The sequence below is a fragment of the Sphaerodactylus townsendi genome, linkage group LG16 (genome assembly GCF_021028975.2).
Source record: "Sphaerodactylus townsendi isolate TG3544 linkage group LG16, MPM_Stown_v2.3, whole genome shotgun sequence".
In the NCBI taxonomy this organism is placed as follows: Eukaryota; Metazoa; Chordata; class Lepidosauria; order Squamata; family Sphaerodactylidae; genus Sphaerodactylus; species Sphaerodactylus townsendi.
In genome coordinates, this window is record NC_059440.1 from 6,443,412 (window position 1) to 6,567,743 (window position 124,332).

Here is a 124,332-nt window from a genome sequence, read left to right on the forward strand (position 1 = left end):
CCAAGTATAACTTGAACTTTGAAGTGGCGATATGGACAATATCATATACACTTTTCTGACCACCATATATGAATCTGAACTTTGGAACGGTTTCATCCAGCCTGTCTACTTTCAAATATCACTCTCCCCCTTTTCTGCAGTCTGGGAATCTTGCCAAGAGCAAGGAGAAAACAGCTTTTCACTCCTTAATTGAAAAAAGGTAAAGTTCAGTTCCATCGGAACTCCAGAGTCCTGACACTTGACATGGACTTAATGTTGTTATCGGCCCTGTGCTAGCGCAGTCTGATCACAGTCAAGAAATGAGATGCTGAACTTAAGGAGGAAACAAAATGCTAAATAAATTCCTGGCTGCAATTTCTTTCTTTCTTTCTGATCAAAATTGGTTTCCTAGATAGCACAGTATTTTCTGTACACACCCACACACAAACACACCCACACAGAGTTTGTACCATCTCATCTTTTTTCCTTATGCAGTTGAAATAATTAAGGAAATTGCAGCTTGTTTTGTTTGTTTCCCCTCATAAATAGGTTTTCCCTCATAAATAGGCAAATCTCTGTTCCTAATTTTTATTTAATCACAACAATCACAACTGTGTCAGGCAATAACTGCTGTTTTAAATTGTATTATGATATTGGCACTGTGATGTTTTTATATATGCTGTTTTTATGCTGTACACCGCCCTGAGCCCTTCGGGGATAGGGCGGTATATTAAATCCAGTAAATAATAACAATAACAAACAATAACAAACAATCACAAACAATCACAATCACAATCACAATCACAATCACAATCACAATCACAATCACAAACACAATCAATCACCACCACCACCACCACCACCAACAACAACAACAGCAACAGCAACAGCAACAGCAACAGCAACAGCAACAACAACAGCAGTGGGACATCAGTTAACCCTGGTTAGTAATGCACAGAAGAATGGTAAACCTGATCATCCCATATCCGGAAAATCTTGTTAGGATTAATATGGAGAAACCAAATGGTTTTCAATGAGCAAGAGTGTCAGACAAAGGATGCATTTTCTCTCCCCAGCTCTTCAATCTATATGTAGAACGTATCAAAAAGAAAAGCTGGATTATATTTAGATAAAAATAGAGGAAAAATTGGGGGAACATTAATAATTTGAGATGTGATGATGATGATACCACATTACTGTTGGAAAATAGTGAAGTTACTACTGATGAAGGTAAAAGCAAAAAGCACCCAAGCACAAATGTAGATGAACATTAAGAAGACAAAAGTAACGACTACTGAAGAACTACACAGCTTTAAGACTGACGATAAAGAAATTGAAATTGTTCAAGATTTTCTATTCCTCAGTTGCATCATTAACCAAAAGGAAGAGTGTAACCAAGAAATCTGAAGGAGATTCGGACTGTGAAGGAAGGGCAGCCATGAAGAAGCTAGAAAAGATTCTTAAGTGTAAGGATTTGTCACTGGCAACCTGGATCAAGTTATTCCATACCAAAGTATTTCCCATTACAGTGTACAGGTGTGAGAATTGCACTATGAATAATAAATTGGGCTATAAACTGAACAATAAATAAATAAAGCTGGCTGGATGAAAGTTGATTCATTTGCAACGTGGGAGAGAGTTTTACAGATACCGTGGACTGCTCAAAAGACAACTCAGTGAGTTCTAGATCAAGGGTCTGCAACCTGCGACTCTCCAGATGTTCATGGACTACAAATCCCATCAGCCCATCAGGGGCTAGTGGGAACTACAGTCAGACATCTGGAAAAGTCACTGGAATTCTAGATCAAACAAACTGAACTCCCTAAAATAAAATAAATCAAACTGTGGCTATCGTACTTTGGTCACATTAGGAGATGACATAGAAAGAGCAATGTGTGGTCTCTACAGCACAAATAAGCTGTCCTGAGGATGCAAAAAAAAAGGCATCTTGGGGAGGAACTTCACACACCTTGTTCCCCAAGATGTCCTCAAAATGCCTTATTTCAGCTCAATGATGATAAGAGAATTTAGCTACCAGGCTGAAGACTAAAAAATCACAAGGAATTTTATAGCATCATAGCAGTGTTGAAAAATTATTTCAAAGCAATTTTGTACAATACATAGGAACACAGTAATTATTATTTTTTTAAAACAGAATAACAGCAACACCATTTTTTTCTCAATGCTCTAACATATAATCTACAGAGAATAAGACATTATTAACAATATGAACAGCGTTCAACCAGTGTTTTTGTTAACAAAAAAACAACCAACTATTGCACTTGGTTTCAAGGGTGAGGCGAGAGGCATAAGAAAAAACAATTTTACAGAGCGCGACCCTAACGTGGTAAATTTGGGTTCAATAGTTGGGTTTTTTTGTTAACAGAAACACTAGTTGAACGCTGTTCATATTGTTAATAATCTCTTATCATTCTCTGTAGATTATACGTTAGAGCATTGAGAAAAAATGCTGTTGCTGTTATTGTGTTAAAAAAGAAAAAATAATAATTACTGTGTTCCTATGTACCTGTATTGTACAACATTGCTTTGAAATTATTTCTCAACACTGCCATGATGCTATAAAATTCCTTGTGATTTTTTAGTCTTCCAACTAATTTAATACTATATATCATCATTAATAGTCCTATAATCTTTAGTATGGAATTATTTCAGATCAAGGCTTCTTTATTTTTTGAAGTTGCTAAACTGTGAACCTTTTTTTCCTGAAGTCATATGCTAGCTGTCTCCTGCTTGCTGTGCGGAGCTCAGGAGATGAGGAGACGTCTTATTTTTCCCCACCCGACCATTAAAGCTCTCTTAACAGTTTCCTCCACTGCTCATGTCTAACATTGTATGCTGCTGCAGTGATTCTCCATGCCTGCAGCTATTTCCTGAAAGTTTCCTCGAGACGTTTGCTCTGCAGGCTTTGCTGTTGGGTGCCTTTTCAGCCTGAAAAGTACATGGTTATACTCAGCTCATCCTGCCAATTCTGGCAGTATATAATTTTTCCTTTTATTATTTTTTGTTGCCATTAGGCACAATGTGGGAATACGAAAACGATTCAGAATCCACGCCCATTTTTTATATCATGTCTCTATGTGACCGAGACAGCTCGTCCAACAATTTCAAAAGAAACCTATATTGTAGAAGTGACCAGTCCTCCGTCCTTGTTGGAAGTGTGATGAAAGCATTCCTCCTGCACCCTCCTCTCCAGTCTCTCCACCCAGCAATGAAGGAATGTGCAGAGTGGGTTGAGGAGATGACAGCAGCTGTTACTCAGAGGAGGAGGCGGAAGAAGCAAAGCTGTTCAACCCAGAAGCATCACTCCACACTGGACTGGGCCAGAACCATCTGCTGGGCTTTCTGATGATCCAGGAAATTCTCAGAGTCCACCCCCAGTCCCCCAAGCAAGCAGTCCCCCCAGCTCACCTTCCCCTTTAGAACATTGTCACCAAGGAGTATGCCTGGATCGAGCTGAGTGCAGAAGATCAGCTAGATTGGTAATTTCTCCATCTATGAGTAATCCCGGCCAAAGCCAGCTTCAGAAACAAGATTGCTAGTGGTTCCTGCCCTGTCCCACACTGATAAAGAGTTCCACAGCTGTGAGCTCTCTGCAGAAACAATCACGTCTGTGATGGCTGCTCTGCTCAGACCTGTGGATTGCTTTGGAAAGCTTGCTTCTTTGGAATGACCCCTGGACTCTACCCTTGGACCTGCTCTCTGGGGTGTGTTTTGGACTTTGATGACCCTGGTTGACTGGTGAGCTCTTTGAACCTAACATTTCACCTGCATCTGCAGCTGACATCTTCAGAGGGTGTATCACAGCAAAGTCTGTTATATACTGTGTCTAGTGAGAAGGGAATGTTTAGTGGTGTATATATTGTCCATGTCCCAGGGTGGGGAACCAATCAGTAAGTGTTTGGGTGGAACTTGCTATGTAAAGTGTGGTTGAGTGCATTTTATTGTGGGTGGGGTTATCAGCCCATTTACATTTGAAGTCACATTTGCATTCCCTGCAGCAGCAGCAGTATTGGTGAATGCAAATCCTGTGTCTGGGTGGAGTCCATTGTCCATGAACTTAGCATGCCCTTGGCCTTTGATTCTGGTGTTTTAAAGTACTGGTAGCCAAGCTTTGTTAATTCTCAGAGTCTCTTCTTTCTTGTTGAAGTTGTATAGACAAGAAACGTGCTGATTTGGGGTTCTCTGTGACCTATTTATCGGAGCTGTGTTACACAAGGCCTGTGAAGTAGTAACAGAAAGGCTTGATGAGATGCTGGCAAATGCTCATAATTGATGTCCAGCAAGCTGGTTCACCTACTCATCTGGGTGTTGTGCCTTCAATTCGCTTTCCCTGCAACAGACTTTTTGACCTGTCTTATGTTTCCTGGTTATTATAGGTTGTTCTCCTTAACCCATTTTAACGCACTCCTTTTAGTAAAGCAGATTGGTTGATTTAGGGGAATACCACTTGAACAGAGGTTCTATCGCTGTGGAGCTCAGGTTACTGGTGTATTGTTTATGTGCAGCTGGCAGTTCTTAAGCTGGTTGTTGGCCTTTCATTACAATTCAAGCCCCACCCAGAAGACTAGGATGTTGTAATGTATCGGTGTGTTATTCGTGTGGATCCCAGCAAGACTCCCTTTTGACTCTGACAGATGTTGATCTTGTCAATTTGAAGGTGCTCAAGTGCAGATCTGGTGTTGTTGGAATGAAAGCCCTGGAGTGCGGATTACCACTGAAATGACCTCACTTTAGTTTATTGCCATAGTCCTTTGAATCTCGATCTTCAATACATAATATTGAGTGACCTTCTCATGTTCATTTTCATCGACCCTGTTGTCACCAGGTATTGCTATGTCGACGATGATCACTTTCTTACCCTCAATCCTGTGATGTCCAGTGTTGGGTGCCAACGCTGTCCATTTGAACTGGAAAGTCCCATAAGATCTTGGCCTTCTTGTTTTCCGAGACTTTCACTGGACCGTGTTTTTACTAATGTTGTAATTCTTGCATACATTTCAGTGGATCATCTTGGCCACTGAATTGTGCCTTTGTACTCAGTCTGGGTGATCTTTTTGCAGCAGCTGAGCACATGATCTACAGTTTTGTTGGCCTTTGTTGCATAATCTGCATCATCTGAGGATTTTTTTGATTCTGGCCTTGATCATATGTATCTTAATCGCCTGCTCTTGAGCAGCTTAAAATCAGTAATTCTTTCCTTTCCAGAGTTCGGATTTAATTTAGCCCACAGCCAGGTCTTTTCATTGTCCACCTTGTTCTTGATCTTCTCAGAAATTGGCCATGCAATATTTTGTTGTTGCAGTTTCAATTCTCATTTAATCACATTTTTCCTGTACTCTGTTTAATTCGCTGGGGTTTCAGTAAATTTCTGTTCTTCACTTCAATCAATACCTACTCTTTGTCAGGCTCGAACATGGGAAATAACAGGGCCATTAGAAGAGATCCTAAAGCAGTTTATTTCTACAATCGTGAAGTAACAAAGCTGAATCTAAACTCTCAGCTTAGATCAGGGGTATAATCAACCCACACCCACCCCATTTGACCCACACCAAATGTGCTTTGCAAATTCTGCAACATTTGCACTACAGGCTAAAGAACCTGGGAATTACGTTCACACCTTCTTGGGAGAGCTGGCATCAGGAATTGCCCAGGAAGGAGAGCAGGAAGCATCTACAGGAAAACATTTGCAATCCTTACACAGCAAGACATCTGGGCACTGACAGGCTTGGTCCTGACACTCTTGACTTTCATTCACTTAATCAGCCAGCACATGTTTCTTCTCCTCCCACCCAGTTTGGTTTCCTTACAGTAACCCTCTGCCACCAGATCCTCTGGTATCGGTATGTGGGTATAAAGGCATAGTGCATTGTGATTAAGCTTCTGGTTACTTTCATCAATGCATCAAATCAGACTGTGTCCAGTTTTCAATTCCGGCAGTGTACCTGTTGATGGGTATGGCCCAAGTGTTGATAGTCTTGATGGTTTTCCTGTCATTTAATTTGGATTTCAAAAATTTCCTGACCCTCTGGGTGTACTCTCTGCTGACCATAGTCTTCACTTCAGTGGTGGGATCCAAAAATTTTAGTAACAGGTTCCCACGGTGGTGGGATTCAAACTGTGGTAAGCCAATGGGGCTGGAAGCGAGGAGACTGACGGGGGGCATGGCCAGGCATTCGAGAGGTGGGGCATTCCTGGGCGGGGCTGTGGCAAGGACGCAGCCACTGTGCTGGTCCTTGGATGGGAAACAAATGCACACAGGCGCGGGCTCATCCATGCGCCCGGTGCCTCCTACTAGACTGCTTCAAAGTTCTGCCTTCTGCTGGGAGGGCGTAACTAAAGGCAAAAATCAGTGGCAAAATCACCAATTAGTAACCTCTGGGCACACACAAATAATTAGTAACCTACTCTCGGGGAACCTGCGAGGAACCTGCTGGATCCCACCTCTGCTTCACTTGTCAAATTGCTTGATGTTATCAGCTGGAAATGCTCAGGCATTGTTAGGGTTCTTTTTTGTTGCACTTGATGGGTTGGCCACCAGGCATTTCAATCCATCACTCTCGGTGATCTTGCCTCTCTTTATTGCCACGGTAAGTACTTTTCAGGCCAAACTCCATCACAATGTCTGTTCTGAATATTCGGTTTGTTCATGACTGGATTTCTCGTCTGATTTCCCATAGACCTTCAAATTATCAAATTAGAGAATTTTTTTTCTGAGTCTTTGGTTGTTTTGATATCCCAACATTATTTTCTTTAAAATCTCTGTTAGTGGCATCCTGGCAATGCTAAACAGTAAGGACAAAAGAGAAGAACCTTGAATAATTCCTCGATTGATGTTGACTGTTGCATAGTTTTCATTTCTGACTGTTGTTGTTGTTGTTGTTATTGCAAGATGCCTCCCAAGCAAAAAGCAATTATGGTAGCTCCATTCATAGCTACCTATCCAAGGCATTCTGTGGATTATCATCTATTAAATTTCTATCTGGGTCTGACAAGACTTGCTTCCACAGAAATGGGGGCAAAATTCATCTCGTGGGCACTAAAATATCGTGACGAAGTCTTTAGACTATCCCGAGTGGGTTTGCTGGACTGATCTAATTTTGATACTGGGCTTATGAATATTTTATTTAACGCTCAAAATGTATTAGTGCCATCCTTTTATGGTGAAATCTATTGCATTTGAAATGTATCCATCTATTTATTATATTCCACTGAATGTGGAATTAGGCCCAGCTTGAGTAAGTCCAACAAGCCATTTTGCCTTCTGGACTATTTTACTGAAAATAAACATAAAATAACCCCCTGAATTGCAATCCCTTTCCTTGAGGCCGGCCCACTTGGATGAATAGCCCCCTCTTGCAGCCTGATTTGTCTAGCATATTTCCTGGAATCACATGAATTGTGGGCTTCAAAAAAGTGGGTTGTTAATGGTACAATCCTAACCTTACAGCCAGAGGTGGGGATCCAGCAGGTTCTCACAGGTTCCCAAGAGTAGGTGACTAATTATTTGTGTGTGCCAAGAGGGGGTTACTAATGGGTGATTTTGCCACGTGATTTTTGCCTTAGTTACGCCCCTCCTCTCAGCAGTAGCGCGCAGAACTTGAAGCAGTCCTGCTTGGGGAGGTGCTCCGGTCGTGGCAGCCTAAGCCTGTGTGCGTGGTTCCCGCCCAAGGACCCGGCGTGGCGGCTGGAGTCCTTGCCACAACCCTTGGAATTCCCGCCCGGAATGCCGGCCACACCCCCCCCATGGGTACCGCCCAGCCCAGTGGCTCCACCACAGTTTGAATCCCACCACCGTGGGAACCTGTTACTAAAATTTTGGATCCCACCACCTTGCAGGCCCATGGGGCTGGGGGGTAGTTAGCAACCCAGTTGGAGGGAGTCGCCACCATGCAGCTGTGCTGCCCCTCAAAGGAGGTTTTGGATGTTGTGACAAGCAGAGAGAAAAAACGGAGTTGGAGCTACAGGAAAGGGGTGCACACTGCACCGGGAGCATGCCTGGGAGGGGCAGAAAATTGCCCCCACCCCTCCTCTTCCAGTCCTTCATCTGAGACTGGTGGGGGACTGAGACACCTGGCAGGGGTAAAAAAGAAGTAAAGTTTCCCTTCAGGTTAGTAATGGGACCCTGAGGTAACTCTGCGAGCAGTGATTTCGCAGGCAAGCCTCTTTTGTGGGGTAGTTTGCCATTTAGCACCTGGCTATTCTTTATCCCCTAGCTATGAGCTAGGTACTCATTTACTAGCGAAGGAAATGGATGGATGGCTGGGGTTGACCATGAGCCAACTGCCAGGATATCTGACCCACAGAGGGGCTCAAACTCCTGACCCGTGTGAGTGGCAGTGCAAGCACTTAACCATTACGCCACACGGCTCCTGGTAGGATAAGCTCCTTCAAGGCGAGTGCTTTGCCCTCCCCAAATCCCAAATCTGGTCACACATGCCAGGACCACATTTTTTTGCTACAAAGTAGTCTTTTGATCTTATTTATGGACCTGGCATTTCACAACACCAGTCTCAGAAGGATACAACTTCCTAGACCCACCACCCGTCATTACCTTGGGATGGGGCCGAGGTGGAAGGTCAAGCCACACAATATCTCAACCGTAACTGCTCATTCCAGCCTTCTCCCAAGGCTACACCCTCATCCATGGTGGCTGCAATAGTGGCCCTGCCATGTTCCAAATCAAACCCTAGTTACTGGGATCCCAAATGGTTGAACTGGAAAACTACACTTCCTAGGAGACGATGGTGGGTGGAGTGCTTAAGCTCCGGGCATATTGGCATTTGGTCAAAAGGCATGCCTAGAAATATGCTAATATATGCTAAACAATTGCATATTGTTCCTCAGGGGACCTTGCTCTCCCGCTTTTATTTATTATCTACATGCGACCCTCGCTCAGCTAGTCTGCGGAGTTTTGGGCTGGTCTGTCACCAATATCACCGGATGACACACCCAGCAGCTCGGTTCTGTTGATGGAGAGAGGCCTCTGCTTGCGGCTCTGTAGCATTGTTTGGAGTCAGTTGCTGGGTGCACCTGCGGCTCTCCAGATGTTCATGGACTACAAATCCCACCAGCCCTAGCTCAGACTAGCTCAGGGGTCTGCAACCTGCGGCTCTCCAGATGTTCACGGCCAATTGGCCGTGCTGGCAGGGGCTGATGGGAATTGTAGTACATGAACATCTAGAGAGCCGCAGGTTGCAGACCCCTGTCCTAGAGGCTGCCTATCCTAGTGGGCCCCCTGGTTCTGAGCCTGTGAAAATGTCCCTATATCAGCGCTGACACGTCTGTCTGTGAACTGAGAGAAGTCTGGCTCCGCTCCAGGCAATGACGGAGTTCAAATGAGAACCTGCAAATCCATCTCATCCCCAGCTTTGCACTCTATAAATCCAAGAATCTGCTCCCCGGGCTATAAGCATTTGCCTTTTTTTTTTGCTTCCAAAAGCTCTAATCAAAACAACACAATAAGAAAATCCCCCCCCCCCCCCGCCACCCCTCGCCCCAAATGGAAAAGAAAACATCAGCTTGGCTTTCACAGGGAAACACAGAATGCTATTTAAAATGTACAGAGGGTGTGTGTGAGAGAGAGAGACGTCCCCTCCGTCTACATTAGGCTGTTATTTTTGGAAAAAAAGGTTCCAGACTTCAGATGGAAAAACGCTTCGCAAAAGGGTAGCTGCACTTCCCAGTGGGGCTTGTAAAACCATTGAAACAGGATTCCTCGTGGAATTTGCCCCAGGTTTCCTTTCGACCAAAAAGCAAACTTTTCTTTTAAGGGGAGGGGACTAAAAGAAATAAAACCTCTCTGCATCTAGCTCCGTGGTGGCGAACCTTTGGCACTCCAGATGTTATGGACTACATTTCCCATCAGCCCCTGCCAGCATGGCCAATTGACCATGCTGGCACGGGCTGATGGGAATTGCAGTCCATGACATCTGGAGTGCCAAAGGTTCGCCACCACTGAAAACTTATTCAACGAGACAGCGCAAAGGATTCACAACACTTGATCCTGTCCCAACACAATAAAGCTGGACAATAGAAGGTAGCCATGATGGGAAGGTGCTCCTGAGAGCCACCACCGTGCCTTTTATTGGCTGCAAACAGCCAAGGATTCGACAGGAGCAAAGGAGAGGGCCGCATCATTCAAAGGTGCTCTCCCTCCCCCCCCCATCTCTGCCATGCAGCTGTTCAAAGGCATGTACATCCCACCCCACAGAAAATCAGGGAGATAAGAAGAGTCCTACTGGATCAGACTAGTCAAGCAGGGGTCTGCGACCTGCGGCTCTCCAGATGTTCATGAACTACAATTCCCATCAGCCTCTGCCAGCACGGCCAATTGGAGATCCACATTCAAATCCCTACTCTTGCTTAGTGACTTTGGGTCAGTAACAGACGCTGAGCCTAACCTACCTCATGCTGGCAGGGGCTGATGGGAATTGTAGTTCTAGAGATGAGTTGTAAATCTAGGAGATCTCCAGACCCCCTGGATCAGGGGGTCTGCAACCTGCGGCTCTCCAGATGTTCATGGACTACAAATCCCATCAGCCCCTGCCAGCATGGCCAACTGGAGATCCACGTTCAAATCCCTACTCTTGCTTAGTGGCTTTGGGTCAGTAACACACACTGAGCCTAACCTACCTCACAGGGTTGGTGTGAAGATAAAATGGAGGCGGGAAGAACAATGTAAACTGTTCAGGGTCTCTATTGGGAAATAAGGTGTGGTATGAATGAAATAAACAAACAAACAAATACATACATACATACATACATACATAAAAGGGCTGTGTAGGACAGATCTGTTCATCTGCCTCTGAAGGAGGAGGTTGCAGTCCACAAACAGTTACAGCAGAATTCTTTAAAATGTTGTTAACTAAGTGCTACCAGATCCCAGTTTGTACCTTGGTTTCGAAGCCTTGGCCGGTTTTCACCCTGTGGTTTCGGGATTGTATTGTTCTATTTTAGTGGTAAATTGCCTTGAGCAAGTCTCTGGAAAGGCAGCAAGTCAACTCTTTAAATAAATCAATACCGTATCCCCTTGGAATGAGTGCATGTCACCTTTTTGCACAGACTTAATGCTGCAGGCCCCAAAGGCCCTGGATGTGCTTGGGACATGTGGAGAGGCCAATTCTGGTTTCATTTGCTGTACATTCAGATGGGAACTTTCCTCCTGAGTTACTCTGTGCATCCATAACCTAGCGCAGTGATGGCGAACCTTTTCAAGACCGAGTGCCCAAATTGCAACCCAAAACCCACTTATTTATCACAAAGTACCAACACGGCAATTTAACCTGAATACTGAGGTTTTAGTTTAGAAAAAATGGTTGGCTCTGAGGCGTGCGTTACTCGGGAGTAAGCTTGGTGGTAGTCAGTGGCTTTGCTTTGAAGCAACCGTGTAACTCTTCCAACTGGTGAATCACGACCCTAGGAGGGTTTACTCAGAAGCAAGCCCCATTGCCAGCAACCGAGCTTACTCCCAGATTGCGCTTTAGTTCGTATGAAAATCAGTGGTGTTTAACAGCGCTTAATAGGGTTACTGTAACGTAAGGGGCTTATATATTCTTCTCGCTTCCACCAAAATAAATTTTCCTATATAGTCCACAAATCCTGACGTTGACAGACACCACCCTTTTTGTTTGGGGAACACAGACACAGACGAAACAAATAAAAACTGGAACGGTTTTTAAAGATGATCAAAACTTAAAACGTTTATTGCTGGCTTAACAGAGGCTTCTCAAGTAACTTTGAGAGGTTATTAGTGTGTTGGTTTCAGAGAAAGATTGTCTTAGCTTAACGGTTGCAGATATGTTACTGGCTTAACGGTTGCAGGCACTTCACTTAAGTTACAATAATGTATTTGTACACTCACAGGTGTCACTTTACTTATGGTTTCACTTCATAAAAGATGTTTCACAAAAGATGTTTCATTGGAGGTTTCACACTCCCTCTTAACAAAAGACTTCAGTCCACTGTACCTCACCACAAAAATAAAACACCCAATCTACGCCCTGTGGGATTCAGGCATAACAGCCTCCCTCTCCCACAATCCTAAAATTTGGCCTCTCTGCCTCAGGACTGGGCCTCCCAAGACTGGTGTTCACAGACTGTTAGACTTTTAAGAGGTTTCCCTCACAAACACCTGAGGGCGGTCTCTCTCCTCCAACTCAGGGTTTCAGATGTTTTAATAGCTTCCTCAGCTATTACTAAATAACAGCAGTGAGAGATCTGGGCGGATTCGCCTCACTCTGTTCACAAAAAGCACCCGAGGGCACACAAGCTCACACAGAGCCACAAAGTCAAAAAGACTCCCAGAAAGAACCCATGCAGCACTCCCGCTGACTGTATTTATACTACCTGCATATTTTCCTCTGGCCAATCAGGGCTGGCCAGGGCTTAACTCTTTCAGGGGCGGCTCCACCCTGTAACCTGAATGCAGTATAAATGCATTTGTCACAGTTACCTACACTGCTTCCCCAAAACTAGGGCTCATTCTGCACATGCAGAATAATGCACTTTCAAACTGCTTTCAATGCTCTTTGAAGCTGTGCGGAATGGCAAAATCCACTTGCAAACAGTTGTGAAAGTGGTTTGAAAACGCATTATTTTGCTTGTGCGGAAGGGGCCTAGGTCTTAAGTTTAATACTAATAATCGAGCCCAGTGGCTCAGGCCAGCCTAGATGGGGAGGGGGGCACGACTCTGTTTGCACGTGCTCACAGAGAGGGTTCTGAGTGCCACCTCTGGCACCCATGCCATAGGTTCGCCACCACTGACCTAGCGGAGACAAAAAAGCACCCATCTTAGCTCTACCCTGCTAGCCATTTCCTGGCTTCAGTAATGACATCTGATCCAAAAGCAGAGAATATTGCAAATGCCCCCGCATCTGTTCTCATTTCTGCAAGCTGCAGAGAGAACCTTCTTGACTTCCTTAGGGCCAGTGTATGATGCTGGCTCCTCCCCCGGGCCATCCCTGCAACTCCTTCGATAAATGGTGCCTTCAGTTCAAACCACTGTTTCTGTTTAAATTCCTGCCTTGACTTCCTGCCTGTTTCCAGCTCCTTCGCTTCAGATCTCTCCGTGCCTTTGCACTAGGATTCGCCATATTTACAAGGTAGGTGTCTGTAAGATACTGTAACAGAAACTACACCTTCGCGTACAAATGCTCAATCCATGAGTTATACGAGAGTAAATTTCGAATCATATTCAAACAACGTCTCAATTTTTGTAATCAGGGATTATTTCCATAAATTCAACAGGTGAAGCTAAATTAAGGTGACCAGATTGTCACCTTTGTAAACCATGCGCGCACGCAGCTGCAGGAGCGCACTGCCTTTTGGGGCGCTCCCCAGTTTCCCGCCCTGTCACAGGGGAGCGCCCCCGGAAGGCAGTGCGGCAGCCTTCCAAAAATCGGGACGGTTCAAAAAACCCACGGGCCGCGAGACAACTTGGTTTAAGTCGGGACTGTCCCGCCAAAAGCGGGACGTCTGGTCACCTTGAGCTAAATATGGAGGCAATAAAACCTTCGGATGTGGTTTTATTTTGTTATTCTTTTTCAAGCCAGTACAGGTTATGGTACAAAGTAATGTTTCACAGTGAAGAGTCTTCTTCATCTCAGACTTACTGCTGTTCTCTATGCCAGCAGGTTCCATTTAGAGAACCTATTGGTGGGAAACAGAGGGATAGGGTTGCAAAATTCAGAAAACCTCTGCACACTTGTGGATGGAATCTGGGAAGAACAGGAAGTTCACTGGGGCACAGACCCATAGAGTCCACCTCTCCAAAGCATCCATTTTCTACCTATCTGTTAAAATGCAGAAGTTCTGGTCCAACAAAATACATTGGCAACCCCAGATGAGGGCAGGGGGAGAGCAGGCCTAATTGGCCCCAGATCTAGGCAGGCAACTCTGACATTTAGCCCCTGCGACGGGCGAGTTTCCTGAGCGCCAAGACCTGTAACAAGATCACTGCTCTTGGAAATATGTACAACTCTCGGACAGGTTGACCTTGTGCCAAAGATCAGCGCAAAGCCTTTTGGGAAACGGGGCAGCCGAATGGGAAACGATCTCCCCGGATCCGAAATAGCGCCATGTGATCGGAACAGGTGCAGGAAGCTGACTGGGGGCTCTGAGGACGTGGGTGAGACTCAATTCTTTGAAGGAAGACAACTGCACTGCCGAGGTGCCTTCTTTCTCTCGGAGCACAAGAGCCATCCTGGATCAGACCCGCCAAGGACCATCAAGTCCAGCATCCTGTTCACACAGTGGCTGACCAGCTGCCTCCAGGAAGCACACAAGCAGAAAGACAGGTGATAGCACACTCATGTTCATGCTCCCCAGCAACGAGAGCTGCCAGACTCCTCGGCCATTGGAAATTTGGGGGTGGAGCCTAGAAGGATCGGGGCCTCAGCCCCACCTGGAGGCTGGCATCCCGACCAGCAACTGATATAAAGAGGTGCTGGGATTAGGCAAGTGCCAGTCACGCAATCCAGTAATGAAGGAGTTAATTGTCGCATGCTAATTAGTTAGTGAGGTCAGAAGTCCGTGACCAGGTAATTGATACCGATTGGTTGAGCAGGCCTGAGGTGGGCTACATGCAGTTCTGCAAGTAGTTTTTAGATATATGTCCTTTGTTGCACTCTGCACGCGTCCGGTCGCTAAGTCTTAGCCGTGTGATAGTCAGTAAGCTGGCTGTTGGAGCTAGCTAGTTAGAAAGATGTTTCTTGTTTTCTTCCAAGTTACCCTTTCCTGTTAGTAAGTAAACAAGGTAAGTTTCCTGTTAGTAAGTAAACAAGGTGACCTTGGGAGCTCACAAGTATATGGTAGATGATAGAGACTTTATGATAAGAACATTGAAACAAAAATGGGAGAAGGAAGGTTCTCTAGATACTGGGAAAACTGAAAATCTAATTGATAGTTGGAAAAATATAAAGATTGAGAAATATATGGAATTGGAAAGAAAAGTTATATTGAAGTGGTATAGAACACCAAAACAACTAGCATATATGATTAAAGGACTCAGCCCTAAATGCTGGCATTGTGGAGATCAGCAGGCATATTATAGCCATATGTGGATGGAATGTATAGAAGTGAAAAAATTTTGGACAACTGTAATATTATATATCGAGAAACTAGTGAAGATGAATATTGAGATAAACAATGACTTAATGTTCATGGGTGTAATGGAGGATGGGTAGATAAAAAATATAGCTATATGTACAAAATAATGATCAAAGCAGCGCATGCAACAATAGCTTTAGGCTGGAAAGAAAAGAAAAAATGGACAATCCAGAAATGGTTGGATTACATCTGGGAACAAGTGACACTGGACATTTTCTATATAATAACGAAGAATAAACTGTGGCAAGATAAACAGAGCGAAATCTTGAAGATATGGACCATATACGAGGACTGGATGAAAGAAGCTGGAGTCAATGAAGAGAAATGGGAGAAAAGAATACAAAGAATGAACTTACTGCTGTTTGTTTGACAAAAATATGATAAATATAGGGGGGAGGGGGAAAAGGGGAAAATGTATTGTTTGAAAACAAATGAAGAAAAGCATTAATATAAATGTAATATTCAAATGATACAATAAAAAATTAATAATAATAAAAAAAACCTTGGGAGCTCACATGCAGGATGTGAAAGCAATGACCTTCTGCAGCTGCTGCTCCCGAGCACCTGGTCTGCTAAGGCCTTTGCAATCTGAGATCAAGGAGGATCAAGATTGGTAGCCATAGATCAGGGGTCTGCAACCTGTGGCTCCGGAGCCACATGTGGCTCTTTCAGCCTTATACTGCGGCTCCGCGTGGCCTGGAAGTCGGAGGGTAGCATGGACATGTCCCTCCAGGAAAGGTGAGTGGAGGGGCCAGTAGATCTTTGGGGCTATGTAAAACGGGTCCAAATGGCTCTTTGGGTGGTAAAGGTTGCTGACCCCTGCCATAGATCGACTTCTCCTCCATAAATCTGTCCAAGCCCCTTTTAAAGCTATCCAGGTTAGTGGCCATCACCACCTCCTGTGGCAGCATATTCCAAACACCAATCACACGTTGCGTGAAGAAATGTTTCCTTTTATTAGTCCTAATTCTTCCCCCCAGCATTTTCAATGGATGCCCCCTGGTTCTAGCATAGTGAGAAACAGAGAAAAATTTATCTTTGTCAACATTTTCTACCCCATGCATAATTTTATAGACTTCAATCATATCCCCCCTCAGACGTCTCCCCTCCAAACTAAAGTAAATTTAAGTAAATTTAAGTAAAGCAACTGTCTCTCCAACTGTCTCTCCAAATTTAAGTAAAGCAACTGTCGCTGTCTCCTTATTGCATTAACTCTGCTTTGTAAGTATTATCCACACAACAAGGGGCATACCACCTCTGGTACTAGAAGAGTAGATATGCATCATGGCTAGAAGCCAGTCTGACTAATAGTCACTGATAGTCCCATCCTCCACAAATATGTCCATTCCCCTTTTAAAATCTTCCAAGTTAATGGCCATCAGCACACCTGGTGGCAGTGAGTTCCACAGTTCATCTGTGCACTGTGTGAAGAAATATTTCCTTTCAGTTGTGGGGGGTGTTTGTGTGTCTCATGCCAGACAGGTCCCTCTTTTCGATCAATTTAAATCATTTCATGCCAACTTTTCACGCAACTTAGGCTCCCCACAGTGGCAAACAAACAAACAAAATTAAAACAATTAAAACAACTTAGCCCCCCCCCATTACATCGGTGGATCCTGCCGTCCCCTCCCCCCCCTTTTTAGGGGATTTGATAGTAGGTTGCCATCTGTTGGGTTGGGTATTCGGATGCTGCATTTTAATGGGGTTTGGCTTTAAGGTGTATAGAGCCATATTTATTTATTTAATTAATTCTGGTATTTATTGATTTTATTTCGTGCTCTATTTGTATATTTTGTTTGTTCACCGCCCTGAGCCCTCCGGGGGAGGGTGGTATACAAGTATAATAAACAAACAAACAAACAAACAAATAAAACAGGTACATTTATATATTTTTGTTTTAAAAAATAATGAACTCCCCCTTTCTTTACATCTATCAAAGCACCATAATCCTCCCCTCCACTTTGGCTACATGCCTCCTTAAAAGAAACCGAGATGAATATCATGTAACAAATTGGTCTGTTGTCTAATTAAAGAAGTCAGCCGGCTGTTAATGAGATGAGGTTTAGTCAACTGATGATGCGATTAAATTGCTGAAGCTTGGGCCTTTTCCACACGAGTTGTTTACGACACATCCTTCCGCCAAATGCTACATTTTTTTCTTTGAATTTTGCATGGGTTTTTTTTCTCCCTTTGGTTCAGGAAATATTTTCCCTTCATTTTTCCTGTGCTTTTTTTCCCCCTGAGCACTTTTACTGCAATTTTAAAAAAACCAAGCCAGCTTCCCTTGAGCGTGCAACCATGTCGAAGCAGTCTTTACATCAAACCGCTGGCCTTTACCCGCGCCCAACCTCCTCTTCAACCATTTTTTCCTCCCCCTCCATTTTTGAAAGGACTAAAAAAGAGAGATAAGAAGCAGGAGAAATGAGATCCGTTCTATCAGTTTCACATAGTGCTTTGATTTAACCGTTTAGGTACAAATACAAAGATTGGATAAGCTTTGTCATGTAGGTTACGTTAAGAAGAAGAAGAGTTGGATTTATATCCCCCCTTTCTCTCCTGTAAGGAGACTCAAAGGGGCTGACAATCTCCTTTCTCTTCCCCCCTCACAACAAACACCCTGTGAGGTAGGTGGGGCTGAGAGAGCTCCGAAGAACTGTGACTAGCCCAAGGTCACCCAGCTGGCATGTGTTGGAGTGCACAGGCTAATCTGAATTCCCCAGAATAAACCTCTGAAGCTCAAGCAGCAGAGTGGGGAATCAAACCCGGTTCCTCCAGATTAGAGTACACCTGCTCTTAACCACTACGCCACTGCTGCTTAAGGGAAAGATGCACTCTGTTCCCAGTTAGGATTCAGTTAAATTGACAAGAAACTGTCGCAGTAAACTGTGCTTTGCTGCAGCTTTTATTTGGCCGAAAAAAATGTGGTTTGGGGGCGTACGTGTGTGGGCTGCATCTGCTCCAGTAGGTGTTTTTTTTGGCTTCCATTTTGTGTGGAGGCTGAGACATTTTTTGGACTTGCTGCTTCAACGTGACTACGCAGTAATGCTAGAGCGCCTGCACAGAAGAAAACAAGGGGAAGGGTTGTTCTTCCGCATCACGGACAGAGGTGGGATCCAGCAGGTTTTACAGGTTCCCAAGAGTAGGTTACTAATTATTTGTGTGTGCCGAGAGGGGGTTACGAATGGGTGATTTTGCCACGTGGTTTTGGCCTGAGTTATGCCCCTCCTCTCAGCAGTAGCGCGCAGAACTTGAAGCAGTCTAGCAGGAGGCGCACCGGCGTGCGTGGCAGCCTGCGCCTGCGTGCATTCGTTTCCCGCCCAAGAACCGGCGCAGCGGCTGCGTCCTTGCCACAGCCCCGCCCAGGAATGCCCCGCCCCCAGAATGCCGGCCCACGCCCCCGTCGTGCCCCGCCCAGCCCCATTGGCACTATGCCACAGTTTGAATCCCACCACCATGGGAACCTGTTACTAAAATTTTTGGATCCCACCACTGGTCATGGATGCCGTCCCACTGCCATTAGGAATAACGTTTTCAGCAGCAGCGTGTGGAATGAATGCAACTGAAGAGACAAGGGGGGAAACGAAAGGGGGAATAGAGGTGTGCGGAATGAACTCACGGGAAACATGTCCAAGACACAATGTTCAACCAGGGGGGAAATGTATAGTAAGCAGTGCATGCGGAAGAGGCCTCGCGTGAGGGGAAAAACAGTTCCAAAGCATGCTGCGCATCACCGAAATCCATTTTCACAATCCCCATCAAACAAAAACACGGCATGACTAATGCACGTACTGTTCTGGCTTACGCCAGATGGGCGTAAGCCAGAACAGCAAAAGCACCGCATTTCATAAACAGGCACTTTCACAGTTCCCTTCAAGCAAAAGAGCCACATTTACTTCCATCTCTGGGATGAGGCCGGTACCTCAAAGAGCTGCGCAACTTAAGAACATAAGAAACCTACCTGTTGTTCCAGTGTTGTCCCTGTGGCGTCTGTTTCAAAGTGGGAATCGCCTGCTTTTTTATTTGCGTGCAGCCTCCTCAGTCACGTCAAGAGGAGGATAGCATGGGTCACTCTATAATGTTTGTAGTGTGAATACTGAGAAATATTGACAAACGTCACCCTGATCAGTCTCCACCCCTACAATCTTCAGGTGTTTCCCAACCTGGATCTGGTAGCCCTATTCAAAGGCCAATTCAGAGGTGGGATCCAGCAGGTTCTCGCAGGTTCCCGAGAGTAGGTTACTCATTATTTGTGTGTGCCGAGAGGGGGTGACTAATGGGTGATTTTGCCACGTGATCTTTGCCTTAGTGACGCCCCTCCTCTCAGCAGTAGCGCGCAGAACTTGAAGCAGTCTAGCAGGAGGTGCGCCGGCGTGCGTGGCAGCCTGCACCTGCATGCATTCGTTTTTCGCCCAAGGACCGGCGCAGCGGCTGCCTCCTTGCCACAGCCCCACCCAGGAATGCCCCGCCCCTGGAATGCCCGACCACGCCCCCGTCGTGCCCCGCCCAGCCCCACTGACGCTACGCCACAGTTTGAATCCCACCACCATGGGAACCTGTTACTAAAATTTTTGGATCCCACCACTGGGCCAACTCTATGGTTTGCCATAGATTCCAGACATGTCCCTCCTCAAATCCCCCCCTCCACAGACGTCCCCCACATTTCCAGGGATTCCCAGAGGCCAGAGGGATCCCATTGGTGAGGGGTACAGTCTCTCAGACCTCCATCCCAACTGCGTGTGCAACCAAGGAGTTACCACAAAAGGGCTCAGTTTTGCAAAACAGTGGAAACGAACACAAACACGAATCACAGGTGCGTAATTCTCAACTCCTCCTCCCCTACCCCCAATCCATTAGCACACACGTAACAAGATAACTTTTAACAGAAATAGGGTGGGATTTTATTGCTTCAGCTTCCTGCCTGCGCCACAGAACTACAATACCCAGAAGCCCTCAGTACAGAGCCATGACAGTTAAACCAGTCTGAAAGACGGAATTAAAAAACATGCCATAGATTGACCTTGGTCTAGAAAGGAGGAAGACAACCTATTCCCTTCTATGACAACCTATTCCCTTCTATGACCCTATTTCATTGGCACCCCTTTGGCATCTCCCTTGCAGGGCAGGGTGCCCTTTGAGTGACCTCTCTCTTGCAGCTGTTTTCTGCAAGGCATTTAATCTAGCTCTGCCCATCAGCCTGGGGAAAGAATAGCCCAGTGTGCTATTTATACCTTGAAGCCTACATGGCAAACCGAAATAGCCCTGGGAACATTCACAGACACGATTAAAACGTTTGCTGCCATCCGAAGAGAAGTCGCACATTAAATTCCCCCAAACCCGTAAGATTCGCCCTCCCCCACAGACACACTCGATTAAACCTCTTCCTTCCTCGCCCCCTTTCCGATACCCGCAAGTGCTGATTAGCAGATTCGCCCGGGATGTAATGATATGTGACGCAGGAGACAGATGTCAAATCAATCCACGCAGAGATGACATTAAGGCTATTAAGCCTGGTTTGTGTTGCAAGATGTTCGGGTGAAAGACAGGGTTGGAATTTGATATGAACATCCTCTGCAAAATGTACTTTTACTGTGGGATCACCGTGGGCTCAAAGGACACACAGGGTAGCCTGACCAGCCTCAACTCTTAAGCAGAAATCCCAAAGAATTTTTTTAATTTAAAACCTGAGCACGCCTCTTCTTTTGGGATTAGGGTGGTGGAGTTGAACGACCTGGAAGAAGAGCAGATCCGAAACATTTTTACCCAAATAAAAGTGTGCAAAAACTGTGTTTTAATTTTCACGGTGAAGTTCTGAGCTCAGGCGTTCAGTAGGTCGTGATGGGGTTCTTCTTACAACAGCCACAATGGGAAGGAATAAAGGATCTCGAGCTAAATGTATTTGTGACAAGGTCACAGACTCCCAAAAAGATGATGATGAAGAAGAAGAAGAGGAGGAGGAGGAGGAGTTTGGATTTATATCCCCCCTTTCTCTCCTGTAAGAGACTCAAAGGGGCTTACAATCTCCTTGCCCTTCCCCCCTCACAACAAACACCCTGTCAGGTAGGTGGGGCTGAGAGAGCTCCGAGAAGCTGTGACTAGCCCAAGGTCACCCAGCTGGCATGTGTGGGAGTGTACAGGCTAATCTGAATTCCCCAGATAAGCCTCCACAGCTCAGGCGGCAGAGCTGGGAATCAAACCCGGTTCCTCCAGATTAGATACACGAGCTCTTAACCTCCTACGCCACTGTGTGTTATGACACTATGGCTTTGACATACATGCACCCCCTGCCAGAGGCATAATGTATGCCCATCCATATAAGACCTTCAGAGAAAACACACACAAATACCACCATGACATACAAGCTAAAGTGTCAAACTAGGATCTGGGAGATCTGTGTTAAAAATATGCTCTTTGGTACAAAATTCTCCGGATAATCTTGGGCCAACCAATCCCTCCACAGGGTTCTTGGAAGGATAAAACTGCCTCATTCAGCAGGGCTCTTCTTATATTCTTACTAGCAGGTCCGGCCACGCGTTGCTGTGGCAATTGTCCTCCTCATCACAGTCCGCAACCCACACAGATGTCCATGCAGGTCCAATGATCCCCAGCATAGCCTTTTGGGGTGGTCAAATCGAATCCCTTTTTCCCTTTCCAATGCACATCGTTATATGGTGCTGTCTTGTTTTTTTAGTATAACCCTTCCCATTTCACAACGGAACTGTCCAGAGTGTGAATCCCGATGTCCATGAGGTGTGTGAGGATGAGCTGGATGTGTAGGAGAGTATGTGTGTTGTGTGGTAGCAGTGGGTGAGGCACAGAGAGTGAAAGTTACCTGCATGTGTGTGTGGGGGGGGAACCCCACCTGACATCTCACATGGCAAAGTTTGTATGTGTTTCACTTCCACTCGTATTACCAAACAGTATTACCTATTTACTGTTTTCACTACTCATCTCTGCCCATCTGCATGAACATCCTAAGCCCTCAGGCCACAGACAGACAGGCTGCATGAACATTCTAAGGGTGACAGTTAAACAGAGGCAGCTTCATGGCCTGGTGCGCCAGGAAAAAGACGTTTTACCTGGCTCAGGTATGGACTTTCAGTGGTTTGAAGGTCCGATTACCGGCCCGCAACAGGGAGGGATGTCCTGAGAAAATTTGGGGGCGATCCGTCCAGCAGCTTCTGAGGGAGACCATCAGGGACAAACACACTGTTAGATGTTTATATATAGAGATGTTGGACACAGTTTGATAAACTTTATATAATGTATAAATATTAACGTAAAGGCCTTTAATCCTGAAAGGTTTTAATGTTTGGTTCTTGCCGCCTTAGTGACCCTATTTGGGAGGAAAGGTAACGTAGAAATGCTTTAAATAAATAAATAGTTGGCCAAAATGCAGCGGAAGCCATTTTAGTAATGTCAGGTTTGGGTCTAGTGGCCTGCAAATTTTGATTTTAAAAATGTTTTATCGCCTGGAAAAGACCCGTGGGGCCAGGAGTCAGAACTGGAGGGACGCAGCAGGTATAGGCAGGGACTTTCATGGAAGAAGGATGAATAAACATTGCTGGCCTTTAAAACCCTATTTCTCCATCTCCACCCCAGTTAGCAGCATTAAATCAAGCAGAGAGAGAAGGAGAAGTAGAAGAGGCTGCAGGGTGCAGTTTATTGTGGCTTGGAGGGATGACTCATTACAAGCTACAGACCCATAAAAGAAGCTCCGTCTGCTTCATGTCGGAGGAAATTGCTCTGTATGCTCAAAATCACTGGTGGTGAAAAAAGCACAAATCATAAACACAGCTGGCAGCTTTCTCCAGCTTTCTCCTGAAGAGAAGTAGACTCTAATCTGCCCATGCACTGTCCAAGGGCCAAAGAAGAAGAGTTTGGATTTACATCCCCCCTTTCTCTCCTGTAGGAGACTCAAAGGGGCTGACAATCTCCTTGCCCTTCCCCACCCCTCACAACAAACACCTTGTGAGGTAGGTGGGGCTGAGAGAGCTCAGAAGAACTGTGACTAGCCCAAGGTCACCCAGCTGGCGTGTGTGGGAGTGCGCAGGCTAATCTGAATTCCCCAGAATAAACCTCCACAGCTCAAGCAGCAGAGCGGGGAATCAAACCCAGTTCCTCCAGATTAGAGTGCACCTGCTCTTAACCACTATGCCACTGCTATGCGTCAGGACACAGGTGAGCAACCGGACTCTCCCTCACATGAACATTGGGAGACCTCACCTTTAAAAACCCTCACTCACTCAGCACTGCAAAGGGGGAAGAAGGAACTTCCTGTTTCCTTTCCACTCTACTTTTACCAGTGGAAAGGGCTGCAAGACACTACCCTTTCCACTGGTGAAAGTGGGGTGGGAGGGATACCAAACACCTTTTCCCACCTTGCAGTGTCCCCCTGTAGCAGCAAGTGAATAAGTGCTTTTTAAGGTGAGTTCCCTCAATGTAGGACTAACTGCCCGTCCAGACGCACCTGTCCACATAGAATACTATGTAGTTATGTTCTAAGATAGCCCCCTTCCTGCACCAAGAAGAGCTGGACTCGGACTGCATGTCCTAATTTCCATAGTTCTATCAGAAGAAATGGGGTGTGTGTTCAGGGCTGGCACCTGGTTGATTAAGGTACATTCCTAACCCCTGGTTAGGGCCAGAGGTGGGATCCAGCAGGTTCTCACAGGTTCCCGAGAGTAGGTGACTAATTATTCGTGCTGAGAGGGGGTTACTAATTGGTGATTCTGCCACATGATTTTTGCCTTAGTTATGCCCCTCCTCTCAGCAGTAGCGCGCAGAACTTGAAGCAGTCTAGCAGGAGGTGCACCGGCGTGCGTGGCAGCCTGCGCCTGCGTGCATTCGTTTCCCGCCAAGGCTGCGTCCTTGCCACAGCCCAGCCCAGGAATGCCTTGCCCCCAGAATTCCTGGCCACACCCTGCTGTGCCCCGCCCAGCCCCATTGGTGCTATGCCACAGTTTGAATCCCACCACCATGGGAACCTGTTACTAAATTTTTTGGATCCCATCACTGGTTAGGGCCATATAAATTGGAGACAATGATTGCATCTAGTTGATTGGAATGTATCCCTGTCACTGTCACTGCTTTTAGATGTATGTACTCTGCCTGCTAAATGTAACCACTGTGTTAATGGAACATTCTTTCTTTGATCTGTTTCACACACTTGGTAGATAATTAGTCTTGTCCTTGACACTCCTGTACTCCCACGGGAAGAGGGATATTTCCATTGCTCAGTGGGGACAGGAGGCCAGGTGGCTTTATCTGTTCCTGTCACTGACCTTGGGGCCCATTTAGGCTCCAATGTAACTCTTTCTCACATGCTTTGGGGAAATGGGAGAAGGGATTGGCTTAGGACAGGGGTAGGGAACCTGCGGCTCTCCAGATGTTCAGGAACTACAATTCCCATCAGCCCCTACCAGCATGGCCAATTGGCCATGCTGACAGAGGCTGATGGGAATTGTAGTTCCTGAACATCTGGAGAGCCGCAGGTGGGGTGGGGGGGGGGGGGGGTGGGGGGGGGGGGGGGTGGGGGGGGGGGGGGGTGGGGGGGGGGGGGGGTGGGGGGGGGGGGGGGTGGGGGGGGGGGGGGGTGGGGGGGGGGGGGGGTGGGGGGGGGGGGGGGTGGGGGGGGGGGGGGGTGGGGGGGGGGGGGGGTGGGGGGGGGGGGGGGTGGGGGGGGGGGGGGGTGGGGGGGGGGGGGGGTGGGGGGGGGGGGGGGTGGGGGGGGGGGGGGGTGGGGGGGGGGGGGGGTGGGGGGGGGGGGGGGTGGGGGGGGGGGGGGGTGGGGGGGGGGGGGGGTGGGGGGGGGGGGGGGTGGGGGGGGGGGGGGGTGGGGGGGGGGGGGGGTGGGGGGGGGGGGGGGTGGGGGGGGGGGGGGGTGGGGGGGGGGGGGGGTGGGGGGGGGGGGGGGTGGGGGGGGGGGGGGGTGGGGGGGGGGGGGGGTGGGGGGGGGGGGGGGTGGGGGGGGGGGGGGGTGGGGGGGGGGGGGGGTGGGGGGGGGGGGGGGTGGGGGGGGGGGGGGGTGGGGGGGGGGGGGGGTGGGGGGGGGGGGGGGTGGGGGGGGGGGGGGGTGGGGGGGGGGGGGGGTGGGGGGGGGGGGGGGTGGGGGGGGGGGGGGGTGGGGGGGGGGGGGGGTGGGGGGGGGGGGGGGTGGGGGGGGGGGGGGGTGGGGGGGGGGGGGGGTGGGGGGGGGGGGGGGTGGGGGGGGGGGGGGGTGGGGGGGGGGGGGGGTGGGGGGGGGGGGGGGTGGGGGGGGGGGGGGGTGGGGGGGGGGGGGGGTGGGGGGGGGGGGGGGTGGGGGGGGGGGGGGGTGGGGGGGGGGGGGGGTGGGGGGGGGGGGGGGTGGGGGGGGGGGGGGGTGGGGGGGGGGGGGGGTGGGGGGGGGGGGGGGTGGGGGGGGGGGGGGGTGGGGGGGGGGGGGGGTGGGGGGGGGGGGGGGTGGGGGGGGGGGGGGGTGGGGGGGGGGGGGGGTGGGGGGGGGGGGGGGTGGGGGGGGGGGGGGGTGGGGGGGGGGGGGGGTGGGGGGGGGGGGGGGTGGGGGGGGGGGGGGGTGGGGGGGGGGGGGGGTGGGGGGGGGGGGGGGTGGGGGGGGGGGGGGGTGGGGGGGGGGGGGGGTGGGGGGGGGGGGGGGTGGGGGGGGGGGGGGGTGGGGGGGGGGGGGGGTGGGGGGGGGGGGGGGTGGGGGGGGGGGGGGGTGGGGGGGGGGGGGGGTGGGGGGGGGGGGGGGTGGGGGGGGGGGGGGGTGGGGGGGGGGGGGGGTGGGGGGGGGGGGGGGTGGGGGGGGGGGGGGGTGGGGGGGGGGGGGGGTGGGGGGGGGGGGGGGTGGGGGGGGGGGGGGGTGGGGGGGGGGGGGGGTGGGGGGGGGGGGGGGTGGGGGGGGGGGGGGGTGGGGGGGGGGGGGGGTGGGGGGGGGGGGGGGTGGGGGGGGGGGGGGGTGGGGGGGGGGGGGGGTGGGGGGGGGGGGGGGTGGGGGGGGGGGGGGGTGGGGGGGGGGGGGGGTGGGGGGGGGGGGGGGTGGGGGGGGGGGGGGGTGGGGGGGGGGGGGGGTGGGGGGGGGGGGGGGTGGGGGGGGGGGGGGGTGGGGGGGGGGGGGGGTGGGGGGGGGGGGGGGTGGGGGGGGGGGGGGGTGGGGGGGGGGGGGGGTGGGGGGGGGGGGGGGTGGGGGGGGGGGGGGGTGGGGGGGGGGGGGGGTGGGGGGGGGGGGGGGTGGGGGGGGGGGGGGGTGGGGGGGGGGGGGGGTGGGGGGGGGGGGGGGTGGGGGGGGGGGGGGGTGGGGGGGGGGGGGGGTGGGGGGGGGGGGGGGTGGGGGGGGGGGGGGGTGGGGGGGGGGGGGGGTGGGGGGGGGGGGGGGTGGGGGGGGGGGGGGGTGGGGGGGGGGGGGGGTGGGGGGGGGGGGGGGTGGGGGGGGGGGGGGGTGGGGGGGGGGGGGGGTGGGGGGGGGGGGGGGTGGGGGGGGGGGGGGGTGGGGGGGGGGGGGGGTGGGGGGGGGGGGGGGTGGGGGGGGGGGGGGGTGGGGGGGGGGGGGGGTGGGGGGGGGGGGGGGTGGGGGGGGGGGGGGGTGGGGGGGGGGGGGGGTGGGGGGGGGGGGGGGTGGGGGGGGGGGGGGGTGGGGGGGGGGGGGGGTGGGGGGGGGGGGGGGTGGGGGGGGGGGGGGGTGGGGGGGGGGGGGGGTGGGGGGGGGGGGGGGTGGGGGGGGGGGGGGGTGGGGGGGGGGGGGGGTGGGGGGGGGGGGGGGTGGGGGGGGGGGGGGGTGGGGGGGGGGGGGGGTGGGGGGGGGGGGGGGTGGGGGGGGGGGGGGGTGGGGGGGGGGGGGGGTGGGGGGGGGGGGGGGTGGGGGGGGGGGGGGGTGGGGGGGGGGGGGGGTGGGGGGGGGGGGGGGTGGGGGGGGGGGGGGGTGGGGGGGGGGGGGGGTGGGGGGGGGGGGGGGTGGGGGGGGGGGGGGGTGGGGGGGGGGGGGGGTGGGGGGGGGGGGGGGTGGGGGGGGGGGGGGGTGGGGGGGGGGGGGGGTGGGGGGGGGGGGGGGTGGGGGGGGGGGGGGGTGGGGGGGGGGGGGGGTGGGGGGGGGGGGGGGTGGGGGGGGGGGGGGGTGGGGGGGGGGGGGGGTGGGGGGGGGGGGGGGTGGGGGGGGGGGGGGGTGGGGGGGGGGGGGGGTGGGGGGGGGGGGGGGTGGGGGGGGGGGGGGGTGGGGGGGGGGGGGGGTGGGGGGGGGGGGGGGTGGGGGGGGGGGGGGGTGGGGGGGGGGGGGGGTGGGGGGGGGGGGGGGTGGGGGGGGGGGGGGGTGGGGGGGGGGGGGGGTGGGGGGGGGGGGGGGTGGGGGGGGGGGGGGGTGGGGGGGGGGGGGGGTGGGGGGGGGGGGGGGTGGGGGGGGGGGGGGGTGGGGGGGGGGGGGGGTGGGGGGGGGGGGGGGTGGGGGGGGGGGGGGGTGGGGGGGGGGGGGGGTGGGGGGGGGGGGGGGTGGGGGGGGGGGGGGGTGGGGGGGGGGGGGGGTGGGGGGGGGGGGGGGTGGGGGGGGGGGGGGGTGGGGGGGGGGGGGGGTGGGGGGGGGGGGGGGTGGGGGGGGGGGGGGGTGGGGGGGGGGGGGGGTGGGGGGGGGGGGGGGTGGGGGGGGGGGGGGGTGGGGGGGGGGGGGGGTGGGGGGGGGGGGGGGTGGGGGGGGGGGGGGGTGGGGGGGGGGGGGGGTGGGGGGGGGGGGGGGTGGGGGGGGGGGGGGGTGGGGGGGGGGGGGGGTGGGGGGGGGGGGGGGTGGGGGGGGGGGGGGGTGGGGGGGGGGGGGGGTGGGGGGGGGGGGGGGTGGGGGGGGGGGGGGGTGGGGGGGGGGGGGGGTGGGGGGGGGGGGGGGTGGGGGGGGGGGGGGGTGGGGGGGGGGGGGGGTGGGGGGGGGGGGGGGTGGGGGGGGGGGGGGGTGGGGGGGGGGGGGGGTGGGGGGGGGGGGGGGTGGGGGGGGGGGGGGGTGGGGGGGGGGGGGGGTGGGGGGGGGGGGGGGTGGGGGGGGGGGGGGGTGGGGGGGGGGGGGGGTGGGGGGGGGGGGGGGTGGGGGGGGGGGGGGGTGGGGGGGGGGGGGGGTGGGGGGGGGGGGGGGTGGGGGGGGGGGGGGGTGGGGGGGGGGGGGGGTGGGGGGGGGGGGGGGTGGGGGGGGGGGGGGGTGGGGGGGGGGGGGGGTGGGGGGGGGGGGGGGTGGGGGGGGGGGGGGGTGGGGGGGGGGGGGGGTGGGGGGGGGGGGGGGTGGGGGGGGGGGGGGGTGGGGGGGGGGGGGGGTGGGGGGGGGGGGGGGTGGGGGGGGGGGGGGGTGGGGGGGGGGGGGGGTGGGGGGGGGGGGGGGTGGGGGGGGGGGGGGGTGGGGGGGGGGGGGGGTGGGGGGGGGGGGGGGTGGGGGGGGGGGGGGGTGGGGGGGGGGGGGGGTGGGGGGGGGGGGGGGTGGGGGGGGGGGGGGGTGGGGGGGGGGGGGGGTGGGGGGGGGGGGGGGTGGGGGGGGGGGGGGGTGGGGGGGGGGGGGGGTGGGGGGGGGGGGGGGTGGGGGGGGGGGGGGGTGGGGGGGGGGGGGGGTGGGGGGGGGGGGGGGTGGGGGGGGGGGGGGGTGGGGGGGGGGGGGGGTGGGGGGGGGGGGGGGTGGGGGGGGGGGGGGGTGGGGGGGGGGGGGGGTGGGGGGGGGGGGGGGTGGGGGGGGGGGGGGGTGGGGGGGGGGGGGGGTGGGGGGGGGGGGGGGTGGGGGGGGGGGGGGGTGGGGGGGGGGGGGGGTGGGGGGGGGGGGGGGTGGGGGGGGGGGGGGGTGGGGGGGGGGGGGGGTGGGGGGGGGGGGGGGTGGGGGGGGGGGGGGGTGGGGGGGGGGGGGGGTGGGGGGGGGGGGGGGTGGGGGGGGGGGGGGGTGGGGGGGGGGGGGGGTGGGGGGGGGGGGGGGTGGGGGGGGGGGGGGGTGGGGGGGGGGGGGGGTGGGGGGGGGGGGGGGTGGGGGGGGGGGGGGGTGGGGGGGGGGGGGGGTGGGGGGGGGGGGGGGTGGGGGGGGGGGGGGGTGGGGGGGGGGGGGGGTGGGGGGGGGGGGGGGTGGGGGGGGGGGGGGGTGGGGGGGGGGGGGGGTGGGGGGGGGGGGGGGTGGGGGGGGGGGGGGGTGGGGGGGGGGGGGGGTGGGGGGGGGGGGGGGTGGGGGGGGGGGGGGGTGGGGGGGGGGGGGGGTGGGGGGGGGGGGGGGTGGGGGGGGGGGGGGGTGGGGGGGGGGGGGGGTGGGGGGGGGGGGGGGTGGGGGGGGGGGGGGGTGGGGGGGGGGGGGGGTGGGGGGGGGGGGGGGTGGGGGGGGGGGGGGGTGGGGGGGGGGGGGGGTGGGGGGGGGGGGGGGTGGGGGGGGGGGGGGCCGGGGGGGGGGGGGGGGGGGGGGGGGGGGGGGGGGGGGGGGGGGGGGGGGGGGGGGGGGTGGGTGGGGGGGGGGGGGGAAGGGGGGGGGGGGGGGGGGGGGGGGGGGGGAAGGGGGTGGGGGGGGGGGGGGGGGGGGGGGGGGGGGGGTGGGGGGGGGGGGGGGGAGATCTGCTCAAGTATTCATGATTTTTTAATCACACCTCCCATAATACGATGGTTTTGCTTTTTTTTAAAAAAAAATTACAGAACAATCTTCTCCGGGTCTGAGTCATGATCCATTATGATTGTTACTACAGTTTTAAGATGTCCCTAGAGTAGAAAAAGAGGAAATCAGATCCGATAAGAGTGGCCGTCCAGGAGCTCCGTAGAACCCCAGAACAACACCCAACCCGCAGACCCTCTCATGATGCAAGTCAAACACTTGTCCTCCTGTGCAAAGAATCAAACCAAAGGGCTCTGGAGGGCCCTTCTGGTTTCGCGTAAACAGCGAAGAGGCCTTGGCAAAGATTTCTCCCTTGTACAGTCCACCAACCAAGTCCCTGGGACAGGCCAAACACACAGGATGTCAGAAGGACCAACTGGAGGTATTTCGAGGGAGATGCTCTGCCATTCATATCTGGGTGGGGGCGTTAAAAAGCCCTTTTCGTTTGCAAATCACTGAGCGGAGCTACCAAAGGCAAGGCCCCGAAGCCCTGTCTCAGTTCCTAATGTGGTCCCCCCCAACCCCCACCCCGCCTGCTACTAAAACTGAACTGCTGATCAGAGAGCTAACGCAACGAGGCCCTGAAATATATTTTTTCTCCCCACCACAAGGCACAATCCCCTGCTCCCCATTTGTATTTTAAATCTGCCGTCAGGATTGGAAAACCGGCACGAACGTGGCAAAAGCCGGCTCAATTGGCCACAGGGTGCTTCTCCGTGCGCAACGATCGCGGCAAAATGCTCCCAAAGCAAGGAGGAGGCTGCCTCGTTTCGTCTGCATCCCAAAAAGTATGTCCCCTCGACAGGACTGTGCATCTCCTTCGAATGTTTCAACACCAGCCTCTCCCGGTATGCAGAATGGGTCTGCATCTCCGGAAGAAACAACTAAGCGGGACTAGCAGTTTGGTTTTCCAAGACAAGCGCTCTCCAGGTCTCTCCGCTGGGAAATGAGGAGGAGGATACAAAAGAACAGAGCTGTGAGAGAACTTCAGAGGCCTCAAGTCTTCCCTCACAAGACAGTGAATACAAAGGGGGAAAAAACCCCAAACGAAATCAACAGGGCCGAGCCTAGCAGAGAGATCTGGGGCAACACTGAATTTTTGGAGCAGCCGTTTGGAGATGCAGAGAGAAAACAGCCATGAGGTATATTTTTGACAGTCTGTAAGTTTCAAGTCATGGTCAACCAAGGTTTAAGCTAAAAAACACAGAGGGCAATTGGGGGCCTGCCCACTCACCGTCAATCCGGTCTCATCTCCTACCTGCTATGGATGTGGGGACCCTTGGATGTAAATAATCCTCAGATAAAATACACCTCCTCCCAATTCCTACCTTTCAGCTTATGCTGAAGTCTCGGGCTGTGTTTGGTTATTTATGCTTGGGATAAGTTTTTAAAAAAGGAAAAACAAAAAGACACACCAATGCCGGAACGAGAAAAGAAAGAGAGAGGGCGAGAATCGGAAGTTCCACTCACAAAGAGGTACAAAGCAAAGAGACACAGAGGTTTTTCCTCGGAGGCTGGCAAGCACCGTATGTGGGATGGGAGGTGTGGGGTGCGCGGGTGTGTCTCGAGTAGCCAGCCTGGACTGGCCTCCAATGTATGGAGCTGCGTTTCTTTCACACGATCTCTCTTCTCAGCCTTGGAGATAAAATGTTCGGTTTGGATGTGGGTAATTGTCTCGAAGTTGTGTACAAGGCTCTTCTCAAGGTTCATTCCTAGCTGCTATCCTTGACTGGCATAGGAGTTTAATTCAATGATGTATTTGCCTTCTTTATACTTTTGACTGCTTTCGAATGCGTGCTCCTAAAAATGCACACATAAAAAAAAAAGATCAAGACGGCGGCATTGAGAAGGGGAGTACAGGCTGTGGAATTCATTGCTACACAGTCACTGGTTTAGGGGTCTTAACTGGGCCAATGCATGAAGGAAGGTCCATCAGTTCTTGATCTGAGACTGCAAATGCCCGAGCAGATCAGGTGCTTGGGAGCAGCAGCAGCAGCAGGCGGCCATTGCTTTCACATCCTGCCTGTGAGCTCCCAAAGGCACCTGGTGGGCCACTGCGAGTAGCAGAGTGCTGGACTAGATGGACTCTGGTCTGATCCAGCAGGCTAGTTCTTATGTCCTTAAAGTCATTGCTTTCACATCCTGCCTGTGAGCTCCCAAAGGCACCTGGTGGGCCACTGCGAGTAGCAGAGTGCTGGACTAGATGGACTCTGGTCTGATCCAGCAGGCTCTTTCTTATGTCCTAAGCTAAGTCATATTCTAAGATCCTACCTGTGAGTCTCTAAAGGTATTCAGGCTACCAAGTAGTAGCAGAGTGCTGGACTAGATGGACTCTGGTCTGATCTAGCAGGCTCTTTCTTATGTCCTTAAAGTCATTGCTTTCACATCCTGCCTGTGAGCTCCCAAAGGCACCTAGTGGGCCACTGCGAGTAGCAGAGTGCTGGACTAGATGGACTCTGGTCTGATCCAGCAGGCTCTTTCTTATGTTCTTAAGGCCATTGCTTTCACATCCTGCATGTGAGCTCTCAAAGGCACCTGGTGGGCCACTGCAAGTAGCAGAGTGCTGGACTAGATGGACTCTAGTCTGATCCAGCTGGCTTGTTCTTATGTTCTGTGGTTAAATGGAACCTCTTCTTCAGATGCAGTCTACCTCTGAATATCAGTCGCTCAGAGAAAACAAAGGGAGGTATCAGGCACAGCTGATGTCCTCATGGAAGTGTGGCCATCTTCCCTTGCCTCTAAATGGGTAGGGACAGGTGCCAGCTGCTCACTGGGGAAGGAAAAGGCACTCTGTGCATATCTTGAGTTATTTTTTATTATACAGAAGTTCAAATCTTTCTTTTAATTTTTTTTTTAATTACTGGGATTTGTGCAGAAATAAATCCACAATGCAAATACATCATATTTCCAGAAGCTAAATGGGGAGGATAGGACCTCCTGATCCCATCCCTCCCAAATAATCTAAAAAAAAAGAATTAGGGTCAACTATGGATGTGAGCCTCCTTTAATGTAAAAATCAAAACATACAATCTCCTGTGGGGACACATCTGAACTCTGTTTGCCTTTTTTTAGCTTCAGCAGCACCCGCTGTATTCCTCCAGTTCACCTCTGTGCATTATAATTGCTTTATGGTGTATTGCCTTCTTAACTTTCTAAAGCACTGTATCGCACTGTTGGTTCCCAGTCTGCATCCAGCTACTCTGAGTTCTCTGCAAGTTGTGTAAACTGTAAGACAAAATACAAAGCAAATGAATAATATCTATTTTATGGAAGAAGAGAGACAGCAGGAGGAAAATAAAAAAAGGAGATCTGAACTTAAGGTCAAGCAGAAAACAATGACTTGGATTAATATGATATTATTGTGCTTAAATGACTTATTGAATAATATGATTTGCTAGATAGTAAAGAAGTTTAATAATAGATAAGTAATTGATATATAAGATGAAAAGTCAGGGGAAAAAAAGAAGCTTTTTAGAAAATGTAATATAGAGACAAGTTCAGTATTTAAAGTATTGTTATTTTCCAGCAAAAATGTACATTGCAGAGTAACAAAAAAAAATGGAATAGACCTGGAACCGAAATATTACATACACGGAGCCAATTATTGTGGTAGAAGAGTCTACCATAGAAATAGACAGTTTTAAATAGATAAATCTTAAGGAGTCTCTTGGCTGGAAATAATGGAAGTGAAATATTACTGCTAGCTCTTATAAACTTGATCTAAGATTGATACATATACCAACAAAATGTATGTTATTGGACAGAAGATACTACAATGTTAGATATCCATGTTATGGTGTTAGTTCTGAGCATTTGAGCTATGGTTGTTATTGTCTCTTTTAACAAACCTTACAATAACTCCGCATTTCAGTAGCCTCTTTGGGAGACGAAGCAATTGAGGGGCCCTCCCTCCCTATAATATCAAATGGATCCTGCCGCCCCTTCCCTCTGGTTTTTAAAGGGAATTTGATAGTAGGCGCCATCTTTTATGTGGATTTTAATAATGCTGCATTAATGGGGTGGGTTTATTTTATTAGAGCCTATATTTTTGATACTGAACAGATTTTAAAGTTGACATATGTGCTCTATTTTATTGTTCATCACTCTGATTCTCTAATACGGGGGAGGGCGGTATATAAACCTAACCAATAAATAAATAAATAAATAAATAAATAAATAAATAAATAAATAAATAAATAAATAAATAAATAAATAAAATTTCTATTAAAAAAAAAGAGCAGATTTATTGACTGCAGTATTTGGCAATAAAGATCAGTCCACAGGGAAAACGTTAGCAATTCTGGGATGGAGTCCTGGGGCTGAAAGCAAGAGACCCCAAATCAAGTCCCCAATTGTCCAAGTTGCTATTTCTTAACAAGGAAAACAGAGATGTGAATAACAGAATGCGAACTGGACTGGTAACTGGACAGACAAGAACGCTGCAGAAATCAGTTCAGCGATGGCTCGTTTTCTCTTTTCGCAGAACTGAAGTATCGTCAACACTATAGCTGCGTTTTGAAAAAGCTGTGTGTGTTGCAACAGAAAAGAAACTCACAGAGACTCGCTTTTATTTTGAACTGATGGTATTTCAGAAACATAATCCTATTGTTTCAAGGACCGAAGTGTTCGTGCGCTGCTTGTGCGAACTCCCCAGTTCCCTTTTTTTTTGCAACAGGATCAAGTTCGTGGATCTAGTCCAAGAGCTCAACTGAGCTCTCAGTTACCACCTGCTTACCAGTCAGCTAACCCAGCATCCAGTTTTGCTGAAGCAAAGGGCAACTCTGGGCAAATCTATTCTCCTAAACCCAAAGATATTTCAGCACCCTGCCAGGATTTAGGTATTTAGATGGTTAAGAGATTAGCCAAGCAATCAGACGAGTTCATATTTTCACTTCGAATACCTTATCCGGGACACCTTTTTATAACTTTTTCAGGGTTGGACGTCACTGTTTGTCTCGTCAATCAGAAAGTGCAGAAAAGGTTACAAATATTTATTAAATGGGGTGCTGTGTGGTTTCCGGGCTGTATGGCCGTGTTCTAGCAGCATTCTCTCCTGACGTTTCGCCTGCATCTGTGGCTGGCATCTTCAGAGGATCCTCTGAAGAGTTTCCTCTGGAAAGAGTTTCCAGATGTTTCGCCTGCATCTGTGGCTGGCATCTTCAGAGGATCCTCTGAAGAGTTTCCTCTGGAAAGAGTTTCCAGACGTTTCGCCTGCATCCACTTGCTTTCCATTCCTACTATCAAATCCTCTGAAGATGCCAGCCACAGATGCAGGCGAAACGTCAGGAGAGAATGCTGCTAGAACACGGCCATACAGCCCGGAAAACACACAGCACCCCAGTGATTCCGGCCGTGAAAGCCTTCGACAATACATTTATTAAATGGACAGCCAGCCGTCTCTTGACCTGACCCTTGGAGATGCCTCTTTGTTTTATTCCATTAATTAGAAAGCAAAGATATAACTGCAAGTGGTAATTCGCTGCCAGGTTAATGGGAGGGGGAGGTCACCTTTTGAAATTGATCAGAAGGATTTAATTAATTAATCTAAACTGATCAACTAAAAGCTGCGGCCCTGAGCCTACGCTTCTCTGTCCGACAGGCGGGCACATTTAGGGACATAGCGTGGTCAGAATGCAAGCAAATCCCCATAGACGTCTTCCCAGGTTCCCTTTTAAGGCAGCGACTTCAATGTTGTGGATCCTGAAGGGTCTTAAGAAGCTGGAAAAAAACCCCTAGAGATTGCCCTGCAGACTTAGGAGCAAAGGCTCATTCCGCACATGCAGAATAATGCACTTTCAAACTGCTTTCAGTGCTCTTTGAAGCTGTGCGGAATGGCAAAATCCACTTGCAAACAGTTGTGAAAGTGGCTTGAAAATGCATTATTTTGCATGTGCGGAAGGGGCCAGAGAGATCTAAGTCAACAACTCATCTCACCACCTGGCATACATCAAAAGCCTCGGCAAGGCCTTGAATTCTGCCTGGAGGAAGGTACGCACAAATGACAAAGATGCTTTATCAACAGTTAAACTCTTGGTCCGTCCAAGTCATGACTGGCAGGGGCTTCTCCAGGGCCTCAAGTCAGGGAGCATTTTCCCCCCTGGAGACATCAGAGACTAAACCTTTGATGTTCAAAGCATCTACTCTGCCACTTAGCCATACTTTTCTCTTCCAAGATTGCTTCCCCTATCTTTCTCACAAACCACATTCACAAGGAGTCATGGGGGTATATAAAAGTATAGTTCCTGCATGTACAGGGTGGGTGGGTGGGGGGAGCCTGTTAGGCCAAGAGGCCTGGCTAGTGCCCCAGAATCCTCCGTACGGAACCACTATGCCCGTTGTAAAGGCTCAGGTGTACATCAGTGGACAAGTTGATATGGAAAGGGTTTCCTGAAAATAAAGGTTGAAAGCTATTACTCTGATTTGCAGGCACTTCATGGAGAGAACCGAGAAATATACTATAAGGCAGTGGTGGCGAACCTGTGGCACGGGTGCCAGAGGCGGCACTCAGAGCCCTCTCTGTGGGCACGCGCAAACAGAGTGCCCCCCCCCCCCCCCACACACATCTAGACTTGCCTGGAACCGCTGGGCTTGATTATTAGCATTAAACCTAAGACCTAGTTTTGGAGAAGCAGTGTAGGTAACCCTGTTAAACCCCACTGATTTTCATGCGAAGAACTAAAGCGCGATCATTTACCTGGGAGTAAGCTTGGTTGCTGGCAATGGGGCTTGCTTCTGAGTAAACCCGCCTAGCGTCGTGATTCACCCATTGGAAGAGTTGCATGGTTGTTTCAAAGCAAAGCCACCGATTAACACCAAGTTTACTCCCGAGTAATGCACGCTTCTGAGCCAGCCGTTTTTTCTAAACTAAAACATCAGTATTCAAGTTAAATTGCCGTGTTGGCACTTTGCGATAAATAAGTGGGTTCTGAGTTGAATTTGGGCACTTGGTCTCAAAAAGGTTCGCCATCACTGCTATAAGGGCAGGACTTTCTGATTAATTTATCTGACACTTTTATTCCTCCTTTCTCCAAAGTTTGCAGGGAGATGCAAACTTCGCCCATTTCATCATCACAACAACCCAGTGAGGTAGGCTATGCCAAGGGTCCTGCCCTAGCGGGGATTTGAATTCACATCTCTCTGGTCTTCACTTCTCTTTCAGGAGGCGTAGCAATTATTTCTTTTTAAAAAACACTGAAGACATTTACATTCCAGTCTAAGCGTACTGCCCTTTAGCTTGTTCAAGAACAGTTTTCCACCACGTGAATGAAGAGAGAAAATGAGATTTAGCTCCAGCCTTTTCCCAGCCACCCCCCCCCCCCCCGGGGGAAGGGGAGCAAAGCAAGAAAATGTGGATACTCACGTATTTCCAGCCCAGCGTGGTTTTGCAATTTTCACAGTAAATGTCGGCGACCGCATGTAGACCTGTTAGCAGAACCCGTTCCTCCGCAGGGCCACAACCAACATTAACTCTGCAAATCAGCAGGATTTGTGGGGGGGGGGGAGGGAGAAAAAAGAGAGGCAACTTAGTTCCACAGGGGTATTTGGAGGTCTGCGAAAAAGTACAGAGGAAAAATGGCTGACCACTTGCACTATTAGGACAGGCTGAAGCATTGGGGGGTTTTGGGATGGGGGAAAAAGGGCAACTGTGAGAGCTGGGAGAGAAACAAGAGAACTTTGTAAAATGATGCACGGAGTGATGAAACTGGAAATAATTTTTCTTCCTCTCTCATAATACTGGAACTTTGAAGGGGGGGGGGGCGTCTAACCAAGTAGATGGACAGGCTAAAGTAGGTTCAGGGCATGCTACATAGCCGTGGTGGTGAACCTTTGGCACTCCAGATGTTATGGACTACAATTCCCATTAGCCCCTGCCAGCATGGCCAATTGGCCATGCTGGTAGGGGCTGATGGGAATTGTAGTTCATAACATCTGGAGTGCCAAAGGTTCGCCACCACGGCTATATAATAAGTTCTTTACTGAGACACAAATTAGTGTTCAACTCTGGTGCCCCAGATGTTCATGGACTACAATTCCCATCCGTCCCTGCCAGCATGGCCAGAGTGCCAATGGGGCATGTGGCAGGGACGGATGGGAATCATAGTCCATGAAAATCTGGGGGCGCCAGAGTCGGACACCCCTGAATTAGCTAATAGAATTGACTGCCAAGAGATGGGATGATGGACTGCAACTTTAAAATCGGAATAGACTAATCCTTGGAAGGAAAATCTACTTATGAATGGCTATGAGGCATGATGGCTAAGTAGTACCTCCAGGCTTAGAGTACCTCTACATTCACGGGATTGCTTTTGGCTTCAACAGCCTACTTGCAAGATCTTCGAGGAGTAGCTACATAGCCACTATGAGGCTGAGAACTTTTTATCTTCTCCAGAGGGGAAGTCGAGCTTCCAGACCTCATTCCCATGGCAACCTCAACAGTGTCCTCGTCAGAAACTGTTCGTGAATTTTATCATACATTCCAAACTCCGTCCGATCAAATTTATCTGACAAGGCACTGATGGAAAAAATTGGCATGATGTGGTAGGTTGAACACTAAATTTGAAGCGCATCTTCACGTTGCAAACACTACATCATAGGTGTCAAACTCGCGGCCCTCCAGATGTTATGGACTACAGTTCCCATCATCCCCTGCCAGCATGATGCTGGCAGGGGGTGATGGGAACTGTAGTCCATAACATCTGGAGGGCCATGAGTTTGACACCTGTGCACTACATCAAACACTGTGTGTTTGTGGCAAGCATGTAACATGTGGATGTCACATAAGAACATAAGAACAAGCCCGCTGGACCAGACCAGAGTCCATCTAGCCCAGCTCTCTGCTACTCGCAGTGGCCCACCAGGTGCCTTTGGGAGCTCACAGGCAGGATGGGAAAGCAGTGGCCTTAAGAACAGAAGAAAGAGCCTGCTGGATCAGACCAGAGTCCATCTAGTCCAGCTCTCTGCTACTCACAGTGGCCCACCAGGTGCCATTGGGAGCTCACATGCAGGATGTGAGAGCAATGGCCTTCTGTGGCTAAGTGTACATGCATCTTTAAATACGAGCATGTCTTAGGAGCAGGATACTTTGGACTATACGGGCACCAAGATTTTGGCTTTCTAGCCTAATAATTTTGATTACTTGTGAGTACTGATGGCGAATCCCTAGCAATTTCGTCTTTGTGGTTGTATCAGATAGCCTGGCAGGCATGGTCCCGTATCAGGTACGGGCATAGATACAGTGCAGTGTTTAACGTACTCAGCTGCCCCGTTTCTCTCCATGCTATTCCCCGGACTTGCACATTAGGAAAAAGGACATCATGACAGAAGAATCTGAGCTTTTGTGTGTGTGTTTTTTTAAGTCAAGTTTCGAGTCCATAAGACTGCAAGTAAAAATAATATTACTGACAGATGAAAGCATATGGGCAGCAGCTGGTAAAGTCAGAAGACAAACTATATCAGATTTCCATTAAATTGAGCGGTGTGAGGGGGGTACGGTTCAGTATCCAGAATTGGCTACTTGCCCCCCTCCCCCGCAAGAAGAATTGACACAATTATTTTGCATAAAACGGGTAAAATGAATTTTACTTTGCAACACGCATCCAGGTTGCAGAACGCGGTATTTCACATCAAGTAACTTTAACTCAGAATTACATTGGTTTGGAAGGAAGGGGGGAAAGCAGGAAATACACAGCCCCGTATCCTTGGTAACGGAAAAACGACAGTGATGTTTTACCAAACCCCCCCCTCCAAAAAAAACACAAAAACACCACTCACACTGAATTGAAGAGGTACGCCCGCCCTTGGCTTCCTTGGAAAGACTGCAAGGCAAGCAAAAAATAAAAATAAAAAAAATCAATAAGGCTGGTACCGTACAAAACCACCTGGCGCAAAAAGATTTAAATATCATCCCTGGATAATGCTGGCCACAACTGTAGTGGTGCAGGCAGCAGGGAGGGGGGGCTTAGGAAGGCTCATGCACTGGACCAGGGGTCTGCAACCTGTGGCTCTCCAGATGTCCATGGACTACAATTCCCATCAGCCCCTGCCAGCATGGCCAATTGGGAATAGTAGTCCATGAACATCTGGAGAGCCACAGGTTGATTCTAGTCCAGGGGTCTGCAACCTGTGGCTCTCCAGATGTCCATGGACTACAATTCCCATCAGCCCCTGCCAGCATGGCCAATTGGGAATAGTAGTCCATGAACATCTGGAGAGCCACAGGTTGATTCTAGTCCAGGGGTCTGCAACCTGTGGCTCTCCAGATGTTCATGGACTACAATTCCCATCAGCCCCTCCCAGCATGGCCAACTGGGAATTGTAGACCATGAACATCTGGAGAGCCACAGGTTGATTCTAGTCCAGGGGTTTGCAACCTGTGGTTCTCCAGATGTTCATGGACTACAACACCCAATTGGCCATGCTGGCAGGGGCTGATGGGAATTGTAGTCCATGAACATCTGGAGAGCCACAGGTTGCAGACCCCTGCCTTGGACCCAGAAGTAGCATGCCAGGCCCCTACAAATCTGGTCCCGTTTTGACCTCCTTGCTTCATGCAAAGTGAAACTGATGCTACCAATGGGTGGGTGGTAAGTCCTTTGGCAGCCTGGGCGGGGGGGGGGGGCGGAAATGCCCCACCTTGCTCCCCTTTGGAAACAGCCCTGAAGGGAATAATTCTAGAAACCAATAAGAGCGTTGGAGGCCGGCAGTCGGAAGAACAGGGAATGCATCAAGGAGAACATCAGGAGAAGGTGGGAATGGAGGAAGCCAAGACCCGAGCAGGGTATAAGGAAGAAACCAAGGAAGAGGGGTTAAGCTTGGTCTGAAGGAAGAGATAGGCTCCTGAATCGCACCGGACAGTTGTGCAGGAAGAAAAACCGGGCACGGGCTTTTTCACAGTTCTCGGAACACTCCTTACCCACGAACACACAAATTCCAGACTTATTTTTGCATAGAACACGCCCAGAAAAGACACTCAGGATTCTCCCAAAAGGTTGGGGCCGCCACCTATTTCCTGCAGGTCCAGCTCACCTGCCCCGCCCACATCGCGGCTGCCAGGTACCTTTTGAGCTCTTGCCAGCCCTCCCTCGACAAAACCCCAGCTCCGTTTTAAGAGCCAACGTTGCAAATTTTGCCAAAAACACCCCTCTGCGACGCTCAGCGGCTGGAGCGAAGGAGGACACAGTTAGCCGCCTTCATTCCCCCACTCTGATGCTTCTCAAACAACATTTGGTTTGCATTAAGAGTTCTGGCTAGGAAAATTTCCATGTCACGCACAGGGCTCTCGAAAGGCCCACCCGTTCTTTGAGAAATACGTTAAAAGCAGGACAATCAGAAGATGGGAAACAGCAGCTCCTTAGCCTGGCAAACCCCCCCCCCCCCATCTCAAAGTAGCCCAAGCGAAGGAGGAAGAGTGGTTTTGAATATTCCCATCCAAAAGGCCAAGAATATTTCTCCGCCGCTAATGGGAAGGAATCCACCGCAGCACTTCCAAAAAATAACGGCTGCTTTGGCTTCTAGACTCAAACTAACCAACGATATAAATCCAGGTACGCAAAAAGTCCGCAGACTTCCTGGTGCGCAAGAAACAAAGTGTCCTTGGACCACGCCTGCCTCTATTCACCAACAGTGGCCTTCAGTCTCTCTTAGATACAGTGGAACCTCGGTTTTCGTTGGCAATCTGTCCGAAAAGAACTGATGAAAACCGAAACCGATGAAAACAGAGGCAAACTTCTCCATAGGAATCAATGTAAATCCAATTAATCCGTTCGAGGCACTCCAAAAAATATACCAAAAACACGTTTTTTTTTGGTGAATAAACGTAGTGTTTAATGCTGAAAATAGTAACAAGCAATAACACTAGGACCAGCTTCAGAGCCAGTGGACCAATGTCGCACCAGAAAGCTGTCCAAAGAGGTCTGTTTCTGACGCCTCTTTAAGATTTGTCTGAAATGGGGCAAGACGTTGTCATTAAACAAGTTGCAGACACGGCCTGCAACAGCTTTGTCCGGGTGATTTTTCTCCACAAACCCCTGCACCTTACTGCAAATCGATGAAAACTGAGGCAAATCGATGAAAACCGAGACAAATTTTTTCCTGGCCGTACCGTCCGATTAGTCTAGGGATGGCCAACCTATGATGCTCCAGATGTTCATGGACTACAATTCCCATCAGCCCCTGCCAGCATGCCCAATTGGCTGATGGCAATTGTAGTCCATGAACATCTGGAGCACCATAGGTTGGCCACTCCTGGATTACTCCCTGGCCAACTAACGCACCAGCCTCCCTCCCATCTTGCAGGTACCCGGAGCTGCACTCAGTTATCTTTAGAAAGCCCCACTCCACCCTGGTGATGATGCAAGGTGCTCTCAAGTTGAAGCTGACTTATAGTGACCCTTCAAGGGGTTTTCAAAGTCAGAGACAAACAAGGAATTTGCCATTGGCTGCCATGGCATACTGACCCTGGGCTCCCTCTGGACTCTCTTCTCCAAGTATTTATCAAGGTCAACCATCCCAGATCGGATTAAGCTGGGCTAACCTGGTCCCATCTTAACCCTACAGCCAACATTAAGGAGAGAGTGGAGCTTTCCCAAGACCAGGGGTCTGCAAGCTCTGGCTCTCCAGATCTTCATGGACTACAGTTCCCATCAGCCCCTGCCAGCGGGCTGATGGGAATTGTAGTCCATGAACATCTGGAGAGCCGCAGGTTGTAGACCCCTGCCCAAAACCATTCAAACCCCTTCTGATAATGTCCCAGACAAGAGGACTATAACAACCTACAGGGAATCACCTCTGTCCATGAAGAATTTGATAGCGGAGCCAGAAGTGATTTTATTCCACTTCTGGTCTTATTTTGAATAAAGATGGAACAATGCTTTATTTCTGTATAAGTTAGGTAGGAACAAACTGTATTAGATAGAAAGTAGGAATTATAGCTATCTTTTGTATTTGCGTCTGCATGGAACCTCCTTGGCTCCAAGGCAGGAATCCACCCCTTGCTCCACTCCTGGGCATGTCCCTTCTTCATTTGTAAAACCCTGAATGGACGCTTTTAACAAAAGGACCCCCCTCGAAGAAGCCGCCTCCATCTGCCTAATCCCACCAGCAGGCAGATAAGGGTGCCGTAGGGGTCGCTAAGTTTCGCTTCCCTGACCCTGGGCACTCCAAAGCGGACTCTTTTGCATTCTTTCTCCTCCGGCCAGTGCCTACGCTCATCGCCTCTCGCTCTGCCTTTTAGCCACGAAATGGGGAATCTAAGAAGGGACTACCCACTGGATTCTAATAGGTTGCTATGTACCTGTAGGATGTATGGGATTATTGTCAAGTGTAATTTTGTGAATGAAATGGGTTGTAGGTTGTCCTGTATTCCTCCCGGGACTACCGGGCGGAGAAAGTGTATTTCTAAGATGTTGCAAAAGCTTCGCTAGGCAGGGCACAGTTGCCATGAAGCGGAGGTGCTGGACAATGTGAAGCTCAGCATCCTGGCCAATAAAAAAATCTCTTGTATTATTTTAACTATACCTCCGCCTGTGTCGGGTCCCGTTTTTGTTCCCCTGCGCTGCCGAGAGCTGGTTGGTCTGGGAATATTAAAAGTTACCAGACAGAGCGGTAACAAATTCATCGACCAGCATCGTGTGTGTTAAATACCATCAAATCACTTGTGACTAATGGCACCTCTATGAACGAACGACCTACAAAATGTCCCACCGCTTCTCAGGCCTTGCAAATTGAGAGCCACGGCTTCCTCAGCCGAGTCAATCCACCTGCTTCCAATTCTTCCTAGCATCACCATCTCTACCAGCGACTCTTGAACAACTCATGATAGCCTTAGTTTAGTCATTTCAGTGTCGAAGAGAACGAAAGCTTGATTTGATCTCAAACCCGCTTATTTGCCTTTTTGGCGGTCTGTGGTATCTGTAAAATTCTCCTCTGTTGCCACATTTCAAATGATTCAACTCTCTTCCCGTCAGCTTTCTTGGCTGTCCACGTTTCACACCCACGCGTAGTACAGGAGAAATACTAGGGTATGAATTATCTCGACCCTGATCAGCAGTGATACATCCTCACACTTAAGGATCTTTTCTAGCTCCTTCGTGACCGACCTTGCCAATCTGCGGATTTCTTTCCATTTTTTTTGGTTGATGATTCAGCCACGGAATAGGAAAAGTTTCAGTTTCTTCATTGCGGACTTTAAAGTTGGGCAATTCCTCATTAGTCATTATTTTAGTCTTCTCGATGTTCAGCTGTTAACTCTGCTTTAGCACTTTCTGCTTCAACTTCTGTCAACAGTTTCAAGTTGTCACTGATTTCTGTGCTGTTCTTTGCAGATCTCAGATTGTTATAGTCCAGTGATGGCGAACCTTTTGGAGACCGAGTGCCCAAATTGCAACCCAAACCCCACTTATTTATCACAAAGTGCCAACTCGGCAATTTAACCTGAATGCTGAGGTTTTAGTTTAGAAAAAAACGGTTGGCTCCCTCTTCCTCCGTCCCACCCACTCGAGCAGGGACCAGCCTCTTCCTCCGTCCCACCCACTTGAGCAGAGGCCAGCCAGCTCTAGCCTCCAGCAAGTCCCACGCGCACCGCTCTGTGCCTCTCTAGCATCTCTGCCTCCTCTGCGTTCCCCGCCCCCTCGGGCAGCAGCCACCCAGAGCACAGGCACCAGGCCCGTCAGCCAAGTCCTCCCTGCTCACCGCGGTGCATGCACATCGTGCTCAGTGGCCCAGGCCAGCCTAGATATATGTGTGTGTGTGTGTGTGATTTTTCACCCCCACATGACAAACTCTGTGCGTACGTGCCCACAGAGAGGGCTCCGAGTGCCACCTCTGGCACCCTTGCCATAGGTTCGCCATCACTGTTATAGTCTGATTCCACTAATCTGTACTTGTCCCTGTCCCTGAAGAGGTCAAGCAGAGCCAGGGCCTTGTCAGCTCTGGCTGCAACCTGCTGAAATGCTCTGCCTTATGAGACCCGGGTACAGTTTTGCAGGGCCTGTAAGACAAGTTTGTTCTGCCAGGCATACGGTTGAGGCAGCTGCGGTTGCACATTCAGGACTCCCCCTCCCTTCCCCTCTTCCCTTTCCCCCTTTGTTTTATTTTCCTTCTCTTTTTCTCCCTCAGTTGGGGGTCTAAGGAGCTAAGTACCACCTTGGAATGAAATGGTTAAAGGAAGAAGAAGAAGAAGAAGAAGAAGAAGAAGAAGAAGAAGAAGAAGAAGAAGAAGAAGAAGAAGAAGAAGAAGAAGAAGAAGAAGAAGAAGAAGAAGAAGGAGGAGGAGGAGGAGGAGGAGGAGGAGGAGGAGGAGGAGGAGGAGGAGGAGGAGGAGGAGGTGGAGGAGGAGGAGAAGAAGAAGAAGGAGAAGAAGAAGAGGAGGAGGAGGAGGAGGAGAAGGAGGAGGAGTTTGGATTTATATCCCCCCTTTCTCTCCTGCAGGAGACTCAAAGGGGCTGACAATCTCCTTGCCCTTCCCCACCCCTCACAACAAACACCCTGTCAGGTAGGTGGGGCTGAGAGAGCTCCGAGAAGCTGTGACTAGCCCAAGGTCACCCAGCTGGCGTGTGTGGGAGTGCACAGGCTAATCTGAATTCCCCAGATAAGCCTCCACAGCTCAAGCGGCAGAGCGGGGAATCAAACCCGGTTCCTCCAGAGTAGATACACGAGCTCGTAACCTCCTACGCCACTGTGTTTAATTGTTGTGGGTTTTAATTGTTGAAGTTGAATTTATCGTCGCAACCGTACTTTAACTGCTACGTGGATTCGGTTGAAATGTTGAAAACCGCCCCACGCTCGTATAGGGAGGGGCTGTATATAAACTTAATAAATAGTAAACATAATTAATTAATACAGCGGAACCTCAGTTTTCGCTGCTAATCTGTCCGGTGACGGGTGGCGAAAACCGAAAATGACATACTCCGAGGTACGCAGTTTGCGCACATGCAGCGCCATTTGCGCATGCAGCCATTTGTGCAAACAGCGCACCGGAGATATTCAAAAATTGCCCCGGAAGCTGACAGAAGCCAAGGTGACTGCCGATCTCCGCGGCGTCCAAACGGCCGGGGGAGACCAGCGAAGACCGAAACCGTCGATCTCCGAGGGCAACGAAGACCGAGGTTTGACTGTACTGTTATATAAATACATTGACTATATATTGGCTGGAAAATACAGGGTTTTACTTTAAACCTGGAACAAACAAACAAATAAACTTCCCCAACTCCGTTAGAGAGTGTGGGTTGTGCCGTGCATAGAATTCATGTTTTAAGCCAGTGGTAGCGAACCTATGGCACGGGTGCCAGAGGTGGCACTCAGAGCCATTTCTGTGGGCACGCACAAACAGAGTTCATCATGTGGGGGGGGGGGAGAAAATCACACACCCCCACACACACCCCAAGGCTGGCCTGGGCATGATCCTTTACCTGGGAGTAAGCTCGGCTGCTGGCAATGGGGCTTGCTTCTGAGTAAACCCTCCTAGGGTCGTGATTCATCCATTCGAAACATTGCACGGTTGCTTCACCAAGCTAACTCACAAGTAACATGCGCCTCGGAGCCAACTGTTTTTTCTAAAACCTCAGTATTCAGGTTAAATTGCCGTGTTGGCACTTTGTGATAAATAAGTGGGTTTTGGGTTGCAATTTGGGCACTCGGTCTCAAAAAGGTTCGCTATCACTGTCTTAAGCGGATTACCAGTTTAGTGGTTAATTCAGTCAAAAACTCTAACCCTAATCCTAACCCTTAAACCCCAAACCTAACCCCAAACCTAAACCTAGACAATAAACACTAAACCCTAACCCACCCACCCGGCAGAAAAGGGAGGGAGGGGGAAGGGGGGAAGGGATGCGGCTTTAAGTAATTCTCCATGGTTCGGCTTTAAGTAATCTCATCCCTCACAGGTGGGTCCAAGTGACCACTGTAGTGGGAAAGGAAACAAAAGTTTTAAAGCATCAAATAAACTTGTTGGCCCCACTGTAAATAAAAATGGTTTGTCTGGTCACTTGGGAGAAGATTCTGACTCACAAGAGGTGTATTATACAGGCTGGTCTGAGACGGAGGGCATGTTCTTTGAGAGAGCGGTGGTTTTTAACTAGGGCAGCCATTCTCAACCAGGGTTCCGTGGTACCCTGGGGTGCCGTGAGCGTGTCCCAGGGGTGCTGCGGCAACACTACCGCCCCCCCCTCATTTTTGTGGTGTCTCCCACTGGCGCCAGCAAGGACATGGAGTTGGCGCATGGGGCAGGGCCTGCCACAAGGTCAGCAGCCAACCCCACCCCCAGTGCTACCCTTCACCCTGGGAGGGGAAGGTGGGGGGGTGTGGCAAGCAGGGGCAATGGGAGGGGAAGGTGGAGGGTGGCGGCAGGGGTACCATGAGATATGAAGAGTGAGGTCAAGGGTACCCTGACCTTGAAAAGGTTGAGAAACACTGAACTAAGGTCTTCCTAGCTCATTTTCTAAGTTCATTACACAGAAAAATTATGCCCACTAATGAAAGTAGAAACTGCTGCCCATCCATACACAGGATCCAGGTTGTGGATAAATCACCCACCGATTGATCCCAGTCTTTTGAGCAATCCCATCCTGATTTCATGCACACTCAGATCTCTTTGCCAATTGGCCATGCTGGCAGGGACTGATGGGAATTGTAGTCCAGAGTTGGACATCCCTGGGCTAGAAGCACAAACAGGAGATGGATTTGTGTAAGGGGCAAGAAGATCATCCAGCAATCCTCTCTCTTAACCCGGCGGGATTTTTAGCCAGCTTTCAAAAATAAAACAAGATCTCCAGTTAGCCCCAGAGAGGGACACGATGACCTGAGCAGATTTCAGATCTGAAAGGTCAGAGCTTGAGCGCTCCGTATCCCCCCCACATCAGATGGAATGATTCGCATCTATTTTTAATCAGCGTTCACAGTCCCGACTATCTCCGGCCCACTGCTGTTTGATCTCAATCAAATGCTTGAAATTCCACCCCCACCCCCACCCCAAAAAACCCCCACCCTTGGCATAAAATATTCTGGAATTTGCAGACTTTCAGAGAAAGGGAGGTGGAAGAAAGGTTTGGTTATTTGAAATTTGGTTAAAGTAAAAAGGAGAGAGAAGCAGAAACTCTAGGGGGGGGGGGGGGTGGAAACCCAGATCCTCAAAGCGATCCCTGAAACACAACTTGTAAAGTTAAAAATACATGATCTCCCCTTGGAGAAAGAAGCGTTGGCAAGTTGCTCTGCTCAACCCAAAGGCAAGGAAAACAAAGGAGCCAACCACCACGCACACACACACACATGATCACAAGGGCAGCAGCAAACAGCACAAAACAGTTTTATAATCAAAATGCACTGGGCAAGACACGGACATAAAACATATCCTCGTTTGGGGATCCCAGTTCGTTGCTTTGCCTCAGGACGGCTCTAACCATCTACCTGACTCCTCAAGCTCTGAAGACGTATGTCTTCTTGACTTGGTTCAGCTGCCCAGTTTTACTGAGAAGAAAGGGAGGCGGGGGGGGGGGGGGGGGCCCAACCTTTTTTAGCCCATGGGCACGTCTGGAGTTCAGACTCAATGTGGGGTACACACAGAGGTGGGATCCAGCAGGTTCTCACAGGTTCCCGAGAGTAGGTCTCTAATTATTTGTGTGTGCCGAGAGGGGGTGACTAATTGGTGATTTGGCCACGTGATTTTGGCCTTAGTTACGCCCCTCCTCTCAGCAGTAGCGCGCAGAACTTGAAGCAGTCTAGCAGGAGGTGCACCGGGCGCATGGCAGCCTGGGCGCCCGCAAGCAAGGTATCTTCGCTTCCTCGCCTAAGGACTAGAATACGCGAGAAGCGGCTGGCGTCCCTTGCCAAGCCAGCCCCACTCACCCAGGAATGCCCTCGCCTCGAATGCCCTCGGGCCGCCTTCTGTCGTGCCCTCTGCCTAGCGCCCCATTGGCGCTACGCCACAGTTTGAATCCCACCACCATGGGAACCTGTTACTACAATTTTTGGATCCCACCACTGGGTACACAACTACAAAATGGCTGCCATGGGAGGTGCAGCCAAATACACCAAGGAAGCCCAAGTAGAGGGGAGAAGAGGGGTGATTTAAAAAACACGCCGGGAAAGAGGAGTGAGAGGATAAAACCAGCATTGTGGAGGCAGTGCAAACTGAACCAATGTTGTTATAAACTGAACAGCCAACCTGATCTCCATTGGCCAAGCAGAAGCCCTGCTTGGGAAGCGCCCCACATGTCCCACCCGCTTTCTAAAAAGACACGGTGAGGCCAGAAAAGGTATCGGTGGACACCACGACACCCACAGGACAACATGTTGGGGATCCCTGGGCCAAACATTTACTCCTCTCAACCTAGCTCAACAGCTACTGGAAATGAAGTACGAAGGAAAGGATAAAAAGGCCTGGTAACCTTGATCCCAGAAATTAGCACCTCTGGAAATGGTATTGATTAATACAGGGGTGGCCAACCTATGGCACCCCAGATGGTATTGATTACCTTAGAGAAATGAAGCCATTATCTTTGCTTAGTCCAGCCGTCTGCAACCTGTGGCTCTCTAGATGTTCATGGACTACAGTTCCCATCAGCCCCTGCCAGCATTGCAGGTTGCAGACCCCTGGCTTAGTCCCATCAGTGTCTCTTGTTGCTGGATGAGAGCCAAGATGGTGTAGTGCAGTGGTTCTCAACCTGTGGGTCACAACCCCTTTGGGGGTTGAATGACCCTTTCACAAGGATCGCCTAAGACTCTCTGCATCAGTGTTCTCCATCTGAAAAATGGATAAATGTTAGGGTTGGGGGTCACCACAACATGAGGAATTGTATTAAAGCAGGGGTGGCCAACCTATGGCACCCCAGATGTTCATGGACTACAATTCCCAATTGGCCATGCTGGCAGGGGCTGATGGGAATGGTAGTCCATGAACATCTGGGGTGCCATAGGTTGGCCACCCCTGTATTAAAGGGTTGCGGCATTAGGAAAGTCGAGAACCACTGGTGTAGTGGTTAAGAGCAGGTGGATTCTAATCTGGAGAACCAGGTTTGATTCCCCACTCCTCCACCTGAGTGGCAGAGGCCTACCTAGTGAACCAGATGTGTGTTCACACTCCTAAATTCCTGCTGCGTGATCTTGGGCTAGTCACAGTTCTTTGGAACTTTCTCAGCCCCACCTGCCTCACAAAGTGTCTGTTGTGGGGAGAGGAAGGGAAAGGAGGTTGTAAGCCACCTGGAGTCTCCTTACAGGAGAGAAATGTGGGATATAAATCCGAACTCTTCTTCTTGTTTAACATGATGACATCACTTCCTGCGCATGGCAAGCAGGCTCCCCCTCTGCTGGTAAGTCCCCTGGTCAGTCAGCTCATCGGGGGCACCTCCAGCAGAATTGCAACAACCTCCCAGTGGAACCATCAGACCCTGCCGGAATATTGGCGCCCAAAGCTATGTCAGGCTGAAAGGCGGCTGCAGCCTCCGCATCAGAAGTCAGACAAAGAGCAATTGATTTTGAAAAACCAGTCTGTGTCCAGAAACAATTTCTGTCATTATCTGACAAGTTCACATGTCAACCTGATTACTGGTTAACCACAGGTGGAAGGCACTGGCCCCTAAATCAGTGACGGTGAACCTATGGCACGGGTGCCAGAGGTGGCACTCAGAGCCCTCTCTGTGGGCACGCACAAACAGAGTTGTCCCCCCCCCCCCCCCCACGGCTGACCTGGGCTACTGGGCTTGACGATTAGCATTAAACCTAAGACCTAGTTTTGGGGAAGCAGTGTAGGTAACCCTATTAAGCGCTGTTAAACCCCACTGATTTTCATGCGAAGAACCTTTACCTGGGAGTAAGCTCGGTTGCTGGCAAAAGCCACCAACTACCACCAAGCTTACTCCCGAGTAACACATGCCTCAGAGCCAACCGTTTTTTCTAAACTAAAACTTCAGTATTCATGTTAAATTGCCGAGTTGGCACTTTGCGATAAATAAGTGGGTTTGGGGTGGCAATTTGGTCACTGGGTCTCGAAAAGGTTCACCACCACTGCCCTAAATTGATTATCATCATGGTAAAAATCCAATAACAGATGCCCTCTACAACAGTGGTTCTCAACCTTCCTAATGCCACGACCCTTTAATACAGCTCCTCATGTTGTGGTGACCCCCAACCCTAACATTTATCCATTTTACAGATGGAGAACACTGATGCAGAGAGTCTTAGGCGACCCCTGTGAAAGGGTCGTTCGACCCCCAAAGGGGTCCCGACCCCCAGGTTGAGAACCACTGCTCTACAAGAAGGACACTATTGTGGCTCCCAATAACTGGTATTCTACTGCTTCTGCACATGGAGGTTCCACTCAATCATCAAGGCTCTCCTGGACTGACAAGCAAAGTAATCACTATCGCTTTTTCAGCTCTAAGCAGTCTCAAGGCGGCTTACAAGCTCCTTCCCTTCCCCACCCCACAACAGGGGAAGATGGGACTGAGTGAGTATGGAGAGAACTGTGACTAACCCAACGTCACCCAGCAGGCTTCATGTGGAAGAGGAGGAGTTTGGATTTATACCCCGCTTTTCTCAACCGTTAAGAGTCTGTTTCATTTTAAATAGATGCATGAACCTAGAATGGATTAGAATTCAACAATGAGATAGTGGGTAGTCATTATATGGTTTTATGGTGTGCAGTTTATGGTGTGGTATCAATTTATTAGCCAGTTGCAGGGATATTCTTACACCTCAGATTTATGGACTACAATTCCAATCAGCCAATTGGCCATGCTGGCAGGGGCTGATTGGAATTGTAGTCCATAAATCTGAGGTGCCAAAGGTTCGCCACCACGGCAATAGGTTGTGTTTAAGACTATGCTTTCTTGCTGGACAACGACCGTAAATAAACTATGATGATGATGACTAGGCTTTTTTGTGTTCCATTTTGCATTTTCTGATTTTATTTTGTATTAATGTATAAATGGCAATTGTCAAAGTGTGCATTTTTTTTATGTTGAGAAAATTTTAAAAAATCTATTTTTAAAAAAGTCTATTGGCTAACCGTGATGAGCTGTACCTCATTCATTGAGACCTGCGGACAGATTAAACCCTAATGATCCAACCTGTCATTTCTAATAGTTCATTCAGGGGTCTGCAATCCTGAGGCTTTCTCTCAGATAAAATGGATCACAAATCCCATCAGCCATTGGCTATGCTGGCAGGAGCTGATGGGATTTGTAGTCCATGAACATCTGGAGAGCCGCAGGTTGCAGACCCCTGCTCCAGATGTCCATGGACTATGATGCCCATCTGCTGCCAAGCTAATTGGCTAAGTACATGTAATTGTAGTCCATAAACATTCTGATGGGCCATAGGTTGGAGACCCCCTGAACTAGCCTCCTCAATCCGGCCTATGTTTTTTTTATTCCCTCAAATCTGGGACACACCTACCCCTTTTGGTCCCCCTATTTACATCGGACAATAGCCAAGGCACCCATTACTGCTTGTAATTAAATGTTAATTACAGCTTTCACGCTTGAAATTATTTGTTTGGGAAGAACAATAGAATAAGAATTTCCTGCACTCTGCCTCCCTGTGTGAATCACTATGTAAATCCTTCAGCATTGGGTGCGACAGCAAGTTCCAATCATATCTAATGCCAAGGCAGAGCAGAGAGGCCGACCGAGCACCTGAAAAAGAGGCAGGATGAAAACACTGGCAGAAGCAATTCCAGACCAGTAAATCGTGGATGACTGCAGCAGGCAGCCTCCTTCGTGTAGAGCTGTAAACTCAGTGTAATGTTAAATCTCTCGTGGCACACAGTCTGGGATTTACTGCCCTAGTTAATTTTTTTTTCCAAACTGCAAGAGTTTTGCAGATACCGAAAAGAACTCTCTTTCTTGCAACGAAAGGGGGCAGCTGAAACTCCCACAAAATTGCCAAGCTAACATGAAAGAATTTTATTCTGTCTGGGTATTTGAGTGGGGATCACCAATTTTTTTTTTTAAAGGAGGAGAAATGTGGGAGGCCAGAAAACATTCTCTACATTTTTCCATAATCAAGTGCATCGCTGTTGGGAGTATTTCTCTTTCCTAAAAGAAGGGCCAAGAGGGGCATTCAAAACACAAATGCACTTTATCTCAAAGGTGATTATCTCTTCCCATATACATGCTAAAACATTCAATTGAAAGGTAAAACGTGCACAGATGAAGTCCTGGAAACTCCTTTCTTAATAATAGTGAAGCTGAAATCCTTGAAGAAGCTGCGTTATAGGTATTTGCCCATTCCTCAAAAGAGATAATAACCATGGGCCTTTTAACACATATTTATACTTTTAATGTTGTAAAGCTATGCTTTTTAATATATAATATATAATCTTTTGCTGTAGATCTAACTTTTATTATCCTTTGATCATTTGTTTTACTTTTGTCAAGTTGCTGCCACCTCTGATTAAACTAAAGGCTTCTAATTTGTTCATAAATAACGTTTAAATTTATGCTTAATTGAGGTTATTTGTATTGTATTGTCCTGGAAAACTGCTATATTTGCCCCCTGCAATGTAAATAAGCATTTAAAGGAACAATTCACTGCAAACTGTGTCCGCTCACAAACAGAATTACCCTTCTTTATCCACTGAGTCAGCAATGTCTGTGTAATGCAATGGTTCCAGCATTAGGACCAGAGAGATACTGGTTGCTCTTACCATACATCAGTGTTGGTGGCTTAACCTTTTGAGACGGGGAGTGCTCCAAAATTGCAAACTCCAACACCCACTTTATTTATCGCGAAGTGCCAAATTAACGCAATTTAACCTGGAATACTGAGGTTTTAGCTCTAGGAAAAAAAACGGCTATGGCTCCGGAAAGGGCAAGTGCTATACTCAGGAGTAAAGCTTTGGTGGTATTTGTGGCTTTGCTTTGAAGCAACCGTGCAACTCTTCCAACGGGTGAATCACGACCCTGGGAGGGTTTTACTCCAGAAGCAAGCCCCATTGCCAGCAACCGAGCTCACTCCCAGGTAAAGGATCGTGCTTTCGTTCTTTGCATGAAAAATCAGTGGGCTTCTAACAGCGCTTAACTGGGTTACCTACACTGCTTCCCCAAAACTTGGTCTTGGGTTTAATGCTAATAATCGAGCCCACCGGCCCAGGCCAGTCTAGATGTGTGTGTGGGGGGGGGGCACTCTGTTTGAGCATGCCCACAGAGAGGGCTCTGAGTGCCACCTCTGGCACCCGTGCCATAGGTTCGCCACCACTGGGAACCACTGACTGCATAGGAAAACTGATGAAGAAGCATAATCTACAATCTACAGACCCACTAAGAAAATTCAACAAATGCTACGTTCAGCAAAGGATAAGCGGGATCCTTTAACTACTGCAGGAGCTCACTACCGTGATACCATGTAAGCTGTGGACAAGTCTGGCTACATTAGGGACTCACCTTACGAAGCCAAATAGACACCTAATCAAAAGAACACGTAAAAAGGCACTGGCAGACTAATTCAGCCAGAAAAATCAGCAACAGCAGAACACATGATAAACCAACCTGGACACAGAATATTATTTGAAAACACAGAAATTCTGGACCACTCTTGACAACCACTCACGTTAGGACTACAGAGAGAAGCCATTGAAATCTACAAGCACATTGGACAATTTCTAACAGAAAGGAAAGAAACCATGAAAAAATGAACAAAACTTGGGTACCAGTAGTTGGAAAAATACTAGAGTCAAGACAGTGACTAATCAGTTCCACCCAAACACAGGATGACAATAGGCAGAAATACAATCAAAAGGGAACACAGGACAGGCTACTTCTATTCAGATGCCCTTACCTAGTGACCTTGCTATCTTCATTGTTCCTCACATGCTAATGGGTGGATCCCACTCAACACATGTAAATCTAGCTTGCCAATTGCACCCTTTACTTGTTCTTTCCCCCACCCTGGATACTCCCAACAGGTACATATACTCCACTTGCTTTCCTACTATTTTATCTGTTTGTTTGTTTGTATACTGCCCTCCCCCAAAGGGCTCAAACCCTAATTTTTTTAAAAAAAGAAAATGTTTGAAGAGAGGCCGCCTGTTTGACAGCCGTCACATGGCTCCACCACCTCATTTCAGCTGCCTGTACCGACAAGGCCTGAAGCCTGACCTCGAAGCACTTCTACAGCCTGGTCGAGAGGAAGTCACAACCTGTCCAGAGAGGCAATGGCTGCCACTCTTCCTCCAGTTTGCAGCCTCAGATACTGGCCAGAGGGGACAGCATCAACCCACAGGCCTAATTCAAGATCCAGTTGACCCTGACACCGCCACCTCAGTATTTACATCAACACAACGGCTGTTGTAACAGCCCTTATCACACCTATTGTATTGCAAGTTGTTGTAAAGTGATTCCACAAGATGCCGCAAAAGGAAAATTGGCAACTTGCTTCCCACCAGCCTGATTTGCGTTGGCTCCTGAGAACTTTCTTGGCCAGACAACAAAGGCCGCAACTGAGATCTCCTGACACACCAGACATAATGCAGTTAAACATTACAAAAAAGTTTCCTTCTCAAGACTCAAGTTGGCAGGGAGCACCTTATAATAATTAGATAGCCATAGGACCACAATTCCCATCAGCCCCCCGCCAGCATGGTCAATTGGCCATGCTGGCAGGGGCTGATGGGAATTGTAGTCTGTAACATCTGGAGTGCCAAAGGTTCGCCACCACTGTGCTAGAGGGAAACAACCCAATGAAAAAGCAAAACAATTCCTTATTGCCCAGAATGGATTTGGGAAGTCTGGCTAAAAGCATTGATTAATTCCCTTCCTTGAAATTGCTACTGCCGATTAAGGGTCCCGTTTGCCTTTGCAAAAAACAGTGTAACTACTTGTCCAAAGATTTTGCAGTATCAGGTCCGTTTGTTTTTTGAGGGGAGGAAAAACACCAGAAAAAGATGGCACGTGAGAGTAGGAATGTTCACACATGTACTTTTTCATTCATTTTCACTTACAGGCACAATCAAGACAACCATTTTGATCCCACTTAATTCTTTTGGCAATATTCTTTTTTAAAATTGTTTTTCATGCCGTTTTGCACAATCAGTGAAACAGCGACAGAGTTGTTTTTAGAATTTTGTTAACATGACCAGAAAAGGCCGAGACTAGATCAGTGAGCCTTCCATAGCCTGATGGACTACAAATCCCATCAGCCCCTGCCAGCATGGGATTTGTAGTCCATGAACATCTGGAGAGCCACAGGTTGCAGACCCCTCATTCCAAGTGTGAGGAGGCCGTAAAAGAAATCTGAACTTATGATTTGAACTAAAAGGGTCATAAAATCCCAGAATATCCCCACACCAGAGGGACAGAGACAGTGGGGATAAAATCAATCTCTCCCACAACTGGCAGAATTTGAGGTTCCTCAGAAAGACTTTTCTAAGAAAGGCTCCTGGTTTCCCCTTCCTTTCCTTAAATCTGTCAGGATGGTATGAAGGGGGACTTACACGAAGAGGTAGAAGCACACAGCTGGAGTTAAGACATCATCTAGGACAGCTTCCCTTTCACTTCCAGGTAATCCTGGAAGCTAAACAGCAGCTACCTAAGCAGCAATTCAGTATCCCCTCTCCCATTTTCCTGGAAGATACTTTGAGAGATTCTTTGTTTATGCTCTTCAACCATGTGGCACAGAGTTCCAAGGTACCTACTATTTTAAAATGTAGGTGGGGGCTGGATGATTGACGTTTTTCTCCAAGCATTCAAAACTTCCCTTTATAGGGTGGGAAAAACCCTAGCGGTTCAGGGAGAGGACTTGAGCGTCGCCTTCTTCCTGACACACTTGTTTTCTGCATGCAAGCAGTTTCCTCACTTTCCTCCCTTCTGTCCTGAGGATGGAGCATTTATTCGTGCAATACCCCTGGTTAGCAACGGTATAGCTGAAGGGTGCTGTACCACTATGGGGGTTGCTGGGCCACAAAAGAAGCCCCAGAGAGAAATTGGAGTGGATGGGGCCTGGCGCACTGGCAGACAAAGGAGTGGGATGCTAGGAGATCAATCGTAACCACCAGTGAATGTATGGATCAGCTATAGTATCTAGAACAGTGTTTCCCAACCTTTTCAACGTCGTGGTACCCTTGACCTCGCTCTTCATATCTCAGGGTAACCCTTTGAAATTGCTTTTGGATTTTTTTTTTTTTTACTTTGCATTTTTTTGGGGTTTTTCCTCCCTGCCTTTTGGCCTTGTAGGTGGTGGGGAGGGTGCTAGGGGAGGGAAGCCACGTTGACAGCCATGTTGTTTGTTTGCCTATATTCAGCATGGATTGGGGGGATTTAAAGGGAGAGCTCCCTTTAAATCTACCCCTCCATCCACGCCACGAATCTTAGGCAACAAAACAATGCTGTTTTTTTCAGCAAGTTGCTTAAAGGGAGTCCATTTGATTCTGGTGTATGTAGGGGGCAGGCGGTAGCATTGTCATGGTACCCCTGGGACGTGCTCATGGCACCCCAGGGTACCATGGAACCCTGGTTGGGAATCACTGCTCTATAACAGTGGTGGCAAACCTATGGCACGGGTGCCAGAGGTGGCACTCAGAGTCCTCTCTGTGGGCACGTGCAAACAGAGTCCCCCCCACATCTAGGCTGGCCTGGGCCGCTGGGCTCGATTTCATTAGCTGCTAAAACCTAAGACCTAGCTTCTTAGGGAAAGCAAGTGTAGGTAACCCCATGTTGCCGCTTCGTTAAACCCCCCCCCCCTGGATTTCTCATGCTTAAGAACTAAAGCATGATCCCTTTATCTGGGGAGTAAGCTTGTTGGCTGGCAATGGGTTTGCTTCTGAGTAAACCCTCCTAATGGGTCGTCGATTCAAATCGTTGGAAGAGTTGTGTGGCATGGTTGTTTCAAAGCAAGCAGCCACCGACTCACCACCAAGCTTACTCCTAAGTAACACACATGCCTTGGAGCCAACCGCTTTTTTTCTAAACTAAAACCTCTTCAGTATTCAGGTTAAACTGGGCAAGCGGTTGGCACTTTGGCGCATAAATAAGTGGGGTGTTGGGTTGCAATTTGGGCACTCTTGTCTCGAAAAGGTTCGCTATCACCGCTCTAGAAGGTTACGCTGCAGTCATTAGTCCACACAAGTATTGAATGCCTGCTCCAGGGAACCTGCAGCCTTCCAGAGAAACAGGGACCAAGCAATTCCCATCAGCTTCGCCAGCATGGCCACTTGGGCTTTCATGCTGGTAGGGGCTGATGGGAATTGTAGTTCCTGAACATCTGGAGAGCCGCAGGTTCCCTACCCCTGGTCTGCTCAGATTGGCATCAACTCTCCAGGGCCCGACATCACTTCCTGCCTGGTCCTTTTAGCCGGAGATGCCAGGTATTGAACTTGGGACGTTCTGCCTGCAAAGAAGAGTCATGGTCTGTCTTCATGCAGGTTTGTCTGCAGAGAGCGGAGGCAAGAATGAGAAGCCGCTCAGCAGGCAGCTCCCCCATTTTCACAGGGCAAGGCAGGCAGCAAAGCCCAACAGGTTTAGGGGGAGGTAGGCAACTGCTTGCATGCAGAGTAGGGAAGTATGAGAAAGCAAGCTCGGCTAGAAACTGTTCCCTGAAATGCCTTGTTTCTACTTGCAGTGCAATCAGGGGAACCCACAATAACACTCCCACCCCCCCAAGTAAGGATGGCTGTACAAAGCAGACACCTAAGCTGCGTGGAGTTTTTAGCCCCCAGCTCAGAGGTGGGATCAAGCAGGTTCTCACAAGTTCCTGAGAGTCGGTTACTAATTATTTGTGTGTGCCGAGAGCATTCTCCCTCCTTGCATGGATTTATCTGTAGGGTTTTTACCTTGATTGGCTTGGTTGAGACCAGAGGTGGGATCCAGCAGGTTCTCCCAGGTTCCCGAGAGTAGGTTACTAATTATTTGTGTGTGCCGAGAGGGGGGTTACTAATTGGGGATTTTGCCAATGCGATTTTTGCCCTTAGTGACTCTCCTCCTCAGCAGTAGCGACAGAACTCTGAAGCAGTCTAGCAGGAGGTGCACCGGGCTGCATCGGCAGCCTGTGCCTCAAGTGCAGGCATTCGCTTCCCGGCCAAGGTTGCAAGGTCCCCACAGCCCCAGCCTTGCAGAAATGCCCCACCCCAGAATGCCCGCCACACCCGCTGTTAGCCCCCCAGCCCCATTGGCGCCACGCCACAGTTTGAATCCCACCACCATGGGAACCTGTTACTAACATTTTTGGATCCCACTACTGCCCCAGCTGCACGAAAGGAAACCCCCCGCAGACCCCCTACCTTGGAAATGAGTTCATCGTGGTTCGCCAGGTGGGCTCTGCAGTGGATGCAGCTGTAAGTCCTGTGGCATGAAGGCAAGTATGCCTGGAACGTCTTGGACCGGGTCATCTTCACCATTGGAGCCACCGAATGCTGCGTGAACTCCGGGGTGGCCCACGAGGCGCTCCCGCAGGACGGGTCGCAAGGGAAACACTGGAAGACGCAGGTAAAGGCCGTGATTTGGCAGGGGGTGGGTGTGGGGCAGGCTCCACACACTGGCAATGACTTCAAGGTTGGAAAACTGGGCACAGGAGCTGACGGACCTGCACGGACCTGGGTGAACAAAACAGCAAAAACAAAAGGTTTCAGAGACCGCCCAACGTTGTTCGTGCTCCCGTTCCTCCTGAGAAGACTCGATATTTTTGCAAGATTTCCCTGTTGACTACTAGAAATGGTGTCTTGGGGTTTTGCGCACCCTGGTTACGTGTTGGGGGGTTTTCCGCGGTCATGAACGAAAGATATGATCTCAAGTAACAGCAGGGCTTTTCAGAAAATGCATACAGACCAGACTGCACAATTCGGACAACACAATTACTTAAAACAGGCTACCTCACTGCCTTTCGGACCACAATTTAAGGTTTGTGGCAGACCACAAATAATAGAAGAAGAAGAAGAAGAAGAAGAAGAAGAAGAAGAAGAAGAAGAAGAAGAAGAAGAAGAAGAAGAAGAAGCAAGAAGAAGAAGAAGAAGAAGAAGAAGAAAGAAGAAGAAGAAGAAGAAGAAGAAGAAGAAGAAGAAGAAGAAGAGGAGGAGGAGGTGAGGAGGAGGAGGAGGAGGAGTTTGGATTTATATCCCCCCCCTTTCTTCTCCCGCAGGAGACTCAAAGGCATTACAATCTCCTTTGCTCCCTTCACCCTCACAACAAACACTCCTGTGAGGTGTAGGGTGGGAGTGAGAGAGTCTCATGAAGCTGTGACTAGCCTCCGTGTCACCCAGCGCTGGATGTAGGTAGAGTGTGTACAGGCTAATCTTGAATTCCCCAGATAAGCCTCCACAGCTCAGGGCGGGTAGAGCTGGGGAATCAAAACCCGGGTTCCCTCCAGATTAGATACACGAAGCTCTTTAACCCTCCTACAATACCACTGCTGCTTCCTAGACACTGAAAGTAGGTAGAGGTAGCCTGTTTTACCTCACTTTTAAAACAGGCTTCCTCACTGCCTTTTGGACCACAATTCAAGGTTTTAGTCTTCTCCAACTTTATTGGCAGACCACAAATAGGTTGCAGGAGGGTCCCTGTAATGCAGTCGCAGCAAACGCAGCAATCCTCGGACACGCTCACAGGACAGCAGTCAAGTTTAATAAAGAGAGAAGCCTGGAGACACAAAGTCTCTGAACATAGACAGAACAAGAAGCACAAGAGAGCAGCAACCGGCTCATGATAAAACACCAGGCTTAATAAACATCAGGGGTGCTAGGGCAGGCATCTGCAACCTGCGGCTCTCCAGATGTTCATGGACTACAAATCCCATCAGCTCCTGCCAGCATGGCCAATTGGTTCTAGTTGCCTGCTGGCTGTTTGGTTGCCCCAGAGATCAGTTTCCCTGAAGGCAATGGTAGCTTCTGAGAGTGGCGTGTGTATTGCTTGCAGCTGAGCTCCCCTCCCTCCCTAGACATTCCCCGCAAATCTCTATTGGCCTTGCTGGCAGGGGCTGATGGGATTTGTAGTCCATGAACATCTGGAGAGCCGCAGGTTGCAGACCCCTGTGCTAGGGGAACAATCGTGCTTAAAGGAACATACAACCCCGTACAAGCAGACCTGCACAGTCTGTGTTTATCACGGCTAACAGGCAGCGGTGGGGAGTCATCTCAATCCGCACCTTTTAAAGGAGGGGCCGGGCGTCGGAAGCAGAACACATGCTTTGTACGCAGCAGGCTTGGACTTCAACTCTTGCCATTTTCTGTTAAAGAGATTTGGGAAGGTGGGGGGGGGGGGGGTTGCCAGTCAGCACAAAAGCGGGCAGGTAACTGAAAAGAACTCGGTCCCTCGTGTTTTCCTGAAGATGCATCCAAGTCCAATGTTATGACAAATTTTATAACCAGCTAACACTGGGGGGTGGGGGTGGGGAGGAACGACGGATGGACGGACTATCAACACTTGTCTGGCACAATGACTCCTTCCTAGTCACCTTGAGTAAACTGCATTTGTCACCAAAGACCAGACAACAACAAGAGTTGGATTTATATCCCCCCTTCCTCTCCTGTAAGGAGACTCAAAGGGGCTGACAAACTCCTTTCTCTTCCCCCCTCACAACAAACACTCTGTGAGGTAGGTGGGGCTGAGAGAGCTCAGAAGAACTGTGACTAGCCCAAGGTCACCCAGCTGGTGCGTGTTGGAGTGCACAGGCTAATCTGAATTCCCCAGATAAGCCTCCACAGTTTAAGAGGCAGAGCGGGGAATCAAACCCGGTTCCTCCAGATTAGAGCACACCTGCTCTTAACCACTACGCTACTGCTGCTTCCAATTTTAAGTCCAAAGTTGGGGTTCTAGGAAGGGTTGCCAAGTCCTGTTTGGGAAGCTCCTAGACCAGGGGTCTGCAACCTGCGGCTCTCCAGATGTTCATGGACTACAAATCCCATCAGCCCCTGCCAGCATGGCCAATAGAGATTTGCAGGGAATGTCTAGGGAGGGAGGGGAGCTCAGCTGCAAGCTATTTAATTCCATACACGCCACTCTCAGAAGCTACCATTGCCTTCAGGGAAACTGATCTCTGTGGCAACCAAACGGCCAGCGGGCAACGGCCGCAAAACCAGCAGGCCAAGGTCTTGTTGCCACAGCAACAGGGTTCTAGCCTCCGGAGGCCCGAGAGTTCAGAGGAAAGATAAGGGATCAAAATTTGTGCAGGGTTGGAGGAGGACTCCGAGGAACGCCATTGTGGTGTACTGTAGAGCAAGCTAAGACTTAGGGCAGTGGTGGTGAACCAATTGGCCATGCTGGCAGGGGCTGATGGGAATTGTAGTCCATAACATCTGGAGTGCCAAAGGTTCGCCACCACAGACTTAGGGACAGAGAAGCTGGACAGGAAGAAAGGCAAAAGAAGATACGTACATTCATGGCTACAAAGAGGCCCAGTACAATAAATGCCTCTGTCAATAAACCCATTAAGAAAAGAGTGTTTGAGAAGGCCATCTATTCTGGCCATAAACCACGACAACCCAAAAACATTTCAACCCAAACAGTACTTTGATTCTAGGATTGCAGGAGGACTTTATATCTCCAGATGGGATTGTTGTCAGCCCCTGCCAGCACGGTCAATTGGCCATGCTGGCAGGGGCTGATGGGAATTGTAGTCCATAACATCTGGAGTGCCAAAGGTTCGCCACCACTGTTCTAGGAGAAGAAGAGGTGGGATAGACTTCATCATTATGTTAGGCACTGAAGCAGAACTTAGACCTCTCTTCAAAAGGGCCCCCCAGCTTTTTGGAGCCTACAGGCACCTGTGGAATTGTGGCAGTGCAGTGGATACAGACACAAAATGGCTGTCTCCGGAGGCGGAGCCAGCCACAAAATGGCTGCCACATCTTACCTTCAGTCATACAGTGAAGACCCTTGTGCTGTGGGGGTACCTGCTGGCCAGCAATGCCTTGTCTGAAGGTTAACTACTTCATGAAGGCTTCGGGTATTCAAAACGAAGTCTGAAATCGTGGTTCTGGCTCTAAAGAAAGGTGTCGCCAGGTGCCACAGTGCCCAGGGACATATGCTGAGGAACCCTACTCTTCAGGGACGTTCTATTGCAGCGGTGGCAAACCTATGGCACGGGGTGCCAGAGGTGGCACTCAGAGCCCTTTCTGTGGGCACACGTGCACAGAGCTCATCATGTGTGAGGGGGTGGAAAATCACCCCCCCACACACACACACTCTCATCTAGGCTAGCCTGGGCACGATCCTTTACCTGGGAGTAAGCTCGGTTGCTGGCAATGGGGCTTGCTTCTGAGTAAACCCTCCTAGGGTTGTGATTCACCCATTCAAAGCGTTGCACGGTTGCTTCACCAAGCATACTCCCGAGTAACGTGCGCCTCGGAGCCAACCGTTTCTTCTAAACTAAAACCTCAGTATTCAGGTTAAATTGCCGTGTTGGCACTTCGCGATAAATAAGTGAGTTTTGGGTTGCAATTTGGGCCCTCGGTCTCGAAAAGGTTCGCCATCACTGTTCTATTGGCCATTCTTACCACTAGCATCCTGAAAGGCTGGCCAGATTTTCCCATACTGCAATAGAAAGATTCGGCCCACAGGAAGCTAACTCGTGCAACAGCACCTGGAGATTCAAAATGGGGATTGTTTGGTTTCAACTGGGGACACCATATCAACTGCCCAACCAAGAATGCCTCTGGGGGAGGGGGATTTAAACACTGGGGAAAAGGTGACCCTACCAATCCTTCCAGATGTTTTATAATGGTGCAGGCTACACATTTAAATAAAACACATAGCACAAGGCAGGGGGTGTCTCTGAATGTGTGTAGAGTGTGTTTCAATTTTAAGATAGTTTGAATTCTCCAGATGTTAGGAATCCATTCTATCAGTTTCCTACCAGCATGGCCAATTGGCCATGCTGACAGAGGCTGATGGGAATTGTAGTTCCTGAACATCTGGAGAGCCGCAGGTTCCCTACCCCTGGCATAGCCATTCCACATCCAGGACAGGGGAGAGACAGAAGAACTTCCTGTCAGATGAGATCGGGGGGGGGGGGACATCACCGGGGGCAACACCTGCTCTGGGCTCCCCCCTGCACTTACCTTGCCGACGGGAGCCTGCTGTGGGCCAAGGGGCTCCCAGCGGCGGCCCAGCCAGGAAGGAGCAGCCCACCTGGGCCACCGCTGGGCACCCCTCAACCCACGGCAGGCTCCCGTCGGCAAGGTAAGTGGGGTGGGGGGGCAGGGGCTCACAGGGGGGATTCTCCACCCCCCACGTGACCAGCTGACGTACGCCCGGGGACATGTGACTCTCAGGGACATGTGATCTCTGGATGAGTGTTTCAGAAATAGCCTTCGCACTGATTTATTATCTTAGGAATTAAACACTGTACGGTGCAGCCACCAAATGGTACGAAGAGGGGGCCAAACGCATCCTTTCCCGCTTGCAATGGTAAGCGAGCACCTTTTCACAACATGATGTATAAATGTCACCAGCTGATGCGGTGGTGGTGTTATAATGCTGCCAAGTTGCGGCTGACTTACGGTGACCCTTCAAGGGGTTTTCAACGGCAAGAGAGAAACGGAAGTGGTTTGCAGCAGCTATTTAATAAATTAGGAACCTTTAGCATATGGTGACCAAACGTCCCGCTTTTGGCGGGACAGTCCCACCTTAAAACAATTTGTCCCGTGTCCTGCGGGTTTTTTGAACCGTCCCGATTTTTGCACTGCCTTCTGGGGCGCTCCCCGGTTTCCCGCTCGAAACCGGGAGCGCCCCAGAAGGCAGTGTGGAAGCCTCCCCGCATCGCCGGGCCGCAGGGAGCCGCATTGCCTTCGCGGGCGCCTGCGGTGACAGGGCGGGAAACGGAGCTCTAGAAGGCAGTAAGGCCTCTGCGGCTGCGCACGCATGCACGCGCGGCCGGCCGGGTCCCGGTTTACAAAGATGACAATCTGATCACCTTACTTTAGCATCAAGCGCAAGAGCGCCTCTCCGGCGAATGGACGGGCAACAGACCCAGGATTTTTCTGATGGGAGCCTAAAAACAAACCAAAACCAACATCCCGGCCAACATGATTCTACAAATTCAACAGGCATCGGCTGGACATTGACGGACGATCCCTTAATTTCAGGGAAGCCACTATTTACAAGGAAAACAATCCGGCACCCACACACCCCCTGACCTCCCTCCCACGGGTGAATGGAAACTGTGTTGTTGCTTTAAATAGCTCACATGTTCTGAAGCTGCCAATCAAAGTAGTGAAGAGGCAGCCGTGTAAGGCTGTGCCAGCTGGCACTTTCGCTGACAATGGCTATTTCAACACAACCGGGCCGAATTCGCGCCTTACCCAGCGAAAAGAGCTCCCAGCCCTCTGCCAACTGTCAGTAAGAAACAGAGACCAGCCCTGCTCGTCAATCATAACTAAGTTCACTTCAACCTCTGCTTGGACATAACCGCAAAACCACAATTTATTTTCGCTATGGTCAGTTTGTGAAACCGGGATTCGGCTTGCAAAAGATCAGTGGAATCCTGGCTTGCCATAACCAGCGTTGGTTTCATCGACCTCACACATGCATTCCCACCGCCTGTGTCTCCCCCCTACCCCACCAAGAATTTGCCTCCTATCTTGACCTCCAACTATTGGATAGAGAGTTCTCTACCCTAATCACCGCAGCCAAGAAAACGTGCTCCCCCCTGTATTTTTCTCTCCCATTTGAACGAGGCCACTTCGCACACTACCTGTATTGCTTAATAAACCCTGTTCAAAGGAGAGCCATAATGCTCGCCAGGTTTAATGTTATGCCTTCTGCCTTGTTACATGGCAGATTTAATAAGCAAGAAAAGGCTAAAAGATTGTGCCCATGTAACGATGGCTCCGTTGAATCTCTGGCCCACCAATTACTACACTGTCTCAGATTCAAGGAAATCAGATCCAAGTATATGAATCTTACTCCTTTACATTTACCCCATCTCCCCGATTTAATTAGAATACACTACTTGTTGGATAACCCTGATCCTTCTCTCTGTACGATAGCGGCAGAATTTCTCCTGGAAATTACTAAACGCGAGATTTCCTTCGACCTAACATTTATGTCCTGTATTGTATATGTTTTTTAATCTGTTTTTTTTATTACTGTTGTACTGTTGTCTATGCCAATAAAGGCTTGCTTCTGCTTCTCTGCTATCTTGACCTCCAGTGTTGAGAACGTGGTAGGATGCATGTGTTAGTACATCATGCACCAACTGTGGTTTAATGTATTGTCGAAGGCTTTCACTGGTTTAATGTATTGTCGAAGGCTGGAATCACTAGGATGTTGTGGGTGAATCCTGTCAAGATGCCAGTCATAGATGCAGGCGAAACGACAGGAGAAAACACTACTGGAACATGGGCACACAATCCAAAAAACCCACAACATCCAACTGTGATTTAATAAACCTGACTACAATTAACTAGTTATATTAAACCGATTACAATTTTTTAAAAAATCGACTAAACAGGGACAACTCAATTCATGACACAACATGTTTATTTTTTGAAATATAAACTTTTAGACAACACAAAGGCGCAGCCTTAAGAAGTTATATTCGAACTTCACTCTCGCATAGGAGGGAATGGCTCCTTCAGTCTAAGGTGTTAGAAGGTTCCCAGAAGATAGGAAAATCAACGGGTTGCAATTAAATCCAAAGGGTTTTCGGCTAAACATAAGAACTTTCTGACAGAGTAGCAACTCAGTGGAACAGCCTTCCCCCAGTGGTGGTTGGCTCTCCTTCTTTGAGGTTTTTAAGCAGAGGCTACCAGGGGTCTGCAACCTGCGGCTCTCCAGATGTTCGTGGACTACAAATCCCATCAGCCCCTGCCAGCATGGCCAATTGGCCATACTGGCAGGAGCTGATGGGAATTGTTGTCCATGAACATCTGGAGAGCCGCAGGTTGCAGACTACTAGGCTAGACAGCCATCTGACAGCAGTGTTGATTCTGTGAACTTGGGCAGATCACGGGCGGTAGGGCAGGAATGAATGAGTCAGCGCCCAGCTCTTGCGGCCTTTTCTCACTTGCCCAAAGCGGTGTCAACCACCACTTTGGGGTCAGGAGGAATTTTCCTCCGTCAGATTGGCCAGGGACCCTGGAGATTTCGACCGCCCCCTGACCATACAGCAGGGGTCACTGAAGGAGTATGGGTGAGCTGTGAATTTTCTGAATTGATTAGACTGTTGGGCTGGATGACCTTTGAGGTCTCTTTCAACTCCATGTTTCTATGCTGCTCAGGGGCATACCACCTGGAGGACATAGGGAGTCAAATGGCTGCAGCCATTTAGTCACGTGGGGGAGGGAAATCGCCCCCACACCCCTCCTGTGATGGTGACTTTGAGATGACCTGGTGCAAAAAAAGTTGTTTGATTGTGGTGGGGGAGGGCAGGTGCCCATTGGAGAGGGGGACCAGAAAAAAGGTGTTAACCTTTAAGGTCTTACACAGTCTGGGACCCCTGCAGACTCAAGTGGCGGACCGCTCTGGCCCCATATACCTTGCATCTCGCTCTCTTCATGCGCTCGGCTAGAGGCCAACCTACTGGTAGTCCCTGGCCCCTCCATGATGCGGGGTTGGCTTCCGCCTCCTCGCCAGGACTCTTTACTGCTCCTGGCTCCCCTGCCTGGTGGAATGCCCTCCCACCAGCCGTCCAGGCCATGTAGGACCTTCCGCAGGGCCTGTAAGAAGAAGAAGAAGACAAGAGTTTGGATTTATATCCCCCCTTTCTCTCCTGAAGGAGACTCAAAGGGGCTGACAATCACCTTGACCTTCCCCCCCTCACAACAAACGCCTCTGGTGAGGTGGGGCAGGGCTGGCAGAGCTTCGTAGGTGCCGCTGTGACTAGGCCCAAGGTCACCCAGCTGGCGTGTGGGAGTGCACAGGCTAATCTTGAATTCCCCCCAGATAAGCCTCCCACAGCCTAGAAGGCAGAGCTGGGAATCAAACCCTGCCCTCCAGATTAGATACATGAGCTCTAACCCTCCTAAGTGCCACTCACATGCTCGAAGCTATTCCGCCTGGCTTTTGGGGAGGCCAGTCAGCTGATACCCTCCCTCTCCTTTGTTTCCTCTCTTTAACAGTTGGGACCTCTGCTGTCCCCCTCTTAGAGGAGTTTTAGCCATTACACGCCATCTGTTTGTTAATTCTGGAAGTTTTATATTATGATTTAAATATTATGTTTTAACTGCACTTCGGGTACTTTTTTTAGTGCCGCTGTATTACCTGTTTTTTGTTGTTGTGGTAAACCGCCCTGAGCCCTTCGAGGGAGGGCGGTCTATAAGTTTAAAAATAAATAAGTAAGTAAGTAAGTAAGTAAGTAAGTAAGTAAGTAAGTAAGTTGCACCGGGCTACACTTTCCCTAGATACGCCTCTGCTGCTGCTACCTGCATCCCCCCAAAGCTATTATTTTATTCCTACAGAGTAAATCTAGGACTTGCATAAAAGTCACACAAATGATTTGTTTAAATTGGACAGCAGCCGTGACAAGCATTTTTAGAACATGCCACCTGTTTCTTCAGCAATCAGAATTCCACAAATACAGATGTTGAACTGCAATTTGTCTGCCACTAGCAGGTAGTCCGACAACACGACACTCGCTTTCCACAGCCAATCAACATGATGGCAGAAGAAGACAACGGGGGTGGGGTAAGTGGGTGGTGGCCATGATATCATTTCCTGGGAAACCTGCAAACATCTCCCCACCACCTGCTACACGCATTCCAAATTCCACCAACCTTACAATTTCAAAAGCGTGACATCAGACTGGATTCTGACCTCGAAATTATGTCAGGCCTTTTTGCAGAGCTCTGTCCGCAGAAAACTCTCAGCGACTGCGAACAACACGTTGGCAACCCTATAAGCAGTGGTGGGATCCAAAAATTTTAGTAACAGGTTCCCACGGTGGTGGGATTCAAACAGTGGTGTAGCGCCAATGGGGCTGGGCGGGCACGAATGGGTGTGACTGGGCATTCCGGGCGGGCATTAATAATTTCTCTGTTACTGTAAAAAACTCTTACTGTAAAAAAAAAAAAAGTTCCTAATTTCCAGCTGGTATCTTTCTGTCCATAATTTAAACTCATTACAGCAAGTCCTATCGTCTACTGCCAACAGAAACAACTACTTCTCCTCTAATTGGCTGCCTGTCAAATACTTAATACTTTCAAATACTTAATTTTGTTTCTAGAAATCAAAAGGATACTTTCCTTAAACAAGGAACTTGACCATATTTCTAAAACCTGTTTTAAACAGCTCCAACAGGGAGAATTATCCCGCTTTTCTACCTTCGCCAACCAGTCACATAGGGAAACAACAGGGACTTTATGGATTTTGGGGCTTAATACGGGATTTCTAAAGAAAAAAGCAGACCCAATTAGTCACCCCCTCTCGGCACACACCAATAATTAGTAACCCACTCTCAGGAACTGGTGAGAACCGGCTGGATCCCACCTCTGCCTATAAGGGTGAAACACAGCATGTACAGCCTATTTTGAAGCAGTGGAATTAGCTCACTTCTCTAACACTATGGTGTCTGCCAGTCGTGGTCCACTAATGGGGACATGGGGTATCCCATGTCCCTGGGTGCGCATAAGGTTTTGTCATCAGGTGGTGGTGCGCACATTGATGAAATGGTGTGGCGCCCTCGAAGCTTCCCCCAGTCTCTTCTGCAGGCCAGTCTTCCTACCCTTCCCCAAGGCCCTGGGAGGCGCAGGAGCCGACCTGCAGGGAGGTGGCTTTGGGGCTTGGCGGTGGTGTGGCCCAGGTGGGGCGCAGAATGCCCACCAGGGAGCTTTCAGCCCACTGCCACGGCACTCCATCCGAAAGCTGCCCCCCCTCGGCCCCTGCCCCTCCGGCCTCCCCAAGGCTGGCCCCTGTGGGCATGGGGTGCGGGTCAGCGCCCCGGACACCATTTAGGCCTGGTATGCCACTGGTGTCTGCCCCAGTGCCTCCGGTCAGTTTTCCTGGATGTTTAGGCCGTTCCAATCCTAGACCTCTGCAAATTACATCCAGAAGCCAATATGGCTGTCTTTGTTGATTTCGTTCATAAACCAGGGAGTCGGTGGAACTCATGTTTCTCCAGATGTTCATGGGCTACAAATCCCATCAGCTGATGGGAATTGTAGTCCATGAACATCTGGAAAGCCGCAGGTTGCAGACCCCTGGGTTAAACCTATTGGGATGCAGTTTGGTCCCAGTTGTACGGATGGCTTTCAGTAAGAGAGGTCAGATGAAGGGCACAAGTTGCTTAAATGTGTGCAGCCTCCATAACTTGGCTCGACTCTTACCCTCCACGGCTGACAGCATCCAACCAGTCCTGCAGGTCATAAATACCTCTCAGAAGAAAGATACAGCTCTGACATCCTTGAAGGAGGAAAAAGATAAGACCTATTTTGAGGATAGGTCTTACATAACTATTTCCTGATGCTGGACATTCCTATCTTTGGTAACTGATACAAGATCTGTTAGTAGTTTCAAGAGGCTTAGCAGTTTGAAGCCTGACTAGATTGAAATGGACCTCTTCCCAGTGGACTGCCCTCAAGGTGTACATACAGCTCCCAAGAGATCCATTTCAATCTGGATTCAGGCCTTAGTTTGTGTGGAAACACCTTGGTTTTCCTGACTGATGATCAGTGCAGAAAGACTGGTGGGAAGATCATGTCTGTGTTCATTCTTCTGGACCTCTTAGTGGTTTTCCTTCCTGTGATTGACCAAGGGGTGTGGAGTAGGGTCTCGCAAACTCCAAGTGCTCTCCAGATGTTCATGGACTACAATTCCCATCACCCCCTGTCAGCATGGCCAATTGGCCTGGGAGAGAAATTCCTAATGCCCACATATCTCGGACAGTCGAGTATAATGTGAGCAAGAGTCTCCACTTGGTTTTTGGCAGTGTGGACAAACCCGATCCTGGAGAGCGATGGATAAGTAACGACCCTTTGTAATGGCCGATGGGGAGGTATTGGATCTGGCCCTTGTGATAATCCATCTCTGTTGGGGTTAGGGTCTTTCCTTGTGACCCTAATTGGAAGGATAAGAGCAGTGAATTGAAGCTCAGATTTAGACAGCACTAGGAGCTTCTAGTTAATGACAAACCTGCTTGAAGACTAAGCAGCCAAGCTTGTTCGGGAGGGGGCTTCACCCTCTCTGAAGGAACAAGTTTGTAGCTTGGGGGAACGCTACTGTAGTAGGAGTAAAATGTATTGCGTTTAGCCCAAAGTCATAACAACACAAAACAAAAACTACACATAAAAACACAATAGCAGCACAATCTATTACAAAGAAAGATTTGTTTCGCCACTAACAATTGAAGTTTTCCTCGCAAATTCTTTGGTTCTGATCTTTCTCGCCACCAGGGCAAAAAGAGCCACTCTGTACAAATCCTCAACATCAACATCCATTAATAAATAAATTAGTTTCTCAGAATCTGAAACACCGGGGGTCCTCGTGATAATTGTTTTAATAAATTTATTCCTGGGTTCTGCAAATAAGAGGCAAAGTTGAAACATAATGTAGACATACGCTCAAACTCGCGGCCCTCCAGATGTTATGGACTACAGTTCCCATCATCCCCTGCCAGCATCATGCTGGCAGGGGATGATGGGAACTGTAGTCCATAACATCTGGAGGGCCGCTAGGTTTGACACCTGGTGATGTAGGAGGATCCCTTCACAACCAAGTCCCCTACAAATACAGAGAGGTTGATTTTAGTTACAGTCTAGGGTTCCAGGGGAGTTCTTCCAGGATAGCCTGCATGGGCTACAATTCCCATTGGCCATGCTGGCAGGGGCTGATGGGAATTGTAGCCCGTGAACATCTGGAGAGCCACAGGTTGCAGACCCCTGATCTATTGGAACTGGATTATATCACCCTGTAAGAACGGAGAAGGCACTGTCTTGGACCTTAGGAAAGGTAAGTCGCCCCTAAGTGTATATACTGAAATATTTACCAGGTAGGATGCTCTTGCATGATTCCTTTTTATCCTTTTGTACCATGGTGCAATCTGCAATTCTGAGGTTGTCTATGCCAATAAAGGCTTGCTGCTGCAGATTCTGAGGTCGTCACGCAGTCAAACGTGGCATCCTTTTTGTAAATCCACTCCAAACATGTAATATTATTTCCCATATTATGGAGCAAGTCACCTGGTAAGGTGTAACACTCCAAAATTGATCCTAAATAATCTGAATAGATCTTGTCCATTTTCAAGATCTTTTATTTTCTTTTATGTACACTGAGAGCATATGCACCGGAGACAAATTCCTTGTGTGTCCAATCACACTTGGCCAATAAAGATTCTATTCTATTCTATTCTATTCTATTCTATTCAAAAGGAGTGTGAAACATTGGTGACAAAAGAGACAAAGGAGTCTATCTCAGATGCTGTATTTTTTTCACCCAGCATTTCACAATAGCTAAATGAACACAGGATTTGAGCGAACGCAACCCAACCTCTGTCACATTTGATATTGACAAGCTGGAATGGGTCCAGAGGAGGGCAACCGAAATGGTAAAAGGTCTGGAATCCATGCCCTATGACAGGGGTCTGCAACCTGCGGCTCTCCAGATGTTCATGGATTACAATTCCCATCAGCCCCTGTCAGCATGGCCAATTGGAGAGCCGCAGGTTGCAGACCCCTGCCCTATAAGGAGAGACTTAGGGAGCTGGGGATGTTTAGTTTGGTGAAGAGAAGGTTAAGAGGTGACGATAGCCATGTTTTGATATTTGGATGTCATGTTGGTGAGGGAGCAAGCTTGTTTTCTGCTACTCCAGAGACTAGGACCAGGAGTCATGGGTTCAAGGTGAAGGAAAAGAGATTCCACCTAAACATTACGAAGAACTTCCTGCCCATCAGGGCTGTTCGACTACCTCGGAGTGTGGTGGAATCTCCTTCTTTGGAGGTTTTAAAACAGAGGCCGGATGAACATATTTGGGAGTGCTTTGATTGTGTGTTCCTGCATTACAGGGGGTTGGACTTGATGGCCCTTGGGGTCTCTTCCAACTCTATGATTCTATAATTCCTCAACAAGGCCGCTGGTGAACCCTTTGGGAGTGCCAAGACTCTTCACACACACAAAAAAACGATTCTGAATTACTGCCAGACTACTAAGGACTTGCCCTTTCCAGCTCCATACCTCAAAGCCATATAGTCAGCAGCAGTGGTGTAGGAGGTTAAGAGCTCGTGTATCTAATCTGGAGGAACCGGGTTTGATTCCCAGCTCTGCCGCCTGAGCTGTGGAGGCTTATCTGGGGAATTCAGATTAGCCTGTGCACTCCCACACACGCCAGCTGGGTGACCTTGGGCTAGTCACAGCTTCTTGGAGCTCTCTCAGCCCCACCTACCTCACAGGGTGTTTGTTGTGAGGGGGGAAGGGCAAGGAGATTGTCAGCCCCTTTGAGTCTCCTGCAGGAGAGAAAGGGGGGATATAAATCCAAACTACTCCTCCTCCTCCTCCTCCTCTTCTTCTTCTTCTAAAAGAGGAATGATATTACTAGTGAAAAGTTTTACGACTGGATCTATCAGAAACCCTCTTCTGGTATAGCAGAAGCTCAAAATACTTCCAGGTGTCTTCAAAGCTGGGGCTCTTGTGACTCCCAGGTGAGCATTCCAGTTCAAAGTCTTGCTAAAGATAAGGGGGAGGCGGCAACTACTGAATTGTGGCCTACGGCATTTCTCCAGGGCAGGTAGCTCCAAAACTTCCACTGAAACGCCCCTAAGGTCCTGACTCAAAGAATGTTTATCTAATCAGCGATTTACGTTCTGACCACATCCAGGTTAGATTGCAGTAATGCATTCTGCACCGGCTGCCTTTGAAAGCTGTCTGGAAAGTTCAGCTGGTCCAAAATATGGCCAACAGGCTTCCCTTAAATATCATTTTCACCCCTGTGCCGAAATATTTGAACTGCTGAAATATTTGAACCACCAAACGCAGCGCTCAGACACAAATCAAAGAACACGAAAGGCACTGCAGACTATTTCAGCCAGAAAAATCAGCCATAGCAGAACACTTGATAAACCAACCGGGACACAGAATATTATTTGAAAACACAGAAATTCTGGACCACTCTGACAACCGCTACGTCAGACTACACAGAGAAGCCACTGAAATCCACAAGCACATGGACAATTTCAACAGGAAGGAAGAAACCATGAAAATGAACAGAATTTGGCTGCCAGTGTTGAAAAACTCTAGAATCAAGACAGTGACTGATCAGCTCCACACAAACACAGTGGACAACCATAGACTATAGCACCCAAAGAGAACAAAGACCAGGATACCCTCTATTCAGATCCATTCACCCATTGGACTCATATCTTCATTGCCACCCCCATGCTACAGGACTTATCTCAGACTCCACATGCCAGGCTACTCTATTCAGATGGCCTCACCTTTTCACCTCACAGTATATATACTCCACTTGCTTTCCATCCCTACCATCAGATCCTCTGAAGATGCCAGCCACAGATGCAGGCGAAACGTCGGGAGAGAATGCCGCTAGAACACGGCCATACAGCCCGGAAACCACACAGCACCCCAGTGATTCCGGCCGTGAAAGCCTTCGACAATACATTTGAACTGGCTGCCTGTCTGTTTCCAGGCAGCATTCAAAACGCTGGTTCCGTCCAAGACGAGCGCATAGTTTCATAGCTACATTAAAACATAAAATATGTAATTCCTCCACATTAAAACAGTCCCGTACAGTAGTTTTAAAATTTAATTACCACAATAAAATATTACTACTGGCTACCTATCCAAAACTAGCACATAAGAGCGTCCAATTACTCCTGACAGGAGTCCAGTTCATTTTGTGCGCAAAAGTGGACAAGGAAATCAATCATAACATGCAAGTTAACGCACGTCCTATGGCTGGCTAGCCAAGACCAGCACATTATTTCATAGCTACGTTATAAAATATATAATTCTCCCACAATAAAACAGTCCTATGCAGTAGTTCTAAAATGTAATGACAGCAATTAAATGTTACAACGAAAACATCCTAAGGCTGGCAATCCCACAATTTTCTCACCTTGGAGGCCAGCCAGTCCATATTTCACCACCTTAAAAGTTACCTCCCGATTCCTGTCTGATAACTTGAAAGAAAACCTTCCATTTCAATTTGGGATGCCTTCAATTAACGAGCAATCAAGACTAAATAGGTGTATACATATTTGTCAATCAAGACTAAATATGTGTATACATTCTCTAAATATGTGTATACATTCCACAGTCAAAAATAACACGTGGCAGGGGATTTAAAGGGAACTCTGCCTCCCATAATGTGGGCTGGGCAGTTATGTACTGGGAAGGGGGCTAGTGTAGGCTGACCAGACATCCCGCTTTTGGCGGGACAGTCCCGCCTTCAAACAATTTGTCCCGCGTCCAGTGGGTTATTTCAATTGTCCCGATTTTTGGAAGGCTGCCGCACTGCCTTCTGGGGCGCAACGCAGTGCGGCAGCCTCCCAAGCGCGCAGCCGCAGGAGCACGGCCTTCTGGGGCGCTGCCTGTGACAGGGCGGGAAACGGCAGCGCCCCAGAAGGCAGTGAGCTCCTGTGGCTGTGCGCGTGCGGCCGCCCGCCTACCCGCCCGTCCCAGTTCACAAAAGTGACCATCTGGTCACCTAAGGCTAGTGGAGGGCCAGGAACAGTTGATTAAGGAGTTTTTAAGACCCTTTTATACAATTACATTTTTATTGTGTTTTTATTATTCTAACCTGCCCAGGGACTCTGGTAAGTGGGCGGGAAATAAATCCACAGAAAAATAAATAAAATAAATTTAAAATGTCTAGCCCACCACTTAAGATCTTTTGTAAAAGCCTGAATCTCTAGTGCCTCTGCTTTTGGTGGGGGGAGGGTGGTAATGGCCAGACACGGGGCTCTTTTAGTAGTGGCACCTCGCTCGCAAAATATAAACCTTGATGCTTGCCTGATGCCCATTCTACTCTCTATTCCAGGGGTGGGCAATTATTTTTTCCATGGGGCTGCATAAGAAACAGAAAATATTGTGGAGGGCCGGGCCAAAAGGCTGAACTCAATTCTGCATAATAGGGGCTGATAAGTGACAGACAGGTGCACAGATCAACTTGGAATCAGTGGCAACAGTTCTGCATACAACACTATTTGGCACAAAGAATCACAGGCTTAACCTACCTGCATAGTTGTCCACTGTGACAATCAAGCAAGTGGGGAGACTTAAGTCCCTTGACCTACTTTTTTCATCGACTGGTGCTTTTGAAAGCCCCGCAGAAGCCAATTGCCTTGGTTGCTGGCTTCTGCGGGGCTTTCAAAGACTATTCTCGCCTTCGCTAAATAGTCAGGGTCATCCAAGGCGGTTTGGATGTGGGTTCAAGGGTCAGAGTAATGCCTGTGGTCTGCTCTATTCGGTGCTGGGCCAAAACTTCTTTTATTTAAGAAGTTTGAGCTTTCAGATTGTTTTAAACCGTCTGCTCTTAGCCTGAGGACTATTTCATAAGCGCAATTCCTGACTGCTAAATGTTTTATGCTGTGACTGGTTGTTAACGATTCGTTAAATCTGAATACTTTTTATGCTGTTTTGTGATTTCTGTTTATTTTAATCATGTTTTGCTTTGCATACTGCCTGGAGCAGGTTTCTAGAAAGGCAGCATATAAATTATCTGAATACGTGACTAGCCTGTACACTCCCACACACGCCAGCTGGGTGACCTTGGGCTAGTCACAGTTCTTCGGAGCTCTCTCAGCCCCACCCACCTCACAGGGTGTTTGTTGTGAGGGGGGGAAGGGCAAGGAGATTGTCAGCCCCTTTGAGTCTCCTGCAGGAGAGAAAGGGGGGATATAAATCCAAACTCCTCTTCTTCTTCCTCCTCTTCCTCTTCCAGTACTACATAACCTCCCAAATCAACCAAGATTTTTAATTTCTCCACATATCAGATGTGTTGGCAGGCATGTGAACTTGAGAGAAACCAGTGATGAAGGGCAGAACATTTTCCAAACCCAAACAATTCCCAATGCTATATTTTTCTCTTCATCTATCGCCTATCATCTTAAAACAGACTGAATATGAAGTATATGAAGCACCGACAGGCCTCAGTGCTGGTATAGGATGCATTTACCTCCTTTGGTGAACATTATTTAAGTTTTGAAAACACCATTTAGCCCTGACCTGACATGGATGGCCCAAGTTAGCCTGATCTTGTCAGATCTCGGAAGACTGACAGGATCGGCCCTGTTAAGTACTTGGCTGGGAATCCAGCAAGGAATACACACCAAAAAAAATACCCAGGGCAACTTGCATAAAAATTAAGCTAAAGCAATGTGAAGTAAAGACCAGCCACACATCAATTGGCTGAAAAGTGGCAACCCCTATACCAGTGGTGGCAAACCTATGGCGCTCCAGATGTTCACGAACTACACTTCCCATCAGCCCCTGCCAGCATGGCCAGATGGGAATTGTAGTCCGTGAACATCTGGAGTGCCATAGGTTCGCCACCACGGCGCTATACAGATTGAGTGGAGAAAGCTGTGTTCACCTGGCATGTAAAGGCAGTTTACACCTGCTGCATCTGGTCAGGGAGGGGCGCTGCGTGTTGGTGGGTTGTTGTTGTTTTTGCAGATTTCAACAAACAGGCATGTTTCTACAGGGGAAAGTCGGTCTTTCCAATATTCAGTCACAAGCCCTTGCTGTTACCCACTCTTAAGGACACCATGAGCAGATAAGTGTAAGTATTTGATCACAAATGCTTATAGGACAGTGATGGCGAACCTTTTCGAGACCGGGTGCCCAAATTGCAACCCAAAACCCACTTATTTATCGCAAAGGGCCAACACGGCAATTTAACCTGAATACTGAAGTTTTAGTTTAGAAAAAATTGTTGGCTCCGAGGCGTGCATTACTCAGGAGTAAGCTTGGTGGAAGTCGATGGCTTTGCTTTGAAGCAACCGTGCAACGCTTCGAATGGGTGAATCACGACCCTAGGAGGGTTTACTCAGAAGCAAGCCCCATTGCCAGCAACCGAGCTTACTCCCAGGTAAAGGATCACGCTTTAGTTTAACAGTGCTTAACAGGGTTACCTACACTACTTCCCCAAAACTAGGTCTTAGGTTTAATGCTAATAATCGAGCCCAGCGGCCCAGGCCAGCCTAGATGTCAGGTGGGGCGGCACACTGTTTGCACGTGCCCACAGAGAGGGCTCTGAGTGACACCTCTGGCTCCCGTGCCATAGGTTCGCCATCACTGTTATAGGAGCACAGATTCCCTGCGCGCGCGCGCACACACACACACACACACACACACGCCAGCTCTCCAGACATATGCCTGGTTAGAGATGCTCAAGCATTTGGCACTTCGACCCATATCCTGTTTGTTGGTTACGAACAAGGAATCAAGTTTTCGATCGGCTTGACTTGTTTGTTATCCCATCTACTGCTGTTTGGCAGGATGCTTTATCCCTTCCTAAGGGAAGGCAAGGGCAGGAAGGCCACCGGCAATGGCTTGAACTCTGGAAGTACGATTCTGGTGACTGTGCAAAACAGTCCCCATATTCAGACAGTCTCGCTTGGCCAGAAGAACCGGCTTGCTGACACACCGAAAGGAATCAAGTTCCTCCAAGAGCAGAAATGAATGTGTGAAGGTGCCTCATATCAAATTACCCATCCTACCCTACACTCACGGGCAGCAACAGGTATCCAGGGTCTCGGGGAAAGGTCTTTCCCATCTTTGGAGCTGCTCGGGAGAGAACCAGGTGCAGGTAGCAGGTAGCTCTACCACTGACCCCGATGGATTTGGGCTGCTGGTCCAAACAGAAGAAGAAGACGACTTTGGATTTATATCCCCCCTTTCTCTCCTGCAGGAGACTCAAAGGGGCTTATAATCTCCTTCTCCTTGCCCTTCCCCCCTCACAACAAACACCCTGTGAGGTAGGTGGGGCTGAGAGAGCTCCGAGAAGCTGTGACTAGCCCAAGGTCACCCAGCTGGCGTGTGTGGGATTGCACAGGCTAATCTGAATTCCCCAGATAAGCCTCCACAGCTCAGGCGGCAGAGCTGGGAATCAAACCCGGTTCCTCCAGATTCCTCCAGATTAGATACACGAGCTCTTAACCTCCTACGCCACTGAGCAGACCAGAAGACTGAAACCACCTCCTCTTGGACGCATTTTTGACAATTACCCCCATCCCACCAAAGGAAGGTGCTGTTCGAGTTGGGATAACAATAAGACGATTTGGGCCACCCTTCAGTTGCAAGTTTCCCCTTCCTCTGGAAAGACCAGACTCTGCATAAAGGTAACGGTAGTCCCCTGTGCAAGCCCTCTGTCATCTCTATCCCATGGGGTGACATCACATCATGACATTTGCTAGGCAAACTATACCTCTACGGGGTAGTTTGCCATTGCCTTCCCCAGTCACCTACCCTTTACCCCAGTGGTGGGATCCAAAAATTTTAGTAACAGGTTCCCATGGTGGTGGGATTCAAACTGTGGCGTAGCGCCAATGGGGCTGGGCGGGGCACGACGGGGGTGTGGCTGGGCATTCCGGGGGCGGGGCTGTGGCAAGGATGCAGCCGCTGCACCAGTCCTTGGCTGGGAAACGAATGCACGCAGGCGCAGGCCGCCACGCACGCCAGTGCACCTCCTGCTAGACTGCTTCAAGTTCTGCGCGCTACTGCTGAGAGGAGGGGCGTAACGAAGGCCAAAATCACGTGGCAAAATCACCAATTAGTAACCCCCTCTCGGCACACACAAATAGTTAGTAACCTACTCTCGGGAACCTGTGAGAACCTGCTGGATCCCACCTCTGTTTAACCCCAACAAGCTGTGCACTCATTTACTGACCTCAGGAGGATGGAAGGCTGAGTGAACCTCGAGCCAATGGCCTGAAACAGACTTCCCATTGGGATCGAACTCAGGTTGGGAGTGGAGCAGCGCTGCAGCCGACCACTCTGCGCCACGGGGGGCCCTGAACCTCCCCCAAAAGTATCCCAGCGAGGAACTGGACCCAGCTTCTATTTTCTCCCTCTCTCTCTCAAGGTTGGCAAGCCAGGAAGAGAACGGTTCCTAGAATAGAGGCGAGTCACGCGCCCCTTCTATATATCAGTGTCCATATGTCCTTGCTTTTTCAAGCTCCTACCACATAATCGCTGCCTCCTGGCACGTCTCCATGTGGGGCAACAGATGTTTTCGCTGAGCATACTCTGACGGACAGCCAAACGCCTCTCCAATGAATCTCTCTCTCTCTCCCCACACACACCAAGACCTGGCTTCACTCTCTGCCTTCTTACAAAGGATCCAGTTCAGCAGAGATTCCGAGGGAGCGAGCGGGTCGGCAAGACGAAAACACGGGACATGCAGAGATGTTCACAACCACGGAGACGTCCTGCGTTTTCTCAAAACATCCAATAACTTTTCCATCCAAGTTAAAATTAGAGGCATGATTTTTAAACATCCAATAATTTTTTCCCCCTCCAAGTTGAAATTAGAGCCATGCCTGATTTTTGAACCAATTAAGGTTTGCTTTCAGAGACAAGACCCCCTCCCCCCTCCCCCAGCATTTCTGCCTGACTACTGATCCGGGCATCCTCATTAACAGAAACCTTGTACAGAGCAGTAACTCGTGCAGAGTCACTGGGCAGCTTCTGCCAAGAGCCGAGAATGGTGCTGAACCTGTGGATAAGGAGTAACCGAATGGCCCAATCACTCCTGAAGGAGAGAGGCAGAAGTAATCATCCTTAATGCACAGTTGCATGCAGAGATACAACGGGTAGCTTTGGATCCCAGCAGCTGAGGACGACTAGAACAGAACTTAGGAGTGGTTTTTTTAAAAAACATGCCTTAGCTAGCTGGTAATAAAGTTTTTAAAGAACATTCTTGCTGCTGTTCTTTGCCAATCTTGTAACTCATCCTGTTTCCTTAGCTGATTTTTTAAAAAAATTAAAAGGTATGAAACCTGCTCAGATACAGTTTTGCCTGCCCCCCCCCCCCAAAAAAAAGTCTGAACAAATATTGTCTGTCTTTAAAGGTGCCAAGACAACGTAAAGACAAGATGATCCGTATCAGCTGCAAATAAGCTCTGGGAAGTTCTGTTAGTTATGAATATAATTCCCATTCAGCATTTTCCAACTCTGAGATGATTTGCTTCCATTTATCTGGATATACTAAACTGTTAGATTCCATCCAGTAAATCTGTCTAATCATGCTTAAATAGACCTTCAGTTTATCTGGCGGTTCTTGGAAGTTTTCTTCCAAAAAACGCGATGGGCTGCTAGAAATGTATATAATACTAGTGGGCCCGGCCACGCGTTGCTGTGGCTGAGTCTGGTGAAGTGGAAAAGAAAGAAAAGGGGAAGTGAACGGTTCGAGGGGCCCCTTGCTCCCCTCCCCTTGCTCCCCTCCCTCTCTCCCGTTCTTTTGCATGGCAACCCGGCCAGTCCCTCCCTAACGTTCCTCTTCCTCTGCTAGGGTGGGTGGGCCATGTGCAGGTGGCTGATCCTGTCCCTTTCACTCCCTCACCTTCCCCTTCCTCCGCTAGGGTGGGTGGGCCATGTGCAGATGGCCCGCCCCATCCCTTTCACTCCATAAGGCAGTGGTTTTCAAGGAAGGCATGGCTGGTTCCCTTGTATCAGAGGGTGTTGCTTTGACGGCCAACAGATGGTGCTGTTGCAGAACTGTCACAGGTGTGGCATGAACACAATAACTGGCACAGTTGTGACGTGTACACAACAGGAGGTGTGGAAACAGTATGGAAACCTGGCCGCACGCGAATGCGACGTTGTGTGAAAATTTCAAAGCAATCGGTCCAGTAGTTTGGGAGATTACCTGTCAGCAGAAAAACGCGCTGATATTTTTTTATATATATATAGAAGACTAAATCTTGTTTTAAGAAGAGACGTCACGTCATAATTAACCAATTCCAATTCCAAAGCCTTTATTGGCATTATAAATTACAGAGTTAGTAAAAAGGGGCATTTATCTACTAACTGAGACATTAAAATACTAAAATACATTAAAACAACGTTGAACATTCAGCTCTGGGAAGTCCAATTCAGACCAGGGGCGGGGGGAGAATCCCTCTTTTGGAGATGGTGCGCCCTTGCAAAGGGCAAATGTGTTGGCAGGGGGGTTCCTTACCCCGGCCCGTGGGCACAGCACGGCTCCCAACCTGGAAGCCACAGTTCCAGCCCAGAATCACCGGCGCTGAATGCTGCTGCACATGACTGGGGGCGTTCTGGGGCCGGGCTGGGACACGGAGCCGATCTTAGTTGGCTTCCACTGTTCGCCCAGCCCCCATGCGCCGGTGGGGCTGGCACGGAGATATGCCATGTTTTTCGTATTTCCATTATTTCCCGTGGGAGATTTTCACACTTTTCTTTTGGGGGATTTTGGGGCTTCCCGCGCTACAGGAAAGCCCTTTGGAGGGGGCAGGACGGTGCTGCTGTCCCTGCCTGCCAGCTCATTTTGGATTAAAATGTAAATTGTTGTTATTACATTTTAAGGAACTGCTGCTGTGGAAATTTGTTTTAATGTGGTTAGTTTTAGTTATGTATTTTATGTGCTGTTATTGGAACAGCTGTATTGTGAGCCGCCTCGAGCCCTTTGGGGGTGAGGCGGCCTATAAATCTAACAACAACAACAACAACAACAACAACAACAGTACGGCCTGCCCTGTTGCAAGACCTGGTACGAGCACAAGCCAGAGAAGACTACAGAAAATGAAGAAGCAAAAATACTCTGGGACTTTAGAATACAGACAGACAGACACCTGGCACACAACACCCCAGACATAACAGTGGTAGAGAAATAACATGTTTGGATCATAGATGTTGCTGTGCCAGTTGACAGCAGGGTAGAGGACAAAGAGCTGGAAAAGATCACAAAATGCAAGGACCTACACATTGAAGTTGAACGATTGTGGCAAAAAAGAACAACAGTAATCCCACTAGTAGTCGGTGCTCTAGGAGGAATCCCAAGACATCTTGAAAAACATCTGGAAAGCCTAATCTTGGACAGAATATCAGTCCACCTGCTGCAGAAAGCAGCACTTCTAGGAACTGCACACACTCTTCGCAAATACCTCTAATATCCTAGGTCCTTGGGAAGGACTCGATATTCAGAGATGAATTCCAGACACTTGTGCTGTGTTGTTATGTGTATAATAATAATAATAATAATAATAATAATAATAATAATAATAATAATAATAATAATAGTAATAATAGTAATAGTCATAATAGTCATAATAGTCATAATAGTAATAGTAATAGTAATAGTAATAGTAATAGTAATAGTAATAATAATAATAATAATAATAATAATAATAATAATAATAATAATAATAATAATAATAATTTATTCCCATCATTCTTCCCCCTTAAAAAAAACTGTTACCACTATCTCCAGGAAGCAGAAAAGGGGTGATTCTCTTCCACACAAATGCCCCAAGTGGTTCCCCCTTTGCTTGTGTGAATGCAAGAATTGCCTTTCAGGGGTCTGCAACCTGCGGCTCTCCAGATAGATGCTCATGAACTAAAATTCCCATCAGCCCCTGCCAGCATGGCCGCCTGCCTTAGGTTTTGTTTATGAACGTGGGGATCCGTTTCAGTACCAAAGGGTCCCCAACACATAGTTTTGCTCTGCCAATTGGCCATGCCTGCAGGGGCTGATAGGAATTGTAGTCCATGAACCTCTGAAGCGCCAGAGTTGGACACCTCTGCTTTAGAGCAATGATTGATGGAGCTGCCCTGTCTTAGTTTCATAATCAACTTTGCTCTGTGGATGCTCGGAGCAAAAACTGAATTGGAGGACATACAGTCCAAATTTTTAAGGGCACCCCTCCAGCTCCCTAGATGTGTCCCAAATGCAGAGTTATTCTTAGAAACAGGGGTCCTTCCCATACTGACTCGCTTTCGGTTAGCGGATCTGAAAAAATATACATAGAAGACTGGCCCACGCAAGGGATTTGGGTTCGTTCCTACCACAGAGGCATTTGAAGCCGTTGACCAAGAATGGGAATCCTCCTTACATTTCTCCAGGGCAGGGGCGTAATGCCCATTGGGCAAGGTAGGCAGCTGCCCAGGCCATCACCTTGTGGGGGGCATCAAAATGCTGGGTTCGTTTTTCGGTATTTTTAGTGGTTTTCCATTTTTTGCCTCCAAGGAGCGCAGTTTTTAGGCTAGCGGCACCAAAATTTGAGCGTATCATCAGGAGACTGTCCTTATGCTACCCCCCCAAGTTTGGTGATGTTTGGTTCAGGGAGTCCAAAGTTATGGACTCCCAAAGGGGATGCCCCCATTCCCCATTGTCTCCAATGGGAGCTAATAGATGGGGGCTACAGTTTTGAGGGTCCATAACTTTGGCCCCCCTGAACCAAACTGCACCAAACCTGGGGGGTATCATTAGGGCAGTCTCCGGATGATACGCTGAAATTTTGGTGCCAATATGTCTAAAAATGCACCCCCTGCAGGCACCAATGTCCTGGTGCAAAAAAATTTTTGGTCGTGGTGGGGTGGCTGCCTATGGGGGGGGGCATCCAACTCAGGTTTTGCCCAGGGCTCCAGTTTGCCTCGTTACACCCCTGCTCCAGGGTTAGATTTATTTCCTCTGACAAAAGCATACAATAAGCGCCTGGCATAGATTCGGGGGGGGGGGGAGTACAACACAGCCGCCAGCTGCTTTGCACCGTTTCCAATTCGGCGGCCTCTCTGCGGGGATTTGAGAAGTCGTAATTAAAGACATTAACAAATCCAGGTGAGGAGAGGCGCCCCTGTGAGCGGGCACATTGGCCGTCACTTCGTGGCATCCTCCGGCAGCTTGCCAAGAAAGGCAATTGCAGTTATTATTCTGCCCAAGACTCATCAGTACCAAAAAAAAACCCCTCCATAGCATCGCAGTTACAGGAATCATGCTATACAAAAAAAGAGATGCTCTTTGGGACAAAACCGTGCGGCACTGTTACACCTTTTTTCAAAATAATGTTCCCTACAATCCATGGCAGCTGATACCCATCGAAGTACCTGGATAGGCCTGCATGCATCCCGAGGGAATGTTTCACCCAAAGTGGGATTGAGGGAGCTGGCGAAAAAGGGATTTCGGGGATGGTGGAGAGAGAACATAGCGAGGTGACCAAAACAGTAAACCATTTGGAGCTGCCATAACATCGATTCCTTTTGGTCCACCTTGAGCAACGATGGCAACACTGATGAACTCTGCGAGTAGGTGACCTAACCAGGAATTTCAAGACAAATGAAAAATATATTTTGCATGCTACTTCCAAACTTGGCAGCATTTACGAAATGAGATGCATATAGGTGAAAGGTTATACGCAAATCATTAGCAACTTAATATTTCATTGTTGGTGCCAAAAAAGAAAAAAAAGGCAAAAAACGAATGGATAATTAAATGTTTACAAGTTGATATCTGCATTTGTATGCGGTAAAAAAAAATCTTAGACCATTTATGTATCTTATAGAGTGCCATTTGACAAAATTATATTAGCTGTAGTAGTGTTATGATCCATTTTCTTAATACTGTTATACTCCTTTGTAGTAATACCTGTTTATTTTTTCCTACTATTTAAAAATAAATAAAATTTTCATTTGCGCCCCAGAAGGCAGAGCGACAGCCTTCAAAAAACCGGGACACTTGAAAAAACCCGCGGGACAAATTGTTTGAAGGCGGGACTGTCCCGCCAAAAGCGGGATATCTGGTCAGCCTAGTGAAAGACCACCACGGAAGACTCTGCAGAGGGAAGCAAATGGAAAACAATCCTCTGAAGATGCCAGCCACAGATGCAGGCAAAACGTCAGGAGAAAATGCTACTAGAACTCGAAAAACCCACAACACCCTAGTGATTCTGGCCGTGAAAGCCTCCGACAATACAATGGAAAACCACTTCTGCTTCTCACCGGCCTTGAAAACCTCTTGCTTGGGTTGATGAAAGTCTGTCGCAACTTGACAGCACATACACAAGCCAGGACTTTTTATCCTGGCTGGCAGCTGCTCACCAGCAGAGGACTTTTCAACAGGAAGGGTCAAGGACCAAACATGGAGCCTTCTGATTGCATGGCACACATAGCAGGAATTTTGGTCATTCCTAAAAGGACAGCCTCCCTTCCTCTTCCTCCTCTGGTAAGGAAAGACCACCTTACAACATATCTTGGACAATGTGATTGTTGCATGAGACCTACTGTTTACACTATGCCCAGTGGCTTAAAACAAAAACATATACACAGAGAAGAGAGGTTCAAGAGCTCTGTTAATGCACAATAAAGTGCCTAAAACATACACATATATATACTAATTCCTCCCTCCTCTGGCAAGGAAAGCCCACAGGCAGTTACTGCGGCACGACATGTAATGTCCGCACGTTGATGCCATCTGACCAAATGTACAATGTAACGCCCACAGAGCTACTCTGCGAGAGCCAGTGTGTACATTGGTAAGAGCTTTGGACCAGGAGGTCCAAAGATTTCGAATACCTTTAATGGCATATAAATAGTTTAACATTAACGTTGCCAGATAATAACAGCCTTTACAACTTCTGACGAGTTAAAATGACACCATTAAAAAATTTAGCCACCGCTTCCAACAGCTCGTCGTTGTGGCTGTTTAAAAGATATCTAACCTTCTGTTTATCTATAATGCCTTCACTTCCATGCAGGAAGGGGATTATGTGCTTCTTCCTATCTATCACATAAAAAGGACAATTCAACAGCATATGAGATACTGTTTCCACAGAACCCACGCCACACGGGCATTTCCTTTCTTTATGTGGGATTCCAAGGTGGCGTCCAAGGCTAAAGGAAGAAGGCAGGGCATTACACCTAGCTAAGGTGATTGCTCTACGCCACCGGGCCTCAACCAGGAGATAAAGGTACCGGGCTACAATTAATGTATCCACAGGTATTCCCAGAGAGATCGGGGAACAGGTTTTATTAGCTTCCTCTAGCATCTGTTGAAACTCTCTATCAAAAAGTCTCTTCTTGATAGCCCCATAGACCTGACCAGGAGGTCTAAATCCCCACTGGCGCTATGGAAGTTTGCTGGGTGATCTGGGGGCATGCACCCACTATCAATCACTCGTCTAACGCAACGTTAATATCCGCCACTAAGCAAAGACGCGTTGCATCAACCGCTTTTATACACTGTGCATAACAAACAACAATAAAGTGCATAAACAGTGAAATTCAGTGCAAAACAAATTGTGCAAAACACTCCTTAACAGTTTTCATGATACAGCTTACAATAACTAAGATCGCAGCGTTCACTAGCCGTGCCTCCGATATGTCTCAATGAAGTCCTCTTGCAACGAACCTCCGTGTCCGTAATTTCCAAAGGGACGCCAATTATTGTCCTCAGAGACTGTATATAAGCTTCAGTGCGCTGCGTTTCCAATATGTCAAGCCCATATTATATTGTACTGGGTTACTTTTCGTCTGAACTGGTGAATGGACCGGTCTATGCCTCGTCCAATATAGAGAACGAACGGATTGCGCTATTATAGCCGTTTTTGAACCAATCGTCTTCAGATCACACTCTAGTTCCATCAATCATACTTGGGATCTGTGCAATATTCATATTCACTCTCAGCCCTGACCCTAGTTAGTATTTGGATGGGCAGACTCCAAGGAATACCGGGGGGGGGGGGGGGCGGGGAACAGCAAACCGCAACCCAGGATACCTCTTGCCTTCAAAACCCTAAGTGTTGCCATAAGACAGCGATGACTTCAAAACAAAACACCCTTCTCCATCTGCTACAATTCAGAGTATAGTTACTGGGAGTTCAATTCCTCAGATTTAATTTGAAACACGTCTGGTGAAAATTTTGAAATCACGCTTGAAGTAACGAGATTTGCTTGGATTGGATTCAAAATCAGGACTATATAGAGGACAACTGATAATGTATTGTCATTTGTAGGTCTAATATTGTTTTAACCAAAATGATAAGAGAAATGTAATGTTATTTATTTGAATCTGAGGCTCATTCCGCACATGCAGAATAATGCACTTTCAAACTGCTTTCAGTGCTCTTTGAAGCTGTGCGGAATGGCAAAATCCACTTGCAAACAGTTGTGAAAGTGGGTTGAAAACGCATTATTTTGCGTGTGCGGAAGGGGTCTGAGATAGTTTTATTTACATTGGTTGTAATAAATTAGTTTTAAAGTAATAGATTTTTATAATTGTTTTAATATTATATTTTACTGCTAAATATTATTTATATCGGTTTTATACAAATTGGTTTTAAGGTTTTAACGGACTATTATATTTATTTCCCAGTTCTTAAGCCACCTACTGTACGTGAATAAGATCTCCTCGTAACACTAATTATTTGTTATACACTGGAATTTGTACTGGCTTATTTTAAGTTTTATGGATGGTCTATGACTGCAATAAACAAACTTCTTGGAGTTTTAAACACCTCCCCTTGTTGACTTGAACAGAAGAATCTTGGCTGGTTGACTGATTTGGGGGTGGGTGAGGGGTGGAAGGTTTAGATTCCACATTCACCAGACAGTGGTATCTTTGAGACAGTGCATGTATCCCTGCATGCAGAAAGCTAACACGACAGGGTGACTGCAAAACTAAAACCAGAGCTGGGAGCAGAACTGGACCCAGCTGGACCTGGGTCATACAACTACAGAGAGGCCTACCAGGAACAGGGTGCGGCTATGGAGACATAAGAAGAACATAAGAACAAGTCTGCTGAATCAGACCAGAGTCCATCTAGTCCAGCATTCTGCTACTCGCAGTGGCCCACCAGATGCCTTTGGGAGCTCACATGCAGGATGTGAAAGCAATGGCCTTCTGCTGCTGCTGCTCCTGAGCACCCAGTCTGCTGAGGCATTTGCAATCTCAGATCAAGGAGGATCAAGATTGGTAGCTAGAGATCGACTTCTCCTCCATAAATCTGTCCAAGCCCTTTTTAAAGCTATCCAGGTTAGTGGCCATCACCACCTCCTGTGGCAGCATCTTCCGAACACCAATCACACGTTGTGTGAAGAAGTGTTTCCTTTTATTAGTCCTAATTCTTCTTCACAGACAGGTGAGATTTCCAGCTACGGCACCCGTTCTCTCCTCCTGTTGCACCTCAGTTAAAACACCGCAGTTAAAACACGACAACTGCACAGCAGGAAGTGAGACGGCAACTGGAAAGGCAGGGTTCGAGAAGCTCTAAAAACCTGGCTCATCATTATCCTTCTGCTTCCTGACTTGCTAGTTTCCCATATGCAGGTAATTTTTTCAAACACACAAGCCTTCATCCAAAGTCAGGGCCGACAGTTTTTGTTTTGTTTCCCCCCCAGCTCCTGATCCTTTATCTTTTAAAGCAGAACTGAGCAAGAGAGAATGCACCAACCATGCCACTTGCTCATTTCTGCACGCAGGGCTGCCCTTAAAAGCCACTCAGAGCAGGCCAGGTTAGCTTTCTTCTCTCTGGCCAACCGGCAACCACAGAGAGAACCTCTGTGCTATTATTCCCTTCTGTTTGAACCAGCTCTCCCTTTCGCCTCCCCGCAGATTGTCCATTTAAACGGCAGGCTCCTGGCTCCTGACCGAGTAGCAATTACATAACCTAAGTGGTGGCGAACCTTTGGCACTCCAGATGTTATGGACTACAATTGCCATCAGCCCCAACTGGCCATGCTGGCAGGGGCTGATGGGGATTGTAGTCCATAACATCTGGAGTGCCAAAGGTTCGCCACCACGGACCTACCGTGTTTTCCCGAAAATAAGACAGTGTCTTATATTAGTTTTTGCTCCCAAAGAGATGCACTATGTCTTATTTTCAGGGGATGTCTTCTTTTTCTGTGTTCTGTTCGTCGGGCATGCTTCCAAACAAAAACGTTGCTACGTCTTACTTTCGGGGGATGCCTTATATTTCGCACTTCAGCAAAACCTCTACTACGTCTTATTTTCAGGGGATGTCTTATATTCGATGAAACAGGGTAGCCCAAGGAGGAAAAAGAGAGACTTTGGCCCATAATGCATGGAGCGCTTCCCGTGATGCTCCTCACCCCACTGCACCTTCACTCAGTGGGGTCTCCTCGTGTTTCCTTGTATACATGCGAGGAGGTGCCCCACTGCCCGGTGCGTGGCTTGCCTGCCCCCATTTCCGGGTTGCTTCCCTGTCCAAGCCAAGAATGAAGATTGCCGTTTGGGGTTGTTGTTTTTTAAATCTCTTTATATGTAATATCAATGTTCCTTATATTGATACTGTGCAGACAGCTTTTGTTTTGTTTGTTTTGTTGATCCCTGAGAGAAGGGGGCGCCCCCCAGTGCTTGCAAGGGTCAACAGTTGGCATTTCGCTAAACAAACAAACCAAGATAGCAGCCTGCACAATATCGATACAGGGAATGTCGAAACATCAGGGGTTCCCTGTACTTGTGAATTGTGGGCCTTCCAGGATCAGTGGCACTGATGGTGGGATCCAGCAGGTTCTCACAGGTTCCCGAGAGTAGGTTACTAATTATTTGTGTGTGCCGAGAGGGGGTTACTAATTGGGTCTGCTTTTCCGTTAGAAATTCCATGAGGTCCAAAAATCATCAAGTCCTGTTGTTTCCGATGTGGCTGGTTAGCGAAGGTAGAAAACGGGATAATTCTCCCCGTTGGGCTGTTTTAAAAACATGTTTTAGAAATATGGTAAAGTTCCTAGTTTAAGGAAAGTCTCCTTCTTTTGATTTCTAGAAACAAAATTAAGTATTTGAAAGTATGAAGTATTTGACAGGCAGTCAATTAGAGGAGAAGTAGTTGTTTCTGTTGGCAGCAGACAATAGGACTTGCTATAATGAATTCAAATTATGGACAGAAATATACCAGCTGGAAATTAGGAACTTTTTATTTTACAGTAAAGAGTTTTTACAGTAACAGAGAAATTATTAATGCCCCGCCCCCGGAATGCCTGGCCACGCCCCCGTCATGCCCCACCCAGCCCCATTGGCGCTATGCCACTGTTTGAGTCCCACCACCATGGGAACCTGTTACTAACATTTTTGGATCTCACCACTGAGTGTAAGTCCATCTGTACAGAAATATCTGCTGCAAAGGGAACGTTCCCTTGCTGCGTGGCAGGGCAGCCGTGTATAATTGGCCTCGGAATTGAGGTCTGGGTCAGGCAGTCACAGACAACCTGTTCATTTGCTGCAGATTAACCATTGATCACTCCTTCATTAACCTACTTTTGAAATAAACAAGGCAACGCTCACTGCAAAGCGCTTTGATCAGTAGGCACTGGCGTGCTCATAAATTGGTACCAAAACATGGATCTAAACCCTTGGGGAACAACTTCATTTGTTAGTTTAAATTCAAAGACACAGTGGATTTAACAACAGCAACAAAAACCAGCAACATGCTACCAGCCAGCCGACGGGCTCCCTAAGTCTCTCCAGGGAACTTCTGGTCACCTGTCCCTGGCACAATTCTGTCGTTGGCACATACACAGAATAAGTTTGCACGTCTCCTAGTCTCCATGCAATTGGCAAGGTTGGTTTGCACCCAGAGGCTGTTCAGAGCCCAGATCAAGAAGATCGTGGAAGCCCTCCAGCCAGGCATGAGTTGCTTTTAATTTCTTTGAGCCATTCCGTTTTATTGACTCAAGGAAGATCTTTAGTGTTCGTCCAACGTGTCAACACGGCACACAAGCTTCCCAGAAAGTCTTACGTTTTCGGACAAGTTGATGCCATCCTTGCTTTTCCTCTTCGTAACCATCTATCTCTTAGAATATCCACAGCTTAGAGATAGATGGTTACGAAGAGGGTCCCCAGGAGAATTTCTGATTATAAACCCATAAAATAAGGACATATTTAAAATAGAGACGCCTAGTGGTGGGATCCAAAATTTTTAGTAACAGGTTCCCGTGGTGGTGGGATTCGAACTGTGGCGTAGCGCCAATGGGACGTGGTGGGGCACGACGGGGGCGCGGCCCGGCATTCCGGGGGCGGGGCATTGCTGGGCAGGGCTGTGGCAAGGACGCAGTCACTGCGCCGGTCCTTGGGCGGGAAACAAATGCACGCAGGCGCAGGCTGCCACGCACCTCCTGCTAAACTGCTTCAAGTTCTGCGCACTACTGCTGAGGAGGGGCACAACTAAGGCAAAAATCACGTGGCAAAATCACCAATTAGGAACCCCCTCTCGGCACACACAAATAATTAGTAACCTACTCTCGGGAACCTGTGAGAACCTGCTGGATCCCACCTCTGGAGGCGCCTAAGAAGGCATTACGAGGTTAACCCATACTGTAGGTCCGTCGTGGCAAACCTTTGGCACTCCAGATGTTATGGACTACAATTCCCTACAATTGGCCATGCTGGCAGGGACTGATGGGAATTGTAGTCCATAACATCTGGAGTGCCAAAGGTTCGCCACCACTGCTGTAGGTCAACTAGCCCCACCTTTTGTGTTTACTTCGAAGCAACAACTTATATACGAAGCATCATTTTGAACATAATTGTACTGGCTTTAATATTAATTGTAAATGTACCTTGTACATAATTGCACTCCTTTTAGTATTACAAACTGCAAATGTATAAAGTTGTGAAAATTACGTCATTGTTTATGAAACTGTGTACTGTACACCGTGGACAAAACTACCCACGTTGCTCGTGGTTTAAGCCACTGGATACAGATTTATATTGTTGCCACACCCACCTGGTTGGCAACTCTACTCACTGCACAAGGCAAATTCCTGGCCCTGTCTGTACACTCGCCGTCCATCCATCCCGGCTGCTGCTCAACACACTCGCAGGTCAAACTCATTTTCCTTAGAACAACAAAGCAGCCACAATGGGCTTCTTCTTTTAAAAAAAACACAGCCTCCGGCAGCTGTCGAGCAGGAATTACTGCTGCAAAGGGGGTGCTCCGTGCGCACACAGCAGGGGGGGCGAAGCCACGGCGGCACGCCAACCACCTCGGCTTGGCGGGTTCCCTCCTGGGCCTGGTGCGCGACAGCCACTTCGCGACAAGGACTGCGTGGGCTGCCAGGAGAAAGCAAAAGGAAAAAGACCGCAGGCTGGCGAGGGAGGAAGAAAGATTCCTTCGAAGCAAAGCCAGCGTTTTGCAATTGGGGGGGGGGGGGGCGGGGGCCTCCTCCCCAGTTATTTGGGCTGCAGGGCACGAGCAGGGGGAAAAAATTGCAACCACATTAATTTAAACACAAAGGGGGATCTGTCTTGGCTTTTGCGGTGAAATTTTTTTTAAAAGGAACTGCTCAGCAGTCTGGGGTAATGGGATACCAGCCCTCAAACTGAATAGGCTACATACATTTCAAGCACAGGAGACCCGCGGTCCGCACCAGGTCGTGCCCAGTATAGGATGGCCAGCTCCTCACGCCCTGTCGCTTGCCCTGTACTAGGAGCAGCAGTGGCGTAGGAGGTTAAGAGCTCGTGTATCTAATCTGGAGAAACCAGGTTTGATTCCCAGCTCTGCCGCCTGAGTTGTGGAGGCTTCTGGGGAATTCAGATTAGCCTGTGCACTCCCACACACGCCAGCTGGGTGACTTTGGGCTAGTCACAGCTTCTGGGAGCTCTCTCAACCCCACCTACCTGACAGGGTGTTTGTTGTGAGGGGGGAAGGGCAAGGAGATTGTAAGCCCCTTTGAGTCTCCTGCAGGAGAGAAGGGGGGGGGGATATAAATCCAAACTCTTCTTCAAAGTCAGACTTTATGGAGGGCGTGGAAGGGCAGCGGCCTTGCCTCAAAGGTTTTCAAAAGGGGTACTGCTGGAATGACTGAGAAAACCAAAGCAAGCAAGCCTCCAAGGCGGCCATTACAGAGGGCTGCAACCTGCGGCTCTCCAGATGTCTGTGGACTACAATTCCCATCAGCCCCTGCCAGCATGGCCAATTGGGGGCTGATGGGAATTGTAGTCCATGGACATCTGGAGAGCCGCAGGTTGGCCACCCCAAGACTAGGGTCTAGGACAGTGGTGGCGAACCTTTGGCACTCCAGATGTGGAGTGGCATGCTGGCCGGGGCTGATGGGAATTGTAGTCCATAACATCTGGAGTGCCAAAGGTTCGCCACCAGGGTCTAGGAGACTCAGGTTCGAATCCCTGCTCTGTTACGGAAGCCTGTTAGGTGACCTTGGGCCAGTCACATTCTCTCAGACTAACCTACATCACAGGGTGGTCGTAAAGATAAAACTTAGGAGCAGAGAATGACGCGAGACACTTTAAGTCCCCATTGGGGGGAAAGGCAGGGTATCGATGAGGTCAGTAAATAAACGTGGCTATTTTAAAGAAAGGCCAGAGGTGTTCTTGCCAGCTGGCCCCTGACAAGAATAGAGCTGTTGCTCTCTGAGAAATTTCCAGTTTCCAGACTGCATGTACAGCACATACCAGGAGGCCCTCTGGTACAATGCTAGCTATTCTTGACTGGAAGCAGTTTCCAGAGACTTGGCTGAGGTAAAGTGATGCCCAGTGTTGGCCTCCCAGGACCTTATTCTTTTAAGTAACAGTTGACTGAGCCCGTGACCCTCTGCACACGAAGGTCTCAATTGAGTCAGGCCCTACCCCAAAGAACCGGCATACCCCAATTTGGCTATTTGTCCGCATAGCCGAGGGGACCTCGACTTTTTCTTTAAGCCTGTGGGCACCGTGGGAATCCCAACACAAAGTGGTGGGATCCAAAAATTTTAGTAACAGGTTCCCTCGCCAGCCCCCGCCCCCCCAGCAAAGGGGGCAGAGGCGCACCTAGGCAAACCTGAGCCCTGGGCAAAACCTGGGTTGGATGCCCCCCCCATGGGCAGCCACCCCACCACAACCCCCCCCCCCATTTTTTTGCACCAGGTCATTTCGAAATCATCATCGCATTATAGAAAATGCCCCAACTCACAAGTCTGAACACAGCAATGGTGAAACACGCAGGTTCTCTGATAGAGACTGGTGAGATAAAAGGTACGAAAGGCTGACAATCAATAAATTGCAGTACCTGGAAGGGATTAACCCAGTTCAGGGAGTCACATTATGAGAGTCGCAATTGCTATATGGAACCTTCACGTTCAAAGGCAGGATGCCTCTCGGGGAGGCGAGGGCGTGGAGATGGGAAAGCGGACCCCATTAGTAACCCCCTCTCGGCACACACAAATAATTAGTAACCCACTCTCGGGAACTGGTGAGAACCTGCTGGATCCCACCTCTGGGCGGCCCAAACCACAAAATAGCCACCACGGGAGGCGGAGCCACTCACAAAGGAGGCCCAAGCGTTTGGCACAAGAGGAACAATTTTTTTATAAAAAAAAAAACCTGGGAAAGAGGAATGAGAGAGGGTAATGCCAACATTGTGCTAGCACCTGCCACGAAAACAACATTAATTTGAACAACCAATCAGATCTCCGGTCCCACCTGCCCACACCTGCTTTCTAAAAATTCATGGCGAGAATCAGGAACAGTATCAGCAGGCGCATAGTGTGGTGGTTAAGAGCTGTAATCTGGTGACCCAGATGTGTTTCCCTGCTCCTCCACACGAAGCCTGCTGGGTAACCCTGGACTAATCACGGTTCTCTCAGAACTCTCTCAGCCCCACCTACCTCACAAGGAGCCTGTTGCAGGGAGAAGGGAAGGAGCTTTGAGACTCCTTACAGGAAAGAAAGGCAGTCTATCAATCCAAACTCTTCTTCTGATGGAGCTTATGAAGGCCACAGACCAGAGGTGTTCTCCACCGCAGCTCTCCGAGAGTGTGCGGAAGCGCACCTGATGCATGCAGACATGTGCCCTCCCGGTCACATGAGAAGGAAACCTGAGGCTCCCAAACATTCGCCACCTGTGAATTATGGTGATGAGTTCATTCACACATCTGTTTAAGTGCCTCACTCAGCATGACTCATCCGCACTCACTGTTGCCTCCCAGGAACAACAGGATGCTCTCAGTGACAATGCCCTTCTCCCAAGCTGCCGTCCCAGACCAGCCACTCGGGCACAATTTACTTCCTTGTTTGCCACCTGAACTGGTCTTCCAGCCAATGGAGTTCTGACAACCCGCGCTCCCAAATCTCAGCCTTCTAAATCCAACTTTCCTCCTTCCAGCCAAGAGGACTAGAAACTTTTGGCTACAGTGGAATCTTGGTTTTCACTGCCTTCGGTTACCATCGGTTTCGGTTTTCACCTATTTTTTTCAGTGAAAAATTTGTCTCGGTTTTCATCGATTTGCCTCGGTTTTCATCAATTTGCAGTAAGGTGCAGGGGTTTGTGGAGAAAAATCACCTGGACAAAGCTGTTGCAGGCCGTGTCTGCAACTTGTTTAATGACCATGTCTTGCCCCATTTCTGACAAATCTTAAAGAGGCGTCAGAAACAGACCTCTCTGGACAGCTTTCTGGGGCGACATTGGTCCACTGGCTCTGTAGCTGGTCCTAGTGTTATTGTTTGTGACTGTTTTCAGCATTAAACACTATGTTTATTCACCAAAAAATGTGGTTTGGGTATGTTTTTTGGAGTGCCTAGAACGGATTAATTGGATTTACGTTTGCCTCGGTTTTCATCGGTGTCGGCTTTCATCGATTCTTTTCGGACGGATTGCCAACGAAAACCGAGGTTCCACTGTATTTATAGGACACACCACCTCGCCATTGAGTCAGCACGCTCCGGCGCTCACCCACCAGCCTATTTTTGACAAGCAACACTTGTTGAGCGGGGAGGAGTACTTGCAAGAAATGTTAGATGAAAAGAACACTTAATTAATGCTCGCTAGATTATTTTAGGTGCCAAGAGGAAGGTGTGGGCAGGTCAAATGTTGCTGTTATGATCTGGTTTCCTGTCCGTTCCAAATGACAACCACTCAAGTGACACCTGACCTTCCTTTTCATTGGAGACACTCCCAGGAATAGCCTGCTCCAGGGATGGCCTGAGGCAGGAAGCAGCTCAGCCTTCTGGGAAAGAACAGCTGGCTGATAAAACCAGCTATGCAAGCAGGGCTAAACGCTGGAAGCTGTGCGTATGCAAGGTTAAAACTCAGTTTTGGACCACGAGAAACAAAACAAGAACCGAATCCCCAAGGCTGTGTATACTGGGCAGGCTAAACAAAAAAAAAAACACAGAAGGAAACATCCTTTGTTTCGGAAATATTTTAAAACAGTGGTTCTCAACTTTCCTAATGCCACGACCAGAGGTGGGATCCAGCAGGTTCTCACCAGTTCCCGAGAGTGGGTTACTAATTATTTGTGTGTGCCGAGAGGGGGTTACTAATTGGGTCTGCTTTTCCGTTAGAAATCCCATTAGGTCCAAAAATCAGAAAGTCCTGTTGTTTCCTATGTGGCTGGTTAGCGAAGGTAGAAAACGGGATAATTCTCCCTGTTGCGCTGTTTTAAAAACATGTGTTAGAAATATGGTGAAGGTTTAAGGAAAGTCTCCTTCTTTTGATTTCTAGAAACAAAATTAAGTATTTGAAAGTATTAAGTATTTTGACAGGCAGTCAATGAGAGGAGAAGTAGTTGTTTCTGTTGGCAGTAGACGATAGGACTTGCAATAATCATGAGTTTAAATTATGGACAGAAAGATACCAGCTGGAAATGAGAAACTTTTTTTTACAGTAAGAGTTTTTTACAGTAACAGAGAAATTATTAACGCCCCACCCCCGAATGCCCGGCCACGCCCCCGTCGTGCCCCGCTCAGCCTCATTGGCGCTATGCCACTGTTTGAATCCCACCACCATGGGAACCTGTGACTAAAATTTTTGGATCCCACCACTGGCCACGACCCTTTAATACAGTTCCTCATGTTGTGGTGACCCCACCCATAAAATTATTTTCATATTTTCCGATGGTCTTGGCAACCCCTGTGTTTTCTGATGGTGTTAGGCGACCCCTGTGAAAGGGTCGTTTGACCCCCAAAGGGGTTGCGACCCACAGGTTGAGAACCACTGTTTCAAAAGAAGAAGAGTTTGGATTTATATCCCCTCTTTCTGTCCTGCAAGGAGACTCAAAGGGGCTTACAATCTCCTTTCCCTTCCCCCTCTGCCCACAACAAACAGCCTGTGAGGTGGGTGGGGCTGAGAGAGCTCCGAAGAACTGTGACTGGCCCAAGGTCACCCAGCAGGCTTCAGGTGGAAGAGCAGGGGGACAAACCTGGTTCTCAAGATAAGAGCTGCCACTCATGTGGAACGGCAGGAAACAAATCTGGTAGAAACCACTGTCAAGCCACAACCAAATTGTGGTGACTCTGTAGTGGTTCCAAGGCAAGCGAGGAACCAGCTCAGACTTCACCGGGGTGCTGTGTGGTTTCCAGGCTGTCTGGCCGTGTTCTAGCAGCATTCTCTCCTGATGTTTTGCCTGCATCTGTGGCTGGCATCTTCAGAGGAACTGATGGTAGGAAAGCAAGTGGAGTATATATACCTGTTGGAGTGTCCAGTGTGGGGGAAAGAACCATTGCCTGTTAACAGGTAAAGGGTGCAATTAGCAAGTTAGATTTACATGTGTTGAGTGGGATCCACCCATTAGCATGCGAGTCACAATGAAGATGGCAAGGTCACTAGGTGAGGGCATCTGAATAGAAGTAGCCTGGCCTTTGTTCCCTTTGATTGTTTACTGTCTATAGTCATCCTGTGTTTGGCTGGGGCTGATTAGTCACTGTCTTGACTTCCTCAGTCGTCTCCCTTTCAAATACTGACCAGAGTTGCTCTTCATTGTCTTCTGAGATCAGAGGTGGGATCCAGCAGGCTCCCACCAGTTCCCGAGAGTGGGTTACTAATTATTTGTGTGTGCCGAGAGGGGGTTACTAACTGGGTCTGCTTTTCCGTTAGAAATTCCATTAGGTCCAAAAATCATAAAGTCCTGTTGTTTCCTATGTGGCTGGTTAGCGAAGGTAGAAAACGGGATAATTCTCCCTGTTGGGCTGTTTTAAAAACATGTTTTAGAAAGATGGTAAAGTTCCTTGTTTAAGGAAAGTATCCTTCTTTTGATTTCTAGAAACAAAATTCAGTATTTGAAAGTATTAAGTATTTGACAGGCAGTCAATTAGAGGAGACGTAGTTGTTTCTGTTGGCAGTGGACGATAGGACTTGCTATAATGAGTTTAAATTATGGACAGAAAGATACCAGCTGGAAATTAGGAACTTTTTTTTACAGTAAGAGTTTTTTACAGTAACAGAGAAATTATTAATGTCGCGCCCCCCGGAATGCCCGGCCACGCCCCTGTCGGGCCCCGCCCAGCCCCATCCTCCGTCTTCAGTGTGTGACGCGCTGTTTTGTTCCTCTCTCTGCAGGTCACCACAACATGAGGGACGGTATTAAAGGGTCGCAGAATTAGGAAGGTTGAGAACCACTGCTGTAAGTGAAGGAGGAAGCAGTCTTGCTGAATGAAAGAGAGGGGGAGAAAGGGACGGTGGGAAACACCCGCAAGATGTCCTCTAGCTCAGGGGAGAAAAGGACGGGATGACATTCTGATATCCAGTGCGCGGGACAGAACGCATTACACGTAACCCACCCGGTAACCTCATTAGCCTATATAGCTCTCTAAGCCTCTGCTGTGGAAATACTGATTACGCTCAAGCGATCAGGGTCCGGTATCTTTCCTCTGATGCCACAACGGACAGCTGGGGGGAAACATCGCTGCACTCACAGATGGAACTGCAGATACGTTACAGATTGAAAACCAGAGGCCTGGGGAATGCGTACGTCCCATGTTCGAAGTGCTGTGAAAGAGAATCTCAGGCCTGCGCACAGAAGGAGAAACCTTCACCCAGCACAGTCCAAGCCGTTCACAAATTGTTTTCTCGACGAGAAAGTTACTTCAACGCCATGCAAAACTTTGTGGGAAGGACCACATGGGTAGGATCCTGGTAATTGCGCCCAACACAGATTAAACAACACGGTGCATTCCACCGTGTCTCTCACGACCACAATGTGTCGCAAAAGCTCTTTGGCAACAGGGCAGATCTGCCAAATGAACACATATGCGCTCTTCTGCTGAGCCTTTGGCAAAATTTCTCATCTGTAGATCTGGGCAGCTACTGAAGCTATGAGGGAGGAATTCAGAACAGGTAGGGATGCAAGATGGGGTCTAGAGATCTTCAAGAATGGAATCTGATCTACAGAATATAGTGATCCGTTTCCCTAGAGCAGGGATGGCCAACCTATGGTGCTCCAGATGTTCATGGACTACAATTCCCATCAGCCCCTGCCAACATGGCCAATTTTAGTCCATTAACATCTGGAGAACCATAGGTCGGCCACCCCTGCCCTAGAGCAAAATGGCAGCTACAGAGGGGAGGAGTCTATGGCATTATATGAGATTCCTTTATAAATTCCATACTTTCTAGGCTCTGCCTCCAGTTCTTCAGGAATTTTCTAACTTTCAGCTTCGCCTTCTTCACAGGGTTGACACAGGGGAATAGAAGGAAGGACAAAAGAGCCATGTACAGTGTTGGGATCTTCTTTAAGGAATGGCAGGATAAAAATTATATGTTTACATCTTAAAAACTGTCGGAGACAGCTGTTTGGGCATCTTGTGATACACAGGTAGAGGTGTCTGGTCATCTTTCTTCACCAATTACTACTGACGAACTGGTTTCTTTTGCATTCCCAACAAGAGGCCTTTTAAAATCCTCTCGACGCAAATCCACTGGAAGCAAACTCCTCAATTTTTGGTTTCCTATCTGGTTTCACGGCATCATGCAAAAGAAATCCTTGCACAACAATGTTCTTCCATTTGTCCCTTGCCAATATTGGGGCAACCCTGGGAAACTCTCCTGTCTTTTCCAAGGACAAACTGTGGGCATGGGAGCCAATTCATCTCCACTTTCAGTGTTAGGACCATGTCACTCACTGGGTGGGCACATAACCAATACTCATTCTCCACCAGAGAAACACGGGGAACTGAATTTGTTTCCACACTCTACCAGAGTTTCCATATTTACTTGTTACTTGATAACTTCATTTATAGCCACGCTTTCCCACTGAGACTCAAGGCGGGTTTCAAAATGCAATCAAAACAATTCAACCACACTGCCAAGGTCACGAATCAGCAAAACAAGACAACAGAGCTAGGGTTGAAGAGCTGGAAAATAACACAAGCAACTAATAAAAACCATCTAGTGCATAGGTGTCAAACTCGCGGCCCTCCAGATGTTATGGACTACAGTTCCCATCATCCCCTGCCAGCATCATCATGGAGCAGCAGTGGTGTAGGACGTTAAGAGCTCGTGTATCTAATCTGGAGGGACCAGGTTTTATTCCTAGCTCTGCCGCCTGAGCTGTGGAGGCTTCTCTCCCACACACGCCAGCTGGGTGACCTTGGGCTAGTCACAGCTTCTCGGAGCTCTCTCAGCCCCACCTACCTCACAGGGTGTTTGTTGTGAGGGGGGAAGGGCAAGGAGATTGTAAGCCCCTTTGAGTCTCCTGCAGGAGAGAAAGTGGGGGATATAAATCCAAACTCCTCTTCTTCTTCTTCATCTGGAGGGCCGCGAGTTTGACACCTGTGATCTAGTGGTTAAGAGCAGTGACCTCCAATCTGGAGAACCGGGTTTGAATCCCTATTCCTCCACGGGAGCAGTGGACTCTTATCTGGTAAACGGGATTTGTTTTCCCACTCCTGCACATGAAGCCTGCTGGGCGACCTTGGGCCAAACACAATTCTCTCAGAACTGTCTCAATCCCACCTGCTTCACAAGGCATCTGTTGTGGGGACAGGAAGGTTAAGGAGTTTGTAAGTTTCTTTGATGCTCCTTTCAGGAGAGAGAGGTGGAGTATAAATCCAAGTTCCTCGTCTTCTTCATTTATATTCCTGAAATGAGGTCCATAACTCTGGGAAGCTCACCTGTCCTCCAGCCCCTCCAGAAGCAGTTGATTCAAGATGGGAACCATTTTGTCATCCGCAAGAGATCAGGTGCCACACAAGGTAACAGTACCCAGAAGAGCCATAGAGGATGTGCCAAAGAGCTACACGTGGCTACCTGGAGACTGAATGGGCATCACGGGCTTCACATTTAAAGTTAAAACCACCGAGGTTTTAATTGAATATCGGCCAGTCCCCTCCTGGGGGTTAACGCCGGACATCATCTACTTATTTTAATTATAGAAGATTATTGCTGCTAATGTCTTAATGTTTTAATCTATTTATTGTTTTAATTGAAATCATATGTTGTATTGTGTGCGATTGTTTTGTGAACCGCCCTGAGCCCTTCAGGGGTAGGGCGGTCTATTAAACTGAATAAATATCAATAATATCAATAACATCAATATTAATATCGATATTAATATTGATATTATTATCGATATTATTATCAATATTATAATATTGATATTATTATTGATATTATTATTGATATTATTATTGATATTATTATTATTATTATTATTATTATTAATATTAATATTAATATTAATATTAATATTAATATTAATATTAATAATATTAATATTAATAATAATAATAATAATAATAATAATAATAATAATAATAATAATAATAATAATAATAATAATAATAATAATAATAAATGAGGCAATGTTTTAAAAATGAACTGCAGGCCGGCCCCAACCAAGACCAACACTGGGAAAACAAAGCCAGGTGCTCAGAGAGAAGGTCAAGGCTGTCTTTGGACACGAAACCCAAATTCAAATCCTTCCTCAGCTATGAAGTCCGTTCGGTTGTCACCGTCTCTCCCCCCAGCCTGCTTTAGGGAAAGTAAAAGAAGAAGAGTTTGGATTTATATCCCCCCTTTCTCTCCTGCAAGGAGACGCAAAGGGGCTTACAATCTCCTTTCCCTTCCCCCTCACAACAAACACCCTGTGAGGTAGGCGGGGCTGAGAGAGCTCTGAAGAACTGTGACTAGCCCAAGGTCACCCAGCTGGCGTGTGTGGGAGTGGACAGGCTAATCTGAATTCCCCAGATAAGCATCTACAGCTCAAGCTACTGAGCGGGGAATCAAACTTGGTTCCTCCAGATTAGAGAACACCTAGTGCTCTTAACCACTACGGCACTGCTGTGTAGAAGAGACCTGTGCTGCTGCCAACTCTCAAACACACCGGCCCCTGATCTCAAACGTGTCATTTACCCTTTTTGGCAAATGACAAGACACTCAGTTCATGCTTAAAGACGCTCATGATAATTCCACAAAACCAGGACAGCTGGCATTGGAAAGGGGGTTCGGGAACTTTCGCTTGGCTCAAGAGGCTCTCCTCTCCTCTCTCTCTCACCCAGTATTCGGGACGAGCCAAACGGAGACGAGGGCGCGGTGTTAACAAACACAACCCTCAGCCCCTTTTCGCTGCTGATGCCGCCAGCCACGGGCCAGAATCGTCATCAGGCCAATGAGCTCTTTAATGAAATGAGTCCTCCAGGCAGCCAGCAGAGCAATTTATAGCTGGGCCAGGAGTCCGAGAGAACAATGTGGATGTACGGGCAAGAAATGTGCTGCCTCAGCCGGGCGACTGCAGCTGCCGCCAAAGCTCTGCTGGCAACGTGGCGAAGGACCCAGCCCCTCACCAAGAGGCAGGGAAGCTGCCCAGCCAGACCGCCCCCACCCCAGCCTCAGGGTGGCCTGCTGCCAAGGGCACCTTTCAACTTGGATGCGGTGACGCCCTTCCAGACACTCCAACTTCGCTCTAAAAACCCACTTAGGCCATGTCTAGCACAATTTCTGACTGGATTTGTTTTCCCAACTTTAAACCCACCAGGAAAATACAGCAGATGCTATGCTCAGCAAAGGACAAGAGAGACCCCCTCACTTCTGCAGGAGTCTATCGCATACCCTGCAGCTGTGGAAAGGTCTACATAGGAACCACAAAACGCCGCATTCAGACTCGTATTAAGGAGCACGAAAGACACTGTCGGCTTAACCATCCTGAAAAATCTGCGGTTGCAGAACATGGGTTAAACAAAACTGAACATAACATTTTATTTGAGAACACTGAAATTCTGGACAATTCAGAAGGTTACTATGTCAGACTGCACAGGGAGGCCATTGAAATTCACAAAACACAAAGACAACTTCAATAAGAAAGAAGAGACTCTGAAAATTAGCAAAGCTTGGTTCCCAGTACTTAACAATGGACTGATAAGCCCCACCCGCAATACAACACTATCAACCACACCTTTGCATAGCAAGTTCCACCCAAACACTTAATGACTGGTTCCCCACCCTGGGACATGGACAATATACCCCACTAAACTTTCCCTTCTCACTGGGCACAGTGTGTAACAGACTTCCCTCTGTGATACACCTCTGAAGATGCCAGCCACAGATGCAGGCGAAACATTAGGAATAAGATCCACCAGACCACGGCCACACAGCCCGGAAAACCCACCACAACCAGTTGAAAGCCTTCGACAATATATTGTACTATTATTTTTACTGATGAATGTCAAATTAAAATATTTATTATTTCTGATATGTTGTTGTTTCTGGTTTTTTGTAGAATCCACATCTAACATGCTAGACGGTCGATAAGATTTGATGTATGGATATTAGTTCCATAGGTGTGTGGGTCATTTGAAGAAAATCCAGTGGGATGGAAATGCATCAGGTCTTCTTGAGGTGCCGTTTGGGATATTTTGTGTATGACCCTAGCACAGTGATGGCGAACCCATGGCACGGGTGCCAGAGGTGGCACTCAGAGCCCTCTCTGTGGGCACACACAGAGTTCATCATGTGGGGGAGAAATCGTCCCCACCCCCACATCTAGGCTGGCCTGGGCTGCTGGGCTCGATTATTAGCATTAAACCTAAGACCGAGTTTTGGGGAAGCAGTGTAGGTAACCCTGTTAAGCACTGTTAAACCCCACTGATTTTCATGCAAAGAACTAAAGTGTGATCCTTTACCTGGGAGTAAGCTGGTAATGTGGCCTGCTTCTGAGTAAATCCTCCTAGGGTCGTGATTCACCCATTCGAAGAGTTGCATGGTTGCTTCAAGCAAAGCCAACAACTACCACCAAGCTTACTCCTGAGTAATACATGCCTCAGAGCCAACCATTTTTTCTTAACTGAAACCTCAGCATTCAGGTTAAATTGCCGTGTTGGCACTTTGCGATAAATAAGTGGGTTTTAGGTTGCTGTTTGGGCACTCGGTCTCAAAAAGGTTCGCCATCACTGCCCTAGCAATAGAGGTCTTGTGGTTATTTGTGGTGTATTTTGTGATACTTTTCGCGTGTTTTCAGATACCAGCGCACCTTTTCTATTGAGATTTTTATGTATAGTTTTCTATGGGTAAGAGACAAGCACAGTACAATAAAACGTATATATATATTTAACAGACATCAGACTTCTCAACTTCTTTGGGTTCCTAGATTGTTTTTCAGTTTGGGTTTGGGTTTTTTTTTTCCTTTGTGTTTTGTTTTGCCCCTTTCTTTGGTTGCTAATTTATCACACCCCCCCAAAGCACATCCGCCTTCTGACATAAAAGTTCCCAAGGCAGTCTAAGAACAAAAAAACGAGAGACACAAGCTCAAAAATACCAAAGACCTTGTCGTACCTAGCTATTAGAACACTGGACTAGGCTTGGAGAGGCCAAGATATTTGAAGGGAGGTCATGTTGGTGAGGGAGCAAGCTTGTTTTCTGCTGCTCCAGAGACTAGGACCAGGAGTGATGGGTTCAAGGTGAAGGAAAAGAAATTCCACCTAAACATTAGGAAGAACTTCCTGCCTATCAGGGCTGTCCGACTGTGGAATGCACAACCTCAGAGAGTTGTGGAGTCTCCTTGTTTGGAGGTTTTGAAACAGAGGCTGGAGGAACATATGTCAGGAGTGCTTTGATTGTGTGTTCCTGCATTGCAGGGGGTTGGACTTGATGGCTTTTGGGGTCTCTTCCAACTCTATGATTCTATGTTCAAATCTCCACTTGCGGGAGATGTTATGTGTTAAGCGATCCCAGGGCAGAAACACTTTCCCAGTCTAACCTACCTCCCTGGATGGTTGTGAAGATAAACTGAAGGAAGGGAGAAACAGAAGTCTCCACAGCACTGAGACAGAGCAGGATTTTAAAAGAAACATACTAAACCAATCAACCAGCAACTTCAAAACACAGTGAATAAAAACAGAAAATAAGAAGAAGAGTTTGGATTTATATCCCCCCTTTCTCTCCTGCAGGAGACTCAAAGGGGCTGACAATCTCCTTGCCCTTCCCCCCTCACAACAAACACCCTGCGAGGTAGGTGGGGCTGAGAGAGCTCCGAGAAGCTGTGACTAGCCCAAGGTCACCCAGCTGGCGTGTGGGGGAGTGTACAGGCTAATCTGAATTCCCCAGATAAGCCTCCACAACTCAAGCGGCAGAGCTGGGAATCAAACCCGGTTCCTCCAGATTAGATACACGAGCTCTTAACCTCCTACGCCACTGCTGCTCCTAGATTTGTCTATGCGCTCATTAAATGATCTACCCCCTGTAACAACTCTCAAGGTTGCTACCTTTTTAGCAGAAGTGATAAACGAAAGACAATACCAAAAACCCGAGCTCATGTATTCATACTAGTTTCCAAAAACACATGTCTGTACGTGACTTAATATAGCGACAAACGTGAGCCGTTATCAAAATGTAAGCGGATCTTAATTGTCTGATTCTAAACATTGTGTCATATATCTGACGATCTGTACACACAATGTTTTATTACGACTTGGATAGTGGATTTTATTTTTGTATTTATGTACAGGATTTTATTGTCTGTAGAGATTATAATTTGTGCCTAATAAAGATTTACTGTCTATGCACCCGATGGGAGAGGGCGGGGCGGAGACGAATATTCCTCGCAACTGGGCAGCGATATGGAGCTCCCATTTTTGTATGCTCCTGTGTGGGAGGATTCAAAAACAGAAAGGCTACCACGCAAGCAAGTCCTGTAGCCACCGGAGATCATATACCTCTTTGGGCATTCTAAAGATTCTTGCTCCGATACTGCAGCTGGCTTTTCCAGCTGCGAAATCATGACATAAAAGAAGAAGTGGAGGAGTTTGGATTTATATCCGGCTTTTTTTCAACCATCAGGATTCTCAAAACGGCTTACGAACTCCTTCCCTTCCTCTCCCCAAAACGCACACCTTGTGAGGTAGGTGAAGCGGAGAGAGTTCTGAGAGAACTGACCGGCCCAAGGTCGCCCAGCAGGCTTCATGTGCAGGAGCAGGGAAACAAATCCAGTCCACCAGATGAGAATCTGCCGCTCAAGTGGAGGAGTGGGGAACTGCAACTCCCCACAGTTGAAAAAACGTGGAGTATGAATCCAAACGGCCATTTCTGAACAAGGGCTCTTAGGTGAAAAAAACTCTAGTCTCCAAGATCTCAGGGAGGCCTCTGCTAGCCAGAGCAATCCTTGCTGTCTGGTAAACATGCCCTTTCCTTGCCAATAGCTGCTGTCCAGGGAAGAGATGGGGTCGCTGGTTAAGCACCTGTCTGCTTGGCGTGTAGAAGCTTCCCACAGCAACCATTGGCATGTCCGGTCCAAGGATCTCCAAAAACCATGTTTGGGAAACCATGTTTCTCTGCCCAAGACCCTGGACAGCCGGCCCTGGTCAATACAGGCTGCATCTAGTTCTCCTGGACCAGGGGTCTGCAACCTGCGGCTCTCTGGATGTTCATGGACTACAAAACCCATCAGCCCCCGCCAGCATGGCCAATTGGCCATGTCTGTTATGATCCTCCCAGTGGCAAGCCAGGCAGCAAACAGGACCTTGCTTAAGGAGGGACCCTGTAAGGTCTCCCAGATTGGCCATGCTGGCAGGGGCTGATGGGATTTGTAGTCCATGAACATCTGGAGAGCCGCAGGTTGCAGACCCCTGTGCCTGGACCAATGCTCAGAGGCTGCATCACACGCTCAGTTGGGCTCTTAAGGTGAGACGATGCCATAGCTCAATAAGGGCTCATACTTGGTGCACACAGAGCCCTGTGTTTGGTCTCCAGCTAGACCAACTCAGGAGTCAGGAAGGACTCTTCTCGGCTCAAACACACCACTACCAGCTAGGAGGAGCAGTGGATCGAATCCCGATAAAGCAGCTGCCTCCAGAAAGGTAACGCTTGGCAAAACCGAATTGTGTCAGGAGGCTTCGAGGAGCTAAGAGTGACACACACACACAGGGACTCGCTCCAGTTTTATCTTCACAGCAACCCAGCAAGGTAGGCAGGCAGAGAAGCAGAGACTTTCCCTAGGCCGCCCTGTGAGTTTCAGTGAGAATTTGAACCCAGGCCTCGCTAGCAAAAGTCTGGTCCCAAAGCCACACTAAGTACGTACATTAGGAGTTATTTTTATCCGCGGGAGACTCTCCAGCAGCGTTTACACACCTCATGTTTCCTTCGGTGGTTTCTCTCTTGAGTGAGAAAGATGACCAAGCAGTCTGCTTTTGCAAACCTCCGCAAGGCCCACAAGCAAAGGAGTCAGATCAAAGCAAGCCAAAGAGACAGCCCCCCCCCCCTATTTCTACCTTGGGTTTTTCTTGTGTCTGTCTGCCTGGAGGGGGGGGGGAAGCCACTTTGAAAACACCCAAGAGAAGCCATCCAGAAGAGAGAGATAAACTCTGCATTTGCAGTGATGCACAGTAAAAGCAATTTCCCCCAGGGGCTTCATCGGTCACCAGATTCCTGCCGGTTTCCAGGGCTGTGTGCAGGGCACCGAATCATGACAAAGCAAAGAAAGCCACAAGGGGCAGAGAATCCAGCCCTCGACTCCCCGTTAAATATAAGCAGAAGGCTCCTAGTCCCGATGGATGCCAAAAGGGTTTTGCAAAACTTGCGGGCCGCCTCTGCTTGAAGTCTCAGAAACCAGATTCATTTTGGGATAAGATTTCCAGAGCGGAGGGCCGAGACGTCAGGCCGCTCTCTCTATGTTTAGCAAACCCACTGAATTATGCAAAACAAAATCAACAGCTTTCTTTGCGGGAAGCACACAGGAGGGAAAAACATCACCGAATCCTTCGCTCAAAAAATAATCCTCCGGCATGACATTTCAATTTCTCTAAATGCCAGGATCGCTTAAAAGGCATTGATCTCAGCCTGCAAACGGGGTGGGGGGTGGGGATGCTGCTCCCCAGAGCAAAAAACCCCAAACTCTTCCCAGTCAACGACTAGCCCCCTTGGCTGCATGTACCAAATTCTGTGCATGAAAACATCAATATCCTCCCCGCCCAATTAGACTAGAGAGTGCAGCTTGCTAAGAGGGAAACAACCTCATCTCCAGAGACCGAACCAGCTGCATTGGTAAATAAACAGAAAGAGTCACATGGTAGTGGTATAGCCAGCAGCATAACTTATCTCCAGCATGCGGAAAGGGGAGCTCCCAGAATGGGGCTCAGACCGCCCCCACCCCCCAGGAATCTTCCACCGGACCCCTTCCCAAATGCTGCAAAAAAAACAACAACAACCCTCCAGACTTGCTACCTAAAGTTTCTTCAATGGCAGGGAATCTTCGACCACCTGGACATCTTTCGAACCCAAGACTGCCTGCCAGCCATGTCCCACCCTGAAGTGGGTGCTGATTCTGACCAGTTAGAAACACACAGAGCAGGAAACAAAAGAGATGGGGGCTGGCATCCCAGCCTAGAGAGGCAACCAAACAAAGGAGGGTTTACTAGCCGTGTTTACTAGCCGAGCTGTTAAGCCGCAGCAAGGCATGCATCGCGGGTTAAAAATGATCAAGAAGGATCTCTGCCTGCTCACCTGGGAGGGGGGAGAGCTTCTTCACCCACCTCAAATAATGGGGTTTTTTTTGCTAGCGCCAGTTCTACTCCCCCATTTATAGCTCCGTACCCAAGTCAGGTACCCTCTGGACTCTGCTCTGGGTCACACCCGGAGTTCTGCCCTGGACATCTGCGCCACCGATCCGCCACGCTCTCACAGGATCGCAGGGCCCACGGCTCTCTCCTCCCACATTCGATGCTCACAAGGGCCCTCTACCAAGCTTCGTGGAAGAGCCGGGATTGGAAGCCCCAGGTTCCAGTGTGACGATCTAGCCACTACACTGTACTGCCTCTCATGCTTCCAAGTCCATACACAGGATGGGTTCCTGGAGAAGCAATACCACCACTGTTGGCCCTCCAGATGCAAGGGACCACTGGTCTGGTCCAGCAAGGCTCTGGTGATGTTTTGAAGAACCCGCTCCCGTTTAGGATGAGATGAGTTCTAAGCAGAACAGTACAAATGTCCACATTTCACGTTCTCTCTCATGCACACATGCAGAGATACAACAGACACCTTGGATCACATCAGAGATGGATCCCAGGGACCTGAATCTGTGAAAGACCAGAGACCCCGTTGGTTAGCAAACCAGACTTGACGCGGTGAGACTCCGGTTCAAATCTACTCTCTGCCACCGGCTCCCTTCTTCACCTACGCTGATCTACCCTGCAGGGCTGTTGTGAGGATCAAGCAAGGGTGCGCAAAGAACTACGTTCCCCTGAGCTCCTTGGAAGGACCGCAGGATGGAAAACTCCAAGTCATGTCCCAGTTATAAACCCCCAACTCCTTCCACTGCCTCGGCTTTCTCCATCTTTCTCCAACAATAAACACCGGCCGCGACGCTGCGCAGAGGAAGCGGCGCCAAGAGCGAAAAGGCACAACAGCCAGTCCAGGGTTCGAGTCCCGGGAGGCTCCAGCCGGGTCTCGGATGTCCAGAGGAAGCGGCCTGACGACGCAGGGCCGGGCGTCTTCCTCGCCCCACGTGGCAGACAACGGGGCAGCCCCTGAAGCCAGCCAGCCAGCCAGCCAGGGTCACCCACCCGCGGGTCTCCGGCATCCAAACGATGCGCGCCACGGAAACCACCACCGGTGCCACCAAGCCGCGCACGGGCCAAACCCCCTCTCGGGGCCAAGAGCCCCAACTGGGCTAACAAAGGGGGGGGGGAAAAAAACCATCACCACCCCCGGGATCTGGCCACGACCCCCACCCCCCCCCCACCCCCACGCGCGCGCGCACAACCACGCACCTCCTCTCCCCCAGCAGCCCCTCCACCGGAGAGCCAAGCCGCCCGTCCGGGACTCTGCGGGGTCAGCAGCGCGGGGGCCACCACCCGGCAGGCTGGGCTGCCCCCTCCCCGATTGCAACGCGCGTGTGGGGCGGGGGGTGGGGGGTGGGGTTGTCCCGCGTCCAGTCCCGTCGCTGGAGACGAGTCCGGGGCGCGCGCACGAAGAGGCGATTGGGCAGCTGGAACGCGGCCCCGGCCCGGACAGTCACGTCGCCCGCGGACAGCGCGGGCCGCCCCCTCCCCGCCTCTCTGGCCCCACGCCGCCGCCGCCGCCGTGCACCTTTGGGGAGAGAGGGGCCCGACCTGGTGCAGGATCCCCGCTCACCTGCCGCACCTGCCCAGCGCAGGAGGCTCGCCAAAGCCCGGGGGCGCGCGGACGGACGGACGGACGGAAGGAGGGAGGGAGCAGGGCCCCCCGCCAAGGAACCAGCCGCCGCCTCCAGCCCCGCGCCCCTCTTGCGACGGCACCCCTCCGGCCGGCCGCCCCCCCCCCCGCCCCTTTATAAAGGCCACCCAAGCCCGGCCCCCTCGCCGCTGACGGCCACCCCAGGGAGCCAATCCACGCGCCCCGGCGCCTAGCAACACCCCGGCGGTTGGCGGCGGCCGGACGCGGCCCCTTTTCGGCAGAGGCCAACCAGAGGCGGCTCCCCTCGGCGGGAGGAGGGAGCCGGAGGAGCCCCGAACAGCTGGGGGCAGCGCGCAGCCAATGGGAGGCGCGGAGGCCCCGCCAGCGTGCGCGCCGGGAGGGGGGATAACAAAGCGGCAGCCCCGAGCCTTAAAGGGGCAACGCGGGACGGGGGGGGGGAGGGGGACCGCGCGGGGAAGGAAGCGCGCCTGGGTCGCCTCTGCCTCCGCTGCATGCATGCATGCGGAGCTCAGGCTCAGAGAGCGCTGGCTGCGCCCCAGGGAACTTCCCCAGCTCGCCTTCCACTCCTCTTGGAAGTCTTGGAAAAGTGCCCCCCTCCCCCCTGCCCAAAGGCGGGGTTCCGAAGGTTCTGCAGAACCTGTTGTTAAAATGTAAAACTTTAATACTTTAATTTAAAATTTTAATTTACTTTACTTTACTTTACTTTAATTAAATTAAAAAAAATTAATACTTACAATATTTTTATTAAGTATTAATATCTTTAATACTTAAAATTGAAAAAGCGATATTCAAAAAAGTTTTTAAATACTTTTTGACAGTCGCTATTTGGATCCCACCACCGTCGGAACCGGTTGTTAACCTGTTTGGATCCCACCCCTGCGAAGTCCTGCCCCGTGGAGTCAGCGCTTCTCTGCTGCTGACGGACGGGCGCTGGAGCGGGTTCGCGAGCATCGACCCCAGGGCGGCCCAGCAACCCACTGGCTGCTTTACAGATGCTCCTGAGCCAGCCCTGAAGGCCGCGGCGCTTGTGCTTGCTCTCCGAGACAAACCAAGCTAGACTGCGTCTGCACATGGAGGCAGGGGCGTAACAAGGCAGCCCTGGGCAAACTGTAGCCCTGGGCAAAACCGGAGTTGGATGCCCCCCCCCATGGGCGGCCACTCCACCACGACCAAATTTTTTTGCACCAGGACATTGGTGCCTGCAGGGGGTGCATTTTTAGACATATCAGCACCAACATTTCAGCATATCATCAGGAGACTGCCCTTATGCTACTCCCCAAGTTTGGTGAGGTTTGGTTCAAGGAGTCCAAAGTTATGGACTCCCCATCCCCCATTGTTTCCAGTGGTAGCTAATAGGAGATGGGGGCTACAGTTTTGAGGGTCCATAACTTTGCCCCCCCCTGAACCAAACTGCACCAAACTTGGGGGGTGCCATCACCTCCAGATGATACCCTGAAATTTTGGTACCGATACATCCAATAATGCACCCCCTGCAGGAACATCCTAGAAATAATACTCAAGAATCTTTGTTCTGCATTGAGTTTTCTGCATTGCTGTCAATGGGGGTTGCAGGCTGTGGGGGGCACATTTCTGAAGGTACAGTCTCAAACCTTTCAGGGTCTCATCAGGAGACTGCCCTAATGATACCCCCCAGGTTTGGTGCAGTTTGGTTCAGGGAGGCCAAAGTTATGGACCCTCAAAACTGTAGCCCCCATCTCCTATTAGCTCCCATTGGAAACAATGGGGGATAGGGGCACCCCCTTTGGGAGTCCATAACTTTGGACTCCCTGGACCAAACCTCACCAAACTTGGGGGGTAGCATAAGGACAGTCTCCTGATGATACGCTGAAATTTTGGTGCCGCTAGCCTAAAAACTGCGCCCCCCGCAGGCAAACAATGGAAAACCACTAAAATACCCAAAAACGAACCCAGCATTTTGATGCCCCCCACAAGGTGATGCCCTGGGCAGCTGCCCACCTTGCCCAATGGGCATTACGCCAGTGCATGGAGGTTTTGCAGGGAGGGAGGGGAGAAAGCCGCAAAGGTCGCCATCCTGTGCAAATTCACTTGGTTGTGAAGACCCATGGAGCATTGCTTCTAAGCAGTCATGTGGGGAGGGTTGCACCACACAGCTGCAGTGGCATGCATTCACCTAAGGGCAGACCCCCCTTGAACAAGGAGGAGGTGACTCCCAGCCAATACACTGAGGTTCAGGGTATGTGGCCAGATTGTACCCCTTTGACACCCACAGGTGTCAAACTCGCAGCCCTCCAGATGTTATGGACTACAGTTCCCATCATCCCCTGCCAGCATGATGCTGGCAGGGGGTGATGGGAACTGTAGTCCATAACATCTGAAGGGCCACCCCGTTAAACAAGATTCAATATTTTGTCTCTTACAAAACCTCTTGGAATAATTCCCCTCCTCCAAAGTATGAATAACTGGGAACCGCATTTGAATAAACTGAGACAAATCTATTCCCTTCCCAGTATCTCTAGTAAGCAGAAAAAATTGCCAAAAGGATTGTAGATCAAACTTTCTGAAGCTGTCCTTCCGTGTCTGGTGCATTCTCTTGCTTTAAAAAATTAGCTGCAATATGGTTTAACATTTACACCATGCATTAAAATGATAAAAATTTTTGTCCATTTCTTGTCCTGATGGAATAGCTTCTGCAAAAACCCGTCAACTCTGGGATTCACATATCCACTTTGAACAGCAATCCCTTCTGCAAATGACCCTCTAAGTTCCTTAAGAAAAACACAGCCTGACTATTTTTACCCAGAACTACACTGGCTCTGTGCTGGAGTTCCGACTGCTACAGTGAGGTTTTAGTTCTAGTCCGACGACCAGAATAGCAGAGGTCAAATCCACAGACAAAACCATATTATGCAACGTAGCCCTTCTCATATATTTTGTGCAATCCTAAAATCACTTTCTAGAAGGAGATGTTGAAAGGCACGAACAAGAAAAGAGAAGGCGCATTGGAAAGACAGCAAGGAAGTCACAAGGAGTGACGCATTTCGTTTCCTGAGGTCTGGCGGCATACAGCTTTTGACAAGTTCATGTCAGTAGATACCTTTTCCTTGCATGCTCCATTTCAGATGACATAATTTTTAAAAAGTTTTACTTCCTTGGCACATACCGCTACCAGGAGACGCTGAAAGAAATCTAAGCACACATTCGTAGTATTGTGAGACCGGCAGTGCAAGCCAGTGTAGAGTTACTCTAGTCTAAGCCCATAGAAATGAATCTGAACAGGGTTGCACTCAAAGTGCCCAAGTGGAAGATCACTGCATGCCAATCATTACCACTTGGGGTTAACTCAGAGTCTCGGTATACACCTGCAATTGGTATATAGTGTTATGTTTTATACACAAGATTTTATGGCGCCTTTTGTAACGTATTGTTGCATGTTTTAATCCGTTAGTTTATTGTTGTAAGTCGCCCCGAGCCAGTTAAGGAAAAAGGGGGGCCTACAAATCAAATCATAAACAAATTAAAAAAAACAAGAGAGATTTGGGGGATAAAAGAATTCCAGGATGACACGGTCAATAGGCAAAAGAGGACAAAGTGTGTACCTCCTTGGACAGTGTATAATTAACATGGAATTCACTACCAGAGAAATGGGCAATCATTTGAAGAAGGATTAGATACACACATGAAAGGCCAGGGCTGCCATCAGCCAGAGCAGTTCCAATAGATCCTCCATGTGCAGAGGCAGTGTATCTTTGAGTACTGAATGCTGGAGACATAACAGATTAGGAATTTTGCCTTGATTGTTTACTAGCATGCTTCCTTGAAGTGCTTTGGTAGTGTCAGGCCCCGCTATTCTGGGCCTGCCAAAGCGCCTGAGACATGCCTGGGCAAGTCTTTCGGTGGCTGGTCTTGCATCAGCCTTGCCCCAGGTCAGAGGTTCAGCTTTCCTGTTTTGCAGCAAGGTAGTGAATAGAGTTTATCGATTCCCCCTACTGTCTCCTCTTCCGAGAATGGCCAGGCCATTCTCAAAACAATGTATCTTCAACTGTCCTTTCTAATGCTAATATGGGGAATGCAAGGGTGGGAGCTACCTGATTGTAAGTGTAAGGTTTATACTGGGAGCCAGGGAGCTGGGACCTCAGTCTCCGCTACCTGGCCATATGGGTCAGACACAGTTTCAATAAGGCTCTTGAAGACATTCTTGAGTCTTGTTATTGACCGGGGTACTAGACCCTTACAGGCAGTGGTGGGATCCAAAAATTTTAGTAACAGGTTCCCATGGTGGTGGGATTCAAACTGTGGCGTAGCGCCAATGGGGCTGGGTGGGGCACGATGGGGGCATGTCGGACATTCCTGGGTGGGGCTGTGGCGAGGACGCAGCCACTGCGCCGGTCCTTGGGCGGGAAACGAATGCACGCAGGCACAGGCTGCCACGCACGCCGGTGCACCTCCTGCTAGACTGCTTCAAGTTCTGTGCGCTACTGCTGAGAGGAGGGGCGTAACGAAGGCAAAAATCATGTGGCAAAATCACCAATTAGTAACCCCCTCTCGGCACACACAAATAATTAGTAACCTACTCTTGGGAACCTGTGAGAACCTGCTGGATCCCACCTCTGCTTACAGGTAGTTGCTGTGCTACGTGGATCTTTAGTTTGATGCTGCAGGGGAGTTGCTAATCTTGTGAAGTAGCCATGCCTTCTACCAGTCAGTCAGGAGGGGGGCCTTTAGAAATTTTATTTATTTACTTTGTTTATATCCTGCCTTTTCCCCAATGGGGACCCATCATTCTCCTCTCCTCTGTTTTATCCACATCACGTTTGCAAGGTAGGCTAGACTGCGAGTGTGTGACTAGTCCAAGGTTGTGCAGCGAGCTTCCATGACAGGGTGGGGGTTCGAACCGAGAATCTCCCAGATCCCTACACCACACAGGCTTTGAAAGGCAGTCCTCCCGAGCGCCATAGCTACAGGACCGAACCAACATTTTCCAGCACGTTGTGTCGAGTGTTCTAACTGCTGGTATCGTACAGGATGTGGTAAGGCTATCACCTTCCTGAACTTGACATCTCTACTGAGTCTGTAAACAAACATGGGGGGGAAACCGTCCTCAAGGCACAGCATAGATCATCATGTGCACCAAAGAACGCTCACATGCGCCAATGTGCTAAGCCTCTGCAGAAGAAGTTCCCAAGGGGTTGGGGAAATCTCTTCACAACAATCCACCCACTTCTGTGCATGCACACACACACACACGTACACCCAAACTCCACTGATAACAGATAACCTTTAATGGCATAGTACAAAGACCCAAAACAATAGACAGAAAATTAAAAGACAACACACAAAGCAAAATGAAGATTATTTGTTTATGACTGTGCATAAAAACCTGGCCGCTGGATTCATTGTTTACTAGATAAATTGTCTTCTGCTGCTCTGTCCAACACTCTAAGCCAGTGGTGGTGAACCTATGGCGCTCCAGATATTCATGGACTACAATTGGCCATGCTGGCAGGGGCTGATGGGAATTGTAGTCCATGAACATCTGGAGGGCCATAGGTTCGCCACCACGACTCTAAGTCTGTCAATAAGGTTGAGAAGAACTTTGTTCTGGCCCAGTTTATTTTTCTTTTCGGTATTTATACTTTGGGCTTTTATACCGCCCTATCCCCGAAGGGCTCCGGTTATGAAGGTGTCAATAATACAGAACATGGTGCACAGGTTCTGCAGTTTTCAGCGTGCATATGAAAAAATGCTCGCTATAGGGAGACAAATGCCACTGGTTATTGGGGACTGCTTACCCAGACCATCAGTCAGTCTGTGTCCCGGTCAGTTGAGCCATTACAAAACAATCACGCAACTCTCCATTAACACTGACATAATATGCTGCCTTCATAACAGTCACCAGAATTTCTGACATGCATCAAGCTTCAAAAACGCACTTGGAGTCCTGTGTTCAGTTCTGGTCGCCACATCTCAAAAAGGATATCGAAGAGATAGAAAAAGTGCAGAGAAGGGCAACGAGGATGATTGAGGGACTGGAGCACCTTCCTTATGAGGAGAGGCTGCAGCGTTAGGGACTCTTTAGTTTGGAGAGGAGACATCTGAGGGGGGATATGATTGAAGTCTATAAAATTATGAATGGGATAGAAAATGTTGACAGAGAAATTTTTCTCTCTTTCTCACAATACTAGAACCAGGGAGCATTCATTGAAAATGCTGGGGGGAAGAATTAGGACTAATAAAAGGAAACACTTCTTCACGCAACGTGTGATTGGGGTTTGGAATATGCTGCCACAGGAGGTGTGGTGATGGCCACTCACCTGGATAGCTTTAAAAATGGCTTGGACAGATTTATGGAGGAGAAGTCTATCTATGGCTACCAATCTTGATCCTCCTTGATCTCAGATTGCAAATGCCTTAGCAAAGACCAGGTGCTCAGGAGCAGCAGCAGCAGAAGGCCCTTGCTTTCACATCCTGCACGTGAGCTCCCAAAGGCACCTGGTGGGCCACTGCAAGTAGCAGAGAGCTGAACTAGATGGACTCTGGTCTGATCCAGCAGGCTCTTTCTTACGTTCTTATTATCTAAGACAGCACTTTTAATATTACTCACCCCCGAAGTCCTTCACATAGATCAGTCTTCACAGCAGCATTGCACGGTAGTCTGTATTATCAATCCCATGCGCAAAATGCTTTATCTCTGTGACAAATAGTATGTGCGTGAAGGGGCAGCTTGTATGTTGCAAACCCCAGTTGACCTGCTAAACATCATCTGCTCCTGCTGCACCAGGAATGTACACAGGAACCCTATTTTTTGTTTTTAACTTTTCCATATCATCATCTCAATGGTTGTTGTTTCATTTGTACCTTCTTAGGCAGTCTGCACAGACGAAGGCATCCGTTTTAAGGGTAATATTTATGTCCGATTCGGCTGGCATTCCGAATGCACGGTTTCTGTTTGCTTTTGCATGAAAATGAAAGACAATATTATTAGCAGCAACGTTCTTATCCGTTGCGATCAGAACGCAATTTTGAAGTGTAGATAAAAGGGTATTTTGCTTCCGTTTAAGATTCTGTAATATTTGATTTGTGTATTTTGGCAACTGAACTGGAACGGAAATAAACGGAACAGCTAGTATGGTGGAGGGCGGGTTATTGTCACTTTATCTTGAACAGGGAGAATAAAGATCAGAAATAGGAATGACTGAATCAAGTCAGCGCAGCCATGAAATTTGGTAGCTTCACTTCTGCACCCTGCTATATCCCCGTCATTGAAGCCTATGTAAGAAGTAGTAGTAGTAGTAGTAGTAGTAGTAGTAGTAGTAGTAGTAGTAGTAGTAGAAGAAGAAGAAGAAGAAGAAGAAGAAGAAGAAGAAGAAGAAGAAGTCTCATAACTGGATTGTCTCATAACTGGATTGTAACTGAGGGGGTATAACCTATTTCAGAGAAATAGACCAACTAGGAAAGGAGGAGGAATACCATTATATGTCAGGGATGATTACACCAGTGAGCAGGTCCATGACTTAAATCCTGAAAGCCAGGTTGAGATCATCTGGGTAAAAATTAAGGGGGAAAGAAACAACAGTGATCTCATTGTGGGGGTCTATTATAGACCCTCCAGCCAGACTGAAGAGTTGGATCATGCCTTCCTGGAACAGTTGACCCAACTTTCAGAAAGGAGAGAAATAGTAGTAAATGGAGCTGACCATCTTAAATCCTTTCTATTAACTGAGGTGAAGAAGAAGAAGAAGAAGGAGGAGGAGGAGGAGGAGGAGGAGGAGGAGGAGGAGGAGTTTGGATTTATATCCCCCCTTTCTCTCCTGTAGGAGACTCAAAGGGGCTTACAATCTCCTTGCCCTTCCCCCCTCACAACAAGCACCCTGTGAGGTGGGTGTGGCTGAGAGAGCTCCGAGAAGCTGTGACTGGCCCAAGGTCACCCAGCTGGCGTGTGTGGGAGTGCCCAGGCTAATCTGAATTCCCCAGATAAGCCTCCACAGCTCAGGCGGCAGAGCTGGGAATCAAACCCGGTTCCTCCAGACTAGATACACGAGCTCTTAACCTCCTACGCCACTGCTGCTCCTGGCATACTATGCCTCCCTGCCTCCCTCCCATGTCCAGCCCCCCAAATTCCCCCAACGCTACCCCTGCTACACAAAATACTTTCCTAATACTGGCTGCTGGTTCCCCGCTGAGGGAGAGGGGGGAGTTCAACAAGGGGGCAGCTGAGGGCAGACCTGGGGATGGGGCAAGGAGGGAGATAGGGAGTGGGTGGGGCAATGGACGAGGTAATGGGTGAGTGGAGGCTGGGGAGGGCGCGGGGGGGGGGGGGAAGGTGTAGCCAGATGCACTCACCACATGACCGAGGTGAGTTGTGTTCTGGGTCGTGTGACCCCTCTGTTTATACAGTGGAACCTCGGTTTTCGTTGGCAATCCGTCCGAAAAGAATCGATGAAAACCGAAACCGATGAAAACCGAGGCAAACTTTTCCGTAGGAATCAATGTAAATCCAATTAATCCGTTCCAGGCACTCCCAAAAACATACCAAAAACACATTTTTTGGTGAATAAACATAGTGTTTAATGCTGAAAACAGTCACAAACAAGAACACTAGGACCCGCTTCAGAGCCAGTGGACCAATGTCGCCCCAGAAAGCTGTCCCGAGAGGTCTGTTTCTGACGCCTCTTTAAGATTTGTCTGAAATGGGGCAAGACATTGTCATTAAACAAGTTGCAGAGAACGGCCTGCAACAGCTTTGTCCGGGTGATTTTTCTCCACAAACCCCTGCACCTTACTGCAAATCGATGAAAACCGAGGCAAATCGATGAAAACCGAGACAAATTTTTCACGGCAAAAATCGATGAAAACCGAAACCGATGGAAACCGAAGGCAATGAAAACTGAGGTTCCGCTGTATCTTCCTTCCCCAAACCCCATCTTCCTCAGGCCACACCTCCCAAACCTCCAGGTGTTTCTCAGCCCCGAGCTTGCACATAGGGTTGCCAACTCTGGATTGGGAAATACCTTGAAGATTTGGAGGGGGGGGGGAAGTGGAGCTTGGGGAGGATGAGGTTTAGGGAAAGGAGGGACCTCACCAGTATATAATACCAGAGAGTCCATCCTCAAAAACAGCTATTTTTTCCCAGGGGGACTGATCTTTGTAGTCTGGAAATCAGTTGTAATAGCAGGTGGTCTCCAGATCCTACCTGGAGACTGGCAACCCTAGCTGAGTAGTCCCCAGAGGCCGTGGCATCATTGCAGAAGGTAGGTGGGGGGACTTGCCCCCCAGCAGCCCTTTAAGACAATTGCTGACCAGGACATTTGCCTGCAAGGTAACTAGCCCATCTGCCCCGGCCTTTAGAAAAAGAAGAAGAAGAAGAAGAAGAAGAAGAAGAAGAAGAAGAAGAAGAAGAAGAAGAAGAAGAAGAAGAAGAAGAAGAGGAGGAGGAGTTTGGATTTATATCCCCCCTTTCTCTCCTGCAGGAGACTCAAAGGGGCTTACAATCTCCTTGCCCTTCCCCCCCCTCACAACAAACACCCTGTGAGGTAGGTGGGGCTGAGAGAGCTCCGAGAAGCTGTGACTAGCCCAAGGTCACCCAGCTGGCGTGTGTGGGAGTGTACAGGCTAGTCTGAATTCCCCAGATAAGCCTCCACAGCTCAGGCGGCAGAGCGGGGAATCAAACCCGGTTCCTCCAGATTAGATACATGAGCTCTTAACCTCCTACGCTACTGCTGCTCCCTTTAGATATTGTCCTTCTTCGATTTTAGATTTCTGGACAACCCCCCACCCCCGGGCTTTAAACAGCCCTCTGGCCAGAACTGGAGGCGTGAAGGAAGAGTTGTCTGCCACAAACAACCCTTGCATCAACACTGGATTAACACCAAGATCTTTGGGTGAGGAAGGATTTTGTTTCCTTTTGGTTATTGTTGGGTTTTATGTTCATCTCACTGCTATCCCCTCCCCCCTTCTATACACTGTTAGAAACCAAATCCGTGAGGAACGTGCAGTCGTGTTCACGGCCTCGTGCTGGAGACCGCCGGATGTATTTGGCAAAGAGCTGCAGGACTCCTCGAGCTCGGGGGAGCATCTTCCCCTTCCAAACAAAACCAGTCGGCTGCATTGCAGGTCCTGAATCATTCGCAGACAGCCCAAAGATAACCCTCTCTTGTGGAATTCTAATGCCAGGGCTACGGAGCCAGCCGGGTGCTGGATTCAGAGGGAGAGACACACATGAGGTTACTCTGACACCTGGTGGCACAAGGCATCACTCGTTTTGGTGTTGTGCGTTTTGTGCCCGGGTGTCATGGTTCTGTGCTGTGACAAAACCCAGGCACAAAAAATGCACAACACCAAAAAATATCACAGCACTGTGAACGCTAACTGGGAGTGGGGGTGACACCCAGCTTGGCTTGCTAGCAAATGCATCATGTAAACTTATGTAAACTTAGGAGCAGCAGTGGCGTAGGAGGTTACGAGCTCGTGTATCTAATCTGGAGGAACCGGGTTTGATTCCCCGCTCTGCCGCCTGAGCTATGGAGGCTTATCTGGGGGATTCAGATTAGCCTGTGCACTCCCACACACGCCAGCTGGGTGACCTTGGGCTAGTCACAGCTTCTCGGAGCTCCCTCAGCCCCACCTACCTCCTGCAGGAGAGAAAGGGGGGATATAAATCCAAACTCCTCCTCCTCCTCCTCCTCCTCTTCTTCTTCTTCTTCCTCTTCCTCTTCTTACATAGGCTTCAATGACGGGGATGTAGCAGGGTGCAGAAGTGAAGCTACCAAACTTCATGGCTGCGCTGACTTGGTTCAGTCATTCCTATTTCTGATATGTATTCTCCCTGTTCAAGATAAAGTGACAATAACCCACCCTCCACCATACTAGCTGTTCCGTTTATCTCAGTTCCAGTTCAGCTGCCAAAATACACAAATCAAATATTACAGAATCTTAAACGGAAGCAAAAGACCCTTTTATCTACACTTCCCACTGTCAGGTTCTGGAACTATTCGCTCAGTTCTCTCTATAATCTTTGGACTACTATCTCTAGCACTTAAAGAACTCCCGCCCACTTGAATACTGACTCCCTCCCCCACCTAACTCATTGGATGGCACCTTGCCAATGTCCCTCCCCTCCCCAAAGCCTGAGTTTCTGAAGCATTTCCCCCAAATCTCCAGGCATTTCCCAATTCCAAGTTGACAACTGTATGCTGAGCTAGCCAGGGCCAAAGAAGCAGCAGTGGCGCAGTGGTTAAGAGCAGGTGCACTCTAATCTGGAGGAACTGGGTTTGATTCCCCGCTCTAATCTGGAGGACAGGTTTGAGAGGCATACTCTAATCTGGAGGAACCGGGTTTGATTCCCCGCTCTGCCGCCTGAGCTGTGGAGGCTAATTTGGGGAATTTAGATTAGCCTGTACACTCCAACACAAGCCAGCTGGGTGACCTTGGGCTAGTCACAGTTCTTCGGAACTCTCTCAGCCCCACCTACCTCACAGGGTGTTTGTTGTGAGGGGGGAAGGGAAAGGAGTTTGTCAGCCCCTTTAAATCTCCTTACAGGAGAGAAAGGGGGGGATATAAATCCAAACTACTATCATCATCATCATCATCATCATCATCATCATCATCATCATCATCATCATCATCATCATCATCATCATCATCATCTTCATCATCATCTTCATCATCTTCTTCTTCTTCTTTTTCTTTTTCTTTTTCTTCATCTTCATCTTCTTTTTCTTTTTCTTCTTCTTCTTTTTCTTCTTCATCTTCTTCTTTTTCTTTTTCTTCTTCTTCTTTTTCCTTTTCTTCTTCTTCTTTTTCTTCTTCTTTTTCTTCTTTTTCTTCTTCTTCATCATCTTCATCATCTTCTTCATCTTCTTCATCTTCTTCTTCTTCTTCTTCTTCTTCTTCTTCTTCTTCTTCTTCTATTATTCCCTGCTCAGGTGTTTCTCTATCCCTCCTTTCCAGCTGACTCTGGATTTTGCAAATTTCACTACCCCCTTGCGTTGTGTTTTGTTTTTTCATGTTCGCACTGCGCCGGGGAGCCCAAAATCAAGGCTGCAGATCGTCTCTGCAGGAGATGGAGCTCCGGCACTCTCCTCTCCTTTTCATGACATGCTTCCCCCCCGCCCTTCTGATTATGTGACCTGAAAGCAAAATGTTCACAGCTACGCTTGGTTTGAAGCAAAGAGTGGAAGATTTCCTCTTTGACCCCCAAAGAACAGTCTGGCAGGCACATGGCGCCGCTCTGACGAGGAAGTGAAGCAGATCCACCCCAAGTGGGAAACTGCCTGTGAATCATGTGGATTTCACTCAAAGGCTTCTGGGAAGTGGGACAGGGAAAACAGTCACTGAACGTTGCCTCCGAGATCTACAGGGCATCTACCCATCTCCAAGTGATGAACAGAAACACAATACACAATTAACCCTTCGACTAGATGACGGGCGCTCTTGGAAGGACCGCAGGGATTCATGGCAAACGATCAAAAGCCGACAGTCATGAAAGCTACACAGAACCTCTTTTTCGTGCGCTTCTCATTGGAATCTGGTTAGCTGGCGCCCTTGGTGGTGAAGAAGAAGAAGAAGAAGAAGAAGAAGAAGAAGAAGAAGAAGAAGAAGAAGAAGAAGAAGTGGAGGAGGAGGAGGAGGAGTAGTTTGGATTTATATCCCCCCTTTCTCTCCTGCAGGAGACTCAAAAAGACTTACAAGCTCCTTTCCCCCCTCACAACAAGCACCCTGTGAGGTAGGTGGGGCTGAGAGAGCTCAGAAGAACTGTGACTAGCCCAAGGTCACCCAGCTGGTGTGTGTGGAATGCACAGGCTAATCTGAATTCCCCAGATAAGTCTCCACAGCTCAGGTGGCAGAGTGGGGAATCAAACCCGGCTCCTCCAGATTAGATACACGAGCTCTTAACCTCCTACGCCACTGCTGCTCCTAGAGGACACAAGACTCAGCCAACAATGTAATGGCAGCGTAACTGATTGGGGAAATTATTATAAAATGAAAAAAGCACGTTGGGCAACATAGGAGGGAGCATTTAGTAGTCTAGTAGGTGATGGCAGAATTCTTCTGTTAAGTTCAAGGGGTCTGCAACCTGCGGCTCTCCAGATGTTCATGGACTACAAATCCCATCAGCCCCTGCCAGCATGGCCAACTGCCCTTCCCCCCTCACAACAAACACCCTGTGAGGTAGGTGGGGCTGAGTGAGCTCCAAAGAACTGTGACTAGCCCAAGGTCACCCAGCTGGCATGTGATGGAGTGCACAGGCTAATCTGAATTCCCCAGATAAGCCTCCACAGCACAAGCGGCAGAGCGGGGAATCAAACCCAATTCCTCCAGATTAGAGTACACCTCCTCTTAACCACTATGCCACTGCTGTTCCTCTGTGAAACCTCCGTGGGAGTTTCAGGGTGGCACAGTTGTGGCCCCGCTGCCACCCATTTTGCCATTTGGATGGCACCGCCCAGCATATTTAGTTCAACATCTGGAGAAATCGCAACAACTGGAAGAGTAGGGAGCTGAGGTTTTTTGGTGGACGTGGGTGGTTTATGAACTGTGTGACAGTGTGGCCTGTTGATTTTTACTAGCCTTGTTCTTGTATTTCTTTACCCTTCCATGGCAAGCTGCAGTGAAATAAATTGTTGACT

General features: G+C 49.3%; 1 protein-coding gene across 2 annotated transcripts; it reads right to left on the reverse strand.

Annotated features, from left to right (window-relative positions):
- Window positions 1-29,597: 29,597 nt before the first annotated feature.
- Window positions 29,598-110,826, reverse strand: YPEL2 (yippee like 2). Of its 2 annotated transcripts, XM_048518445.1 has the most exons (5): window positions 110,639-110,826; window positions 58,857-59,168; window positions 39,425-39,468; window positions 37,014-37,122; window positions 29,598-31,453 (listed from the first exon to the last, which is right to left on the reverse strand). In XM_048518445.1, the coding sequence occupies exons 2-5, from the start codon at window positions 58,971-58,973 to the stop codon at window positions 31,373-31,375; spliced, it is 351 nt and encodes a 116-aa protein (XP_048374402.1). In that variant the 5' UTR covers window positions 58,974-59,168; window positions 110,639-110,826; the 3' UTR covers window positions 29,598-31,372. The 2 variants fall into 2 exon arrangements, with proteins under 2 accessions (XP_048374402.1, XP_048374401.1); XM_048518444.1 differs by lacking the exons at window positions 29,598-31,453; window positions 110,639-110,826 and adding an exon at window positions 32,202-32,878 and having other exon boundaries at window positions 58,857-59,103.
- Between the last annotated feature and the right edge of the window lie 13,506 nt (window positions 110,827-124,332).

Coding starts and splice junctions, on each gene's coding strand:
- YPEL2 (XM_048518445.1), bottom strand. CDS start 58,973: ATGGTGAAGATGACCCGGTCCAAGACGTTCCAGGCATACTTGCCTTCA. Junction 37,123..39,424: donor GCGTACCTCTTCAATTCAGT/GTGAGTGGTGTT, acceptor GCTGATTTGCAG/AGTTAATGTTGGTTGTGGCC. Junction 31,454..37,013: donor CCACGCTGGGCTGGAAATAC/GTGAGTATCCAC, acceptor GTGCATTTTTAG/GAGCACGCATTCGAAAGCAG.